This window comes from Somniosus microcephalus, unplaced genomic scaffold (genome assembly GCF_052327205.1).
Source record: "Somniosus microcephalus isolate GS21.2 unplaced genomic scaffold, FLI_Smic_1.0 scaffold4, whole genome shotgun sequence".
Taxonomy (NCBI): Eukaryota; Metazoa; Chordata; class Chondrichthyes; order Squaliformes; family Somniosidae; genus Somniosus; species Somniosus microcephalus.
This window is the reverse complement of record NW_028225191.1, coordinates 361,664-505,842: the sequence shown is the minus strand read 5'-3', so window position 1 is coordinate 505,842 and position 144,179 is coordinate 361,664. Positions and strand designations below refer to the sequence as shown.

Sequence of the window (144,179 nt, the reverse complement as noted above, 5' to 3'; positions counted from 1 at the left end):
TCTCCTCTCAATCTTCTCTGCTCCAAGGAGAACAACCCCAGCTTCTGCAGTCTATCAATGTAACTGAAGCCCCTCATCCCTGGAACCATTCTCGTAAATCTTTTCTGCACCCTTTCTAAGGCCTTCACATCCTTCCTAAAGTGCAGTGCCCAGGATTGGACACAATACTCCAGTTGAGGCCGAACTAGTGTTTTATAAAGGTTCATCATAATTTCACACTTTTGTACTCTATACCTCTATTCATGAAGCCCAGGTTCCGGTAGGCTTTTTTAACTGCTTTCTCAACCTGCCCTGCCACCTTCAATGATTTGTGCACATATACCCCCAGGTCTCTCTGTTCATGCACCCACTTTAGGATTGTACCCTTTAGTTTAGATTTCCTCTCCTCATTCTTTCTACCAAAATGTATCACTTCACACTTTTCTGCATTAAATTTAATCTGTCACGTGTCCGCCCATTCCACCAGCCTGTCTATGTCCACTTGAAGTCTATCACTATCTTCCTCACTGTTCACTATACTTCCAAGTTCTGTGTCATCTGCAAATTTTGAAATTGTGCCTTGTACACCCACATCCAAGTCTTTAATATAGATCAAGAAAAGCAGTGGTCCTAGAACCGACCCCTGGGAAACACCACTGTGTACCTTCCTCCAGTCCGAAAAACAACCATTCACCACTACTCTCTGTTTCCTGTCACTTAGCCAATTCCCTATCCATGCAGCCACTGTCCCTTTTACTCCATGGGCTTCAACTTTGTTGGTAAGCCTATTATGTGGCACTTTGTCGAACGCCTTGGAAATCCATGCACACCACGTCAACCGCATTGCCCTCATCAACCCTCTCTGTTACCTCATCAAAAAACTCCATCAAGTTGGTTAAACACGATTTACCTTTAACAAATCCGTGCCGGCTTTCCTTAATTAATCCACACTGTTAATTTTGTCCCTGATTTTTGTTTCTAAAAGCTTCCCCACTCCCGAGGTCAAACTGACTGGCCCGTGGTTGCTGGGTTTGTCCTTGCACCCTTTTTTGAACAAGGGTGTGACATTTGCAATTCTCCAGTCCTCTGGCACCACCCCAGTTTCTAATGAGGATTTGGAAGGTTATGGCCAGTACCTCCGCAATTTCTTCCTTCACTTCCCTCAGCGTACTAGGATGCTTCCCATCCGGTCCTGGTGACTTAATTACTTTAAGTACAGCCAGCCTTTCTAGTACCTTGTCTTTATCAATTTTATCCCATCCAGTATCTCCTCTACCTCCTCCTTCACTATGTCTATGGCAGCATCTTCTTCCTTGGTGAAGACAGATGCAAAGTACTGATTTAGTACCTCAGCCTTACCCTCTGCCTCCATGCGTAGGTCTCCTTTTTGGTCCCTAATCGGCCCGACCCCTCCTCTAACTACCTGTTTATTATTTATATGCCTATAGAAGACTTTTGGACTACCTTTTATGTTAGCTGCCATTCTATTCTCAGGCTCTCTCTTTGCCCTTCGTATTTTCTTTTTCACTTCTCCTCTGAACTTTCTATATTTAGCCTGATTCTCAGATGTATTCTCGACCTGACATCTGTCATACACGCTCTTTTTCTGCTTCATCTTGCTCTCTATCTCTTTCGTCATCCAGGGAGCTCTGACTTTAGTTGCCCTACATTTCCCCTTAGTGGGAATGTACCTCGACTGTACCCGAATTATTTCCTCTTTAAAGGCAGCCCATTGTTCCTCTACAGTTTTTCCTGCCAATCTTTGATTCCAATTTACCCGGGCCAGATCCATTCTCATCCCACTGAAATTGGCCTTGCCCCACAGTGCAGTGGATGCGCTCTAGACTGCACTCTCCCCCCCGCGGTGTCATCACCCTCACCGGGATTCAGCACTGAAAACCGGTTTGAGAGTGCCGCACTCCCGGGGGATTCCTGCACTGCCTTGCCTCCTCAAACCCTGCTGGGCGGCCACCCAGTTACAATTCCCACGAACTCTCTGTGGCTGTGGGGTGACCACCTCCTGGAACGTGCGCTCCAGGAAACTCTCAGCCTCCCGTCTGCCCGGCAGTGACTCCAGCCGCTCCCCAAGCTCAGAGACCCCGCGCTCGAGTTCCAGCCACGGGAGGCACTTCCTGCACACGCGGTTCACCAGGACACGTGAAGCGTCCCAGAGTTCCCGCATGGCACAGGAATTGCAGCCATCAGTCCCATCGTTTGGCTTAAAATCTGTCTACTTAAGCTATAGATATATCTGATGTGAGGTTAGTGTGCCCTTACCCCTGTTTATTATTCAATCAGTGATTGTACCTTTGCCAGGCCCGCTGCCTGCGGCCCCTCTCCCAGATTCCAGCCCCAGCTCTGTGCTGCCTGTGGCCCCTCTCCCAGAATCCAGCTCCAGCTCTGTGCTCCCTGCGGCCCCTCTCCCAGATTCCAGCCCCAGCTCTGTGCTGCCTGCGGCCCCTCTCCCAGATTCCAGCCCCAGCTCTGTGCTGACTGATCTGCTCTCACCTGGGGACAGCAACTGGAACCTGAAAATCAGCTTCACTGCCCCTGGGCTGGGAAAGAGCGACATGAGACAACATTCTCCCTCTTACTACTTTCTGCACTCCTTTTACAGGGTTTCAGAAATGGAGCATTTACAGACAGGAAGCTCAGACCAAACATCACCTCAGGATCAGACAGAGTCGCTCGATTCATCAGGACCTGAATATCATCGGCCTTTGCACATGGAAGGAGAGAGCAGCGATCACAGCGCAGACAAACCGCTCACGTATTCCATGTGTGGACTCGCCTTCAGCCGATTGCCTGCCTTGGCGAGACACGTGCACCGTCACACCGGGGAGAAACCGGGTAAAGGTGAGGACAGTGGGAAGAGATTCAGTTCCCCATCTGCGTCAGATGTTCATCGGCGCAGTCACCCTGGGGACAGTCCGTTCACCTGCTCCGTGTGTGGGAAGGGATTTGTTTATCCATCCCACCTGCTGAGACACCAGCAAGCTCACTCCGATGAGAGAGCGTTTAAATGTTCTGACTGCGGGAAGAGTTTCAAATACTCCGGGGCTGTGACCAGACACCAGCTTGTTCACACCGATGAGAGTCCGTTTGCATGTTCTGACTGTGGGAAGAGTTTTAAAACCTCCAGGGTTCTGACCAGACACCAGCGAGTTCACACTGGGGAGAGGCCATTTCCCTGCTCTGTGTGTGGGAAGGGATTCTCTGATTCATCTACCCTGCTGAGACACCAGCTTGTTCACACCGATGAGAAACCATTTAAATGTTCGGTCTGTCAGAAGAGCTTTAAACGCTCTGGGGATGTGAAGGAACACCAGCTTGTTCACACTGATGAGAGACCGTTTAAATGTTCTGTCTGTGGGAAGAGCTTTAAAGGATCTGGGGACCTGAAGCAACACCAGCGAGTTCGCACTGATGAGAGAGCGTTTAAATGTTCTGACTGTGGGAAGAGCTTTAAACGCTCCAATCACCTGCTGAGACACCAGCGAGTTCACACTGTTCTGTAGTGCAGGGCCCTGTAGACAGCTGGGGTGACATGAACGTGGAATGGATGAATGTTTTATAAATTCTTGTACTGCTGTTTAATCTTTCAATCTGTTGTGCTGATGATTTCCTTGATTTGACTGTTAATGTTATTTTTGTTTTTCTCCTTATCACAGGCAATTGCCTATTAAAAGTCAACCATCACAACCAATAAAACCTGTAACATAACAAAAAAAAGTTTAAAGGAAACAAATGAAATTAAAATTCTATTTTCGGTGGTGATGATGTACGCGAGTCCCTCCGGTACCCACCGGTCGCAGAAGGCCTCGAGCGCGCCGGTGGACTGTTCATGTTATTACATCGAATGTACAGCACAGAAACAGGCCATTCGGCCCAACTGGTCCATGCCGGGGTTTATGCTCCAGGCGAGCCTCCTCCGACATATCCTCCTATGTTTATCTGGCTTCTCCTTAAATACATCTATACCATTGGCCTCAATAATAATAATAATCAACTTTATTGTCATTGTTAGTGCACAAGTGCAGTACAACGAAATGTAGGCTTGCGGCTCCCGAGAGTGTACATTTAGATTAAGACATTTAAACATTCAACATACATTTGGCTTGCAATACATTAACATAAACATAACCATAATAAAGTGCATTGGCAGATGTGCAGGCTTTAGAGTTTATTTGTGGAGTTCAGTAGGATGACAGCCCTGGGAAAGAAGCTGTTCCTAAATCTGGTCGTACGGGTGCGAATGCATCTGTAGCGTCTCCCAGATGGCAGGAGGGCGAACAGACTGTGGCTGGGGTGGGTAGGGTCTTTGATGATGGACCGTGACCTCCGTAAACAGCGTTTCTGGTATATGTGCTCTATGGTCGGTAGCCGGGTGCCGGTAATGCGTTGGGCAGTTTTGACTACCCGCTGCAGGGCTTTCCGGTCATAGTAGCTACAGCTGCCATACCATACTGTGATCCAGTTCGTCAGGATGCTCTCTATTGTGCAGCGGTAAAAGTTAGAGAGGATCAAGGGTGACAGGTTACATCCCTTCAGCCTCCTTAGGAAATATAGGCGCTGCTGGGCCTTCTTCACCAGAGAGGAGGTATTGAAGGACCAGGAGAGGTCTTCCGTGATGTGGACTCCGAGGAACTTAAAGCTGTCCACAACTACTCCTTGTGGTAGCGAGTTCCACATTCTCATCACTCTCTGGGTAAAGAAGTTTCTCCTGAATTCCCTCCTGGATCTTTTAGTGGCTTTTATATTTATAGCCCCATAAATATGATGAGATTCTGTTAAGCTGACCAGTATGTTGTTGTACTTTGTCTTTTTCTGATGAATGAAACATTACTGAGCCCCTGTACCCGTGTTATGGGATGAAGTGCCAGACAAGTGAAGGCACAACGTCTGGGTGTGATCCTGATGATAACCTCACGGACCGTATAGGTGTGATAACCAGACGGGCTTGTGGTTATAGTCTGGTCACAGATGGACTAAATTCCCTGAATTAGCAGGAGTTCAGGAGGCGGTCAACAGACGGGTCCAAACAATCCCATTTCCTGAGCGGTAACCAAGCTTGTGTATAAGAACAGGCCACTTAAGCCGTTATCAGATGGAACAGACTCGAGAAGATCGCGCGTGAATCCACTGTACTTCTATTCTCCAGATTGAGGGAATTATCACCCGATCTGTGTTATGCAGCGCTCTTAATAAAGTCTGGAGAGACAATTTGTGTTCTTGTGAGCTTGATTATCTGGTATCCGAAACCCTGGGACTCCCGCTCATTAGAGTCAACCTCAGTGTGTGGAAAGGGATTCCCTGGTGTATCCCACCCGCTGACACACCAGAGTGTCCACAGTGTGACTGTGGTGGGTCGATTCCACTGTTTCCGATGCCTTTAATCACATCCAGGACTGAACCATGTTAATTCAAGCAACTGGGGCTTGTTAATGTTAAAAGCCCCCAATAACTGGGCTGGATTTAAAGATTATTCCCTGTTCTCTCAGTACTAGTGAGCAGAGAGAAGCTGATGTTATAGAATCATAGAGCACAGTAGGATGCCTTTCGGCCCATCGTGCTGGTGCTGGCTTTCTGAACGAGCGATGCAATTAGTCCCACTGCCCTGCTCTTTCCCCACCGCCCTGCAAATTTCTGCCTTTAGTATATATCCAATTCCACTTTGAAAGTTACTATTGAATCTGCTTCCACCTCCCATTCAGGCAGTGCATTCCATTTTGAGCACCTCGATCACAGCTCCACTTAACCATCTCTGCTCCAAGTTATATTGCCATTGTTTTGTGAATTTTTGCTGTGATCGAGGTGCTGGATGTCTGTGCCTGGGGAATGGGACATTCTATCCTTGTGAGCACCGAGTGACAGCATCCAGCAATTTCTGGTCAGGGACTGTCTTTTTAAATTGCCTCACCTCAGCTTTTTGATTCCCTGATTTCATTATGAAACATTTCAGAGTTTTTGCAGACTGACCAAGGCTGAACAGATAAATAGAAACATAGAAGATAGGAGCAGGAATAGGCCATTCAGCCCCTCGAGCCTGCTCCGCTATTCAGTGCGATCATGGCTGATCATCCAAATTCAGTACCCTGTCCCTGCTTTCTCCCCATACCCCTTGATCCCTTTAGCCTTAAAAAATATATCCAACTCTTTCTTGAATATATTTAATGAATTGGCCTCTACTGCCTTCCGTGGTAGAGAATTCCACAGGTTCACCACTCTCTGGGTGAAGAAATTCCTCCTCATTTCTGTTCTAAATGGCTTACCCTTTATCCTTTTTTTATTTATTGATGGGATGTGGGCGTCGCTGGCTGGCTAGGCCTGCATTTAGTGCCCATCCCTAATTGCCCTTGAGAAGATGGTGGTGAGCCGCCTTCTTGAACTGCTGCAGTCCATATGGTGTAGGTACACCCACAATGCTGTTAGCAAGGGAGTTCCAGGATTTTGGCCCAGCGACAGTGAAGGAACGGCGATACAGTTCCAAGTCAGGATGGTGTGTGGCTTGGAGGGGAACTTGTAGGTGGTGATGTTCCCATGCGTCTGCTGCCCTTGTCCTTCTAAGTGGTAGAGGTCACGGCTTTGGAAGGTGCTGTTGAAGGAGCTTTGGCGAGTTGCTGCAGTGCATCTTGTAGATGGTACACACTGCAGCCACAGTGCGCCGGTGGTGGAGGGAGTGAATGTTGAAGGTGGTGGATGGAGTGCCAATCAAGCGGGCTGCTTTATCCTGAATGGTGTCGAGCTTCTTGAGTGTTGTTGGAGCTGCACTCATCCAGGCAAGTGGAGAGTATTCCATCACACTCCTGACTTGTGCCTTGTAGATGGTGGAAAGGCTTTGGGGAGTCAGGAGCTGAGACACTCGCCGCAGAATTCCCAGCCTCTGGCCTGCTCTTGTAGCCACAGTATTTATATGGCTGGTCCCGTTCCGTTTCTGATCAATGGTAACCCCCAGGATGTTGATAGTGGGGGATTCAGCGATGGTAATGCCATTGAATGTCAAGGGGTGATGGTTAGAGTCTCGCTTGTTGGAGATGATCATTGCCTGGCACTTGTGTGGTGCAAATGTCACTTGCCACTTGTCAGCCCAAGTCTGAATATTGTCCCGCTCTTGCTGCATATGGACACGGACTGCGTCAGTATCTGACGAGTCTCGAATGGTGCTGAACAGTGTGCAATCATCAGCGAACATCCCCACTTCTGACCTTATGATGGAGGGAAGGTCATTGATGAAACAGCTGAAGATGGTTGGGCCTAGGGCACTGCCCTGAGGAACTCCTGCAGTGATGTCATGTGATTGAGATGAATGACCTCCAACAACCACAGCCAACTTCCTTTGTGCTAGGTATGATTCCAGCCAATGGAGAGTTTTCCCCTTGATTCCCATTGACTTCAGTTTTGCTAGGGCTCCTTGATGCCACACTCGATCAAATGCTGCCTTGATGTCAAGGGCAGTCACTCTCACCTCACCTCTTGAGTTCAGCTCTTTTGTCCATGTTTGGACCAAGGCTGTAATGAGGTCAGTAGCTGAGTGGCCCTGGCGGAATCCAAACTGGGCGTCAGTTAGCAGGTTATTGCTGAGTAAGTGCCGCTTGATAGCACTGTCGATGACACCTTCCATCACTTTGCTGATGATTGAGAGTAGACTGATGGGATGGTAATTGGCCAGGTCGGATTTGTCCTGCTTTTTGTGGACCGGACATACTTGGGCAATTTTCCACATTGCCGGGTAGATGTCAGTGTTGTAGCTGTACTGGAACAGCTTGGCTAGGGGCGCAGCTAGTTCTGGAGCACAAGTCTTCAGTACTATTGCCGGAATGTTGTCAGGGCCCATAGCCTTTGCAGTATCCAGTGTCTTCAGCTGTTTCTTGACATCACATGGAGTGAATTGAATGGGCTGAAGACTGGCATCTGTGATGCTGGGGACCTCAGGAGGAGGCCGAGATGGATCATCCACTCGGCACTTCTGGCTGAAGATAGTTGCAAATGCTTCAGCCTTGTCTTTTGCACTCACGTGCTGGGCTCCACCATCATTGAGGATGGGGATATTTTTGGAGCCTCCTCCTCCTGTTAACTGTTTAATTGTCCACCACCACTCACGACTGGATGTAGCAGGACTGCAGAGCTTTGATTTGATCCGATGGTTGTGAGATCGCTTATGTCTATCGCATGTTGCTTCCGTTGTTTGGCATGCAAGTAGTCCTGTGTTGTAGCCTCACCAGGTTGACACCTCATTTTTCGGTATGCCTGGTGCTGTTCCCGGCATGCTCTCCTGCACTCTTCGTTAAACCAGGGTTGATCTCCCAGCTTGATGGTAATGGTAGAGTGAGGGATATGCCGGGCCATGAGGTTACAGATTGTGGTTGAATACAATTCTGCTGCTGCTGATGGCCCACAGCGCCTCATGGATGCCCAGTTTTGAGTTGCTAGATCTGTTCCAAATCTGTCCCATTTAGCACGGTGGTAGTGCCACACAACATGGTGGAGGGTATCCTCAACATGAAGACGGGACTTCGTCTCCACAAGGACTGTGCGGTGGTCACTTCCACCAATGCTGTCATGGACAGATGCATCTGCAACAGGGAGATTGGTGAGGACGAGATCAAGTAGGTTTTTCCCTCTTGTTGGTTCCCTCACCACCTGTCGCAGACCCAGTCTGGCAGCTATGTCCTTTAGGACTCGGCCAGCTCGGTCAGTTGTGGTGCTACCGAGCCACTCTTGGTGATGGACATTGAAGTCCCCCACCCAGAGGACATTTTGTGCCCTTGCTACTCTCAGTGCTTCTTCCAATTGGCAATTGGTGTTCAACATGAAGGAGTACTGATTCATCAGCTGAGGTAGGTGGTAATTAGTCGGAGGTTTCCTTGCCCATGTTTAATTTGATGCCATGAGACCTCATGGGGTCCTGAGTCAATGTTGAGGACTCCCAGGGCTACTCCCTCCCGACTGTATACCACGGTGCCACCACCTCTGGTGGGTCTGTCCTGCCGGTGGGACAGGACATACCCAGGGATGGTGATGGTGGTGTCTGGGACATTGGTTGTAAGGTATGATTCGGTAATTATGACTATGTCAGGCTGTTGCTTGACTAGTCTGTGGGACAGCTCTCCCAATTTTGGCACAAGCCCCCAGATGTTGGTAAGGAGGACTTTGCAGGGTCGACAGGGCTGGGTTTGTCGTTGTCGTTTCCGGTGCCGAGGTCGATGCCGGTTGGTCTTATTCTCACAGTTTTTAGTAGCGGTTGTTTACAACTGAGTGGCTTGCTGGGCAATTTCAGAGGGCGGGTTGTCTTATGAGGAAAGGTTGGACAGGCTAGGCTTGTATCCGCTGGAGTTTAGAAGAGTAAGAGGTGACTTGATTGAAACATATAAGATCCTGAGGGGTCTGGACAGGGTGGATGTGGAGAGGATGTTTCCTCTTGTGGGAGAATCTAGAACTAGGGGTCACTGTTTAAAAATAAGGGGTCGCCCATTTAAGACAGAGATGAGGAGAAATTTTTTCTCTCAGAGGGTCGTGAGTCTTTGGAACTCTCTTCCTCAGAGGGCGGTGGAAGCAGAGTCTTTGAATATTTTTAAGGCAGAGGTAGATAGATTCTTGATAAGCAAGGGGTGAAAGGTTATCGGGGGTAGGTGGGAATGTGGAGTAATCAGATCAGCCATGATCTTATTGAATGGCGGAGCAGGCTCGAGGGGCCGAGTGGCCTACTCCTGCTCCTAATTCGTATGTGACCTATGCCCATTAACTCCCAGGTCCCTCTGTCCCTGCACACTGTTTAAAACTGTGCCATTAAGTGTATATTGCCTCTCCCTGTTCCTTCTGCCAAAATGCATCACCACACACTTCGATTGGGTCGATTGGGCTTATACTCGCTGGAGTTTAGAAGAATGAGAGGGGATCTCATTGAAACTTATAAAATTCTAACAGGACTGGACAGACTAGATGCAGGAAGGATGTTCCCGATGGTCGGGGAGTCCAGAACCAGGGGTCACAGTCTAAGGATAAGGGGTAAGCCATTTAGGACAGAGATGAGGAGGAATTACTTCACCCAGAGAGTGGTGAACCTGTGGAATTCTCTGCCACACTGGGCAGTTGAGGCCAATTCATTAAATATATTCAGGAAAGAGTTGGATATATTTCTTAAGGCTAAAGGGATATGGGGAGAAGGCAGGGACAGGGTACTGAATTTGGATGATCAGCCATGATCTCATTAAATGGCAGAGCAGGCTCGAGGGGCCGAATGGCCTACTCCTGCTCCTATTTCTTATGTTCTTATAAGTGCAAGTCTATCTTGAACCCACAACCTTCTGACTCTGCTATCCACTGAGCCACAGCTGACTCCAGTCTTTTACACAGTTTCATCATAACTTTCTTGCTTTTGCACTCTACGCCTCTCCTAAAGCAGGGGCGTTATGATGAATTGTTAAACAGTTTTATTTTGTAGAGTGACCTAGGCTGTCTGTAGGAAACAATTTTGCATTTGAAAGCAGCTTGTATTGTGAAGCTTGTGCCCCTTTGCCAGGCCCGCTGCCTGCGGCCCCTCTCCCAGATTCCAGCCCCAGCTCTGTGCTGACTGAGCTGCTCTCACCTGGGGACAGCGCGTCACAATCGGCCCCAGCGCACCTGAGCTGGAGAGGAGGCCCCGCCCCCTTGCCGCGCCGCCATTGGTTGGAGGACCAGGCCGCCCAGTTCAGTCCTCCCACCTCAGCCCTCTTCCTATTGGTCAGAGCTCCTGTCAGTCAGAGGCCCGGGCCGGCCTACATCCACCTGAATTGGCCTCTTCCGTTGATGACGTCAGAATCGGGCCCCCGCCCACCATCGCCGGGGAGGGAGGGAAGGTCCCGCCCCCTAGCCACGCCGCCATTGGTTGGAGGACCAGGCCGCCCAGTTCAGCTCTCTTCCTATTGGTCAGCGCTCCCGTCAGTCAAAATCACATTGCTGCGGCTCAATCCGCTCCGTTCGGCGTCCGCGGAGGTCCCGCCCGCCCGACTCTCAGGTTTGGTTTTTCTCGTATTTTACTTTATAATCTCGCGCTCCGCTCCCTCACCTCACCTCGATTTAAAGCGTCAACTCAAATTTCTCTCCACGGATGTTGCCTGACCTGCTGAGTTTTTCCAGCATTTTCTGTTGTTATTTCGGATTTCCAACATTTGCAGTATTTTGCTATCGTTTCTTGACTTTACCCCGGCCGCTGATTCCGCCTCTTCCCCAGGCCCGGCCTTCCGTCTGCTCCCCGGAGGCCCCGCGCAGGTGCACTGGCAGTCTGGTTTTGTGGTGGGCCCGAATGAGCATGCGCGGCCCCGCCTCTCCACATTTAAAGGGGCACCCACCCTCTCCACATTTAAAGGGACACCCACCCCCTCCACATTTAAAGGGTCACCCACCCCCTCCACATTTACAGGGTCACCCACCCCCTCCATATTTAAAGGGACTCCCTCCCCCCTCTCGTGTGTTCTTCTGATTAAAGGGTCTGTGACAATTCCCCCCACCACCGCACTTTAGCAAGGATGTGAAAGACCTTGAGAGCCAGCTAGTGGCTCAGTTGAGAGCACCCTCATCTCTCAGTCAGAAAGTTGTGGGTTGAAGGTCCCCACTCCAGGGACTCGAGCACATAAACCTAGGCTGACGCTCCGGGGCAGTGCCGAAGGAGCGCCGCCCTGTCGGAAGGGCAGTACTGAGGGAGTGCCGCACTGTCAGAGGGGCAGTACTGAGGGAGCCCCGCACTGTCGGAGGGGCAGTACTGAGGGAGCCCCGCACTGTCGGAGGGGCAGTACTGAGGGAGCGCCGCACTGTCGGAGGGCCATCTTTCGGAAGAGACGTTCAGGTGGACATAAAAGATCCCATTATTTCGAAGAAGGGCAGGAGAGTTATCCCCGGTGTCCTGGCCATTATTTATCATGCAAATTGGCTGCAGTGTTTCCCACATTACAACAGCGACTACTCTTCAAAAAGTAATTCATTGGCTGTAAAACCGTTGGTCGTGAAAGGCGCTGTATAAAGGCCAGTCTTTCATAAGAACATAAGAAATAGTAGCAGGAGTAGGCCATACGGCCCCTCGGGCCTGCTCCGCCATTCAATAGGATCATGGCTGATCTGAATCTGGACTCACGTCCACTTCCCTGCCCTCTCCCCGTAACCCCTAATTCCCTTATCTGCTAGGAAAATGTCTATCTCCATTTTAAATTTATTTAATGTTGCAGCTTCCACAGCTATCTGAGGTAGCAAATTCCATAGATTTACTACCCTCTGAGTGAAGAAGTTTCTCCTCATCTCAGTTTTGAAAGGGCAGCCCCTTATTCTAAGATTATGCCCCCTAGTTCTAATCTCACCCATCAGTGGAAACATCCTCCCCGCATCCACCCGATCAAGCCCCCTCACAATCTTATATGTTTCGATAAGATCGCCTCTCATTCTTCTGAATTCCAATGAGTCGAGTCCCAACCTACTCAACCTTTCCTCATACGTCAACCCCCTCATCCCTGGAATCAACCGAGTGAACCTTCTCTGAACCGCCTCGAGAGCAAGTATATCTTTTCTTAAATATGGAAAGCAAAACTGCATGCAATATTCCAGGTGTGGCCTCACCAATACCCTGTATAACTGAAGCAAGACTTCCCTGCTTTTATACTCCATCCCCCTTGCAATAACAGCCAAGATTCCATTGGCCTTCCTGATCACCTGCTGTACCTGCATACTAACCTTCTGTGTTTCATGCACCAGGACCCCCAGATCCCTTTGTACTGTAGCACTTTGCAGTTTCTCGCCCTTTAGATAATAACTTGCTCTTTGATTTTTTCTGCCAAAGTACATAACCTCACACTTGCCAACATTATATTGCATCTGCCAAATCTCTGCCCACTCACTTAGCCTGTCTATGTCCTTTTGCAGGTTTTTTATGTCCTCCTCACTCACTGCTTTCCCTCCCATCTTTGTATCGTCGGCAAACTTGGATATGTTGCACTCGGTCCCCTCCTCCAAATCGTTAATATAGATTGTAAAGAGTTGGGGTCCCAGCACTGACCCCTGCCGAACACCACTAGTTACTGATTGCCAACCCGAGAATGAACCGTTTATCCCAACTCTCTGTTTTCTGTTAGATAGCCAATCTTCCACCCATGCCAGTATATTACCCCCAATCCCGTGGTTTTTTTATCTTGTGCAGTAATCTTTTCTGTGGCACCTTGTCAAATGCCTTTTGGAAGTCTTTATTTTCTCTGCTGTATTTACATTAATTATTTATATAAACCTGTTTTACTGTCTCTTGCAAGGGGAGGAATTGCAGACGGGCAGCTTAACGCAAACTTCACACGACGATCTGACAGAGTCACTCGATTCATCAGGACCTGAATATCATCGCCATATGGAAGCGAAAAGCAGCAATCAGAGTGCGGACAAACTGCACACGTGTCTTGTGTGTGGACGTGGATTCAACCAAAGGTGCAGCCTGGGGAGGCACAAGTGTAACCAAAGCGAGGAGAATCCGTGCAAATGTCGGGAATGCGGAAAGGGATTCAGTTGCCTCTCCAAGCTGGAGACTCCTCAACGCAGTCACTCTGTGAAATGGCCGTTCACCTGCTCCGTGTGTGGGAAAGGATTCACTCATCCCTCCACTCTGCGGGAACACCAGCTGGTTCACACTGATGAGAGGCCGTTTAAATGTTCCGAATGCGACAAGAGTTTCAAATGCTCCAAGATCCTGGAGAAGCATCGACGCATCCACACCGGGGAGAGGCCGTTCAGCTGCTCTCACTGCGGGAAGAGGTTTACGCACTCATCCAGTCTTCGGAAACACCAGTTCACGCACACCGGGAAGAGTCCGTTCCCCTGCTCAGTGTGTGAAAAGGGATTCACCAGTCCATCTCACCTGCTGACACACCAGCGCACTCACACTGGGGAGAGGCCATTCAGCTGCTCTCACTGCGGGAAGAGGTTTACGCACTCATCCAATCTTTGGAGACACCAGTTCACCCATACCGGGAAGAGGCCGTTCCCCTGCTCAGTGTGTGAAAAGGGATTCACCAGTCCATCTCACCTGCTGATACACCAGCGCACTCACACTGGGGAGAGGCCGTTCAGCTGCTCTCACTGCGGGAAGCGGTTTAAGCACTCATCCAATCTTCAGATACACCAGCGCACTCACACTGGGGAGAGGCCGTTCAGCTGCTCTCACTGCGGGAAGAGGTTTACGCACTCATCCACTCTTCGGATACACCAGCGCACTCACACTGGGGAGAGGCCGTTCCCCTGCTCAGTGTGTGAAAAGGGATTCACCACTTCAACTCACCTGCTGAGACACCAGCGAGTTCACACCTGAGCGCACTGGTCCCATTCTGCTGTCAATCACATGAAGGACTGTTCTGTGTTAATAATGGCAATTACGGGGTTGGGGGGCGGTTTGAAAACGCTGATAATAACCCCAGTAACTAGGCTGGAGTTTAAGAGGGGTCAGCCTTGGCTCAGTGAGCGACACTCCCACCTCTCGAGTCAGAAGGTCGTGGGTTTGAGTCCCACTCTGGAGACTTGAGCACGTAATCTAGGCTGACACTCCAGGGCAGTACTGAGGGAGAGCTGCCCTGTCAGAGGTGCCATCTTTCGGAAGTGACGTTAAACCGCTGCCCCGTCTGCCCTCTCAGGTGGGTGTAAAAGATCCCGTGGCCGCTATTTTGAAAAACGGAAGGGAGAAAGGATCTCGACTTGGAAGATCAGGAAGTAGATGTGAAACTGTAATGTCGCTTGAAATGATTGTAAGACTGAATTTAACTGTGACTGTAATAATTGTGTTTTGTAGGTAACAGAGCGTGGGGAGAAACCAGTACGAATCCAGTATGAGGTGATTTTGGTGGTGCCTCCTGTGTCACTACCACCACAACTACCATGCTTTACAGGTCTAACAGGACCTGTCCCATCAACCAACACGTTTTTAAGTACGAGCTGCACAGTTATGTGGCACAATTCAGACCCGACATTCCCCTATTGTTTGAGGGTTTCAGTGAGCTCATGATACGACTGAACTCCTCCCTAAAGCATTTTTTATGTTTTGGAGCAAGACAACTGGAGAATAGATATTGAAATTGAAAGCATAAGGGACAACACACACTGGTGGGATATTGGGCTTAATACATCAGCATGCCCTTAGGCTCGTATTATTTCACACGCTCTGGTTGTTCTCCAACTTGTAATGATTTTGTATTTGAGATATGTAACCCATGTAGTAAAACTTTGAACTATGTAAGATCAGAAGTTTGTTTGAGATCTACCCAGTTAAACACAAATGTCACAAGGTAGGGAGTCAAAAATTGTTAGGACTAATAAGACAACATAGGGACAAACATGGAAATTCCTCATTGGATTAGGATAATTTCCCATGTACTGGTCATATCCCAACTTGTAGTAATGATGTGCTTACTATTCTACACCTGCTACCTGAAACACCTAAAGTCCAATGCCCAATCACATTTAAATATGATCACAGCCCAGAACATGTTAGAGTTACATAAACAGAAGAAAAATAATCTATATGTAAGATTTTAGTTTTGAGGGGTTGGCAAATGCCTCGCCCTCAAGGTAGGGATATGTAGGATAGGGTGTACCTGTAGGATTTAGTAAACATTATTAAGATTCGATAACCATTCTAATATAACTATAATATGTGAAATTGTATGTTAAGATCCTAAAAGCCTGTATAAAATGGAGAATGGCTGAGAGCAAAGCAGGATGGGATAATGCCAACCTGACTAAAAAGCTCTGTTTAAAATTACTGAAGTCATGGAATGTTGTGCTAAGTTTATGGTGATGAGGAATTCAGCAATATTATGCTTAAAGAGATAAAAACTAGAGAGATAGATAAGAGTTGGAGACGTCCTTCATTGGTCCAGCTATCGGATGGACCGACTGTTTTGTCAACATTCTAGGAAGTGTTCTGTGAAAAGTGAAGATCTGAGATAAGGGTACTTTGTAATGTAGAGAGAAAAAGTCAGAAGGATCAAACAAGGTCATAAGATGGGTAACGAGGGAGCAAGACTTTTTACCAGGTGTTAGAGGGTTAATTACTGCCATGTAGGCAAAACGAGAGAGAAAAGGGTATAAAGATACAGGTTTTGAACATCGAAAGCAGCGCACCGTGTAACCAGAGATTGATAGGAGCTTCGGTCAACAGAACACAGCAAGATCCCAAGGAAGCGCGCATGGGTCAACAGAACACAGCAAGATACATCAGGAGACTTGCGCCGCGCTCACTCAGAAGGAACGCCGGGGTTTGAACGAACAGTCTGTGACTATCTTCTTGTTAAGTACTACTTCTTTGTACCGGATGTTTAATGTTTAATAAACCTGTTTTACTGATACACAATATACCTGGACCCAGAGTGATTTGTGTAGTCACGGACTGTTTTACTGATACACAATATACCTGGACCCAGAGTGGTTTGTGTAGTCACAGACTGTTTTACTGATACACAATATACCTGTACCCAGAGTGGTTTGTGTAGTCACGGACTGTTTTACTGATACACAATATACCTGTACCCAGAGTGGTTTGTGTAGTCACGGACTGTTTTACTGATACACAATATACCTGGACCCAGAGTGGTTTGTGTAGTCACGGACTGTTTTACTGATACACAATATACCTGTACCCAGAGTGGTTTGTGTAGTCACGGCCTGTTTTACTGATACACAGTATACCTGTACCCAGAGTGGGTTGTGTAGTCACGGACTGTTTTACTGATACACAGTATACCTGTACCCAGAGTGGTTTGTGTAGTCACGGACTGTTTTACTGATACACAATATACCTGGACCCAGAGTGGTTTGTGTAGTCACGGACTGTTTTACTGATACACAATATACCTGGACCCAGAGTGGTTTGTGTAGTCACGGACTGTTTTACTGATACACAATATACCTGGACCCAGAGTGGTTTGTGTAGTCACGGACTGTTTTACTGATACACAATATACCTGTACCCAGAGTGGTTTGTGTAGTCATGGACTGTTTTACTGATACACAATATATCTGTACCCAGAGTGGTTTGTGTAGTCATGGACTGTTTTACTGATACACAATATACCTGTACCCAGAGTGGTTTGTGTAGTCACGGACTGTTCTACTGATACACAATATATCTGTACCCAGAGTGGTTTGTGTAGTCACGGACTGTTTTACTGATACACAATATACCTGGACCCAGAGTGGTTTGTGTAGTCACGGACTGCTTTACTGATACACAATATACCTGGACCCAGAGTGGTTTGTGTAGTCACAGACTGTTTTACTGATACACAATATACCTGTACCCAGGGTGGTTTGTGTAGTCACGGACTGTTTTATTGATACACAATATATCTGTACCCAGAGTGGTTTGTGTAGTCACGGACTGTTTTACTGATACACAATATACCTGTACCCAGAGCGGTTTGTGTAGTCATGGACTGTTTTATTGATACACAATATACCTGTACCCAGAGTGGTTTGTGTAGTCACGGACTGTTTTATTGATACACAATATCCCTGGACCCAGAGTGGTTTGTGTAGTCACGGACTGTTTTATTGATACACAATATACCTGGACCCAGAGTGGTTTGTGTAGTCACGGACTGTTTTACTGATACACAATATACCTGGACCCAGAGTGGTTTGTGTAGTCATGGACTGTTTTACTGATACACAATATACCTGGACCCAGAGTGGTTTGTGTAGTCACGGACTGTTTTACTGATACACAATATACCTGGACCCAGAGTGGTTTGTGTAGTCACGGACTGTTTTATTGATACACAATATACCTGTACCCAGAGTGGTTTGTGTAGTCACGGACTGTTTTACTGATACACAATATACCTGTACCCAGAGTGGTTTGTGTAGTCACGGACTGTTTTACTGATACACAATATACCTGTACCCAGAGTGGTTTGTGTAGTCACGGACTGTTTTATTGATACACAATATACCTGTACCCAGAGTGGTTTGTGTAGTCACGGACTGTTTTACTGATACACAATATACCTGGACCCAGAGTGGTTTGTGTAGTCACGGACTGTTTTACTGATACACAGTATACCTGTACCCAGAGTGGTTTGTGTAGTCACGGACTGTTTTATTGATACACAATATACCTGTACCCAGAGTGGTTTGTGTAGTCACGGACTGTTTTATTGATACACAATATACCTGTACCCAGAGTGGTTTGTGTAGTCACGGACTTTTTTACTGATACACAATATACCTGTACCCAGAGTGGTTTGTGTAGTCACGGACTGTTTTATTGATACACAATATACCTGTACCCAGAGTGGTTTGTGTAGTCACGGACTGTTTTACTGGTACACAATATACCTGTACCCAGAGTGGTTTGTGTAGTCACGGACTGTTTTACTGATACACAATATACCTGTACCCAGAGTGGTTTGTGTAGTCACGGACTGTTTTACTGATACACAATATACCTGGACCCAGAGTGGTTTGTGTAGTCACGGACTGTTTTACTGATACACAATATACCTGGACCCAGAGCGGTTTGTGTAGTCACGGACTGTTTTTCTGATACACAATATACCTGTACCCAGAGTGGTTTGTGTAGTCACGGACTGTTTTACTGATACACAATATACCTGGACCCAGAGTGGTTTGTGTAGTCACGGACTGTTTTACTGATACACAATATACCTGTATCCAGAGTGGTTTGTGTAGTCACGGACTGTTTTACTGATACACAATGTACCTGTACCCAGAGTGGTTTGTGTAGTCACAGGCTGTTTTACTGATACACAATATACCTGTACCCAGAGTGGTTTGTGTAGTCACGGACTGTTTTACTGGTACACAATATACCTGTACCCAGAGTGGTTTGTGTAGTCACGGACTGTTTTACTGATACACAATATACCTGTACCCAGAGTGGTTTGTGTAGTCACGGACACATTATTATAAGAGCTTTTGAAAGCTACATCAGTCATCGGGAAAATGCTGGAATCCATTGTTAAGGAAGTGGTATCAAGTCACTTAGAAAATCATAACATGATTAGGCAGAGTCAACATGGTTTTATGAAAAGGAAATCGTGTTTGACAAATTTATTAGAGTTTTTTGAGGATGTAACTAGCAGGGTAGATAGAGGGGAACCAGTGGATGTAGTATATTTGGATTTCCAAAAGACATTCGATAAGGTGCCACATAAAAGGTTATTACACAAGATTAGGGCTCATGGGGTTGGGGGTAATATAGTAGCATGGATAGAGGATTGGTTAATGGACTGAAAACAGAGAGCAGGGATAAACAGATCTTTTTCAGGTTGGCAGGCTGTAACTAGTGGGGTGCCGCGTGGATCAGTGTTGGGGCCTCAGCTATTTACAATCTATATTAATGACCTAGATGAAGGGACCGAGTGTAATGTATCCAAGTTTGCTGATGATACAAAGCTAGGTGGGACAGTAAGCTGTGAGGAGCCTTTGGACCTTCTGACAATCACCTTAAATCTGTGTCCTCTGGTTCTCGAGCCTTCCGCCAATGGGAACAGTTTCCCTCATTCTACTCTGTCCAGACCCCCCTCACGATTTTGAACACCTCCATCAAATCTCCTCTGAACCTTCTCTGCTCTAAGGAGAACAACCCCAGCTTCTCCAGTCTCTCCACGTAGCTGAAGTCCCTCATCCCTGGTACCATTCTGGTAAATCTCCCCTTAACCTTCTCTGCTCTAAGGAGAACAACCCCAGCTTCTCCAGTCTCTCCACATAACTGAAGTCATCTCATCCCTGGTACCATTCTGGTAAATCTTTTCTGCAGCCTCTCTAAGGTCTTCACATTCTTCCTAAAGTGTGGTGCCCAGAATTGGACACAATAAGAAAGAAAGAAAGACTTGCATTTGTAAGAACATAAGAAATAGGAGCAGGAGTCGGCCATTCGGCCCATCGAGCCTGCTCCGCCATTCAATGAGATCATGGCTGATCTTCTGCCTCAACTCCATTCACCGGCCCTATTGCCATATCCCTTGATGCCCTTACTAGTCAGAAATCTATCGATCACTGTTTTGAATATACTGAAGAAGCATCCGGGATGGCGCCGAACACCTCGAGTCTCTTCGCCGGGAACAAGCGGAAGCCAAGCGCAAGGAGTGCACATCAACCCAAGCACATCAACCCAAGCACCCCACCCACCCACCCCTTCAACCACTGTCTGCCCAACTGTGAAAGAGACTGTAGGTCCCGCATTGGACTCGTCAGTCACGTGAGAACTCATTTTTAATGTGTAAGCAAGTCATCCTCGGTTCCGAGGGACTGCCTAAGAAGAAGATATAATTGGATTAAGACTTCTTTACTCCTGTACTCAAATCCTCTTGTAATGAAGGCCAGCATACCATTTGCCTTCTTAACCGCCTTTCATGACCACCGGACGTCCCAAAGCGCTTTACAACCAATGAAGTACTTTTTGAAGTGTAGTCACTGTTGTAATGTGGGAAACGTGGCAGCAAATTTGTGCACAGCAAGCTCCCACAAACAGCAATGTGATAATGACCAGATAATCTACTTTTTCATCATGTTGAGTGAGGGATAAATATTGGGTTCAAAACACCGGGGATAACGTCTTCGAAATAGTACCACGGGATCTTTTACGTCCACCTGAGGGGGCAGACGGGGGCCTCGGTTTAACGTCTCATCCGTAGGACGGTACCTCTGACAGTGCAGCGCTCCTTCATTACTGCCCCTCCGACAATGAGTCTCTTCCGCAGTACTGCCCCTCCGATGGAGCAGCGCTCCCTGAGCACTGACCCTCCGACAATGGCAGGGGGTTGGGAATCTGAGCAGGGAGACAGAGGAAAGGAAAACAGGGATAAAAGCAAGAGATAGGAAGGAGAAAAACAAAAGTGGCAGTCAGAGAAATCAACGGTTTAAATCAAACATGGCCACAGTAAATAATAATTCTAATAGGTCTAAGAGCGTTAAAAAAACAAGCCTGAAGGCTTTGTGACTTAATGCGAGGAGCATTTGTAACAAGGTGGATGAATTGGCTGTGCAAATAGAGGTAAACGAATATGATTTGGTTGGGATTACGGAAACGTGGCTCAAGGATGGCCAACACTGGGAACTCAACATCCAGGGGTATTCGATATTCAGGAAAGATAGGCAAAAAGGAAAGGGAGGTGGGGTAGCATTACTGGTTAAAGAAGGGATTAATACATTGTAATGAAGGATATTAGCTCTGATGATGTGGAATCTGTATGGGTAGAATTGAGAAATACTAAGGGGAAAAAAACGTTAGTGGGAGTGGTATATAGACCTCCAAACAGTAAGGCGGAGGTTGTCTGTAGGAAACAATTCTGCATTTGAAAGCAGCTTGTATTGTGAAGCTTGTGCCCCTTTGCCAGGCCCGCTGCCTGCGGCCCCTCTCCCAGATTCCAGCCCCAGCTCTGTGCTGACTGAGCTGCTCTCACCTGGGGACAGCGCGTCACAATCGGCCCCAGCGCACCTGAGCTGGAGAGGAGGCCCCGCCCCCTTGCCGCGCCGCCATTGGTTGGAGGACCAGGCCGGCCAGTTCACTCCTCCCAGCTCAGCCCTCGTCCTATTGGTCAGCGCTCCTGTCAGTGAGAATCACTTTGCTCCGGCTCACTCCGCCACCCCGCGCACCTCAATCCGCTCCGTTCGGTGTCCGCGGAGGTCCCGCCCACCCGACTCTCAGGTTTGGTTTTTCTCGTATTTTACTTTATAATCTCGCTCTCTGCTCCCCCCTCACCTCGACTTAAATCGATTCCCCAACACTCTTCCCCGGGCCCGGCCTTCCGTCTGCTGCTGGGAGGCCCTGGTCCCGCCCCTTCCTGCACCTCATTGGCTGACACCGCTGTCAATCGACACCACGAGGGGGGGAAGGGAGGGTGATTGACAGGAGACGATTGATAGAAGCGCCTGCCCGCGCTGTGATTGGTGCAGAGGAAGGCAAGTGGGCGTGTCCGGCCCCCGGGCCCACGTGGGGGAGTCAGAGGCTGGCTGGAGCGCATGCGCAGCCCGCCTCGCACCGTTGGGAAGCTTTTCAAATATTTTTTTTTGCGAAACAAATCGAAAACACTCATTAATTCCCCCAACCTCCTCCCCTCTAAAGTGCGATTATTATTATTCTTGTTTTTCCTCAATTTGTGTGGGGTGTCTTTTGTTTACCTTGCGGTGGCGTGCGCCGATCCAACCGACCCCTTGGCGTTGCGTGCAGGTGTCACCGCGTAATCGGAGGGAGGGTGATTGACGCGAGGCGCCCGCCAATCAGGAGCGCGGAAAACGCTGGGAGGACCGGGCGGGCTGACGGTCCTCCAACCAATAGCGGCGCGGGACCTCGGTGGGTTGTAGGCCGCTTTCCTGCTTTCATTGTCTGCCGGAGCTGTTAAAGGGAAGGGGAGGTGGAAAAAAACCCAGCTTGTGAGTGTTTATTCCTTTGCATTACCTTTATTGCAAGGCTATTCATCAACTGCATTCAGTTAAAAATAAGTGAACCTTTTCTCTTTTCGACTTTTATCCAGAACAAAGAGCCCTGGTGCTGTGAACATTTTGGTGGGCAGCCACTTTTAAAGGGACAAAGACCAGCATTCTTCCTCCTCTCTCTTTTTCTCTCTCTCTTGTGAGTATTTGTGGTGGGTGAGAGGGTGGGGGGGTGAGTCAAAGGGGACTGCGGCCCCTTTTCAACAAAAACAATTGCTTGGCCATTTAAAGGGGAATGGGAGCCCCCCAGGTATTTAAAGGGGCAGTGCCTCTCTCTTTCTGTATCATGTAAGAGCAGGGAGGTTCTGTACAAAACTGTACAAAACACCAGTTAGGTCACCGGCTAGAGTGCTGCGTGCAGTTCTGCTCGCCCCATTGCAGGAAAGATGTGACTGCTCGACACAGGAGATTTACGAGGATGTTGCCAGGATGAGAGAATTTCAGCTACAAGGAAAGATTGAATACATAGAAACATAGAAGATAATCAACATCCTAGGGTACTTAAGGAAGTGGCCCTAGAAATAGTAGATGCATTGGTGATCATCTTCCAACATTCGATGGAAGCTGGAACAGTACCCATGGATTGGAGGGTAGCTAATGTTACCCCACTGTTCAAAAAAGGTGGTAGAGAGAAAACGGGGAATTACAGACCGGTAAGCCTGACATCGGTAGTGGGGAAAATGCTAGAGTCCATTATAAAAGACGTAATAGCAGAGCACTTGGAAAACAGTGATCGGATCGGACAAAGTCAACATGGATTTACAAAAGGTAAATCGTGCTTGACTAATCTACTGGAATTTTTTGAGGATGTAACTAGTAAAATAGATAAGGGAGAACCAGTGGATGTGGTGTATTTGGACTTTAAAAAAGGCTTTCGATAAGGTCCCGCATAAGAGATAGAAACATAGAAGATAGGAGCAGGAGTAGGCCATTCGGCCCCTCGAGCCTGCTCCGCCATTCAATAGGATCATGGCTGATCATCCAAGTTCAGTACTCTGTCCCGGCTTTCTCCCCATATCCCTTGATCCCTTTAGCGTTAAGAAATATATCCAACTCCTTCTTGAATATATTTAATGAATTGGCCTCTACTGCCTTCTGTGGTGGAGAATTCCACAGGTTCACCACTCTCTGTCTTAAAAGGACTACCCCTTATCCTTAGACTGTGACCCCTGGTTCTGGATTCCCTGACCATTGGGAACATCCTCCCTGCATCCAGTCTGTCCATCCTGCCAGAATTTTTCAGTTTCAATGAGATCCCCTCTCATTCTTCTAAACTCCAGCGAGTACAAGCCCAATCGACCCAATCTCTCCTCATACATCATTCCTGCCATCCCAGGCATCAGCCTGGTGAATCTTGGCTGGACTCCTTCCATGGCAAGAATATCCTTCCTCAGATAAGGTGACCAAAACTGCACACAATACTCAAGATGTGGTCTCACCAAGGCCCTGCACAACTGCAGCAAGACATCCTTGTTCCTGTACTCAAACCCACTCGCTATGAAGGCCAACATACCATTTGCCTTCTTAACCACCTGCTGCACCTGCATGCTTACCTTCAGCGACTGGTGCACAAGGACACCCAGGTCTCGTTGCACTTCCCCTTCTCCCAATCTATTGCTGTTCAGATGATAATCTGCCTTCCTGTTTTTGACACCAAAGTGGATAACCTCACATTTATCCACGTTATATTGCATCTGCCATGCTTCTGCCCAATCACCCAACCTGTCCAAATCATCCTGCAGTTTCTCGGCATCCTCCTCACAGCACACACGCCCACCCAGCTTTGTGTCGTTTGCAAATTTGGAGATATTACATCTCGTTCCCGTGTCTAGATCATTGATATATATTGTGAATAGCTGGGGTCCAAAGATCGATCACTGCGGTACCCCACTAGCCACTGCCTGCCACTCGGAAAAAGACCCGTTTATTCCAACTCTTTGATTTCTATCTGCCAACCAGTTCTTTATCCAAGTCAATACCTTGCCCCCCAATCCCATGTGCCTTAACTTTACACGCTAATCTCTTATGTGGGACCTTATCGAAAGCCTTCTGAAAGTCCAAATACACCACATCCACTGGTTCGCCCTTATCTATTTTACTAGTTACATCCTCAAAACATTCCAGTAGATTAGTCAAGCATGATTTACGTTTTGTAAATCCATGTTGACTTTGTCCGATCCTGTCACTGTTTTCTAAGTGCTCTGCTATTACATCTTTTATAATGGACTCTAGCATTTTCCCCACTACTGATGTCAGGCTGACCGGTCTATAATTGCCTGTTTTCTCTCTACCACCTTTTTTGAATAATGGGGTAACATTAGCTACCCTCCAATCCATGGGTACTGTTCCAGATTCCATCGAAAACCCAGCAGCTTCTCCTCCATCTCCACTCCAGCTCAAACTGCTGCAACAAAAAGATCTGCACAGGTGGCCAGGGACTGACTTCCGTCACCTGCAATAAAACTCTTCCCGACAGCCGCTGACTAATGGCGGCCGCAGCACCCACAATTCCCTGCGCCCCAGAAACCACTCTGTCCAACGCGCTGATTTCCCCGCTGTGAGTGCGCATGCTCCCCGGGGCCGCGGGCCATTCTGGGAGCCTGGCTCCTGTCCTTTGTCCCGAGTCGGACTCGGTGGAACAGGCTGAAGAAACCGGGAAGCGGCGGCTCGGATGGGGGAGGCACTGCACCCTGGATTACCTGGTGCCGGGGCCCTGGCCGCACACCCGCTGGGCCCAGCCGCTCTGATTCTGATTGAGGTTTTTGATGAGGTAACAGAGAGGGTTGATGAGGGCAATGAGGTTAACGTGGAGTACATGGATTTCCAAAAGGCGTTCGACAGCGTGTAAAGTTAAGGCACATGGGATTGGGGCAAGGTATTGACTTGGATAAAGAACTGGTTGGCAGACAGAAAGCCAAGAGTTGGAAGAAACGGGTCTTTTTCCGAGTGGCAGGCAGTGACTAGTGGGGTATCGCAGGGATCGGTCCTTGGACCCCAGCTATTCACAATATATATTAATGATCTGGACGATGGAACTAGATGTAATATCTCCAAGTTTGCAGACGACACAAAGCTGGGTGGGCGTGTGTGCTGTGAGGAGGATGCCGAGAAACTCCAGTATGATTTGGACAGGTTGGGTGATTGGGCAGAAGCATGGCAGATGCAATATAACGTGGATAAATGCGAGGTTATCCACTTTGGTGTCAAAAACAGGAAGGCAGATTATTATCTGAATGGCAATAGATTGGGAGATGGGGAAGTGCAACGAGACCTGGGTGTCCTTGTGCACCAGTCGCTGAAGGTAAGCATGCAAGTGCAGCAGGCGGTTCAGAAAGCTAATAGTTTGTTGGCCTACGCAGCGAGAGGGTTTGAGTACAGGAACAAGGATGTCTTGCTGCAGTTGTACAGGGCCTTGGTGAGACCACACCTTGAGTATTGTGTGCAGTTTTGGTCGCCTTATCTGAGGAAGGATGTTCTTGCCATGGAAGGAGTGCAGCGAAGATTCACCAGGCTGATACCTGGGATGTCAGGAATGACGTATGAGGAGAGAGTGGGTCGATTGGGCTTGTACTTGCTGGAGTCTAGAAGAATGAGAGGGGATCTCATTGAAACTTATAAAATTCTAACAGGACTACACAGACTAGATGCAGGAAGGATGTTTCCGATGGTCAGGGAGTCCAGAACCAGGGGTCACAGTCTAAGGATAAGGGGTAAGCCATTTAGGACAGAGATGAGGAGGAATTTCTTCACCCAGAGAGTGGTGAACCAGTGGAATTCTCTGCCACAGAAGTCAGTAGAGGCCAATTCATTAAATATATTCAAGAAGGAGTTAGATATATTTCTTTAGGCTAAAGGGATCAAGGGATATGGGGAGAAGGCAGGGACAGAGCACTGAATTTGGATGATCAGCCATGATCTCATTGAATGGCGGAGCAGGCTCGAGGGGCCGAATGCTCCTATCTTCTATGTTTCTATGTTCAGCCTCAGACAAATGTTAGGGAGAGGGATGGAGTCAGTGGCTAGGGAACAGAGTTTGTGGGGTGTCTGTTCCTTTAACTACAATTCATAGAATTATAGAAATTTACAGCACAGAAGGAGGCCATTCGGCCCATCTTGTCCGTGCCAGCCGACGAAGAGCTCTCCTCCCTAATCCCACTTTGCAGCACTTGGTCCGTAGCCTTGTAGGTTACGGCACTTCAAGTGCATATCCAAGTACTTTTTAAATGTGATGAGAGTTTCTGCCTTATGCGGGACCTTATCGAAAGCCTTTTGAAAGTCCAAATACACCACATCTACTGGTTCTCCCTTATCTATTAACCAGTTACATCCTCAAAAAATTCCAGTAGATTAGTCAAACACGATTTATCTTTCGTAAAGCCATGTTGACTTTGTCCGATCCGGTCGCTTTTTTCCAAGTGCTCTGCTATTACATCCTTTATACTGGACTCTAGCATTTTCCCCACTACCGATGTCAGGCTTACCGGTCTGTAATTCCCCTTTTCTCTCTACCACCCTTTTTGAACAGTGGGGTAACATTAGCTACCCGCCAATCCATGGGTACTGTTCCAGAGTCTATCGAATTTTGGAAGATGACCACCAATGCATCTACTATTTCTAGGGCCACGTCCTTAAGTACCCTAGGATGTAGATTATCAGGCCCTGGGGATTTATCGGCCCTCAATCCCATCAAGTTCCAGAACACTATTTCCCTACAAATACTGATTTCTATCAGTTCCTCCCTTTCATCAGACCCTATGTTCCCCGACATCTCTGGGAGGTTATTTGTGTCCTCCTTTGTGAAGACAGAACCAAAGTATGTATTTAATTGGTCTGCCATTTCTTTGTTTCCCATTATAAATTCCCCTGATTCTGACTGCAAGGGACCTACGCTTGACTTCACCAATCTTTTTCTCTTCACATATCTATAAAAGCTTTTACAGTCAGTTTTTATGTTCCCTGCAAGCTTACTCTCATACTCTATTTTCCCCCTCTTAATTAATCCCTTTGTCCTCCTTTGTTGGATCCTAAACTGCTCCCAATCCTCAGGTTTACTGCTTTTTCTGGCCAATTTATATGTCCTTTCCTTGGATCTTATGCTATCCCTAATTTCCCTTGTTAGCCACGGTTGAGTCACCTTTTTTGTTTTATTTTTATGCCAAACTGGGATGAACAAATTCTGTAGTTCATCCATGCGATCTTTGAAGGTTTGCCAATGCCCATCCACCGTCAACCCTTTGAGCGACATTCCCCAATCAATCCTACCCAACTCGCACCTCATACCATCGTAGTCTCCTTTATTTAACTTCAGTACCCTAGTCTCTGAGTCAACTATTTCACTCTCCATCTGAATGAAGAATTCTATCATATTATGAACGCTCCAACCCAAGTGGCCTCGCACAACAAGATTGCTAATTAATCCTTTCTCATTACATAATACCCAGTCTAAGTTGGCCTGTTCTCTATTTGGTTCCTGGACATATTGTAAAGCAATATACAGAGTAAAGCTCCCTCTACACTGTCCCATCAAACACTCCCAGGGCAGGTACAGCACGGGTTAGATACAGCGTAAAGCTCCCTCTACACTGTCCCATCAAACACTCCCAGGTCAAGTACAGCATGGGTTAGATGCAGACTAAAGCTCCATCTACACTGTCCCATCAAACACTCCCAGGGCAGGTACAGCACGGGTTAGATACAGCGTAAAGCTCCCTCTGCACTGTCCCATCAAACACTCCCAGGGCAGGTACAGCACGGGTTAGATACAGAGTAAAGCTCCCTCTACAATGTCCCATCAAACACTCCCAGGGCTGGTACAGCACGGTTTAGATACACAGTAAAGCTCCCTCTACACTGTCCCATCAAAAACTCCCACGGCAGGTACAACAGGGGTTAGAGTCATAGAGTCATAGAGTTTTACAGCACAGAAAGAGGCCCTTCGGCCCATCGTGTCTGCGCCACCCATCCATCCCTGTCCAGTCTAATCCCATTTTCCAGCATTTGGTCCATAGCCTTGTATGCAATGGCATTTCAAGTGCTCATCCAAATGCTTCTTGAATGTTGTGAGGGTTCCTGCCTCTACCACCCTTTCAGGCAGTGAGTTCCAGATTCCAACCACCCTCTGGGTGAAAAAGTTCCTCCTCAAATCCCCTCTAAACCTCCTGCCCCTTACCCTGAATCTATGCCCCCTTGTTATTGACCCCCCTACTAAGGGGAAAAGTTCCTCTTTATCTACCTTATCTATGCCCCTCATCATTTTGTACACCTCAATCAGGTCCCCCCTCAGCCTTCTTTGCTCCAAGGAAAACAACCCCAGCCTGTTTAGTCTTTCTTCATAGCTGAGGCGCTCCATCCCAGGTAACATCCTGGTGAATCTTCTCTGCACCCTCTCCAAAGCAATCACATCCTTCCTATAGTGAGGCGACCAGAACTGCACACAGTACTCCAGCTGTGGCCTCACCAGCGTTTTGTACAGCTCCATCATAACCTCCCTGCTCTCATATTCTATGCCTCGGCTAATGAAGACAAGTATCCCATATGCCTTTTTAACCACCTTATCTACCTGTTCCGCTGCCTTCAGGGATCTATGTACATGTACACCAAGGTCCCTCTGACCCTCTGTACTTCCTAGGGTCCTACCACTCATTGTGTATTCCCTTGCCTTATTTGTCTGTCCAAAATGCATCACCTCGCACTTTTCAGGGTTAAATTCCATTTGCCACTTTTCCGCCCATCTGACCAACCCGTTTATATCGTCCTGTAGCCTGAGGCTTTCCTCCTCGCAATTTACCACCCCACCAATTTTCGTGTCATCTGCGAACTTACTGATCATACCTTTTACATTCTCATCCAAATCATTTATGTAGATCACAAACAACAAGGGACCCAGCACCGATCCCTGAGGTACCCCACTGGACACAGGCTTCCAGTCACAAAAGCAACCTTCGACCATCACCCTCTGCCTCCTGCCACTCAGCCAGTTTAGGATCCAACGTGCCAAGGCACCCTGGATCCCATGGGCTCTTACCTTCTTGACCAGTCTCCTATGCGGGACTTTGTCAAAAGCTTTACTGAAGTCCATGTAAACCACATCCACAGCATTTCCCTCATCCACCCCCTCGAAAAATTCAATCAGATTTGTCAGACATGATTTACCCTTGACAAAGCCATGCTGACTATCCCCGATTAATCCTTGCCTCTCCAAGTGGAGACTAATTTTGTCCCTCAGAATTTTTTCCAATAATTTCCCTACCACAGATGTTAGGCTCACTGGCCTGTAATTCCCTGGTTTATCCCTGCTACCCTTCTTGTATAATGGTACTACATTAGCTGTTCTCCAGTCCTCTGGTACATCCCCTGTGGCCAGAGAGGTTCTGAAAATTTGTGTCAGAGCCCCTGCAATCTCCTCCTTTGCCTCCCACAGCAGCCTGGGATACATCTCGTCCGGGCCTGGGGATTTATCCACTTTTTGGCCTGCTAAAACCGCTAGCACCTCCTCCCTCTCGATGCTAATATGTTCAAGTATGTCACAGTCCCCTTGCCCGATTTCTATGTCTGCATCGTCTTTCTCCATAGTGAACACAGATGCAAAAAATTCATTTAAAACCCCGCCTACATCATCTGGCTCTACACACAGATTGCCACTTTGGTCCCTAATGGGCCCTACCCTTTCCCTGGTTATCCTCTTGCCCTTAATATACTTATAAAACATCTTAGGATTTTCCTTTATTTTGCTCGCCAGTGTTATTTCATGGCCCCTCCTCTCCCTCCTAATTTCTTTTTTAAGTATGCCCCTGCACTTTTTATACTCCTCTAGGGCTTCTTCCGTCTTTAGTCTTTCGTAACTGCCAAAAGCCCCCCTTTTATTTCTAATGCATTTTTGTATATCCCTTGTCATCCAAGGTTCCCTTTGCTTGTTGGTCCCCCCCTTGACCTTTACAGGAACATGTTGGCGTTGTACTCTCTCTATTTCCCTTCTGAAAGTCTCCCACTGTTTTGATGTGGATTTTCCTATAAGTAGCTGCTCCCAGTCCACTTTGGCCAGATCCTGCCTTATCATATTAAAATCGGCCAGATCCTGCCTTATCATATCATATTAGATTCAGACTAAAGCTCCCTCTACACTGTCCCATCAAACAGTCCCAGGGCAGGTACAGCACAGGTAGATACAGAGTAAAGCACCCTCTACATTGTCCCATCAAACACTCCCACGGCAGGCACAGCACGGATTAGATACAGAGTAAAGCTCTCTCTACACTGTCCCATCAAACACTCCCAGGTCAGGTACAGCACAGGTTAGATACAGAGTAAAGCTCCCTCTACATTGTCCCATCAAACACTCCCAGGGCAGGTACAGTACGGGTTAGATACAGAGTAATGCTCCCTCTACACTGTCCCATCAAACACTCCCAGGGCAGGTACAGCACGGGTTAGATACTGACTAAAGCTCCCGCTACATTGTCCCATCAAAGACTCCCACGGCAGGTACAGCAGGGGTTAGATTCAGACTAAACCTCCCTCTACATTGTCCCATCAAACACTCCCAGGGCAGGTACAGCACGGGTTAGATACAGAGTAAAGCTCCCTATACACTGTCCCATCAAACACTCCCAGGGCAGGTACAGCACGCGTTAGATACAGAGTAAATCTCCCTCTACACTGTCCCATCAAACACTCCCAGGGCAGGTGCAGCACGGATTAGATACTGACTAAAGCTCCCGCTACGCTCCCAGGGCAGGTATAGCACGGGTTAGATAAAGAGAAAAGCTCCCTCTACGCTGTCCCATCATACACTCCCAGGGCAGGTACAGCACGGGTTAGATACAGAGTAAAGCTCCCTCTACGTTGTCCCATCAGACACTCCCAGGGCTGTGACAGCACGGTTTAGATGCAAAGTAAAGCTCATTCTACACTGTCTCGTCAAACACTCCCAGGGCAGGTACAGCACGGGTTAGATACAGAGTAAAGCTCTTTCTACACTGTCCCTTCAAACACTCACAGGGCAGGTACAGTATGGGTTAGATACAGAGTAAAGCTCCCTCTACACTGTCCCATCAAACACTCCCAGGGCAGGTACAGCACAGGTTAGATACAGACTAAAGCTCCCTCTGCGCTGTCCCATCATACATTCCCAGGGCATGCACGTCATGGGTTAGATACAGAGTAAAGCTCCCTCTACACTGTCCCATCAAACACTCCCAGGGCAGGTACAGCATGGGTTAGATAGAGTAAAGCTCCCTCAACACGGTCCCACCAAACACTCCCAGGGCAGGTACAGTACGGTTTAGATACAGAGTAATGCTGCCTCTACACTGTCCCATCAAACACTCCTAGGGCAGGCACAGCACAGGTAGATACAGAGTAAAGCACCCTCTGCATTGTCCCATCAAAGACTCGCAGGGCAGGTACAGCACAGGTTAGATACAGAGTAAAGCTCCCTCTACATTGTCCCATCAAACAATCCCAGGGCAGGTACAGCACGGGTTAGATACAGAGTAAAGCCCCCTCTACACTGTCCCATGAAATACTCCCAGGGCAGGTACAGCACGGATTGGATACAGAGTAAAGCTCCCTTTACACTGTCCCATCAGACACTCCCAGGGCTGGTACAGCACGGTTTAGATACAGAGTAAAGCTCCCTCAACACGGTCCCACCAAACACTCCCAGGGCAGGTACAGTACGGTTTAGATGCAGAGTAATGCTGCCTCTACACTGTTCCATCAAACACTGCCAGCGCAGGTACGTCATGGGTTAGATACAGAGTATAGCTCCCTCTGCACTGTCCCATCAAACACTCCCTGGGCAGGTACAGCACGGGTTAGATACAGAGTAAAGCTCCCTCTACACTATCCCATCAAACACTCCCAGGGCAGGTACAGCACGGGTTAGATACAGAGTAAAGCTCCCTCTACACTGTCCCATCAAACACTCCCAGGGCAGGTACAGCACGGGTTAGATACAGAGTAATGCTCCCTATACACTGTCCCATCAAACACTCCCAGGGCAGGTACAGCACGCGTTAGATACAGAGTAAATCTCCCTCTACACTGTCCCATCAAACACTCCGAGGGCAAGTACAGCACGGGTTAGATACAGAGTAAAGCTCCCTATACGCTGTCCCATCATACACTCCCAGTGCAGGTACAGCACAGGTTAGTTACAGAGTAAAGCTCCCTCTATGCTGTCCCATCAAACACTCACAGGGCAGGTACATCACGGGTTAGATACAGAGTAAAGCTCCCTCCACACTGTCCCATCAAACACTCCCAGGTCAAGTACAGCATGGGTTAGATGCAGACTAAAGCTCCATCTACACTGCCCCATCAAACACTCCCAGGGCTGGTACAGCACGGTTTAGATACACAGTAAAGCTCCCTCTACACTGTCCCATCAAACACTCCCACGACAGGTACAGCAGGGGTTAGATTCAGACTAAAGCACCCTCTACATTGTCCCATGAAATACTCCCAGGGCAGGTACAGCACGGATTGGATACAGAGTAAAGCTCCCTCTACACTGTCCCATGAAATACTCCCAGGGCAGGTACAGCACGGATTGGATACAGAGTAAAGCTCCCTTTACACTGTCCCATCAGACACTCCCAGGGCTGGTACAGCACGGTTTAGATACAGAGTAAAGCTCCCTCTACACTGTCCCATCAAACAGTCCCTAGGCAGGTACAGCACGGGTTAGATACAGAGTAAAGCTCCCTCTACACTGTTCCATCAAACACTGCCAGCGCAGGTACGTCATGGGTTAGATACAGAGAATAGCTCCCTCTGCACTGTCCCATCAAACACTCCCTGGGCAGGTACAGCACGGGTTAGATACAGAGTAAAGCTCCCTCTACACTGTCCCATCAAACACTCCCACGGCAGGTACAGCAGGGGTTAGATTCAGACTAAACCTCCCTCTACATTGTCCCATCAAACACTCCCAGGGCAGGTACAGCACGCGTTAGATACAGAGTAAATCTCCCTCTACACTGTCCCATCAAACACTCCCAGGGCAGGTGCAGCACGGATTAGATACTGACTAAAGCTCCCGCTATGCTCCCAGGGCAGGTATAGCACGGGTTAGATAAAGAGAAAAGCTCCCTCTACGCTGTCCCATCATACACTCCCAGTGCAGGTACAGCACAGGTTAGATACAGAGTAAAGCTCCCTCTACGCTATCCCATCAAACACTCCCAGGGCAGGTACAGCACGGGTTAGATACAGAGTAAAGCTCCCTCTACACTGTCCCATCAAACACTCCCAGGGCAGGTACAGCACAGGTTAGATACAGAGTAAAGCTCCCTCTACGTTGTCCCATCAGACACTCCCAGGGCTGTGACAGCACGGTTTAGATGCAGAGTAAAGCTCATTCTACACTGTCTCGTCAAACACTCCCAGGGCAGGTACAGCACGGGTTAGATACAGAGTAAAGCTCTTTCTACACTGTCCCATCAAACACTCCCAGGGCAGGTACAGCACAGGTTAGATACAGAGTAAAGCTCCCTCTGCGCTGTCCCATCATACATTCCCAGGGCATGCACGTCATGGGTTACATACAGAGTAAAGCTCCCTCTACACTGTCCCATGAAACACTCCCAGGGCAGGTACAGCACGGGTTAGATAGAGTAAAGCTCCCTCAACACGGTCCCACCAAACACTCCCAGGGCAGGTACAGTACGGTTTAGATACAGAGTAATGCTGCCTCTACACTGTCCCATCAAACACTCCTAGGGCAGGCACAGCACAGGTAGATACAGAGTAAAGCACCCTCTGCATTGTCCCATCAAAGACTCACAGGGCAGGGACAGCACAGGTTAGATACAGAGTAAAGCTCCCTCTACATTGTCCCATCAAACAATCCCAGGGCAGGTACAGCACGGGTTAGATACAGAGTAAAGCCCCCTCTACACTGTCCCATGAAATACTCCCAGGGCAGGTACAGGACGGATTGGATACAGAGTAAAGCTCCCTTTACACTGTCCCATCAGACACTCCCAGGGCTGGTACAGCACGGTTTAGATACAGAGTAAAGCTCCCTCTACACTGTCCCATCAAACACTCCCAGGGCAGGTACAGCACGGGTTAGATAGAGGAAAGCTCCCTCAACACGGTCCCACCAAACACTCCCAGGGCAGGTACAGTACGGTTTAGATACAGAGTAATGCTGCCTCTACACTGTCCCATCAAACACTCCTAGGGCAGGCACAGCACAGGTAGATACAGAGTAAAGCACCCTCTGCATTGTCCCATCAAAGACTCGCAGGGCAGGTACAGCACAGGTTAAATACAGAGTAAAGCCCCCTCTACACTGTCCCATGAAATACTCCCAGGGCAGGTACAGCACGGATTGGATACAGAGTAAAGCTCCCTTTACACTGTCCCATCAAACACTCCCACGGCAGGTACAGCAGGGGTTAGATTCAGACCAAATTCCCTCTACATTGTCCCATCAAACACTCCCAGGGCAGGTACAGCACGGGTTAGATACAGAATAAAGCTCCCTATACACTGTCCCATCAAACACTCCCAGGGCAGGTACAGCACGCGTTAGATACAGAGTAAATCTCCCTCTACACTGTCCCATCAAACACTCCCAGGGCAAGTACAGCACGGGTTAGATACAGAGTAAAGCTCCCTCTACACTGTCCCATCAAACACTCCCAGGGCAGGTGCAGCACGGGTTAGATTCAGATTAATGCTCCCTCTACACTGTCCCATCACACACTCCCAGGGCAGGTGCAGCACGGATTAGATACTGACTAAAGCTCCCGCTACGCTCCCAGGGCAGGTATAGCACGGGTTAGATAAAGAGAAAAGCTCCCTCTGCACTGCCCTATCAAACATTCCCAGGGCAGATACAGCACGGGTTAGATACAGACTAAAGCTCCCTCTACGCTGTCCCATCATACACTCCCAGTGCAGGTACAGCACAGGTTAGATACAGAGTAAAGCTCCCTCTACACTGTCCCATGAAACACTCCCAGGGCAGGTACAGCACAGGTTAGATACAGAGTCAAGCTCCCTCTACGTTGTCCCATCATACACTCCCAGGGCATGCACATCATGGTTTAGATACAGAGTAAAGCTCCCTCTGCACTGTCCCATCAAACACTCCCAGGGCAGGTACAGCACGGGTTAGATACAGAGTAAAGCTCCCTCTACACTGTCCCATCAGACACTCCCAGGGCTGGGACAGTACGGTTTAGATGCAGAGTAAAGCTCCCTCTACACTGTCCCATCAAACACTCCCAGGGCTGGGACAGCACGGTTTAGATACAGAGTAAAGCTCATTCTACACTGTCTCATCAAACACTCCCAGGGCAGGTACAGCATGGGTTAGATACAGAGTAAAGCTCTTTCTACACTGTCCCTTCAAACACTCACAGGGCAGGTACAGCAGGGGTTAGATTCAGACTAAAGCTCCCTCTACACTGTCCCATCAAACACTCCCAGGGCAGGTACAGCACAGATTAGATACACAGTAAAGCTCCCTCGACACTGTCCCATCATACACTCCCAGGGCATGCACGTCACGGGTTAGATACAGAGTAAAGCCCCCTCTACACTGTCCCATGAAATACTCCCAGGGCAGGTACAGCACGGGTTAGATACAGAGCAATGCTCCCTCTACACTGTCCCATCAAACACTCCCACGGCAGGTACAGCACGGGTTAGATACAGAGCAATGCTCCCTCTACACTGTCCCATCAAACACTCCCAGGTCAGGTACAGCACAGGTTAGATACAGAGTAAAGCTCCCTCTACACTGTCCCATCAAACACTCCCAGGGCTGGTACAGCACGGTTTATATACACAATAAATCTCCCTCTACACTGTCCCATCAAACACTCCCAGGGCAGGTACAGCACGGGTTAGATACAGAGTAAAGCTCCCTCTACACTGTCCCATCAAACACTCCCAGGGCAGGTACAGCACGGGTTAGATACAGAGTAAAGCTCCCTCTATACTGTCCCATCAAACACTCCCAGGGCAGGTACAGCACGGGTTAGATACAGAGTGAAGCTCACTCTGCACTGTCCCATCAAACACTCCCAGGGCAGGTACAGCACGGGTTAGATACAGAGTGAAGCTCACTCTGCACTGTCCCATCAAACACTCCCAGGGCAGGTACAGCACGGGTTAGATACAGAGTGAAGCTCACTCTGCACTGTCCCATCAAACACTCCCAGGGCAGGTACAGCACGGGTTAGATACAGAGTGAAGCTCACTCTGCACTGTCCCATCAAACACCCCCAGGGCAGGTACAGCACGGGTTAGATACAGAGTGAAGCTCACTCTGCACTGTCCCATCAAACACTCCCAGGGCAGGTACAGCACGGGTTAGATACAGAGTGTCAGCCGTGGCTCAGGCGGCAGCACTCTCTCCTCTGAGTCAGAAGGTTGTGGGTTGAAGTCCCACTCCCGAGACTCGAGTCTAAGACTCTGTGCTGCCCCTCCAGTGCAGTGCTGAGGGAGTAAAGCCCAGTGCAGAGTAAAGTTCCCTCTGCACTGCTCCACTAACAGGCCTGAGCCCCAAACTCAGAAGAGCGCCCTCTGCTGCATTCCACTTGTCTCAGCAGCGGGAGAAGCAGGCGGCGGAAGTCCCGCCCCTCGGACACCCCGATTGGTTGGAGGACCCGCCGCCACCTCAGCCCTCCAAGCTCCGCCCGCTCTCTCCCTATTGGTTGGAGCTCCCGTCAGTCACCGCCGTGGAGTTGATGACGTGCCCCAGTCCGGCTCCCTGCAGAAGACAGGGGGCTGCGGCCGCTCAATCCGCTCCGCTCGGTGCCGGGAGGGCGCTGGGACGGTCCGGTTTGTATTTTCTTTTTATTTATCTCCCCGCCCGCGCTTCTCTCCGCTATATATAAAAAAAACCCTGAAAAAACTCACTTTCCACCGGTGATCCGGACTCTCGCGGTTGCCCGGGCCGACTGAGAATGAGGGGCCCTGCGTCGGCGCGGTAGCTGCTCATCCTCGGGAGCGGGGGAGGGGGCAGGGCCTGTTCAGAGCTCAGCTCCAACAATGAGAACAACAACAACTTGTATTTCTATAGCGCCTTTAACGTAGGAAAACGTCCCACGGCGCTGCACAGGAGTATTGTAAGACATTGAAAAATGTGACCCTGAGACACACAAGGAGAAATTAGGGCAGATGGCCAAAAGCTTGGTCACAGAGGTGGGTTTTGATCAGCCATGATCTCATTGAATGGCGGAGCAGGCTCGAGGGGCCGAATGGCCGACTCCTGCTCCTATTTTCTATGAAAGAGAGGTGGAGAGGTTCAGGGAGGGAATTCCAGAGCTTAGGGCCGAGGCAACAGAAGACACGGCCACTGATGGTGCAGCGATTATAATCAGGGATGCTCAAGACGGCAGAATTGGAGGAACGCAGATGTCTCGCGGGGGGGGGGAGGAGGTTGTTTTCTTTGGAACCGAGGAGGCTGAGGGGAGACCTGATTGAGGTGTATAAAATTCTGAGGTGCCGAGATAGGAAGGACCTATTTCCCTTGGCAGAGGGGTCCACAGCCAGGGGGCATAGATTTAAAGTAATTGGTCGGAGGTTTAGAGGGGAGTTGAGGAGAAATGTTTTCACCCAGTGGGTGGTGGGGATCTGGAACTCACTGCCTGACAGGGTGGTAGAGGCAGAACCTCTCATCACATTTTAAAAAGTACTTGGATATGCACTTGAAGTGCCGTAACCTACAAGGCTACGGACCAAGTGCTGGAAAGTGGGATTAGTGTGGATAGCACATAATCGGCCGGCACGGACAAGGTGGGCTGAATGGCCTCCTTCTGTGCTGTAATTTTTCTGTGATTCTATCGCGGGGGGCGGGTGGTTGTGAGGCTGAAGGGAATAACTAAGATAGGGAGGGGCGAGGCCATGGAGGGATTTGAAAACAAGGATGAGAATTTTGAAATCGAAGCATTGCTTAACCGGGAGCCAATGTAGGTCAGTGAGCACAGGGGTGATGGGTGAATGGGACTTGGCGTTGAGTTACGACACGGGTAGTTTTGGATCACCTCAAGTTTACGTGGGGTAGAATGTGGGAGGCCAGCCAGGAGTGCGTTGGAATAGAGTCATAGAGTCATAGAGTTTTACAGCACAGAAAGAGGCCCTTCGGCCCATCGTGTCTGCGCCGCCCATCCATCCCTGTCCAGTCTAATCCCATTTTCCAGCATTTGGTCCATAGCCTTGTATGCAATGGCATTTCAAGTGCTCATCCAAATGCTTCTTGAATGTTGTGAGGGTTCCTGCCTCTACCACCCTTTCAGGCATTGAGTTCCACATTCCAACCACCCTCTGGGTGAAAAAGTTCCTCCTCAAATCCCCTCTAAATCTCCTGCCCCTTACCCTGAATCTATGCCCCCTTGTTATTGACCCCCCTACTAAGGGGAAAAGTTCCTCTTTGTCTACCCTATCTATGCCCCTCATCATTTTGTACACCTCAATCAGGTCCCCCCTCAGCCTTCTTTGCTCCAAGGAAAACAACCCCAGCCTGTCCAGCCTCTCTTCATAGCTGAGGCGCTCCATCCCAGGTAACATCCTGGTGAATCTTCTCTGCACCCTCTCCAAAGCAATCACATCCTTCCTATAGTGAGGCGACCAGAACTGCACACAGTACTCCAGCTGTGGCCTCACCAGCGTTTTGTACAGTTCCATCATAACCTCCCTGCTCTTATATTCTATGCCTCGGCTAATGAAGGCAAGTATCCCATATGCCTTTTTAACCACCTTATCTACCTGTTCCGCTGCCTTCAGGGATCTATGTACATGTACACCAAGGTCCCTCTGACACTCTGTACTTCCTAGGGTCCTACCACTCATTGTGTATTCCCTTGCCTTATTTGTCCGTCCAAAATGCATCACCTCGCACTTTTCAGGGTTAAATTCCATTTGCCACTTTTCCGCCCATCTGACCAACCCGTTTATATCGTCCTGTAGCCTGAGGCTTTCCTCCTCACAATTTACCACCCCACCAATTTTCGTGTCATCTGCGAACTTACTGATCATACCTTTTACATTCTCATCCAAATCATTTATGTAGATCACAAACAACAAGGGACCCAGCACCGATCCCTGAGGTACCCCACTGGACACAGGCTTCCAGTCACAAAAGCAACCTTCGACCATCACCCTCTGCCTCCTGCCACTCAGCCAGTTTAGGATCCAACGCGCCAAGGCACCCTGGATCCCATGGGCTCTTACCTTCTTGACCAGTCTCCTATGCGGGACTTTGTCAAAAGCTTTACTGAAGTCCATGTAAACCACATCCACAGCATTTCCCTCATCCACCCCCCTAGTCACCCCCTCGAAAAATTCAATCAGATTTGTCAGACATGATTTACCCTTGACAAAGCCATGCTGACTATCCCCGATTAATCCTTGCCTCTCCAAGTGGAGACTAATTTTGTCCCTCAGAATTTTTTCCAATAATTTCCCTACCACAGATGTTAGGCTCACTGGCCTGTAATTCCCTGGTTTATCCCTGCTACCCTTCTTGAATAATGGTACTACATTAGCTGTTCTCCAGTCCTCTGGTACATCCCCTGTGGCCAGAGAGGTTCTGAAAATTTGTGTCAGAGCCCCTGCAATCTCCTCCTTTGCCTCCCACAGCAGCCTGGGATACATCTCGTCTGGGCCTGGGGATTTATCCACTTTTTGGCCTGCTAAAACCGCTAGCACCTCCTCCCTCTCGATGCTAATATGTTCAAGTATGTCACAGCCCCCTTGCCCGATTTCTATGTCTGCATCGTCTTTCTCCATAGTGAACACAGATGCAAAAAATTCATTTAAAACCCCGCCTACATCATCTGGCTCTACACACAGATTGCCACTTTGGTCCCTAATGGGCCCTACCCTTTCCCTGGTTATCCTCTTGCCCTTAATATACTTATAAAACATCTTAGGATTTTCCTTTATTTTGCTCGCCAGTGTTATTTCATGGCCCCTCCTCGCCCTCCTAATTTCTTTTTTAAGTATGCCCCTGCATTTTTTATACTCCTCTAGGGCTTCTTCCGTCTTTAGTCTTTTGTAACTGCCAAAAGCCCCCCTTTTATTTCTAATGCATTTTTGTATATCCCTTGTCATCCAAGGTTCCCTTTGCTTGTTGGTCCCACCCTTGACCTTTACAGGAACATGTTGGCGTTGTACTCTCTCTATTTCCCTTCTGAAAGTCTCCCACTGTTTTGATGCGGATTTTCCTATAAGTAGCTGCTCCCAGTCCAATTTGGCCAGATCCTGCCTTATCATATTAAAATCGGCCTTCCCCCAATTTAGAACCCTTATTTCCGGGCCGTCTTTGTCTTTTTCCATGACCACCTTAAATCTCACCGAATTGTGGTCACTGTCGCCAAAATGCTCTCCTACTGACACTTCCACCACTTGCCCGGCTACATTCCCCAGAATTAGGTCCAGTACCGCCCCCTCTCTTGTAGGACTTTCTACATGTTGGCTCAAAAAGCTCTCCTGAATAGTCGAGTCTTGAGGTAACAAAGGCCCGGGTGAGGGTTTCAGCAGCGGATGAGTTAGGCAGGGCTGGAGACGGGCCATGTTACCGAGGTGGAAATAGGCGGTCTTTGTTATGCTGCGGATATGTGTTCGGAAGCTCATTTCAGGGTCAGATATGACACCGAGGTTGTGAACAGTGTGGTTCAGCCTCAGACAGATGTTAGGGAGAGGGATGGAGTCAGTGGCTAGGGAACAGAGTTTGTGGCAGGGACTGAAAACAATTGCTTTAGTCTTCCCAATATTTAATTGGAGAAAATTTCTGCTCACCCAGAACCGGATTTGAGATCGTGGGGGGGTCGAGAGAAGTGGTGGTGAGGTAGAGCTGGGTGTCATCAGCGTACATGTGGAAACTGACGCTGTGTTTTCGGATGATGTCGCCAAGGGGCAGCATTTAGATGAGCAGGTAAGAGCCCATGGGATCCAGGGCAATTTGGCACATTGGATCCAAAATTGGCTTAGTGGCAGGAGGCAGAGGGTGATAGTCGAAGGTTGTTTTTGTGACTGGAAGCCTGTGTCCAGTGGTGTACCGCAGGGATCAGTGCTGGGTCCTTTGCTGTTTGTAGTGTACATTAATGATTGAGATATCAATGTAGGAGGTATGATCAGTAAGTTCGCTGATGACACGAAAATTGGTGGAGTGGTAAATAGTGAGGAGGGAAGCCTCAGGCTACAGGACGATATAGACGGATTAGTCAGATGGGCAGAACAGTGGCAAATGGAATTTAACCCTGAAAAGTGTGAGGTGATGCATTTTGGGAGGACAAACAAGGCAAGGGAATACACAATGAATGGTAGGACCCCAGGAAGGACAGAGGATCAGAGGGACATAATAATTCTTATAAAAGAACATAAGAAGCAGGAGTAGGCCATACGGCCCCTCGAGCCTGCTCCGCCATTCAATAGGATCATGGCTGATCCGAACCTAGACTCACGTCCACTTCCCTGCCCGCTCCCCGTAACCCCTAATTCCCTTATCAGTTAGGAAACTGTCTATCTCTGTTTTAAATTTATTTAATGTCGCAGCTTCCACAGCTCTCTGGGGTAGCAAATTCCATAGATTTACCACCCTCTGAGTGAAGAAGTTTCTCCTCATCTCAGTTTTGAAAGCGCAGCCCCTTATTCTAAGATTATGCCCCCGAGTTCTACTCTCACCCATCAGTGGAAACATCCTCCCCGCATCCACCCGATCAAGCCCCCTCACAATCTAATATGTTTCGATAAGATCGCCTCTCATTCTTCTGAACTCCAATGAGTAGAGGCCCAACCTACTCAACCTTTCCTCATAAGTCAACCCCCTCATCTCTGGAATCAACCGAGTGAACCTTCTCTGAACTGCCTCGAGAGCAAGTATATCATTTCTTAAATATGGAAACCAAAACTGTACGCAATATTCCAGGTGTGGCCTCACCAATACCCTGTATAACTGCAGCAAGACTTCCCTGCTATTATAGTCCACCCCCCTTGCAATAAAAGCCAAGATTCCATTGGCCTTCCTGATTACCTGCATACTAACCTTCTGTGTTTCATGCACCAGGACCCCCAGATCCCTTTGTACTGTAGCACTTGGCAGTTTCTTTCCATTTAGATAATACGTTGCTCTTTGATTTTTTCTGCCAAAGTGCATAGCCTCACACTTTCCAACATTATATTCCATCTGCCAAATTTCTGCCCACTCACTTAGCCTGTCTATGTCCTTTTGCAGATTTTTTATGTCCTCCTCACTCACTGCTTTCCCTCCCATCTTTGTATCGTCGGCAAACTTGGATATGTTGCACTTGGTCCCCTCCTCCAAATCATTCATATAGATTGTAAAAAGTTGGGGTCCCAGCACTAACCCCTGCGGAACAGCACTAGTTACTGATTGCCAACCCGAGAATGAACCATTTATCCCCACTCTCTATTTTCTGTTAGATAGCCAATCTTCCACCCATGCCACTATATTACCCCCAATCCCGTGATTTTTTATCTTGTGCAGTAATCTTTTGTGTGGCACCTTGTCAAATGCCTTTTGGAAGTCCAAATACACCACATCCACTGGGACCTTGGTGTGCATGTACATAGATCCCTGAACGCAGCAGGACAGGTCGATAAGGTGGTTAAAAATGCATATGGGATACTTGCCTTCATTAGCCGAGGCATAGAATATAAGAGCAGGGAGGTTATGATGGAGCTGTACAAAATGCTAGTTAGGCCACAGCTGGAATACAGTGTGCAGTTCTGGTCGCCACACTATAGGAAGGATGTGATTGCATTGGAGAGGGTGCAGAGGAGATTCACCAGGATGTTACCTGGGCTGGAGTGCTTCAGCTATGAAGAGAGACTGGACAGGCTGGGGTTGTTTTCCTTAGAGCAGAGAAGGATGAGGGGGGACCTGATTGAGGTGTACAAAATTATGAGGGGGATAGATAGAAAGGAACTTTTTCCCTTAGTAGAGGGGTCAATAACCAGGGGACATAGTTTCAGGGTAAGGGGCAGGAGGTTAAGAGGGGATTTGAGGAAAAACTTTTTCACCCAGAGGGTGGTTGGAATCTGGAACTCACTGCCTGAAAGGGTGGTAGAGGCAGGAACCCTCACAACATTCAAGAAGCATTTAGATGAGCACGTGAAACGCCATAGCATACAAGGCTATGGACCCAGTGCTGGAAAATGGGATTAGAATAGACAGGGCTTGATGGCCGGTGCAGACACGATGGGCCGAGGGGCCTCTTTCTGTGCTGTATAACTCTATGACTCTAAATAGGAGGGGCCCAAGGATCGATCCTTGGGGGACACCAGAGGTAACGATGCGGGAGCGGGAAGAGAAGCCGTTGCAGGTGATTCTGTGGCTACGATTAGATAGATAAGAATGGAACCAGGCGAGTGCAGTCCCGCCCAGCTGGACGACGGTGGAGAGGCGTTGGGAGAAGGATGGAGTGGTCAACCGTGTCAAAGGCTGCAGACAAGTCAAGAAGGACGAGTAGAGATAGTTTACCTTTGTCACAGTCACAAAGGATGTCATTTGATGAGACGTTGATGAGACTTGATTTGACTTCAGGGCCAAGTCAGTGAGGTGGATTGGGCTGTTTCTGGCCTGCTGGTTATTGTGGGCATGGCTGGACACCAGTGGGACCGGCTCGACCCTGTTTGTTCTTTGAGGCAAAATAAGCCAAAAAAAATTCCTGCTTCCCCACTTACCCTTTCTACACTCCTTTTACAGGGTTTTAGAAGTGGAGCATTTACAGACAGGAAGCTCAAACCAAACATCACCTCAAATTCTGACAGAGTTACGCGATTCATCAGGAACTGATTCAGTCGCTCCTCCAATCTGTTGGCACCCCCGTGAGTTCACATAGGGGAGAGAACTTTTAAATGTTCTGAAAGAGCTTCAAAATCTACAAATACCTGAAGCGACACCAGTGGCCACACACTGGGGGAAACCCAGGCCCCGTGTGTGGGAAGGGATTCACTCAGCCATCCGCTCCAATGATACACCAGCAAGTGCACACTAGGGAGAGACCTTTAACCCGCTCCGTGTGTGGGCAGGGATTAATTGCACCCTCCGTGCTGCTGAGACACCAGCTTGTCCACACGGATTAGAGACCGTTGACCTGCTCCGTTATTTTGAAGCGATTCTCTCATTCTGCCACCCTCCTGAGACACCAGTTTGTTCACAGTGATGAGAGACCAATTAAATGTTCTGACTGTGGGAAGAAAATTAAAAGGTCCCAGGATCTGAAGAGACACCAGCTGGAGAGAGCAGGAGAGATTCTGTTCACCTGCTCCGTGTGTGGGAAGAGATTAACTCGGTCCTCGAATCTGCTGGCACACCAGCGAGTTCACACTGGGGAGAGGCCGGTGAAACATTCCGACTCCGGGAAAAGTTTTCAAATGTCCCAGGAGCTGAAGGGACACCAGCTGGAGAGAGCAGGAAAGAGGCCATTCACCTGCTCCGTGTGTGGGAAGAGATTCACTCAGCCCTCCCACCTGTTGAGACACCAGCGAGTTCACACTTGGGAGAGGCCAGTGAAACATTCCGACTGTGGGAAAAGCTTTCAAATGTCCCAGGAGCTGAAGGGACACCAGCTGGAGAGAGCAGGAAAGAGGCCATTCACCTGCTCCGTGTGTGGGAAGAGATTCACTCGGCCCTCCCACCTGTTGAGACACCAGCGAGTTCACACTGGGGAGACAGCATTCACCTGCTCCATGTGTCAGGAGGGATTCACTCAGTCATCCAACCTGTTGAGACACCAGCGAGTTCACACTGATGAGAGACCATTTAAATGTTCTGACTGTGGGAAGAGCTTTAAAACCTCTGGGGATCTGAAGGAACACCAGCGAGTTCACTCCGATCAGAGACCATTTACATGTTCTGTCTGTGGGATGAGCTTTAAAAGCTCCAGGAATCTGAGCGTACACCAGCAAGTTCACACTGAGGAGCGACCATTTAAATGTTCTGACTGTGGGAAGACCTTTAAATGTTCGAAGGGCCTGAAGAGACACCAGCTGGAGAAAGAAGGAAAGAGACCATTCACCTGCTCCGTGTGTGGGAAGGGATTCACTCGGTCATCCAGCCTACTGACACACCAGCAAATTCACACTGGGGAGAGACCATTCACCTGCTCCATGTGTGGGAAGGGATTCACTCGGTCATCCCACCTACAGAGACACCAGCGAGTTCACATTGTTCTGTAGTGCAGGGCCCTTTAGACAGCTGGGGTGACATGAACATGGAATGGATGAATGTTTTATAAATCTTGTACTGCTGTTTAATCTTTAAGACTGTTGTGCTGATGATTCCCTTCTTTTGACAGTTCATGGTGTTACATAGAATGTACAGCACAGAAACAGGCCATTCAGCCCAACTGGTCCATGCCAGTGTTTATGCCCCACACCCACCCTACTTCAATTAACCCGATCAACATCTCCTCCCATTCCTTTCTCCCTTGTGTGGCTTCCTCATAAATCCATCTGTGCTGTTCACCTCAACTACTCCCTGTGGTAGCGAGTTCCCCATTCTCACCATTCTCTGGGTAAAGAAGTTTCTCCTGAATTCCCTCCTGGATTTATTAGTGACTTTTATATTTATAGCCACATAAATATGATGAGATTCTGTTAAGCTGACCAGTATGTTGTTGTACTTTGTCTTTTTCTGATGGATGAAACATTACTGAGCCCCTGTACCCGTGTTATGGGATGAAGTGCCAGACAAGTGAAGGCACAACGTCTGGGTGTGAATCTGATAATAACCTCACGGACCGTATAGGTGTGATAACCAGACGGGCTTGTGGTTATAGTCTGGTCACAGATGGACTAAATTCCCTGAATTAGCAGGAGTTCAGGAGGCGGTCAACAGACGGGTCCAAACAATCCCATTTCCTGAGCGGTAACCAAGCTTGTGCATAAGAACAGGCCACTTAAGCCGTTGTCAGTTGGAACAGACTCGAGAAGATCGCGCGTGAATCTACTGTACTTCTATTCTCCAGATTGAGGGAATTATCACCCGATCTGTGTTATGCAGCGCTCTTAATAAAGCCTGGAGAGACAATCTGTGTTCTTGTGAGCTTGATTATCTGGTATCTGAAACCCTGGGACTCCCAATCATTAGAGTCAACCTCAGTGCGTGGAAAGGGATTCCCTGGTGTATCCCACCCGCTGACACAGCAGAGTGTCCACATTGTGACTGCGGTGGGTCGATTCCACTGTTTCCGATGCCTTTAATCACATTCAGGACTGAACCATGTTAATTCAGACAACTGGGGCTTGTTAATGTTAAGAGCCCCCAATAACTGGGCTGGATTTAAAGATTATTCCCTGTTCTCTCAGTACTAGTGAGCAGAGAGAAGCTGATGTTATAGAATCATAGAGCACAGTAGGATGCCTTTCAGCCCATCGTGCTGGTGCTGGCTCTCTGAAAGAGCGATGCAATTAGTCGCACTGCCCTGCTCTTTCTCCACAGCCCTGCAAATTTCTGCCTTTAGTATATATCCAATTCCCTTTTGAAAGTTACTATTGAATCTGCTTCCACCTCCCATTCAGGCAGTGCATTCCAGATCATCACAATTCGCTGTGTAAAAAAAGTCTCCTCATTTCCTCTCTAGATTCTTTTGCCAATGATCTGAAATCTGTGTCCTCTCGTTACCGACCCTCCTGCCAGTGACAACAGCTTCTCCTTGTTTGCTCGATCAAAACCCCTCATAATTTTGAGCACCTTGATCACAGCTCCACTTAACCGTCTCTGCTCCAAGTTATATTGCCATTGTTTTGTGAATTGTTGCTGTGATCGAGGTGCTGGATGTCCATGCCTGGGGAATGGGACATTCTGTCCTCGTGAGCACCAAGTGTCAGCATCCAGCAATCTCTGGTCAGGGACTGTCTTTTTAAACTGCCTCACCTGAGCTTTTTGACTCCCTGATTTCATTATTAAACATTTCAGAGTTTTTGCAGACTGACCAAGGCTGAACAGATAAATGTGAGATATTACATTTTGGTAGGAAGAATGGGAAGGTCACTTATCACTTGGAGGGTGCGAGTCTAGGTGGGGTAGAGGAACAAAGGGATCTCGGAGTACAAATACACAAATCACTAAAAGTTGCGACACAGGTTAGCAAGGCCATAAAAAAAGCAAACCAAGCACTAGGGTTTATTTCTAGAGGGATAGAATTGAAAAGTAGTGAAGTTATGCTAAACCTGTATGGAACCTAGGTTAGACCACACTTAGAGTACTGTGTACAGTTCTGGTCGCCATATTATAAAAAGGATATAGAGGCACTGGAGAGGGTGCAGAGAAGATTTACAAGGATGATACCAGAAATGCGAGGGTATACATATCAGGAAAGGATGAACAGGCTGGGTCTCTTTTCTCTTGAAAACAGAAGGCTGAGGGGTGACCTAATAGAGGTCTTTAAAATTATGAAAAATGTTGATCGAGTGGATACAGAGAGAATGTTTCCACTTGTGGGGAAGAGCATAACTAGAGGCCTCAATATAAGATAGTCACCAAGAAATCCAATAGGGAATTCAGAAGAAACTTCTTTACCCAGAGAGGGGTGAGAATGTGGAACTCGCTGCCACAGGGAGTGGTTGAAGCGAATAGTATCGATGCATTTAAGGGGAGGCTAGACAAGCATATGAGGGAGAAGGGAATCGAGGGTTATGCTGATAGATTTAGATGAGGAAAGACGGGAGGAGGCTCGAGTGGAGCATAAACACCGGCATGGACTGGTTGGGCCGAATGGCCTGTTTCTGTGCCGTATATCCGATGTAATCCTATGTCAAGTATCCCAGCTGGCTTAGCTCCAGGCACTTTAGCTCAGTGGGCAGCACTCTCACCTCTGAGTCAGAAGGTCGTGGGTTCAAGTCCCAGTCCAGAGACTTGAGCAAAAAAATCTAGGCTGACACTCCAGTACTGAGAGAGTGCTGCGCTGTCAGAGGTGCCGTCTTTCGGATGAGATGTTAAACCGAGGCCCCCGTCTGCTCTTTCAGGTGGATGTAAAAGATCCCATGGCACTACATTGAAGAAGAGCAGGGGAGTTCTGGGGCCAATATTTATCCCTCAATCAACATCACTGAAATAGATTATCTGGTCATTGTCACATTGCTGTTTGTGGGAGCTTGCTGTGCACCAATTGGCTGCTGCATTTCCTACATTACAACAGTGACTACACTTCAGAAGTTCTTCGTTGGCTGTAAAGCGCTCTGGGACATCCTGAGGTTGTGAAAGGCGCTATATAAATGCAAGTCTTTCTTTCTCAGCAAGAGGGCGAGTGTCAGTGGTTGGAGGGAGGAGCTCAGTGTTGTCACTGGGTGGACACAGACAGATTGAAGCTAAAAGACAGAGAATGCTGAAGTTTGGAATGATAACACCCAAAGTCAGGAGATGAGCCCTTTGCCTTGATAAGGGAGGTGGTTGCTAAGAGACCTACAGACCTAATAACACTGCAAACTGCTCAGGCAGCAGACTTGTTGCAACATGTGAGGTCACGAGTGAGTTGGTGCCCAGACAACAGAGCCTTGGGCATTCCTGAGAGAGACAAACTGGTTCTGTAACCGGGAGAACAGGTTGAGGGAGTCACCCTACGTGGGACGGCTCGTCTGAGGTGTTAACACAGAGTCAGCTTGGGAATGGGATGATCAATGAAGCATAGAATCATAGAAATGAACAGCACAGAAGGAGGCCATTCGGCCCATCTTGTCCGTGCCGGCCGACAAAGAGCTATCCACCCTAATCCCACTTTCCAGCACTTGGCCCGTAGCCTTGTAGGTTACGGCACTTCAAGTGCATAGCCAAGTACTTTTTAAATGTGATGAGAGTTTCTGGCTCTACCACCCTTTCAGGCAGTGAGTTCCAGACCCCCACCACCCTCTGGGTGAAAGAATTTCTCCTCAATTCCCCTCTAAACCTCCGACCAATTACTTTAAATCTGTGCCCCCTGGTTATTGACCCTTCTGCTAAGGGAAATAGGTCCTTCCTATCCACTCGATCTCGGCCCCACATAATTTTATACACCTCAATTAGGTCTCCCCTCAGCCTCCTCTGTTCCAAAGAAAACAACCCCAGCCTATCCAATCTTTCCTCATAGCTAAAATTCCCCAGCCCAGGCCACATCCTCGTAAATCTCCTCTGCACCCCCTCTAGTGCAATCACATCCTTCCTGTAATGTGGTGACCAGAACTGCACGCAGTGTTCTAGCTGCGGCCTAACTAGTGTTTTATACAGTTCAAGCATAACCTCCCTGCTCTTATATTCTGTGCCTCGGCTAATAAAGGCAAGTATCCCGTGTGCCTTCTTAACCACCTTATCTACCTGTCCTGCTACCTTCAGGGATCTGTGGACATGCACTCCAAGGTCCCTCTGATCCTCTGCACTTCTCAGTGTCCTACCATTTAAAGTGTATTCCCTTGCCTTGTTAGCCCTCCCCAAATGCATCACCTCACACTTCTCCAGATTCAATTCCATTTGCCACTGTTCTGCCCACCTGACCAGTCCATTGATATCTTCCTGCAGTCTGCAGCTTTCTTCTTCATTATCAACCACACGGCCAACTTTTGCATCATCTGCAAACTTCTTAATCATACTTCCTACATTCAAGTCCAAATCATTGATATATACCACAAAAAGCAAAGGGCCCAGTACTGAGCCCTGTGGAACCCCACTGGAAACAGCCTTCCAGTCACAAAAACACCCTTCGACCTTTACCCTTTGTTTCCTGCCTCTGATCCAATTTTGGATCCAACTTGCCACTTTGCCTTGGATCCAATGGGCTTTTACTTTCATAACCAGTCTACCATGCAGGACCTTATCAAAAGCCTTGCTAAAATCCATATAGACTACATCAAACACACTACCCTCATCAACCCTCCTTCTTACCTCCTCAAAAATGCAACCAAGTTAGTCAGACACGACCTTCCCTTAACAAATCCACGCTGACTGTCCCTGATTAATCTGCATTTTTCTAAATGAAGATTTATCCTGTCCCTCAGAATCTTTTCCAATAATTTTCCCACCACCGAGGTTAGGCTGACTGGCGTGTAATTACTCGGTCTATCCCTTTCTCCCTTTTTAATCAACGGTACCACGTTAGCAGTCCTCCAGTCCTCCGGCACCACCCCTGTAGCCAGAGAGGATTGGAAAATGATGGTCAGAGCCTCTGCTATTTCCTCTCTTGCTTCTCTTAACAGTCTGGGATACATTTCATCCGGGCCTGGGGATTGTGCTTGACTAATCTACTGCAATTTTTTGAGGATGTAACTGGTAAAATAGATAAGGGAGAACCAGTGGATGTGGTGTATTTGGACTTTGAGAAAGCTTTTGATAAGGTCCCGCATAAGAGATTAGGGTGTAAAGTTAAGGCATATGGAATTGGGGGCAAGGTACTGACTTGGATAGAGAACTGAGTCTATCGAATTTTGGAAGATGACCAGCAATGCATCGACTAGTTCTTGGGCCACTTCCTTAAGTACCCTAGGATGTAGATTATCAGTCCCTGGGGATTTATCGGCCTTCAATCCCATCAATTTCCCTAACACCATTTCCCTACCAATACTGATTTCATTCAGTTCCTCCCTTTCATTAGACCCTATGTTCCCCGACATCTCTGGGAGGTTACTTGTGTCCTCCTTTGTGAAGACAGAACTAAAGTATGTATTTAAGACCAGGACCAGTGCAAGACAGATTAAGGCAATACTTAGTACAACTAAATCAGGAGGTACAAGCACTAAATAAAGAAGGAACCAACAACAGATTAAAGATCTAGAAAGGCAGAATGCTGGACTTAAACCAGACGAGTTGCCCAGAATAGGTCAACAAGTAATGACGCAAGTTATCGGAAGAAAGGGAATGGGGCCCGTTGGATGGGGCCATGTACTGTATTAATGACAAGTGATACGTGTGTTTGTCTACAGGAACCGATGGGTATGCGATGGAAGCAATGGACCCAGGTGAAACCATTTAACACTAAAGACCCCCATTCTACCCGCTCCTCTAGGGGAAAGAGCTCGGAAGACGACCTGACCTCTGTTTAAATTACAGATAAACATGGATCCAGTCGACCCTTTATATCAGAGGGTCCGTCTCGGGGAGAAGAAGCTCTCCCGGTTTACCCTTACACCTGAGAACTCATTTTTAATGTGGAAGCAAGTCATCCTCAGTTCCGAGGGACTGCCTAAGAAGAAAGAAGATATAATTGGAGTAAGACTTCTTTACTCCTGTATTCAAATCCTCTTGTAATGAAGGCCAGCATACCATTTGCCTTCTTAACTGCCTTTCACGACCACCGGACATCCCAAAGCGCTTTACAGCCAATGAAGTACTTTTGAAATGTAGTCACTGTTGTAATGTGGGAAACGTGGCAGCCAATTTGCGCACAGCAAGCTCCCACAAACAGCAATGTGATAATGACCAGATCGTGTTTTTTTGTCATGTTGATTGAGGGATAAATATTGGGCTCAAAACACCAGGGATAACTTCTTCAAAATAGCACCACGGGATCTTTTACATCCAACTGAGGGGGCAGATGGGGCCTCGGTTTAACGTCTCATCCATAGGACGGCACCTCCGACACTGCAGCGCTCCTTCATTACTGCCCCTCCGACAATGTGGCTCTCCCGCAGCACTGCCCCTCCGACAGTGCAGCACTCCCTCAGTACTGCCCCTCCCTCAGTACTGCACCTCCGAAAATGCGGTGCTCCTTCATTACTGCGCCTCTGACAGTGCGGCGCTCCCTCAGTACTGCCCCTCTGACAATACGGCACTCCCTCAGTACTACCTCTCCGACAGTGCGGCGCTCCCTCAGTACTGCCCCCCGACAGTGCAGTGCTCCCTCAGTACTGCCCCTCCAACAGCGCAGCGCTCCCTCAGTACTGCCCCTCCGACTGTGCGGTGCTCCCTCAGTACTGCCCCTCTGACAGTACAGCACTCCCTCAGTACTGCCTCTCCAACAGTGCAGCACTCCTGCACCACTGCCCCTCCGACAGTGCGGCGCTCCCTCAGTACTGCCCCTCCGACAGTGCGGTACTCCCTCAGTACTGCCCCTCCGACAGTGCGGCGCTCCCTCAGCACCGCACTGGAGTGTCAGCCTCACTTTATATGCTCAAGTCCCTGGAGCGGGATTTAAACCTACAACCTTCTGACTCTGCTATCCACTGAGCCACAGCTGACTCCAGTCTTTTACACAGTTTCATCATAACTTCCTTGCTTTCGCACTCTATGCCTCTCCTAAAGCAGGGGAGTTATGATGAATTGTTAAACAGTTTTTTTTTGCAGAGTGACCAAGGCTGTCCGTAGGAAACAATTTTGCATTTGAAAGCAGCTTGTATTGTGAAGCTTGTGCCCCTTTGCCAGGCCCGCTGCCTGTAGCCCCTCTCCCAGATTCCAGCCCCAACTCTGTGCTGACTGAGCTGCTCTCACCTGGGGACAGCGCGTCACAATCGGCCCCAGCGCACCTGAGCTGGAGAGGAGGCCCCGCCCCCTTGCCGCGCCGCCATTGGTTGGAGGACCAGGCCGCCCAGTTCAGTCCTCCCACCGCAGCCCGCGTCCTATTGGTCAGAGCTCCCGTCAGTCACAGGCCCGAGCCGGGCCGGCCTCCATCCAAAATAACAACAGAAAATGCTGGAAAAACTCAGCAAGTCAGGCAACATCCGTGGAGAAAAATTTGAGTTGACGTTTCGGGTTTGACCCTTCTTCAAAACTGGAGAGAAAAGGAACTAGATCGAAGGCAGGGCTGCGATCGGACAAAAGAATAAAAGAACCAAAAGAAGTAAAAGAGATTAGAAGCTAGACGAGATGGTAATAGGCTGTGATTAGGTGTAAAGTGTACTGGCAGGGCAAAAGATAGCTGCCAGGTGTGAGAGAGAAACAAAAGGAAAGGGGGGGGGGAAAGGAAAGGAGTGGAAAAATATAAGTGAAAATGAAATGGGGGCCGAGGTTATGATCTGAAATTGTTGAACTCGATATTGAGTCCGGAAGGCTGCAGACTGCCTAATCGGAAGATGAGGTGCTGTTCCTCGAGTTTACGTTGAGCTTCCGTGGAACAGTACAAGAGGCCAAGGACGGTGAGGTCCGAGTGGGAATGGAGCGGTGAATTGAAATGACAGGCGACCGGAAGCTCTTTATTAACAGAAAATGCTGGAAAAACTCAGCAAGTCAGGCAATTTTATTAACAGAAAATGCTGGAAAAACTCAGCAAGTCAGGCTTCTGCAGTATTTTGCTACCGGCCTCCATCCACCTGACTGGCCTCTTCCTCTGATGACGTCACAAACGGGCCCCAGCCTCAGCGCTGGGGAGGGGGGTCCCGCCCCCTACCCGCGCTACCATTGGTTGGAGGACCAGGCCGCCCAGCTCAGCCCTCTTCCTATTGGTCATCGCTCCCGTCAGTCAGAATCACATTGCTCCGGCTCACTCCGCCACCCCGCGCAGCTCAATCCGCTCCGTTCAGCGTCCGCGGAGGTCCCGCCCACCCGACTCTCAGGTTTGGTTTTTCTCGTATTTTACTTTATAATCTCGCTCTCCGCTCCCCCCCCTCACCTCGATTTAAATCGATTCCCCAACACTTGACTTTACCCCGGCCGCTGATTCCGCCTCTTCACCGGGCCCGGCCTTCCGTATGCTGCCCGGAGCCCCCGCGCAGGCGCACTGGCAGCCTCGTGTTGTGGTGAGGGGGCCGAATGAGCATGCGCGGCCCCACCTCTCCACATTTAAAGGGACACCCACCCCCTCCACATTTAAAGGGACACCCACCCCCTCCACATTTAAAGGGACACCCACCCCCTCCACATTTAAAGGGACACCCACCCCCTCCACATTTAAAGGGACTCCCTCCCCCCTCTCGTGTTCTTCAGATTAAACAAAGAAGAAACATAGAAGATAGGAACAGGAGTCGGCCATTCGGCCCCTCAAGCCTGCTCCGCCATTCAATGAGATCATGGCTGATCATCCAAATTCAGTACTCTGTCCCTGCTTTTTCCCCATAACCCTTGATCCCTTTAGCCTATCTAACTCCTTCTTGAATATATTTAATGAATTGGCCTACTGCCTACGGCCTCTGTCCTAAATGACTTACTCCTTACCCTTAGACTTAGAGATGAGGAGGAATTTCTTCACACAGAGAGTGGTGAACCTGTGGAATTCTCTACCACACAAGGCAGTTGAGGCCAATTCATTAAATGTATTTAAGAAGGAGTTAGATATATTTGTTAAGTCCAAAGGGATCAAGGGATATGGGGAGAAGGCAGGGACAGGGTACTGAATTTGGATGATCAGCCATGATCTCATTGAATGGCGGAGCAGGCTCGAGGGGCCGAATGGCCTACTCCTGCTCCTATCTTCAATGTTTCTATGCGACCCCTGGTTCTGGACTCCATGACCATCGGGAACATGCTTCCTGCATCTAGTCTGCGTAGTCCTGTTAGAATTTTATACGTTTCAATGAGATCCCCTCTCATTCTTCTAAACTCCAGCGAGTACAAGCCCAATCGACCCAATCTCTCCTCATACGTCATACCTGCCATCCCAGGTATCAGCCTGGTGAATCTTCGCTGCACTCCTTCCATGGCAAAAACATGCTTCCTCAGATAAGGCGACCAAAGCTGCACACAATACTCAAGATGTGGTCTCACCAAGGCCCTGTACAACTGCAGCAAGACATCCTTGTTCCTGTACTCAAACCCTCTCGCTACGAAGGCCAACATACCATTTGCCTTCTTAACCGCCTGCTGCACCTGCATGCTTACCTTCAGCGACTGGTGCACAAGGACGCCCAGGTCTCGTTGCACTTCCCCTTCTCCCAATCTATTGCCGTTCAGATAATAATCTGCCTTCCTGTTTTTGACACCAAAGTGGATAACCTCGCATTTATCCACGTTATATTGCATCTGCCATGCTTCTGCCCAATCACCCAACCTGTCCAAATCATCCTGGAGTTTCTCTGCATCCTCCTCACAGCACACACGCCCACCCAGCTTTGTGTCATCTGCAAACTTGGAATATTACATCTAGTTCCCTTGTCTAGATCATTAATATATATTGTGAATAGCTGGGGTCCTAGGACCGATCCCTGCGATATTGCTCTATAATTCTTTAAAATAGGCTTTGCTGACTCTGCAAACCTTATTTGCTTTGCTGTTTTTTGGCTGACTAAATAAAAGTTTTTTTTTGGCTGCATGCAGATATTTAATTGAGTTAGTTCAGGCTTGCTGTCAGTCCTAGCCCTGGTCCCGCCCCTTCCTGCACCTCATTGGCTGGCACCGCTGTCAATCGACACCACGAGGGGGAAGGGAGGGTGATTGACAGGTGACGATTGATAGAAACGCCGGCCCGCGCTGTGATTGGTGCAGGGGAAGGCAAGTGGGCGTGTCCGGCCCCCGGGCCCACGTGGGGGAGTCAAAGGCTGGCTGGAGCGCATGCGCAACCCGCATCGCACCGTTGGGAAGCTTTTCCAAATTTCTTTATTTCCGAAACAAATTGAAAACACTCATTAATTACCCCAACCTCCTCCCCTCTCAAGTGCGATTATTATTATTTTTGTTTTTCCTCATTTGTGTGGGGTGTCTTTTTTTACCTTGCGGTGGCGTGCGCCGATCCAACCGACCCCTGGCCGTTGCGTGCTGGCGTCAGCGCGTAATCGGAGGGGGGGTTGATTGACGCGAGGCACCCGCCAATCAGGAGCGCGGAAAACGCTGGGAGGACCGGGCGGGCTGACGGTCCTCCAACCAATGGCGGCGCGGGAGGGAGGGGGGCGGGACCTCGGTGGGCTGCAGGCCGCTTTCCTGCTTTCATTGTCTGCAGGAGCTGTTAAAGGGAAGGGGAGGAGGGGGTGGAAAAAAACCCAGCTTGTGAGTGTTTATTCCTTTGCATTACCTTTATTGCAAGGCTGTTCATCAACTGCATACATTTAAAAATAAGTGAACCTTTTCTCTTTTCGACTTTTATCCAGAACAAAGAGCCCTGGTGCTGTGAACATTTTGGTGGGCAGCCACTTTTAAAGGGACAAAGGCCAGCATTCTTCCTCCTCTCTCTCTCTTGTGAGTATTTGTGGTGGGTGAGAGGGGGGGGGTCAAAGGGGACTGCGGCCCCTTTTCAACAAAAACAATTGCTTGGCCATTTAAAGGGGAATGGGTGCCCCCCAGGTATTTAAAGGGATAGTGCCTCTCTCTGTATCATGTAAGAGCAGGGAGGTTCTGCTTGAACTGTACAAAACCACCAGTTAGGCCACCGGCTAGAGTGCTGTGTGCAGTTCTGGTCGCCCCATTGCAGGAAAGATGTGACTGCTCGAGACGGGAGATTTACAAAGATGTTGCCAGGACTAGAGAATTTCAGCTACAAGGAAAGATTGAATACATAGAAACATAGAAGATAATCTACATCCTTATGGTACTTAAGGAAGTGGCACTAGAATTAGTAGATGCATTGCTCGTCATCTTCCAAAATTCGATAGACTCTGGAACAGTACCCATGGATTGGAGGGTAGCTAATGTTACCCCACTGTTCAAAAAAGGTGGTAGAGAGAAAACGGGGAATTACAGACCGGTAAGCCTGACATCGGTTGTGGGGAAAATGCTAGAGTCCATTATAAAAGATGTAATAGCAGAGCACTTGGAAAACAGTGACCGGATCGGACAAAGTCGACATGGATTTACAAAATGTAAATCGTGCTTGACTAATCTACTGGAATTTTTTGAGGATGTAACTGGTAAAATAGATAAGGGAGAACCAGTGGATGTGGTGTATTTGGACTTTCAAAAGGCTTTCGATAAGGTCCCGCATAAGAGATAGAAACATAGAAGATAGGAGCAGGAGTAGGCCATTCGGCCCCTCGAGACTGCTCCGCCATTCAGTGCAATCATGGCTGATCATCCAAGTTCAGTACCCGGTCCCTGCTTGCTCCCCATACCCCTTGATCTCTTTAGCCTTAAGAAATATATCCAACTCCTTCTTGAATATATTTAATGAATTGGCCTCTACTGCCTTCTGTGGTAGAGAATTCCACAGGTTCACCACTCTCTGGGTGAAGAAATTCCTCCTCATTTCTGTCCTAAAAGGCCTACCCCTTATCCTTAGACTGTGACCCCTGGTTCTGGATTCCCTGACCATCGGGAACATCCTCCCTGCATCTAGTGTGTCCAGTCCTGCCAGAATTTTATAAGTTTCAATGAGATCCCCTCTCATTCTTCTAAACTCCAGCGAGAACAAGTCAAATCGACCCAATCTCTCCTCATACGTCATTCCTGCCATCCCAGGTATCAGCCTGGTGAATCTTCGCTGGACACCTTCCATGGCAAGAACATCCTTCCTCAGATAAGGCGACCAAAACTGCACACAATACTCAAGGTGTGGTCTCACCAAGCCCCTGTATAACTGCAGCAAGACATCCTTGCTCCTGTACTCAAACCGTCTCGCTATGAAGGCCAACATACCATTTGCCGTCTTAACCGCCTGCTGCACCTGCATGCTTACCTTCAACGACTTGTGCACACAAGGACACCCAGGTCTCGTTGCACTTCCCCTTCTCCTAATCTATTGCCATTCAGATAATAATCTGCCTTCCTGTTTTTGGCACCAAAGTGGATAACCTCACATTTATCCACATTATATTGCATCTGCCATGCTTCTGCCCAATCACCCAACCTGTCCAAATCATCCTGTAGTTTCTCGGCATCCTCCTCACAGCACACACGCCCACCCAGCTTTGTGTCATCTGCAAATTTGGAGATATTACATCTAGTTCCCTTGTCTAGATCATTAATATATATTGTGAACAGCTGGGGCCCAAGGACCGATCCCTGCGGTACCCCACTAGTCACTGCCTGCCACTCGGAAAAAGACCCGTTTATTCCAAGTCTTTGCTTCCTGTCTGCCAACCAGTTCTCTATCCAAGTCAATAACTTGCCCCCCAGTCCCATGTGCCTTAACTTTACATGCTAATCTCTTATGTGGGACTTTATCGAAAGCCTTCTGAAAGTCCAAATACACCACATCCACTGGTTCGCCCTTATCTATTTTACTTGTTACATCCTCAAAAAATTCCAGTAGATTAGTCAAGCACGATTTACCTTTTGTAAATCCATGTTGACTTTGTCCGATCTTGTCACTTTTTTCCAAGTGCTCTGCTATTACATCTTTTATAATGGACTCTAGCATTTTCCCCACTACCGATGTCAGGCTTACCGGTCTGTAATTCCCCGTTTTCTCTCTACCACCTTTTTTGAACAATGGGGTAACATTAGCTACCCTCCAATGGGTACTGTTCCAGATTCCATCGAAAACCCAGCAGCTTCTCCTCCATCTCCACTCCAGCTCAAAGTGCTGCAACAAAAAGACCTACACAGGCGGCCAGGGACCGACTTCCGTCACCTGCAATAAAACTCTTCCCGACAGCCGCTGACTAATGGTGGCCGCAGCACCCACAATTCCCCGCGCCCCAGAAACCGTTCTATCCAACAAGCTGATTTCCCCGCTGAGAGTGCGCATGCTCCCCGGGGCCGTGGGCCATTCTGGGAGCCTGGCTCCTGTCCTTTGTCCCGAGTCGGACTTGGTGGAACCGGCTGAAGAAACCGGGAAGCAGCAGCTCGGATTGGGGAGGCGCTGCACGCTGGGTTTCCTGGTGCCGGGGCTCTGGCCGCACATCCGCCAGGCCCGGCTGCTCTGATTCTGGTTGAGGTTTTTGATGAGGTAACAGAGAGGGTTGATGAGGGCAATGTGGTTAACGTGGTGTAAATGGATTTCCAAAAGGCGTTCGACAGCGTGTAAAGTTAAGGCACATGGGATTGGAGGCAAGGTATTGACTTCGATAGAGAACTGGTTGGCAGACAGAAAGCCAAGAGTTGGAATAAACGGGTCCTTTTCCGAGTGGCAAGCAGTGACTAGTGGGGTACCGCAGGGATCGGTCCTTGGACCCCAGCTATTCACAATATATATTAATGATCTGGACGAGGGAACTAGATGTAATATCTCCAAGTTTGCAGATGACACAAAGCTGCGTGGGCGTGTGTGCTGTGAGGAGGATGCTGAGAAACTCCTGTATGATTTGGACAGGTTGGGTGATTGGACAGAAGCATGGCAGATGCAATATAACGTGGACAAATGCGAGGTTATCCACTTTGGTGTCAAAAACAGGAAGGCAGATTATTATCTGCATGGCAATAGATTGGGAGAAGGGGAAGTGCAATGAGACCTGGGTGTCCTTGTGCACCAGTCGCTGAAGGTAAGCATGCAGGTGCAGCAGGCAGTTAAGAAGGCAAATGGTATGTTGGCTTTCGTAGCGAGAGGGTTTGAATACAGGAACAAGGATGTCTTGCTGCAGTTGTACAGGGCCTTGGTGAGACCACATCTTGAGTATTGTGTGCAGTTTTGGTCGCCTTATCTGAGGAAGGATGTTCTTGCCATGGAAGGAGTGCAGCGAAGATTCACCAGGCTGATACCTGGGATGGCAGGAATGATGTATGAGGAGAGATTGGGTCGATTGGGCTTGTACTTGCTGGAGTTTAGAAGAATGAGAGGGGATCTCATTGAAACTTATAAAATTCTAACAGGACTACATAGACTAGATGCAGAAAGGATGTTCCCAATGGTCAGGGAGTCTAGAACCAGGGGTCACAGTCTAAGGATAAGGGGTAAGCCATTTAGGACAGAGATGAGGAATTTCTTCACCCAGAGACTGGTGAACCTGTGGAATTCTCTACCACAGAAGGCAGTAGAGGCCAATTCATTAAATATATTGAAGAAGGAGTTAGATATATTTCTTAAGGCTAAAGGGATCAAGGGATATGGAGAGAAGGCAGGGACAGGGTACTGAATTTGGATGATCAGCCACGATCTCATTAAATGGCGGAGCAGACTCGAGGGGCCGAATGGCCTACTGCACTTGCTTAAAATCTGTTACATAGAAACATAGAAGATAGGAGCAGGAGTAGGCCATTCAGCCCCTCGAGCCTGCTCTGCCATTCAATGTGATCATGGCTGATCATCCAAACCTGGTACCCTGTCCCTGCCTTCTCCCCATATCCCTTGATCCCTTTAGCCTTAAGAAATATATCTAACTCCTTCTTGAATATATTTAATGAATTGGCCTCCACTGCCTTCTGTGGTAGAGAATTCCACAGGTTCACCACTCTCTGGCTGAAGTAATTCCTCCTCATCTCTGTCCTAAATAGCTTACCCCTTATCCTTAGACTGTGACCCCTGGTTCTGGACTCCCCGGCCATCGGGAACATCCTTCCTGCATCTAGTCTGTCTATTCCTGTTAGAATTTTATAAGTTTGAATGAGATCCCCTCTCATTCTTCGAACTCCAGCGAGTATAAGCCCAATCGACCCAATCTCTCCTCATATGTCATTCCTGCCATCCCAGGTATCAGTCTGGTGAATATTCGCTGCACTCCCTCCATGGCAAGAACATCCTTCCTCACATAAGGTGACCAAAACTGCACACAATACTCAAGGTGTGGTCTCACCAAGGCCCTGTACAACTGCAGCAAGACATCCTTGTTCTTGTACTCAAACCCTCTTGCTATGAAGGCCAACATACCATTTGCCTTCTTAGCCGCCTGCTGCACCTGCATGCTTACCTTCAGCAACTGGTGCACAAGGACACCCAGGTCTCGTTGTACTTCCCCTTCTCCCAATCTATTGCCATTCAGGTAATAATCTGCCTTCCTGTTTTTGCCACCAAAGTGGATAACCTCGCATTTATCCACATTATACTGCATCTGCCATGCTTCTGCCTAATCACCCAACCTGTCCAAATCATACTGGAGTTTCTCGGCATCCTCCTCACAGCACACACGCCCACCCAGCTTTGTGTCATCTGCAAACTTGGAGATATTACATCTCGTTCCCTCGTCTAGATCATTTATATATATATTGTGAATAGCTGGGGTCCTAGGACCGATCCCTGCAGTACCCCACTAGTCACTGCCTGCCACTCGGAAAAAGACACGTTTATTCCAACTCTTTGCTTCCTGTCTGCCAACCAGTTCTTTATCCAAGTCAGTACCTTGTCCCCAATCCCATGTGCCTTAACTTTACATGCTGTTCTCTTATGCGGCACCTTATCAAAAGCCTTCTGAAAGTCCAAATACACCACATCCACTGGTTCTCCCTTATCTATTCTACCAGTTATATCCTCAAAAAATTCCAGTAGATTAGTCAAGCACGATTTACCTTTTGTAAATCCATGTTGACTTTGTCCTATCCTGTCACTGTTTTCCAAGTGCTCTGCTATTACTTCTTTTATAATGGACTCTAGCATTTTCCCCACAACCGATGTCAGGCTTACCGGTCTGTAATTCCCTGTTTTCTCCCTACCACCTTTTTTGAATAGTGGGGTAACATTAGCTACCCTCCAATCCATGGGAACTGTTCCAGAGTCTATCGAATTTTGGAAGATGACCAGCAATTCTGTCCCTCTAGTGCTACTTGTCTCTCCCAGTCCTCTCTTCACCTTGTTTCTCCTCTCTAATGTTTCATCCTGGTGCCCATCCCCCTGTCAAATTAATTTAAACCCTCCCCCACAGCACTACTTAACCACCCCATGAGGACATTGGTTCCAGCTCTGTTGAGGTGCAACCTGTCCACCTTGGACAGGTCCCTCCTGCCCCAGAACTGGTCCCTCCTGCCCCAGGAATCTGAAGTCCTGCAATATTTCTCTTTCAGGTACTTATCCAATTCCCTTTTGAAAGCGGTGATTGAATCTGCCTCCACCACCCTTTCAGGCAGTGCATTCCAGATCCTAACCACTCGCTGCGTAAAGAAGTTTTTCCTCATGTCGCCTTTGGTTCAGCAGCAGCTGGGGTCTGAAAATCAGCTTCACTGCCCCTGGGCTGGGAAAGGGAAACATGAGGCAACATTCTCCCTCTTACCCCTCTCTACACTCCTTTTACAGGGTTTTAGAAGTGGAGCATTTACAGACAGGAAGCTCAGACCAAACATCACGTCAAGAACAGACAGACTCGCTCGATTCATCAGGACCTGATTCAATCGCTCCTCCAATCTGCTGGCACCTCAGAGAGTTCACACTAATGAGAGACATTTTAAATGTTCTGAGTGTGGGAAGAGCTTCAAAATCTACAAGTACCCAAAGAGACACCAGTGGCTACACACTGGGGAGAGCCCGTTCACCGGCCCCGTGTTCCAGAAGGGATTCACTCAGTCATCTGCTCCCATGATACACCAGCAAATTCACACTAGGGTGAGACCTTTAACCCACTCCATGTGTGGGCAGGGATTAATTGCACCCTCCGTGCTGCTGAGACACCAGCTTGTCCACACCGATGTGAGACCGTTGACCTGCTCCGTGTTTTTGAAGCGATTCTCTCATTCTGCCACCCTCCTGAGACAAGAGTTTGTTCACAGTGATGAGAGACCAATTAGATGTTCTGACTGTGGAAAGAGATTTAAAAGGTCCCAGGATCTGAAGAGACACCAGCTGGAGAGAGCAGGAGAGATTCTGTTCACCTGCTCAGTGTGTGGGAAGGGATTCACTCGGTCCTCAAATCTGCTGGCACACCAGCGCGTTCACACTGGGGAGAGGCCGGGGAAACATTCCGACTGTGGAAAAAGCTTTCAAATGTCCCAGGAGCTGAAGGGACACCAGCTGGAGAGAGCAGGAAAGAGGCCATTCACCTGCTCCGTGTGTGGGAAGGGATTCACTCGGTCATTCCACCTACTGAGACATCAGCGAGTTCACACTGGGGAGAGGCCGTTCACCTGCTCCGTGTGTGGGAAGGGATTCACTCAGTCGTCCAACCTACTGATACACCAGCGAGTTCACACTGATGAGAGACCATTTAAATGTTCTGACTGTGGGAAAAGGTTTAAAAGGTCCGGAGATCTGAAGGTACACCAGCGAGTTCACACTGGGGAGAAGGTGTTCACCTGCTCCGTGTGCAGGAAGGGATTCACTCAATCATCCAACCTGGTGAGACACCAGCAAGTTCACACTGATGAGAGACCATTTAAGTGTTCTGACTGTGGAAAGAGCTTTAAAAGCTCTGGGGAGCTGAAAGAACACCAGCGAGTTCACACTGATCAGAGACCATTTACATGTTCTGTCTGTGGGATGAGCTTTAAAAGCTCCAGGAATCTGAACGGACACCAGCGAGTTCACACTGGGGCAAGACCATTCACCTGCTCCGTGTGTGGGAAGGGATTCACTCAGTCGTCCAACCTGCTGACACACCAGCAAGTTCACACTGATGAGAGACCATTTAAATGTTCTGACTGTGGGAAGACATTTAAATGTTCGAAGGGCCTGAAGAGACACCAGCGGGAGAGAGAAGGAAAGAGACTGTTCACCTGCTCTGTGTGTGGCAAAGGATTCACTCGGTCATCCCACCTGCTGACACACCAGCGAGTTCACACTGCTCCGTAGCACAGGGCCCTGTAGAGACAGCTGGGGTGACATGAACATGGAATGGATGAATGTTTTATAAATTCTTGTACTGCTGTTTAATCTTTAAGATTGTTGTGCTGATGATTCCCTTTGTTTCACTGTTCATAGAAACATAGAAGATAGGAGCTGGAGTAGGCCATTCGGCCCCTCGAGCCTGCTCTGCCATTCAATGAGATCATGGCTGATCATCCAAATTCAGTACCCTGTCCCTGCCTTCTCCCCATATCCCTTTAGCCTTAAGAAATATATCCAACTCCTTCTTGAATATATTTAATGAATTGGCCTCTACTGCCTTCTGTGGTAGAGAATTCCACAGTTTCACCACTCTCTGGGTGAAGAAATTCCTCCTCATCTCTGTCCTAAATGGCTTACCCCTTATCCTTAGATGGTGTTACATAGAATGTACAGCACAGAAACAGGCCATTCGGCCCAACTGGTCCATGCCAGTGTTTATGCTCCACACCCACCCTACTTCAATTAACCCGATCAACATCTCCTCCCATTCCTTTCTCCCTTGTGTGGCTTCCCCATAAATCCATCTGTGCTGTTCACCTCAACTACTCCCTGTGGTAGCGAGTTCCCCATTCTCTGGGTAAAAAAATTTATTCTGAATTCCCTCCTGGATTTATTAGTGACTTTTATATTTATAGCCACATAAATATGATGAGATTTTGTTAAGCTGCCCAGTTTGTTGTTGTACTTTGTCTTTTTCTGATGAATGAAACATTACTGAGCCCCTGTACCCGTGTTATGGGATGAAGTGCCAGACAAGTGAAGGCACAACGTCTGGGTGTGAATCTAATAATAACCTCACGGACCGTATAGGTGTGATAACCAGACGGGCTTGTGGTTATAGTCTGGTCACAGATGGACTAAATTCCCTGAATTAGCAGGAGTTCAGGAGGCGGTCAACAGACGGGTCCAAACAATCCCTTTTCCTGAGTGGTAACCAAGCTTGTGTATAAGAACAGGCCACTTAAGCCGTTGTCAGTTGGAACAGACTCGAGAAGATCACGCGCGAATCCACTGTACTTCTATTCTCCAGATTGAGGGAATTATCACCCGATCTGTGTTATGCAGCGCTCTTAATAAAGCCTGGAGAGACAATTTGTGTTCTTGTGAGCTTGATTATCTGGTATCCGAAACCCTGGGACTCCCGATCATTAGAGTCAACCTCAGTGTGTGGAAAGGGATTCCCTGGTGTATCCCACCCGCTGACACACCAGAGTGTCCACAGTGTGACTGCGGTGGGTCGATTCCACTGTTTCCGATGCCTTTAATCACATCCAGGACTGAACCATGTTAATTCAGGCAACTGGGGCTTGTTAATGTTAAAAGCCCCCAATAACTGGGCTGGATTTAAAGATTATTCTCTGTTCTCTCAGTACTAGTGAGCAGAGAGAAGCTGATGTTATAGAATCATAGAGCACAGTAGGATGCCTTTCGGCCCATCGTGCTGGTGCCGGCTCTCTGAAAGAGCGATGCAATTAATCCCACTGCCCTGCTCTTTCCCCACAGTCCTGCAAATTTCTGCCTTTAGTATATATCCAATTCCCTTTTTGAAAGTTAGTATTGAATCTGCTTCCGCCTCCCATTCAGGCAGTGCATTCCAGATCATCACAATTCGCTGTGTAAAAAAAGTCTCCTCATTTCCTCTCTCGATTCTTTTGCCAATGATCTGAAATCTGTGTCCTCTTGTTACCGACCCTCCTGCCAGTGACAACAGCTTCTCCTTGTTTGCTCGATCAAAACCCCTCAATTTTGAGCACCTTGATCACAGCTCCACTTAACCGTCTCTGCTCCAAGTTATATTGCCATTGTTTTGTGAATTGTTGCTGTGATCGAGGTGCTGGATGTCCGTGCCTGGGGAATGGGACATTCTATCCTCGTGAGCACCGAGTGTCAGCATCCAACAGTCACTGGTCAGGGACTGTCTTTTTAAACTGCCTCACCTGAGCTTTTTGACTCCCTGATTTCATTATTAAACATTGCCGAGTTTTTGCAGAGTGACCAAGGCTGAACAGATAAATGTGAGGTATTACATTTTGGTAGGAAGAATGGGGAGGTCACTTATCACTTGGAGGGTGCGAGTCTAGGTGGGGTAGAGGAACAAAGGGATCTCGGAGTACAAATACACAAATTACTAAAAGTTGGGACACAGGTTAGCAAGGCCATAAAAAAAGCAAACCAAGCACTAGGGTTTATTTCTAGAGGGATAGAATTGAAAAGTAGTGAAGTTATGCTAAACCTGTATCGAACCTTGGTTAGACCACACTTAGAGTACTGCGTACAGTTCTGGTCGCCATATTATAAAAAGGATATAGAGGCACTGGAGAGGGTGCAGAGAAGATTTACAAGGATGATGACAGAAATGCGAGGGTATACATATCAGGAAAGGATGAACAGGCTGGGTCTCTTTTCTCTTGAAAACAGAAGGCTGAGGGGTGACCTAATAGAGGTCTTTAGAATTATGGAAAATGTTGATAGAGTGGATACAGAGAGAATGTTTCCACTTGTGGGGAAGAGCATAACTAGAGACCATCAATATAAGATAGTCACCAAGAAATCCAATAGGGAATTCAGAAGAAACTTCTTTACCCAGAGAGTGGTGAGAATGTGGAACTCGCTGCCACAGGGAGTGGTTGAAGCGAATAGTATCGATGCATTTAAGGGGAGGCTAGACAAGCATATGAGGGAGAAGGGAATCGAGGGTTATGCTGATAGATTTAGATGAGGAAAGACGGGAGGAGGCTCGAGTGGAGCATAAACACCGGCATGGACTGGCTGGGCCGAATGGCCTGTTTCTGTGCCGTATATCCGATGTAATCCTATGTCAAGTATCCCAGCTGGCTTAGCTCCAGGCACTTTAGCTCAGTGGGCAGCACTCTCACCTCTGAGTCAGAAGGTCGTGGGTTCAAGTCCCAGTCCAGAGACTTGAGCATAAAAATCTAGGCTGACACTCCAGTACTGAGAGAGTGCTGCGCTGTCAGAGGTGCCGTCTTTCGGATGAGATGTTAAACCGAGGCCCCCGTCTGCTCTTTCAGGTGGATGTAAAAGATCCCATGGCGCTACATTGAAGAAGAGCAGGGGAGTTCTCCCCGGTGTCCTGGGGCCAATATTTATCCCTCAATCAACATCACTGAAATAGATTATCTGGTCATTGTCACATTGCTGTTTGTGGGAGCTTGCTGTGCGCCAATTGGCTGCCGCGTTTCCTACATTACAACAGTGACTATACTTCAGAAGATCTTCATTGGCTGTAAAGCGCTCTGGAACATCCTGATGTTGTGAAAGGCGCTATATAAATGCAAGTCTTTCTTTCTCAGCAAGAGGGCGAGTGTCAGTGGTTGGAGGGAGGGGCTCAGTGTTGTCACTGGGTGGACACAGACAGATTGAAGCTAAAAGACAGAGAATGCTGAAGTTTGGAATGATAACACCCAAAGTCAGGAGTTGGGCCCTTTGCCTAGATAAGGGAGGTGGTTGCTAAGAGACCCACAGACCTAATAACACTGCAAACTGCTCAGGCAGCAGACTTGTTGGCAACATGTGAGGTCACGAGTGAGTTGGTGCCCAGACAACAGAGCCTTGGGCATTCCTGAGAGAGACAAACTGGTTCTGTAACCGGGAGAACAGGTTGAGGGAGTCACTCTACGTGGGACGGCTCGTCTGAGGTGTTAACACAGAGGCAGCTTGGGAATGGGATGATCAATGAATCATAGAATCATAGAAATTTACAGCACAGAAGGAGGCCATTCGGCCCATCTTGTCCGTGCCGGCCGACAAAGAGCTATCCTCCCTAATCCCCCTTTCCAGCACTTGGTCCGCAGCCTTGTAGGTTACGGCACTTCAAGTACATATCTGTTAGGGTGAAAATTATACAGCTTAAAGCAGCAACATAAAGAATTAAAGAATGTATTGTAAGAAGTGAACTTGTAAATAAGAAACAAGACAAACAAACTCAGCTTAAGAGGGGGCGGCTCAGCTCGGGACACAACCTGTAATTCCCCCTTAGGCTTTACAACATTCGCTGCCCTCATTTTGTGTTAAATTCACAAAGCTTCCATCTTTGTCCCATGAGGATTCCCCATAGTGTGTCTAAGTGCTGTTGTGGTGGGCAAGGGGCAGGAATTAACTGTTTGTGTCTGTTCCCATTAAAACCATTGTGCTTGACATTAATTGAATTGAGGAATAGTCGACATTTTTAAGTAGTTTCTTGCCAGATTGAGGGTAGGCAAGATAATTGATAGAAGGCCTCCAATCAAATTACATCAGTGCCCTTCAGCCAGTCAGATTAATGTGTTCAAATGAGGCAAAATAAAATGAACAGTTATTGAATGTGGGAAACACTAAATATTTCATATTTATTCAGTGGTGCAGCCTTCTGCAAACTATTTGCTGGAAGCCCTTTGGATGTATTAATGTAATTCTACTATTCTATAATGCAAAGTCGATGAATCAGAATTGTGTGTATTGATGAGTTACAGTAATTGGTAGCTGCAAAACTGCCCATTTTGTAATTAACCGTTAAAAAGTGCCCAAAGTTCTGGAAGGTTCCATATCATTTTATGTTGCCAAACTAGTATCCTGTGAGGACCGGGGAGTTGTTGCTGGGGGAGCGAGATTGGTTGAAGACACCTGTGTGTAATATTTTGCGAGAATGTATAAAAGAAGTTTCAATACCTTGTTGCTAAGGGAACGTGATTGGGTGAGGACAAGAGAATTGTTGCTGGGGGAGAATGTTGTCAATTTCTGTCCTGGACTCTCAGTGATGGCTTTTGGAAACTCCTTTCACCGTCTGTGAGAAGGGCAGGATTGACAGATGGGGAAACTCAAACCAAACTTCACATCGAGATCTCAGAGAGTCACTCCATTCGTCAGGACCTGAAATTCATCGGCCTTTTGAGTGTGGAAGGAGAAATGTTTGGGAGGTAAGTAGCACGGAGTCCAGTTCTACGGAGTACTGCTTCTACAGAGTACTTAACTCGGGAATTGGGTGAGTGAGGGAATTCGATGAGGTGGGGGTAAGAGGTGCTGCTTGATACGTGAAAAAATATAAACAACTCGGGTTTAATTAGGACTGTGGGCTAAGTTACAGTAAAGACCTAAAGCATATAGCTAAATGTTATAAATTAAACAAGATTATTACCTAGATTAAAAACTATTAATAGACAATTGGGTATTTCAAAACTTGAAAACCTAATTAGTTAAATAAAATACAATAGAGATGGCCGGGCAGGTGATGTGTTGCAGCTGTAGCATGTGGGAGCTGGTGGACCCCAGTGTGATCCACAGCAACCACATAGAGTCATAGAGGCACAGAAGGAGGCCATTCGGCCCATCGAGTCCGTGCCAGCTCTCTGTATACAATCCAGTCAGTCCCACTCCCCCGCTCTATCCCCGTAGCCCTGCAAGTTTATTTCCCTCAAGTGCTGATCCAGTCTCCCCTTGAAAACATTGAGTGTCTCCGCTTCCACCACTTCCGTCGGCAGCGAGTTCCAGGTCCTCATCACTCGCTGCGTAAAAAAGTTTTTCCTCACATCCCCCCTGTATCTCTTGACCAAAAGCTTAATTCTGTGTCCCCTAGTCCTTGTACCATCAACTAGTGGGAACAGCCTTTCACCGTCTAGCCTATCCAAACCCATCATAATCTTGTACACCTCTGTCAAATCACACCACAACCTCCTTTGCCCTAATGAAAACAAATCCAGCTTCTCCAACCTGTCCTTGGAGCTAAGATCCCCCATCCCCGGAACCATTCTGGTAAATCTCCTCTGCACCCTCTCAAGGGCCTTCACATCCTTCCTAAAGTGTGGTGACCAGAAGTGTCTGCAGCTCGAGGAACTTCGGCTCAGAGTTAGAGTCATAGGGCTAAAAATTGGGTTTTGGCTTAGCCAGGGCTTTAGCGCCGGAAATTAGTGCAGGCGCTAAGTCCCCTGCGCGCGCCAAAAATTCAGTGGCGCCGCGCCCAAACGGCTGCCGGCGCTACTGAAGGGTCTTAGCGCCTGGAAAAGGGCGCTAACTGCCGTTTCGCGCCGGAATTCCGGCGCTGCGGCACCCGATGCGGTGCGGCAGGCTGGGGAAGTGCAGGCCTCCTCCTTCCGTTAAGGAGGAGCTGCCTGCACCCGGCCGCGGCCCGCGCAAATCTGCTTAAAAATGAGCCCGGCACCTCGGACAAGTGCCGGGCTTGCATCTGTTCCGGGGGGGGGTGGGAGAGAAGTCCGGGGAGGGAGCTGCGGGCAGGCGGCCGGCGGGAAAGCGGCCGGCCGCCGCGGGGCCTTTAATGCGCCGGCGCTAACTGCAGTAAGGCACCTCTGACAAAACGCTGGTTGCGGCTGCCACGGGCGAGGCGGCCGCAACTCAATTTCGGAGTTCGGGCGGGTTACCACGGCAACCGGGACGCTGCGCACACCGATGACGTCATCGGTGCCGGCGCAGCGCTACCGGAGCAACGCCGATTTAGGGCCCCAGGGAATTTCACTACTGGCCATAACTCCGGCGCAAGGCCCTCTAGCGCCTCAAATGAGGCGCTAAGGCTGCTGAATTTTCAGCCGATAGAGTTATGCAGCACAGAAAGAGGCCCTTCGGCCCATCGTGTCCACGCCGTCCATCAAGCCCTGACTATTCTAATCCCATTTTCCAGCACTTGGTCCATAGCCTTGTATGCTATGGTGTTTCAAGTGCTCATCTAAATGCTTCTTGAATGTTGTGAGGGTTCCTGCCTCTACCACCCTTTCAGGCAGTGAGTTCCAGATTCCAACCACCCTCTGGGTGAAAAAGTTTCTCCTCAAATCCCCTCTAAGCCTCCTGCCCCTTACCTTGAAACTATGCCCCTGGTTATTGACCCCTCTGCTAAGGGAAAAGTTCCTTTCTATCTACCCTATCTATGCCCCTCATAATTTTGTACACCTCAATCAGGTCCCCCCTCAGCCTTCTCTGCTCTAACGAAAACAACCCCAGCCTGTCCAGTCTCTCTTCATAGCTGAAGCGCTCCAGCCCAGGAAACATCCTGGTGAATCTCCTCTGCACCCTCTCCAATGCAATCGCATCCTTCCTATATTGTGGCTACCAGAACTGCACACAGTACTCCAGCTGTGGCCTAACTAGCATTTTGTACAGCTCCATCATAACCTCCCTGCTCTTATATTCTATGCCTCGGCTATTGAAACCAAGTATCCCATATGCCTTTTTAACCACCTTATCCACCTGTCCTGCTGCCTTCAGGGATCTATGTACATGCACACCAAGGTCCCTCTGATCCTCTGTCCTTCCTAGGGTCCTACCATTCATTGTGTATTCCCTTGCCTTGTTAGTCCTCCCAAAATGCATCACCTCACACTTTTCAGGGTTAAATTCCATTTGCCACTGTTCTGCCCATCTGACCAACCCGTCTATATCGTCCTGTAGCCTGAGGCTTCTCTCCTTGCTATTTACCACTCCACCAATTTTTGTGTCATCTGCGAACTTACTGATCATACCTCCTACATTCATATCTAAATCATTAATGTACACGACAAACAGCAAAGGACCCAGCACCGATCCCTGCGGTACACCACTGGACACAGGCTTCCAGTCACAAAAACAACCTTCAACCATCACCCTCTACCTCCTGCCACTAAGCCAATTTTGGATCCAATGTGCCAAATTGCCCTGGATCCCATGGGTTCTTACCTTCTTGACCAATCTCCCATGTGGGACTTTGTCAAAAGCCTTACTAAAGTCCATGTAGACTACATCAACTGCACTACCCTCATCCACACACCTAGTCACCCCCTCTCAAAATTCAATCAAATTGGTTAGACATGATCTCCCCCTGACAAGGCCATGCTGACTATCCTTGATTAATCCTTGCCTCTCTAAGTGGAGACTAATTCTGTCCCTCAGAATTTTTTCCAATAATTTCCCTACCACTGATGTTAGGCTCACTGGCCTGTAATTCCCTGGTTTATCCCTACTACCCTTGTTGAATAATGGTACTACGTTAGCTGTCCTCCAGTCCTCCGGCACCTCCACTGTGGCCAGAGAGGTTCTGAAAATTTGTGTCAGAGCCCCTGCAATCTCCTCCCTTGCCTCACACAGCAGCCTGGGATACATCTCGTCTGGGCCTGGGGGTTTATCCACTTTTAAGCCTGCTAAAACCACTAGTACCTCCTCCCTCTCAATACTAATTTGTACAAGTATATCACAATCCCCCCTGCCTGATTTCTATGCCTGCATCGTCCTTCTCCATAGTGAACACAGATGCAAAATATTAATTTAAAACCTCACCTTCATCTTCTGGCTCTACACACAGATTGCCACTTTGGTCCCTAATGGGCTCTACTCTTTCCCTGCTTATCCTCTTGCCCTTAATATACTAATAAAACACCTTGGGATTTTCCTTTATTTTGCCTGCCAGTGTTTTTTCATGACCCCCTCTTCGTTCTCCTAATTTCTTTTTTAAGTACCCCCCTGCACTTTCTATACTCCTCTAGGGCTTCCAGTGTTTTTAGTCCTTTGTATCTGCCAAAAGCCCCCCTTTTTTTCCTAATCCATTCTTGTATGTCCCTTGACATCCAGGGTTCCCTGGGCTTGTTGGTCCCACCCTTGACCTTTACAGGAACATGTTGGCGTTGTACTCTCTCTATTTCCTTTCTGAAAGACGCCCACTGCTCTGATGTGGATTTTCCTACAAGTAGTTGATCCCAGTCCACTTTGGCCAGATCCTGCCTTATCATATTAAAATTGGCCTTCCCCCAATTTAGATCCTTTATTTCCAGTCCATCTTTGTCCTTTTCCATAACTACTTTAAATCTCACCGAATTATGGTCACTGTCACCAAAATGCTCTCCTACTAACCCTTCTACCACGTGCCCTGCTACATTCCCTCGAATTAGGTCCAGTACCGCCCCTCTCTTGTAGGACTTTCTACATGTTGGCTGAAAAAGCTCTCCTGGATGCACTTTAAGAATTCCACACCCTCTAAGCCTTTCACACTCTGACTATTCCAGTTAATATTGGGGAAGTTGAAATCCCCAACAATTATTACCCTATTATTTCTACACTTCTCTGAGATTTGCCGACATATCTGTTCCTCTATCTCCCCCTTACTGTATGGGGGCCTATAGTACACTCACAGCAAAGTGCTTGCCCCCTTTTTGTTTTTAAGTTCTACCCATATGGCCTCATTAGAGGAACCTGCTAAGGTATCATCCCTCCTTATAGCAGAAATTGACTCCTTGATTAATATTACTAACCTGATTTTTGGTCAACTCTTGGCGTATTCACGTTTAATAAGTCTCCGGGAGAAGGAGTCGCTTCACTTGTACTGGTTCCTGGGGCCTGATCACCTTCCCCAGGAGCAGGGCCTTGACCCTGACTTTATTCACTTGTACTGGTTCCTGGGGCCTGATCACCTTCCCCAGGAGCAGGGCCTTGATTCTGGGGGTGTTTTATTGCACCGCATGGTGTACTTGAGAAGAGCCCCATCAGGGCGAGTGCGGGAGGGTCAGGGGCGCGTGCGGGGGGGTCAGGGGGCGCGTGCGGGGGGGTCAGGGGGCGCGTGCGGGGGGGTCAGGGGGCGCGTGCGGGGGGGGGTCAGGGGGCGCGTGCGGGGGGGTCAGGGGGCGCGTGCGGGAGGGTCAGGGGGCGCGTGCGGGAGGGTCAGGGGGCGCGTGCGGGAGGGTCAGGGGGCGCGTGCGGGAGGGTCAGGGGGCGCGTGCGGGAGGGTCGGGGCGCGTGCGGGAGGGTCAGGGGGCGCGTGCGGGAGGGTCAGGGGGCGCGTGCGGGAGGGTCAGGGGGCGCGTGCGGGAGGGTCAGGGGGCGCGTGCGGGAGGGTCAGGGGGCGCGTGCGGGAGGGTCAGGGGGCGAGTGCGGGAGGGTCAGGGGGCGAGTGCGGGAGGGTCAGGGGGCGAGTGCGGGAGGGTCAGGGGGCGAGTGCGGGAGGGTCAGGGGGCGAGTGCGGGAGGGTCAGGGGGCGAGTGCGGGAGGGTCAGGGGGCGAGTGCGGGAGGGTCAGGGGGCGAGTGCGGGAGGGTCAGGGGGCGAGTGCGGGAGGGTCAGGGGGCGAGTGCGGGAGGGTCAGGGGGCGAGTGCGGGAGGGTCAGGGGGCGAGTGCGGGAGGGTCGGGGCGAGTGCGGGAGGGTCAGGGGGCGAGTGCGGGAGGGTCAGGGGGCGAGTGCGGGAGGGTCAGGGGGCGAGTGCGGGAGGGTCAGGGGGCGAGTGCGGGAGGGTCAGGGGGCGAGTGCGGGAGGGTCAGGGGCGAGTGCGGGAGGGTCAGGGGGCGAGTGCGGGAGGGTCAGGGGGCGAGTGCGGGAGGGTCAGGGGGCGAGTGCGGGAGGGTCAGGGGGCGAGTGCGGGAGGGTCAGGGGGCGCGTGCGGGAGGGTCAGGGGGCGCGTGCGGGAGGGTCAGGGGGCGAGTGCGGGAGGGTCAGGGGGCGAGTGCGGGAGGGTCAGGGGGCGAGTGCGGGAGGGTCAGGGGGCGAGTGCGGGAGGGTCAGGGGGCGAGTGCGGGAGGGTCAGGGGGCGAGTGCGGGAGGGTCAGGGGGCGAGTGCGGGAGGGTCAGGGGGCGAGTGCGGGAGGGTCAGGGGGCGAGTGCGGGAGGGTCAGGGGGCGAGTGCGGGAGGGTCAGGGGGCGAGTGCGGGAGGGTCAGGGGGCGAGTGCGGGAGGGTCAGGGGGCGAGTGCGGGAGGGTCAGGGGCGAGTGCGGGAGGGTCAGGGGGCGAGTGCGGGAGGGTCAGGGGGCGAGTGCGGGAGGGTCAGGGGGCGAGTGCGGGAGGGTCAGGGGGCGAGTGCGGGAGGGTCAGGGGGCGAGTGCGGGAGGGTCAGGGGGCGAGTGCGGGAGGGTCAGGGGGCGAGTGCGGGAGGGTCAGGGGGCGAGTGCGGGAGGGTCAGGGGGCGAGTGCGGGAGGGTCAGGGGGCGAGTGCGGGAGGGTCAGGGGGCGAGTGCGGGAGGGTCAGGGGGCGAGTGCGGGAGGGTCAGGTGGCGAGTGCGGGAGGGTCAGGGGGCGAGTGCGGGAGGGTCAGGGGGCGAGTGCGGGAGGGTCAGGGGGCGAGTGCGGGAGCGTCCATCTCCAGGACGTGTGTGTCTGAGTCAATGGGACTCTCTCTGACCTTTCTCCCCGGTCCATCTCCAGGACCAGTGTGTATCTGAGTCATTGGGACTCTCTCTGACCTTTCTCCCCAGTCCATCTCCAGGACCAGTGTGTATCTGAGTCAATGGGACTCTCTCTGACCTTTCACCCCAGTCCATCTCCAGGACCAGTGTGTATCTGTGGGGACCTCAATTCAAGAACGGGCGAAGAACCAGACTTCACCAATAATCAGGGAAACAATTACGTATTCGGGAATAACCACTTTGACATCCCTTCCCTTCCATACAGGCATAACTGCGACAAGCAGTCAAATACCAACGGTAAACAGCTACTACAGCTCTGTCGAAACCTGGGTCTGTACATTGTCAATGGTAGGTTCATAGGAGACCTCCTAGGAAGATCGACCTACTGCTCACCTCTTGGCTGCAGCACAGTAGACTATATGATTACAGACTTGGACCCATCCTCTTTCAGAGCATTCACAGTCAAACCACAAACAACACTGTCAGATCACAGTCAAATTACTATGTTTCTCAAAAAGACAGAAACAAACAACATAGAAACACAACCCAGTAAACTGTACAACACCAAAAAATTGTACAGATGGGCCAAAAACGACACGGAAAAATACCAGAAAACAATTAGCAATGCATCAACTCAAGCTCTCTTAGACACCTTTCTGGATAACATATACACTCACAATAAAGAAGGCGTAAACCGGGCAGTTAGTAAACTAAACAATATTTTTGATAATTTGGCAACAAATGCAAACTTGAAAGCTCGCAAGAACAAAGCCAAAACAAAAAACTATGAAAAATGGTTTGACCATGATTGCCATAACATGAGGAAAAAACTTAGAAAACTATCAAACCAAAAACACAGACATCCAGAAAACGAGGAATTACGCCTTACTTATTGTCAGACGCTAACACAATACAGAAACACACTCAGGACCAAAAAAGAGCAATTTATTAAGAATACACTCAGCTCCATGGAGGAATCCATTGAGTCGAATTGTTTCTGGGACAACTTGAAAACACTACACAAAAAACAACACGACGATTTGTCCATTCAAAATGGGGACACATGGGTAAACCACTTTGAAAAATTATACCAGAAAAACACACTAGGACCAGAGCAACACCAAATACGCAAAAAACTTGAAAAGCTTGAAATGGCCATAAAAGATAACCAAAACCCGCTAGACGCCATAATAACAGAAAAAGAACTTCTTGAAAAACTCAAGGACCTGCGACCAGGAAAAGCTTGCGGGACAGACGGCATACTAAACGAGATGATTAAACACGCAGACGACAAACTGAAACTGGCTATCCTAAAACTCTTCAACTTGGTTCTGAGTGTCGGTTATTTCCCTGACATCTGGAACAAAGGACTCATAACACCCATATACAAAAGTGGGGACAAAATCGACCCAAACAACTATCGAGGCATCTGTGTAAACAGTAACCTGGGGAAGGTATTCTGTAACATCATAAACAAAAGACTTATAAACTTCCTTGAAGAGCACAATGTCTTGAGTAAAAGCCAAATTGGATTCCTGCCAAACTATAGAACATCCGATCATATCTTCACCCTACAGACCCTAATTGACAAACACGTTCACCATAACAAAAGCAAAATCTACGCATGCTTTGTAGATTTCCAGAAGGCTTTCGACTCCATCTGGCATGACGGTTTATTCCTGAAACTTATCGAAAGCGGGGTAGGAGGTAAAACATATGATGTAATTAAATCAATGTATACAAACAATAAATGTGCAGTTAAAATTGGAGACAAACAAACAAAATACTTCCCACAGGGGCGGGGGGTGACGCAGGGATCGCCAATCTCACCGACACTCTTTAATATTTACATTAATGGATTGGCAAAACTACTTGAACAATCTACAGCACCCGGCCTCACCCTATATGAATCCAAGGTTAAATTCCTCCTCTATGCCGACGACCTGGTTCTGCTGTCACCAACTAAGGAGGGTCTACAGCAGAACCTGGACCTGCTGGAGTCGTACTGCCAGACTTGGGCCCTGACAATAAATCCCCAAAAAACCAAAGTCCTTGTGTTCCAGCAAAGATCCAAACAACATGGACCCACAATAAATTTCACAGTAGGAACAACCAAAATTGAACAAACCACTCACTACACATACTTGGGCTTAAAAATCAGTTCTACGGGAAACTTCAAACTGGCTGTGAATGAACTGAAAGAGAAAGCAAGAAGGGCTTTCTATGCCATCAAAAAATCAATCCAAATAGAAATCCCAATTAGCATTTGGCTCAAAATTTTCAAATCAGTAATTGAACCAATTGCACTCTATGGCAGTGAGGTCTGGGGACCACTAACACAACAAGATTTTGCAAAATGGGACAAACACCCAATTGAGATCCTACATGCGGAATTCTGTAAAAGTATCCTCCGGACTCAAAGGAAAACAGTAAACAACGCATGCAGGGCGGAATTAGGCCAATACCCATTAATAATCACTATCCAAAAAAGAGCCACCAAATTTTGGAATCACCTACAAATGAGCAACCCCCAATGCTATCACTACGACGCCCTGAAATGCCAAGAGCTGACCATAAAGAAGAATACCCTCAGTCAACTAGTCCTGGGACTCAATAAAGTAACTAATAACAATACTAACAATAACCAGCCCCAGGACAGTGACAGGGTAACACAAAGAATTCGACCCAACACAATCGTCGCTAAGCAAAAGGAAAAATATCTGTCATATTGGGCAGAAACAACAAAAACCCAAAGCAAACTCAATTGCTACTTGGCCCTAAACAGACAATACAACATAGCTGATTACCTGACCATGGTAAAGGATAACAAACTGAGAAGAACCTTGACAAGGTACAGACTTAGCGAACATAGCCTAGCGATCGAAAAAGGCAGACCAGGCTGCCAAGAGAAGACAGGATATGCTCTCACTGCAGTCAGGGAGTAGTTGAGACAGAGATGCACTTCCTCACAGCCTGTGGAAAATATCAGGGCATCAGAGAGAATTTCTATCAAAAATTCTCACAAATATGCCCTGAATTCAGAAATCTGACTGACAACCAAAAACTCCCATTCCTACTGGGGGAGGAGAGAAGCTGTGTAACACTGGCGGCACACTATGTTACAGCTTGCCATGAACAGAGGGATAACCAGTAAACTAAGACAAGAGTATATATAAACAAGGCGAAAATATATTTATAAACTCAGGGATATACCTGTTTATACACTGTATGAATGGAACCGCGTTTATGTGTTCAACCATAAATGTATTTTGATGCTTTGGCAACATAAGATGTACCTTATCATGCCAATAAAGCGATTTGTATTGTATTGTATTGCAATGGGACTCTCTCTGACCTTTCTCCCCAGTCCATCTCCAGGACCAGTGTGTATCTGAGTCAATGGGACTCCCTCTGACCTTTCTCCCCGGTCCATCTCCAGGACCAGTGTGTATCTGGGTCAATGGGACTCTCTCTGACCTTTCTCCCCAGTCCATCTCCAGTACCAGTGTGTATCTGAGTCAATGGGACTCTCTCTGACCTTTCTCCCCAGTCCATCTCCAGGACCAGTGTGTATCTGAGTCAATGGGACTCTCTCTGACCTATTTCCCCAGTCCATCTCCAGGACCAGTGTGTATCTGAGTCATTGGGACTCTCTCTGACCTATTTCCCCAGTCCATCTCCAGGACCAGTTTGTATCTGAGTCAATGGGACTCTCTCTGACCTTTCACCCCAGTCCATCTCCAGGACCAGTGTGTATCTGAGTCAATGGGACTCTCTCTGACCTTTCTCCCCAGTCCATCCCCAGGACCAGTGTGTATCTGAGTCAATGGGAATCTCTGACCTTTCTCCCCAGTCCATCTCCAGGACCAGTGTGTATCTGAGTCAATGGGACTCTCTCTGACCTTTCTCCCCAGTCCATCTCCAGGACCAGTGTGTATCTGAGTCAATGGGACTCTCTCTGACCTTTCTCCCCAGTCCATCACCAGGACCAGTGTGTATCTGAGTCAATGGGACATTCTCTTTGACCTTGTTCCACAGTCGATCTCTGGAAGCTCTTTGAATCGGAAGGGTTCTCTCCGGTTGGTGCTCTCACAATCCTGTGCTGGTTCATAGAAACATAGAGATAGGAACAGGAGTAGGCCATTCGGCCCTTCGAGCCTGCTCCGCCATTCAATGAGATCATGGCTGATCTTCGTCTGAGATCATAGCTGATCTTACCAGTTCAGTACCCCGTCCCCGCCTTTTCTCCGTAACCCTTAATCCCCTTAGCCTTCAGAAATATATCCAATTCTCTCTTGAAAATATTTATTGAATTAGCCTTCACAGCCCTCTGTGGCAGGGAATTCCACAGGCTCACCACTCTTTGAGTGAAGAAATTCTTCCTCATCTCTGTTTTAAATGATTTGCCCGCTATTTTTAGACTGTGGCCCCTGGTTCTGTGCTCCCCGGCCATTGGAAACATTCTCTCTGAATTCAGCCTGTCCAGGCCTGCCATAATTTTATATGTTTCGATGAGATCCCCTCTCAATCTTCTAAACTCCAGTGAGTACAAGCCCAAACTATTTAATCTCTCTTCGTAGGTCATTCCCGCCATTCCAGGTATCAGCCTGGTGAATCGCCGTTGCACTCTTTCCATGGCAAGAACATCCTTCCGCAGATGGGGCGACCAAAACTGTACACAATACTCCAGATGCGGTCTCACCAGCACCTTGTACAGCTGTAGTAAGGTATCCCTATTCCTATACTCGAACCCCCTTGATATGAAGGCCAACATACCATTTGCCTTCTTAATCGCCTGTTGCACCTGCATGCTCTCCTTCAGTGACTGGTGCACAAGAACACCCAGGTCCCTCTGCACTTCCCCATCTCCCAATCTATTGCCATTTAGATAATAATCTACCCTCCTGTTTTTACCCCCAAAGTGGATAACCTCGCATTTATCCACATTATAGTGCATCTGCCACGTATCCGCCCATTCCCCCAACCTGTCCAAATCGCACTGTAGCCTCCTGACATCCTCATCAGAGCCCACCCCTCCTCCTAGTTTAGTGTCGTCAGCGAATTTGAAAATATTGCATCCAATTCCCTGATCCAGATCATTTATATATATTGTGAACAGCTGGGGTCCCAGGACAGATCCTTGCGGCACCCCGCTGGTCACTGCCTGCCACTCCGAAAACGAGCCGTTTATTCCAACTCCCTGTTTTCTATCCGCCAGCCAGTTCTCTATCCACGTTAATACTTTGCCCCCAATCCCATGAGCCTTAATTTTGCATGATAATCTTTTGTGTGGAACCTTATTGAAGGCTTTCTGGAAGTCAAGGTACACCACATCCACTGGCTCTCCCCCATCTATTTTACCAGTTACTTCCTCAAAAAATTCCAGCAGATTAGTCAAACACGATTTACCCTTTGTAAATCCATGTTGACTCTGTCCGATCCTTTCCCCATTTGTCAAGTGCTCCGCTATTTTATCCTTAATAATGGACTCTAGCATTTTGCCCACAACCGATGTAAGGCTTACTGGTCTATAATTCCCTGCTTTCTCTCTACCCCCCTTTTTAAATATTGGGGTAACATTAGCTACCCTCCAATCCATGGGTACTGTTCCCGAGTCAATGGAGTTCCGGAAGATGATCCTTAGAGCATCTGCTATCTCCAGGGCCACCTCCTTAAGTACCCTAGGATGTAGTTTATCAGGCCCCGGGGATTTGTCGGCCTTCAGTCCCCTCAACTTACCCAACACCATATCCCTAGAGATACTAATTTCTGTCAGCTCCTCCCTCTCATTAGTCCCTATGTTTGCCGATATTCCTGGGAGGTTATTTGTGTCCTCCTTTGTGAATACAGAACCAAAGTATGAGTTTAATTGGTCTGCCATTTCCTTATTCTCCATTATATATTCTCCCGAATCGGACTGCAAGGGACCGACTTGGGATTTTACCAGTCTTTTCCTCCTGATATACCGATAAAAGCTTTTGCAGTCTGTCTTTATGTTTGCTGCAAGTTTACTTTCGTATTCTATTTTTCCCTTCCTGATTAATCCCTTTGTCCTCTTTTGCTGTATCCTGTACTGCCCCCAATCTTCCGGTCTGGTGCTTTTTTTTGCCAGTTGATATGCCCTTTTTTTTAATTTTATGCTGTCCCTAATTTCCCTCGTTATCCACGGTTGAGTCACCTTTTTAGGTTTATTTTTATGCCAAACCGGTATAAACATGTTCTGGAATTCTTCCATTCCATCTTTGAATGCTTGCCATTGTCTATCCACTGTCAATCCCCCCAGAAACACCACCCAATCAATCTTACCCAATTCCCGTCTCATACCCTCGTAATTCCCTTTATTTAAGTTCTGGACCTTAGTCTCTGATTCAATTTCCTCACTCTCCATCTCGACTGAGAGCTCGATCATATTATGATCGCTCTGACCCAAGGGGCCTCGTACAAGAAGATTGCTGATAAGTCCCTTCTCATTGCACAATACCCAGTCTAAAATGGCCTGATCTCGAGTCGGCTCCTCGACATATTGGTCCAGATAACCGTCCCGAAAACATTCCAGGAATTCCTCCTCCTCAGAATTTTTACTAATTTGGGTAGTCCAATCAATATGTAAATTAAAGTCACCCATGATGACAGCTGTGCTCTTATCGCACGCTTCTCTAATTTCCCTTTTTATGCCTTCCCTCACCTCCATATTACTATTTGGAGGCCTATATATCACACCCACTAACGTTTTCCTCCCCTTGCTATTTCTCATTTCTACCCATACAGATTCCGTTTCATCCGAGTTAATATCCTTCCTTTCCATTGCATTAATCCCCTCCTTTACCAGCAATGCTACCCCACCTCCCCTACCTTTTTGCCGATCCTTCCTAAATATTGTATATCCCTGGATGTTAAGTTCCCAGCCTTGCCCACCCTGCAGCCACGTTTCTGTAATCCCAATCAAATCATACTTGTTTACCTCTATTTCCACAACTAATTCATCCACCTTGTTCCTAATGCTTCTAGCATTAAGATACAAAGGCTTGCTTTTTTCACACTCTCATTATGAATTAGTTTGGCCCTTTGTGTTTCTCTCCTTTGCTTATTGCTTCTCACCTTTCTACCATCTATTTCTGACTTCATATGACTTCCCTCTTTTCCACTACCTAGGTTCCCATCCCCCTGCCAAATTAGTTTAAATCCTCCCGAACCGCCCTAGAAAATATTACCCCGAGGACATCGGCTCCCTCACAGTTCAGGTGTAGACCGTCCCCTTGGTACAGGTCACTCCTCCCCAAGAACTGGTTCCAATGCCTCAAGAATTTAAATCCCTCTCCCTTGCACCACTGCTCAAGCCACGTATTTAGCTTATCTATCTTACTCTCTCTAAACTTATTAGCTCGTGGCACTGGTAGCAATCCAGAGATTACTACCTTTGAGGTCCTACTTTTCAATTTAGCTCCTAACTCCCTAAATTCAGCTTGTAGGACCTCCTCCCTCTTTTTACCTACATCGTTGGTACCTACATGTACCACGACAACTGGCTGATCCCCCTCCCCCTTCAGAATGCTCTGCACCCGCTCCGAGACATCCTTGACCCTTGCACCAGGGAGGCAACATACCATCTTGGAGTCTCGGTCTCGGCCACAGAAACTCCTATCTATCCCCCTTACAATTGAATCCCCTATCACTATAGCCCTATCCCTCTTTTTCCCGCCCTTCTGTGCAGCAGAGCCAGTCATGGTGCCCTGAACCTGGCTGCTGGTGCCTTCCCCTGATAAGTCATCTCCCCCAACAGTACCCAAAACGGTAAACCTGTTTTGGAGGGAGATGACCGCAGGTGACTCCTGCACTACCTTCCTGCCTTTACCCTGCCTTTTGGTCACCCATTTACTGTCTGAGCTAGCCTTTACCTGCGGTGTGACCAACTCACTGAATGTGCTATCCACAACATCCTCAGCATCGCGTATGCTCCAGAGTGAGTCCATTCGCAGCTCCAGCGCCGCCATGCGGTCCGCTAGGAGCTGCAGCTGGACACACTTCCTGCACACATAGTTGTCAGGGACAGTGTCCCTGATTTCCCACATGGCACAGGAGGAGCATGACACGGGTCCGAGCTGCCCTTCCATGACTTAACCCTTACAATACCCTTTTATTTACTACGATTTAGCTTAATTATTGAATTCTACTTAGAATAAGTTTGTGAAAGTACTCACCAACCAGTCACCTACCTGTTTTCTGGTGTTGTATTTTCACTGCCGCCTCTTGTCCTGGAACCTTTTCCACCTAGGTTAGGCTCCTGAAATAAAATAAATTGAACCTACCTTTTCAACTTCCCCTAACCCCTAAAAGGTTAGAGGAGGTGGAAGGGTGGGAGACACTACACTGTAGTGTTTCGGGTTTAGCAACAGCTCCACCTATATAAGAGTTACTGGCCTCCTGCTCTCCCGACTGCACCAGCTGTGAAAGAAAAAGCCCGCGAAAGGTGAGCTTTTAAACTCACCAGTTACTGGCCTCCTGCTCTCCCGACTGCCCCAGCTGTGAAAGAAAAAGCCCCCGAAAGGTGAGCTTTTAAACTCACCAGTTACTGGCCTCCTGCTCTCCCGACTGCACCAGCTGTGAAAGAAAAAGCCCGCGAAAGGTGAGCTTTTAAACTCACCAGTTACTGGCCTCCTGCTCTCCCGACTGCCCCAGCTGTGAAAGAAAAAGCCCGCGAAAGGTGAGCTTTTAAACTCACCAGTTACTGGCCTCCTGCTCTCCCGACTGCCCCAGCTGTGAAAGAAAAAGCCCCCGAAAGGTGAGCTTTTAAACTCACCAGTTACTGGCCTCCTGCTCTCCCTGCTGTTGTTCCTCAGTCTACAATCCCTGTTTACTTCGAGCTGAGCACCTTCCTCAATCACACCATCTCTCACCGGGACATCTAATTGTGGCAAAGCAGAAAATAAGAACAATATTGAAAACGTGAAATAATATAATGTAGACTTTTAATCAGCTTACTAATAATTCAATTTCAAGGCCGAGTATTTGTTTGATTTTGTGCCTTTCCTCAGATCCCCAGTTGCGGGGCTGTTTGTTTAGTTTGGAGATTTTCCTCAGATCCCCAGTTGCGGGGCTGTGTGTTTAGTTTGGAGATTTTCCTCAGATCCCCAGTTGCGGGGCTGTGTGTTTAGTTTGGAGATTTTCCTCAGATCCCCAGTTGCGGGGCTGTGTGTTTAGTTTGGAGATTTTCCTCAGATCCCCAGTTGCGGGGCTGTGTGTTTAGTTTGGAGATTTTCCTCAGATCCCCAGTTGCGGGGCTGTGTGTTTAGTTTGGAGATTTTCCTCAGATCCCCAGTTGCGGGGCTGTGTGTTTAGTTTGGAGATTTTCCTCAGATCCCCAGTTGCGGGGCTGTGTGTTTAGTTTGGAGATTTTCCTCAGATCCCCAGTTGCGGGGCTGTGTGTTTAGTTTGGAGATTTTCCTCAGATCCCCAGTTGCGGGGCTGTGTGTTTAGTTTGGAGATTTTCCTCAGATCCCCAGTTGCGGGGCTGTGTGTTTAGTTTGGAGATTTTCCTCAGATCCCCAGTTGCGGGGCTGTGTGTTTAGTTTGGAGATTTTCCTCAGATCCCCAGTTGCGGGGCTGTGTGTTTAGTTTGGAGATTTTCCTCAGATCCCCAGTTGCGGGGCTGTGTGTTTAGTTTGGAGATTTTCCTCAGATCCCCAGTTGCGGGGCTGTGTGTTTAGTTTGGAGATTTTCCTCAGATCCCCAGTTGCGGGGCTGTGTGTGTAGTTTGGAGATTTTCCTCAGATCCCCAGTTGCGGGGCTGTGTGTTTAGTTTGGAGATTTTCCTTAGATCCCCAGTTGCGGGGCTGTGTGTGTAGTTTGGAGATTTTCCTCAGATCCCCAGTTGCGGGGCTGTTTGTTTAGTTTGGAGATTTTCCTCAGATCCCCAGTTGCGGGGCTGTGTGTTTAGTTTGGAGATTTTCCTCAGATCCCCAGTTGCGGGGCTGTGTGTTTAGTTTGGAGATTTTCCTCAGATCCCCAGTTGCGGGGCTGTGTGCTTAGTTTGGAGATTTTCCTCACTAAATTTCCGGCCTCCTGAGACTCCCCCATTCTCACTGCTCTGGGCAGAAATGCGCCATTTTCTGTGCGGAGTTACTGACCGGAGCGGTGACCCTGTGACCCTCCCTCGCTGTGATCTAAACTCAGGGCTGAGCAGCCGTTGTCGGGCCGGGTGCTGAATGGAGCCGAGTTCCCTCAGTCACAGAACAGGCCCTGTAACCCGGGCAACAAGCCTGTTTCTGACCGGCCCAGCACACAGCAAACCCATGATCAGCAGGGGAGCAGCACTGCGCCTGCGCGGGAGAGAGAGAGAGAGAGAGAGAGAGAAAGGGACGGCACTGCGCCTGTGCCGGAGGGCGAGAAAGGGAGCGGCACTGCGCCTGCACGGGAGGGCAGGGGAGCGGCACTGCGCCTGCGAGAGAGAGAGAGAGAGAGAAAGAAAAAGGGAGCGGCACTGCGCCTGCGCGGAAGGGCGCGGCACTGCGCCTGCGCGGGAGTGCGTAAGGGAGTGGAACTGTGCCTGCGCCGGAGTGCAAGGAGCGGCACTGCGCCTGCATGGAAGAGAGAAAGGGAGCGGCACTGCGCCTGCGCCGGAGTGCAAGTCTGCATCACAGCGCCTGCGCGGGAGAGAGAAAGGGAGTGGTACTGCACCTGCGCGGGAGAGCGATGTCGCACGAACGCATCACTATCGCTCCCAGTGGTGGGAGGACTACATCGGAACATATTGTCAGGAGGAGGCCATTCAGCCCCTCCAGCCTGTTCCACCAGCCCATTCCATTCACTCCACCTGATTTCAAGAAAGGGCTGAGCATACTGGATACAGCAAACACCTGACAACTAGCCGCGCCTCTAGCCAAGCTGTTCCAGTACAGCTACAACGCTGGCATCTATCCGACAATGTGGAAAACTGCCCAGGTATGTCCTGTCCACAAAAAGCAGGACAAATCTAACCTGGCCAATTACCGCCCCATCAGTCTACCCTCAATGATCAGCAAAGTGATAGAAGGTCTCATCGACAGTGCTGTCAAGCAGCACTTACTCACCAATAACCTGCTCAATGATGCCCAGTTTGGGTTCCGCCAAGACAGTTTGGCTCCCAACCTCATTACAGCCTTGGTCCAAACATGGACAAAGGAGCTGAATACCAGAGGTGAGGGGCAAATGTAAGAAGTCACACAACACCAGGTTATAGTCCAACAGTTTTATTTGAAATCACAAGCTTTCGGAGCGCTGCTCCTTCGTCAGGTGAAGGGGAGGTGAGAGTGACTGCCCTCGGCATCAAGGCTGCATTTGACCAACTGTGGCATCAAGGAGCCCTAGTAAAACTGAAGTCAATGGGAATCGGTTGGGGGGGGGCGGGGAGGAACCTCCACTGGCTGGAGTCATACCTAGCACAAAGGAAGATTGGCTGTGGTGATTGAAGGTCAATCATCTCAGCCCCAAGACATCGCTGCAGGAGTTCCTCAGGGCAGTGTCCTAGGCCCAACCATCTTCAGCTGCTTCATCAACGACCTTCCCTCCAACAAGAGGTCAGAAATGGGGATGTTCGCTGATGACTGCAGCGAGGTGATTTACTTCCTATGTTACCTTACACTGTACACACACAGCCCGAGAATGGCCTCTCCCTTCCCCCACTCACTCCATGTTCCGGAAATATTTCCTGCTTCAATCTGTCTCGTACAAACAGCCCCGACTGCCGCTGAACTTACCCGACACAAAGCCCATCTGCGGACACAGTCCTAGTGCGATGTGCTGCTGTGAGGAGGCTGCTGTTTGTTCCCTTACTCGGGCCCGTGCTATCTCCACTCCCTGATGTGGTCAGCGATCTTCAGCCGAGCACAGAGGAAACGGCCCCCGCTGGCAGAGCTTGGGGAGGGGAGCTTGCAGGATCCTTCCTGTCGCTTTAAACAGTGTGGAGAGAGGGGGAGGAGCAGGCAAGTGTTTATCACGCATGCTCAGACCTCTCTCCTGACGCAAATTAAAAGAAGCAACAGCAAAAAAAACACTTTGAACTTATATAGCACATTTAAATGAATAAATCATCCCAATGAGCTTGAAAGGAGCGTTATCAAAGAAACATTGTCACCGAGACAGATAAGGAGATATTAGGAGAGGGGAAAGCAACCCTGGACACACGTCAGTTGCTGCCGGTGAGTGTGAGAGTGATGCGAATCCTGTCCCTCAGAGCGATTTGTTTCCCCATACTGTATGGAAGGATGGAGAGGAACAGGTTCTGTCAATCTCTGACACTGAACTGCTGCTGAGCGGGGAGTTTAATCAGTCTCTGCCTGTCTCCGGTGGGTGAGTAGGCGACAGATACCAGACAAGTTCCCGGGCCTGTGTGACTGTCACCCCCTGTGTCTTTCTCTGTGCCTTGTGTACAGGATCAATCCCCAGTCCCTCTATCCCCCAGCCCTGCCTGTTATATCTGGATCGACGCTGAACCTCTCAGTTTTCGGTCTATTGAAACCAAGTTCAAGGCATGTGTGGTGAACAGAATGTCTCACTATTTCTGTGAATAATACTATCATCTAAAAGCAGGCTAGGATCCACACAGCCAAACTGTGACATGTTCCTGCCTCTAAATCTCGGTAACAGACTGCGTGGACCGCTTGGCTCAGAGTACGACCATTCAGACTGATACAGTCTCTCTGTCTCTCTCTCTCTGGTTGCTGTCTCTGGGTGTTGAGAATGGAATGCACAGGACACCAGTTGCTCTGTTCTGTTCCTCAGTTTTGGGGAGAGATAGACAGAGAGAGGCGGTGAGATCATCATTTCTATTTTCATATAAATCAAACTTATTCCTGCCTGCGAACAATATAATACCTTCAAACCAGATATGGGTGAACACAGCCAGAGCTGTGATTGGCTCCTGCCCCTGAATCTGGGGAACAGACACTGTGAGGAGCGCCGGCCTCAAGAGTGTTTAACACTGACTGAGCTGGGAAACTCCAACTAACCCCGAGAATCGGCAGCACAGGCCGAGCGGAGAGGAAAACCTGTCCTGTGAACTGTAAATCTGGGAACAGATTGTGCTGTGAATGAGCAGAGTGAACATTATGTCAGCGAGAGTGTGTTAAAGGGGCGGGCGGGTTAGACTAATGTCACTGTGTTTGTGTGCCCGCTCTCATCGCCGGATTTCAGAGACCCTCTTGTGTAAAATTCAAAGATTTCCCTGTCATAGGATCGCCCTGCTCCCCCCTGATGTGGGAATTAAATGTGAAGTTTTAGTTGATTTCAAATTTCAGTCGAAAAACAGTGAACATGTCCGCGATCGGGTGAGAGAGCGCGATCAGTGCAGCAAAGAAACGGTTTTAAATCGAAATTGCTGTCTTGAATTCTGATGAAACTTTCTCGACAGCAAACATCCCGGTCTTCGAGACAGAAAGAGACCAATCTGGGAATGTGGAGTGCCCGAGTTTAATTGTAATCGGAGAGTTAATGAGGAGAGAGAAACAGAGAGAGGCTGGAGGGGCCGGGAGCTGACAGCAGGGTGTCTCCGCCCCGTCCGCTCGCTGCCTTTAAGTTGCTCTGTGCCGCCGCCTCTCGTTTCATTTCTGACCCAGCTCTGACTGTCAGAGAGATTTTCTACAGAGTCGCCGACATGACCGAGACTGCAGCCGCCAAAATGGCTCCTCCTGCTGCCGCCGCTCAAACCAAGGCTCCCAGCAAGAAGAAGAAGGCGGCGGCGGCTCCCCACTCCAAGCCAGCCGGTCCCACGTTGGGCGAACAGAAACTCAAGGTTGTGGCGAGTGGCAGCGATCGCAAGGGGATGTCCCTGGTTGCGATAAAGAAGGCTCTGGCTGCCAACGGCGTCGATGTGCTGAAGCTCCGGTCCCAGATCAGGTTAAGTATCAAGATGAAAGTGGGAAACGGCTCCCTGGAGCAGAACAAGGGCACGGGCGCCACGGGTTCCTTCAGGCTTGCTAAGAAGGAATCCCAGCGGAAAGAGGGAAAGAAGGTGAAGAAACCAGCAGCCAAGAAATCTGCAGTAAAGAAACCGGCAGCCAAGAAATCTCCAGCCAAGAAACCAGCAGCCAAGAAATCTCCAGCCAAGAAACCAGCAGCCAAGAAATCTCCAGCCAAGAAACCAGCAGCCAAGAAAACAATCACCAAGAAGGCAGCAACGTCTAAAAAGACAGCGAAAGCGGCGGCTGGGAAGAAGGTGGTGGTGAAGAAGCCCAAGAGCCCCAAGAAGGCCACAGGCAGAAAGGTGAAGGCGGCCAAGAAGGTGGAAAAACCCAAGGCCAAGCCCAAATCAGCAAAGTCTCAGAAAGCAGCGAGCAAAAGAAAATAAAAAGGACAACTGTAGTGTATGTACCTTTAAGAGGAACTATGTTTTTGAAGCCCCTGTATACTGTAGTACCAGTAGTAACCACTCGGGTATATAAGCCTGTATAGCGTCTTGTGTAGTTAGTTCACCTCCAGACTTTGTTCAGTAAACACTTGTTAAATCAACTCCTGCATTCCGTGTCTCCATTAACACATGGATCTAACAACAACTTGTAAACATCTGAACCCAAAGGCTCTTCTCAGAGCCACCCATGTCTTTCCAAAAAGAGGTGATTGCGGAATCATATGATCCATGTCCCGGGGCCGGGCTCAGATTCCAGATTGAAATCATTTCAAATGAACCCCGGCTCCCTGGTGACTCGCTGATTTTCGCTGCACCCACCCCTCCCCCAGTGTCTGCAATAAAACAGAGAGAGAATGGGATGTCCGGGCCTCACTCTAACTGGGGGGGTGTTCGACTCCAGTCTCAGTTCATGGTCATTTTCAGTTCACAGGTTCAGGGTGAAAGTCTCTGTGAGACGCTGACACTGGCGGAGATACCCCACATCACAACTCGAACCCCAACACATGAGATTCTCCAAATCAACTGGAATAAGGTGTTTGTAAACTGCTGAACCCGTCTGTGAGGGGAAGTGTGGGGAGATAGAATAAGGCCAGAGATTGACATGGAAGGAGACGGGTCGACTTGTGATCGAAGGGACTGTATATAGGCGGGAATATTACCGATTGTTAATTGTAACAGGATCTTACTTAAAATATCCTGGTTTCAGGGAACCCTTGAATATGAAGCCCGAGTCTGTAAGGGTTTGTGCGGAGCGCTGTGTTTCGGTTCTACTGTCAATAAACGGTTTGAAATTGGCGGTTGCAGATAGCTGGAGGTGGATAATTGATTTACAAATAGATTCAGTCCCACACTCTGATACAGTAGCAGATACTAGCAGAAATGGAATTAATTTCAAACTAACATCAAGTGCCAGAGTCTGATAGATGCAGTAAGAATCCCACTTTCATAAACCGAGTAAGTAGCAGATACATGCGGAATTCTTCGGTGAAAGACAATACGAGAGACTGACAGATTCAGCACTAATATGACACTAACATGCAGTCCCAGAGACTGACAAATACAGAATGAAACTCACACTCAGTACCAGGGACTGACATCTTAGACTTAGACTTGCACAACATCCCAGTGAATGACAGATACGGAATGAATCCCACACTACACTCAGTACCAGAGACTGACAGATCCAGAATTAATCTTAGACATGCACACCATCCCAGTGAATGACAGATACAGAATGAATCTCAAACTCGCACATCCCAGTGACAGACAGATACAAAATTAATGTCACACACACATACACTACCAGAGAATGACAGATTCTGAATGAATCCCAACACTGACACACGGTACCAGAGTCTGACGGATACAGATGGAGTCCCACCCTGACACATGGTATCAGTGACGGACAGGAAATGAATGGATCCCACACGCACATACTGTAACAGAGACTGAGATTGGTAATGATTCCAACACTTACATAAATCACCAGAGACTGAATAATACAGAACTATTCCAATACACACACTCACAGTACTAGAGACGGGCAGATACTGAACTAAAGTGGTGGAGACCACACTGCAAGACATGAATATAGTGCACTGGTTGGAGGAAGTACATCTAAATTGCTGTCTCGTCCGGAAGAAGTGCTTGGGACCCCAGATAATGGTCTGGGAATTGGTGAATGGATATATGCTCTTGCAATTACCTTTCTGACTACAGGGGGCGTGCTGGTGACAAAATCTCAATCTGATTGGATACATAAAGAAGCCAATCATAGAGATGCAGAACAATGGAATTTGACATCACTCTTCAGCAGCCAATCACAACCATTGCCTTCACCCATCCCTCATTAGCATAGGACTGTGGGGCTGCCTATATATTCCGAGCCCGGCGCGGGTTTGCGTCGTTTTGTGTTTGAAATCGAGTTTGAGAATGGTTGATGAAAAGAAACCAGTTGCCAAGAAGGGCGCCAAGAAAACCGTCAGTAAACCGGCAGCGAAGGGCGGCAAGAAGCGCAGAAAGTCGAGGAAGGAGAGTTACTCCATCTACATCTACAAAGTGATGAAGCAGGTTCACCCCGACACCGGCATCTCCTCCAAGGCCATGGGCATCATGAACTCGTTTGTGAATGAGATTTTTGAGCGCATCGCGGGTGAGGTTTCCCGCCTGGCCCATTACAACAAGCGGCACACCATCAGCTCCCGGGAGATCCAGACCGCCGTGCGCCTGCTGCTGCCCGGGGAGCTGGCCAAGCACGCTGTGTCGGAAGGGACAAAGGCGGTGACCAAATACACCAGCTCCAAGTAAAACTCCACGCTGTCCTGAAAGAACAAACCCAAAACACAACGGCTCTTTTAAGAGCTACCCACAATCTCTCTGAAAGAGCTACACAAACTCATCTCTCTTTAGACACAATTTACTGTAATTATTTCCGTAACAAGTGTGTTTTGAGAACGTTTGAAGTTCCAGCCGTAGATTTAGTTTTGAATTCTCAGATAAGCACTTTCACTGCCCGGATCAACCTTAGCGTCGCTGTTGTATTTCCCGTCCAGTAAAGTACAAACACGGTCCCTGATCGCTCTTTCCCTTTGATCTCAGACCCATTCACTTGCAGCGCCTTCCGACAAATTAAAAGCTTGTTTTCGAGATGAGACTCTGATTTCAGTCACCTCAATCTCTGCAAAAACATTTTCATTTTTTTCAATGCCAGTTGGGAGTCAATCCTTTTGTTAACCAGAGAATTCCTGCAGTGTAACAACCCAGAATGGGGTTTCTTAGAGACCAGAACGCGGTCAGTTTGAACGCTCTGTCCCTCTTCTCCTCTCACAGAAGGACTCCCAGATTTGGTTTCACTTCCGCAGCAGCGCCTGTGCAAAGGATCACTCGATAATCTGAATCCTCACTTTTACAGAGATTGAGCTGGAATGTGTCCCGTTACAGAATCAATGGGGATTTAATCCCACCCGTTAAAGTTCGCTATTGAACCCGGAATTAATCCTGATTGTAACAGCCTGGAATTTGCAAGGGAGAGATGGAAGAAGACAAAAGGAATAAAAAACTGTCTGGAAATCTTTGGCTAATAGTTAATTTATTAACTTAATTCGCTGGGTTAGGAAAATATTGGCGAGCTTTTTGAAATTAAAAATCGTTGGCGGTCTGACTGTTGAGGACAGTTATTTCCACACACTTGCCATTGGCGGAAAAACAGACTGTGATTGGTCACTGGAGAACACCAATGGAATTCACCACAGAGCGACCAATCACAAGTTTGCTGTCTGCATTCCTCCAGAAGGTAGAAGGGCGGCAGATGTGGGCGGAGTTTATCATTATTTCTTTCAACGAGTGGATTTTGGAAATGTCTGGAAGAGGAAAAACCAGCGGTAAAGCTCGGGCCAAGACCAAATCCCGCTCATCCCGGGCCGGACTGCAGTTCCCTGTGGGCCGTGTTCACAGGCTCCTGCGAAAGGGCAACTACGCTGAACGTGTGGGTGCCGGAGCTCTGGTCTACATGGCTGCTGTGCTCGAGTATCTGACCGCTGAAATCCTGGAGCTGGCCGGCAACGCGGCCCGCGACAACAAGAAGACCCGCATCATCCCCAGACACCTGCAGCTGGCCATCCGCAATGACAAGGAGCTCAACAAGCTGCTGGGAAAGGTGACCATCGCTCAGGGCGGGGTACTGCCTAATATCCAGGCGGTGCTGCTTCCCAAGAAAACCAGCACTGCCAGCTCCAAGAGCAAGTAAAGTGGACAAGATTCAATCTAATAACCCAAAGGCTCTTTTCAGAGCCACCCACTGTATCTGTGAAAGGGCTGCTTACTATTTAGCCATTTTCGGTAAACTGTCTGTCCAACATGTAGAAATCCAGATCCAGAAACACTGCAGCGGGCTTGCTGTGAGCGAATATTCAGATCAGTGATTCAATATAGATGAGGACTGGCTTCAGAGAAAAACAAAACACACGGAACCCTAACGTGAGCGCAGCACTCAATTAACGCGTTGTTAGGAGAGCCGAATATGAACGGATGTTAAGAACCGAGTATAAAGTGAGTGAGCGGCTACCATTCCTTATTGGGACAATAATTCCATAGGGAGAACGATATACACCCTGACCCATACAAACATTCCCTTTTTATTTGGGAGACAGGATCTAACCAGAATTGCAGCTCTGGTTAATTTTTAAATATTTCAAATAGTAACTGAAGTTCCCACCTGTCCCTGCATTAAGAGCTGGTTTTAAAGGTGAGTATCAGACTTCAGGCACCTCGTTCTCTCTCTCGGATCGATCCCGGTATGTGGAGTTGGATCAATTCTCTCTCTCCCGCACAGTCGCAGTGACGCTCCCTTGCTCTCACGCAGGCGCAGTGCCGCCCCTTGCCTCTTTCTCCCGCGCAGGCGCAGTGCCGCTCCCTTGCCCTCCCGCGCAGGCGCAGTGCCGCTACCTTTCTCGCTCCCTCCGGCGCAGGCGCAGGCGCAGCGCCGCTCCCGTTCTCTCTCTCTCTCTCTCTCTCCCGCACAGTCGCAGTGACGCTCCCTTGCTTTCACTCCGGCGCAGGCGCAAGTGCCGCTCCTTGCCTTCTCACGCAGGCGCAGTGCCGCTCCTTGCGCTCCCACGCAGGCGCAGTGCCGCTCCTTGCCCTCCCACGCAGGCGCAGTGCCGCTCCCTTTCTCGCTCCCTCCGGCGCAGGCGCAGTGCCGCTCCCTTTCTCTCTCCCTCCCGAGCAGGCGCAGTGCCGCTCCCTTTCTCCCTCTCCAATTCCAATTCCAATTAAAATGCTTTATTGGCATGAAAGTTTACAGAGAACCATATTGCCAAAGCTTACATAGCAAAAAGGTACAGTTTTCCAACATTCTGTAGGTGTCAATCGATTTGACATTTGTTGGGTACATACAATATTACTTTTAAACAATATTAATTTTAAACAGTCTTTGTACTTCATTTGGTACGTTCAATATTAATTTTAAACAGTCCTCAGGTTGTGACATGTTGTTACATATTTGGCCCCAAGGTATGGTCTGTCTCCTTCTCCTAGGACTAATCTCAATTTTGCTCTCTCTCTCTCTCTCTCTCCCGAGCAGGCGCAGTGCCGCTCCACTGCTGATCCTGGGTTTGCTGTGTGCTGGGCCGGGCGGCGCCGGCCGCTCAGAAACAGGCTGGTTGCCCGGATTACAGGGCCCGCTCTGTGACTGAGGGAACTCGGCCCGAGGCTGCTCAGCCCCGAGTTTAGATCACAGCGAGGGAGGCTCACAGGGTCACCGCTCCGGTTAGTAACTCCGCACAGAAAATGGCGCATTTCCGCCCAGAGCAGTGAGAATGGGGGAGTCTCAGGAGGCCGGAAATTCACAGTGAGTAAAATCTCCAAACTAAACACACAGCCCCGCAACTGGGGATCTGAGGAAAATCTCCAAACTAAACACACAGCCCCGCAACTGGGGATCTGAGGAAAATCTCCAAACTAAACACACAGCCCTGCAACTGGGGATCTGAGGAAAATCCCCAAACTAAACACAGCCCCGCAACTGGGGATCTGAGGAAAATCTCCAAACTAAACACACAGCCCCGCAACTGGGGATCTGAGGAAAATCTCCAAACTAAACACACAGCCCCGCAACTGGGGATCTGAGCAAAATCTCCAAACTAAACACACAGCCCCGCAACTGGGGATCTGAGGAAAATCTCCAAACTAAACACACAACCCCGCAACTGGGGATCTGAGGAAAATCTCCAAACTAAACACACAGCCCCGCAACTGGGGATCTGAGGAAAATCTCCAAACTAAACACACAGCCCGGCAACTGGGGATCTGAGCAAAATCTCCAAACTGAACACACAGCCCCGCAACTGGGGATCTGAGGAAAGGCACAAAATCAAACAAATACTCGGCCTTGAAATTGAATTATTAGTAAGCAGATTGAAAGTCTACATTATATTATTTCACGCTTTCAATATTGTTCTTATTTTCTGCTTTGCCACAATTAGATGTCCCGGTGAGAGATGGTGTGATTGAGGAAGGTGCTCAGCTCGAAGTAAACAGGGATTGTAGACTGAGGAACGACAGCAGGTGAACCAGCACAGGATTGTGAGAGCACCAACCGGAGAGAACCCTTCCGATTCAAAGAGCTTCCAGAGATCGACTGTGGAACAAGGTAAGAGAAAGTCCCATTGACTCAGATACACACTGGTCCTGGTGATGGACTGGGGAGAAAGGTCAGAGAGAGTCCCATTGACTCAGATACACACTGGTCCTGGAGATGGACTGGGGAGAAAGGTCAGAGATTCCCATTGACTCAGATACACACTGGTCCTGGAGATGGAATTGGGAGAAAGGTCAGAGAGAGTCCCATTGACTCAGATACGCACTGGTCCTGGAGATGTACTGGGAGAAAGGTCAGAGAGAGTCCCATTGACTCAGATACACACTGGTCCTGGAGATGGACTGGGGAGAAAGGTCAGAGATTCCCATTGACTCAGATACACATTGGTCCGAGAGATGGACTGGGGAGAAAGGTCAGAGAGAGTCCCATTGACTCAGATACACACTGGTCCTGGAGATGTACTGGGAGAAAGGTCAGAGAGAGTCCTATTGACTCAGATACACACTCGTCCTGGAGATGGACTGGGGAGAAAGGTCAGAGAGAGTCCCATTGACTGAGATACACACTGGTCCTGGAGATGGACTGGGGAGAAAGGTCAGAGAGAGTCCCATTGACTCAGATACACACTGGTCCTGGAGATGGACTGGGGAGAAAGGTCAGAGAGAGTCCCATTGACTCAGATACACACTGGTCCTGGAGATGGACTGGGGAGAAAGGTCAGAGAGAGTCCCATTGACTCAGATACACACTGGTCCTGGAGATGGACTGGGGAGAAAGGTCAGAGAGAGTCCCATTGACTCAGATACACACTGGTCCTGGAGATGGACTGGGGAGAAAGGTCAGAGAGAGTCCCATTGACTCAGATACACACTGGTCCTGGAGATGGACTGGGGAGAATGGTCAGAGAGAGTCCCATTGACTCAGATACACACTGATCCTGGAGATGGACTGGGGAGAATAGTCAGAGAGAGTTCCATTGACTCCAATACACACTGGTCCTGGAGAGGGACTGGGGAGAAAGGTCAGAGGGAGTCCCATTGACACTGATACACACTGGTCCTGGAGATGGACTGGGGAGAAAGGTCAGAGAGAGTCCCATTGACTCAGATACACACTGGTCCTGGAGACGGACTGGGGAGAAAGGTCAGAGAGAGTCCCATTGACTCAGATACACACTGGTCCTGGAGATGGACTGGGGTGAAAGGTCAGAAAGAGTCCCATTGACTCAGATACACACTGGTCCTGGAGATGGACTGGGGAGAAAGGTCAGAGAGAGTCCCATTGACTCAGATACATACTGGTCCTGGAGATGGACTGGGGAGAAAGGTCAGAGAGAGTCCCATTGACTCAGATACACACTGGTCCTTGCGATGGACTGGGGAGAAAGGTCAGAGAGAGTCCCATTGACTCAGATACACACTGGTCCTTGCGATGGACTGGGGAGAAAGGTCAGAGAGAGTCCCATTGACTCAGACACACACTGGTCCTGGAGATGGACTGGGGAGAAAGGTCAGAGAGAGTCCCATTGACTCAGATACACACTGGTCCTGGGGATGGATTGGGGAGATAGGTCAGAGAGACTCCCATTGACTCAGATACACACTGGTCCTGGAGATGGACTGGGGAGAAAGGTCAGAGGGTCCCATTGACTCAGATACACACTGGTCCTGGAGATGGACTGGGGAGAAAGGTCAGAGAGAGTCCCATTGACTCAGATACACACTGGTCCTGGAGATGGACTTGGGAGAAAGGTCAGAGAGAGTCCCATTGACTCAGATACACACTGGTCCTGGAGATGGACGCTCCCGCACTCGCCCCCTGACCCTCCCGCACTCGCCCCCTGACCCTCCCGCACTCGCCCCCTGACCCTCCCGCACTCGCCCCCTGACCCTCCTGCACTCGCCCTGATGGGGCTCTTCTCAAGTACACCATGCGGTGCAATAAAACACCCCCAGAATCAAGGCCCTGCTCCTGGGGAAGGTGATCAGGCCCCAGGAACCAGTACAAGTGAATAAAGTCAGGGTCAAGGCCCTGCTCCTGGGGAAGGTGATCAGGCCCCAGGAACCAGTACAAGTGAAGCGACTCCTTCTCCCGGAGACTTATTAAACGTGAATACGCCAAGAGTTGACCAAAAATCAGGTTAGTAATATTAATCAAGGAGTCAATTTCTGTTATAAGGAGGGATGATACCTTAGCAGGTTCCTCTAATGAGGCCATATGGGTAGAACTTAAAAACAAAAAGGGGGCAAGCACTTTGCTGGGAGTGTACTATAGGCCCCCATACAGTAAGGGGGAGATAGAGGAACAGATATGTCGGCAAATCTCAGAGGTGTAGAAATAATAGGGTAGTAATTGTTGGGGATTTCAACTTCCCCAATATTAACTGGGATAGTCAGAGTGTGAAAGGCTTAGAGGGTGTGGAATTCTTAAAGTGCATCCAGGAGAGCTTTTTCAGCCAACATGTAGAAAGTCCTACAAGAGAGGGGCGGTACTGGACCTAATTCGAGGGAATGTAGCAGGGCACGTGGTAGAAGGGTTAGTAGGAGAGCATTTTGGTGACAGTGACCATAATTCGGTGAGATTTAAAGTAGTTATGGAAAAGGACAAAGATGGACCGGAAATAAAGGATCGAAATTGGGGGAAGGCCAATTTTAATATGATAAGGCAGGATCTGGCCAAAGTGGACTGGGATCAACTACTTGTAGGAAAATCCACATCAGAGCAGTGGGCGTCTTTCAGAAAGGAAATAGAGAGAGTACAACGCCAGTATGTTCCTGTAAAGGTCAAGGGTGGGACCAACAAGCTCAGGGAGCCCTGGATGTCAAGGGACATACAAGAATGGATTAGGAAAAAAAGGGAGGCTTTTGGCAGATACAAAGGACTAAAAACACTAGAAGCCCTAGAGGAGAATAGAAAGTGCAGGGGGGTACTTAAAAAAGAAATTAGGAGAACGAAGAGGGGTCATGAAAAAACACTGGCAGGCAAAATAAAGGAAAATCCCAAGGTGTTTTATTAGTATATTAAGGGCAAGAGGATAACCAGGGAAAGAGTAGGGCCCATTAGGGACCAAAGTGGCAATCTGTGTGTAGAGCCAGAAGATGAAGGTGAGGTTTTAAATTAATATTTTGCATCTGTGTTCACTATGGAGAAGGACGATGCAGGCATAGAAATCAGGCAGGGGGGATTGTGATATATTTGAACAAATTCGTATTGAGAGGGAGGAGGTACTAGTGGTTTTAGCAGGCTTAAAAGTGGATAAACCCCCAGGCCCAGACGAGATGTATCCCAGCCTGCTGTGTGAGGCAAGGGAGGAGATTGCAGGGGCTCTGACACAAATTTTCAGAACCTCTCTGACCACAGGGGAGGTGCCAGAGGACTGGAGAACAGCTAACGTAGTACCATTATTCAAGAAGGGTAGTAGTAGGGATAAACCAGGGAATTACAGGCCAGTGAGCCGAACATCAGTGGTAGGGAAATTATTGGAAAAAATTCTGAGGGACAGAATTAGTCTCCACTTGGAGAGGCAAGGATTAATCAAGGATAGTCAGCATAGCTTTGTCAGGGGGAGATCATGTCTAACCAATTTGACTGAATTTTTCAATGGGGGTGACTAGGTGTGTGGATGAGGGCAGTCCAGTTGATGTAGTCTACATGGACTTCAGTCAGGCTTTTGACAAAGTCCCACATGGGAGACTGGTCAAGAAGGTAAGAGCCCATGGGATCCAGGGCAATTTGGCACATTGGATCCAAAATTGGCTTAGTGGCAGGAGGCAGAGGGTGATGGTCGAAGGTTGTTTTTGTGACTGGAAGCCTGTGTCCACTGGTGTAACGCAGGGATCGGTGCTGGGTCCCTTGCTGTTTGTAGTGTACATTAAGGATTTAGATATGAATGTAGGAGGTATGATCAGTAAGTTCGCAGATGACATGAAAATTGGTGGAGTGGTAAATAGCGAGGAGGGAAGCCTCAGGCTACAGGAGAATATAGATGGGTTGGTTGGATGGGCAGCACAGTGGCAAATGGAATTTAACCCTGAAAAGTGTGAGGTGATGCATTTTGGGAGGACTAACAAGGGAATACACAATGAATGGTAGAACCCTAGGAAGGACAGAGGATCAGAGGGACCTTGGTGTGCATGTACATAGATCCTTGAGGGCAGCAGGACAGCGAGAAGGCATATGGGATACTTGCCTTAATTAGCCGAGGCATAGAATATAAGAGCAGGGGGGTTATGATGGAGCTGTACAAAATGCTAGTTAGGCCACAGCTTGAATACTGTGTGCGGTTCTGCTCGCCACACTATAGGAAGGATGTGATTGCATTGGAGAGGGTGCAGAGGAGATTCACCAGGATGTTACCTGGGCTGGAGCGCTTCAGCTATGAAGAGAGACTGGGGTTGTTTTCCTTAGAGCAGAGAAGGCTGAGGGGGACCTGATTGAGGTGTACAAAATTATGAGGGGAATAGATAGGGTAGATAGAAAAGAACATTTCCCCTTAGTAGAGGGGTCAATAGCCAGGGGGCATAGATTCAAGGTAAGGGGCAGGAGGTTTAGAGTGGATTTGAGGAAAAGCTTTTTCACCCAGAGGGTGGTTGGAATCTGGAACTCACTGCCTGAAAGGGTGGTAGAGGCAGGAACCCTCACAACATTCAAGAAGCATTTAGATGAGCACTTGAAACGCCATAGCATACAAGGCTACGGACCAAGTGCTGGAAAATGGGATTAGAATAGACAGGGCTTGGTGGCCGGCGCAGACACGATGGGCCGAAGGGCCCCTTTCTGTGCTGTATAAATCAATGACTCTATGGTAGCACTCTTGCCTCTGAGGCGTAAGGTTGTGGGTTCAAGTCCCACTCCAGAGACTTGAGCACAAAAATCCAGGCTGACACTCCAGTGCAGTGCTGAGGCACTGTCAGAGGTGGCGTCTTTCGGATGAGACATTAAACTGAGGCCCTGTCTGCTCTCTCAGGTGGATGTAAAAGATCCCATGACACTATTTTGAGAAAGAAAGACTTGCATTTATATAGTGCTTTCATGACCAGCAGACGTCTTGAAGTGCTTTACAGCCAATTAAGTACTTTTGAGGTGTAGTCACTGTTGTAATGTGGGAAAGAGCAGGGGAAATATCCCCGGTGTCCGAGCCAATGTTTATCTCTCAATCAATGTAACAAAAGGATAATAGCAAAATACTGCGGATGCTGGAAGTCTGAAATAACAACAGGAAATGCTGGAAACACTCAGCAGGCCAGGCAACATCCGTAGAGAGAGAAACAGAGTTAACAAAAAGATAGATTATCTGGTCATTATCACATTGCTGTTTGTGGGAGCTTGCTGTGCGCTATTTGACTGCTGCATTTCTTACATTACAACAGTGACTACACTTCAAAAGTACTTCATTGGCTGTAAAGCACTTTGGGTCGTCCGGTGGTGGTGCAAGGCGCTATAGAAATGCAAGTCTTTCTTTCTTCACTGGTCTCACCAGCGACCTCTTCTGGCTGATGGTTGATTGACAGACGGGCTGGAGGAGCGAGCCGGCGGCGGGCCCTCCAACCAATCGGGTAGCCCGAGGGGCGGCACTAGCGGCGGCTGATTGTCTGATCCGCAGGGCAGCGAGTTTCTCCAGTCCCTTGTTCAGGGCCCGGGGCCAGGGGAGGCTGTGGGCCTTTATTCCCCTCATTGGACACAAGGCTCTTTGGCTCACAACACACGGGCTCAGGTTTTAATAGAGACTTTTTAAATTCATCAATAAAAGCAGATAAACCTCGTGCTTCTGTGGAACAAACTTTCTAATATTTTATAGAATCATAAAATGGTTACAGCACAGAAGGAGGCCATTCGGCCCGTCGAGCCCGTGCCGGCTCTCTGCAAGACCACTTCAGCTAGTCCCACTCCCCGCCCTTTCCCCGTAACCCTGCAATTCTTTTTCATTCAGGTACTTATCCAATTCCCTTTTGAAAGCGGTGATTGAATCTGCCTCCACCACCCTTTCAGGCAGTGCATTCCAGATCCTAACCACTCGCTGCATAAATTTTTTTTTCCTCATAGAGTCATAGAGTTTTACAGCACAGAAAGAGGCCCTTCGGCCCATCGTGCCTGCACCGCCCATCCATCCCTGTCCAGTCTAATCCCATTTTCCAGCATTTGGTCCATAGCCTTGTATGCATTGGCATTCCAAGTGCTCATCCAAATGCTTCTTGAATGTTGTGAGGGTTCCTGCCTCTACCACCCTTTCAGGCAGTGAGTTCCAGCTTCCAACCACCCTCTGGGTGACAAAGTTCCTCCTCAAATCCCCTCTAAATCTCCTGCCCCTTACCCTGAATCTATGCCCCCTTGTTATTGACCCCCCTACTAAGGGGAAAAGTTCCTCTTTGTCTACCCTATCTATGCCCCTCATCATTTTGTACACCTCAATCAGGTCCCCCCTCAGCCTTCTTTGCTCCAAGGAAAACAACCCCAGCCTGTTTAGTCTTTCTTCATAGCTGAGGCGCTCCATCCCAGGTAACATCCTGGTGAATCTTCTCTGCACCCTCTCCAAAGCGATCACATCCTTCCTATAGTGAGGCGACCAGAACTGCACACAGTACTCCAGCTGTGGCCTCACCAGCGTTTTGTACAGCTCCATCATAACCCCCCTGCTCTTATATTCTATGCCTCGGCTAATGAAGGCAAGTATCCCATATGCCTTTTTAACCACCTTATCTACCTGTTCCGCTGCCTTCAGGGATCTATGTACATGTACACCAAGGTCCCTCTGACCCTCTGTACTTCCTAGGGTCCTACCACTCATTGTGTATTCCCTTGCCTTATTTGTCCATCCAAAATGCATCACCTCGCACTTTTCAGGGTTAAATTCCATTTGCCACTTTTCCGCCCATCTAACCAACCCGTTTATATCGTCCTGTAGCCTGAGGCTTTCCTCCTCGCAATTGACCACCCCACCAATTTTCGTGTCATCTGCGAACTTGCTGATCATACCTTTTACATTCTCATCCAAATCATCTATGTAGATCACAAACAACAAGGGACCCAGCACCGATCCCTGAGGTACCCCACTGGACACAGGCTTCCAGTCACAAAAGCAACCTTCGACCATCACCCTCTGCCTCCTGCCACTCAGCCAGTTTAGGATCCAACGCGCCAAGGCACCCTGGATCCCATGGGCTCTTACCTTCTTGACCAGCCTCCTATGCGGGACTTTGTCAAAGGCTTTACTGAAGTCCATGTAAACCACATCCACAGCATTTCCCTCATCCACCCCCCTAGTCACCCCCTCGAAAAATTCAATCAGATTTGTCAGACATGATTTACCCTTGACAAAGCCATGCTGACTATCCCCGATTAATCCTTGCCTCTCCAAGTGGAGACTAATTTTGTCCCTCAGAATTTTTTCCAATAATTTCCCTACCACAGATGTTAGGCTCACTGGCCTGTAATTCCCTGGTTTATCCCTGCTACCCTTCTTGTATAATGGTACTACATTAGCTGTTCTCCAGTCCTCTGGTACACCCCCTGTGGCCAGAGAGGTTCTGAAAATTTGTGTCAGAGCCCCTGCAATCTCCTCCTTTGCCTCCCACAGCAGCCTGGGATACATCTCATCCGGGCCTGGGGATTTATCCACTTTTTTGCCTGCTAAAACCGCTAGCACCTCCTCCCTCTCGATGCTAATATGTTCAAGTATGTCACAGTCCCCTTGCCCGATTTCTATGTCTGCATCGTCTTTCTCCATAGTGAACACAGATGCAAAAAATTTATTTAAAACCCTGCCTACATCATCTGGCTCTACACACAGATTGCCACTTTGGTCCCTAATGGGCCCTACCCTTTCCCTGGTTATCCTCTTGCCCTTAATATACTTATAAAACATCTTAGGATTTTCCTTTATTTTGCTCGCCAGTGTTATTTCATGGCCCCTCCTCGCCCTCCTAATTTCTTTTTTAAGTATGCCCCTGCACTTTTTATACTCCTCTAGGGCTTCTTCCGTCTTTAGTCTTTTGTAACTGCCAAAAGCCCCCCTTTTATTTCTAATGCATTTTTGTATATCCCTTGTCATCCAAGGTTCCCTTTGCTTGTTGGTCCCACCCTTGACCTTTACAGGAACATGTTGGCGCTGTACTCTCTCTATTTCCCTTCTGAAAGTCTCCCACTGTTTTGATGTGGATTTTCCTATAAGTAGCTGCTCCCAGTCCACTTTGGCCAGATCCTGCCTTATCATATTAAAATCGGCCTTCCCCCAATTTAGAACCCTTATTTCCGGGCCGTCTTTGTCTTTTTCCATGACCACCTTAAATCTCACCGAATTATGGTCACTGTCGCCAAAATGCTCTCCTACTGATACTTCCACCACTTGCCCGGCTACATTCCCCAGAATTAGGTCCAGTATCGCCCCCTCTCTTGTAGGACTTTCTACATGTTGGCTCAAAAAGCTCTCCTGGATGCACTTTAAGAATTCTGCACCCTGTAAGCCTTTCACACTCTGACTATCCCAATTTATATTGGGGAAGTTGAAATCCCCCACTATTATTACCCTATTATTTTCGCACTTCTCTGAGATTTGCCTACATATCTGTTCCTCTATCTCCCCCTGACTGTTTGGGGGCCTATAGTACACTCCCAGCAAAGTGCTTGCCCCCTTTTTGTTTCTACCCATATGGCCTCATTAGAGGAACCCGCTAATATATCGTCCCTCCTTACAGCAGTAATTGACTCCTTAATTAATATTGCAACACCCCCTCCCCTTTTACACCCCCCTCTGTCTCGCCTGAAGATTCTATACCCCGGAATATTGAGCTGCCAGTCCTGACCCTCCCTCAACCATGTCTCCGTGATAGCAACAATATCGTACTCCCATGTGTTCAACAACAACTTCAGTTCATCCACCTTATTTGCAAGACTCCTTGCATTAAAATAAATGCCTTCCAGCCCTGCCATATTCCCTTTTGCCTTCACATATTTGCTCTGCCTTCCCAGCTGACTTGTTTTTTCCTCTGTATTTGGCTGTAAATCACCCCCTACTATAGCTCCACTCTGTACCCCATCCCCCTGCCAAGTTAGTTTAAACCCCCCCCAGCAGTGCTAGCAAACCTCCCCGCAAGGATATTGGTTCCCCTCTGGTTCAGGTGTAAACCGTCCGACTTGTACAAGTCCCACCTTTCCCAGAAGCAGACCCAGTGATCCAGGAAACTAAAGCCGTCCCCCCTGCACCATCCCTTTAGCCACGCATTCATCTGTTCTATCTTCCTATTCCTATACCCACTAGCACGTGGCACGGGGAGTAATCCAGAGATTACAACCTTTGAGGTCCTGCTCTTTAATCCTTCACCTAGCTCCTTAAATTCTTGCTGCAGGACCTCATCCCTCTTTTTACCTATGTCGTTGGTACCAATGTGGACCACGACCTCTGGCTGTTCACCCTCCCCCTCCAGAATGCCCTGCAGCCGCTCAGTGATATCCTTGACCCTGGCACCAGGGAGGCAACAAACCATCCTGGATTCACGTCTACGGCCACAGAAACGCCTATCTGTTCCCCTTACTATAGAATCCCCTACCACTATTGCTCTCCCACTCTTTTTCCCCCCTTCCTGGGCAGCAGGAGCACCCCCAGTGCCAGCAAGTTGGCTGCTGCTGCCTTCCCCTGGTGAGTCATCCCCCCCAACAGTATCCAAAGCGGTATACTTGTTTGAGAGGGGAATGGTCACAGGGGTCTCCTGCACTACCTGCCTGCTTCTATTGCTCCGCCTGGTGGTCACCCATTTCCTGTCTTCCTGTGCAGCCCTTCCCTGCGGTGTGACCAACTCACTAAACGTGCTATCCACGACCCTCTCAGCATCGTGAATGCTCAACAACCCATCCACCCGCAGCTCCAGCGCCTCAATGCAGTCTGCTAGTAGCTGCAGATGGATGCATCTCTGGCACACGTGGTCATCAGGGGCACCGGGGTCCCTGAATTCCCACATAGAGCAAGAGGAGCATATCACGGGGCTGGGCTCACCTGGCATGACCTTCCTTTTACTTAATTTAAATTAATTTACTACCACCAATTAAAAATATCTCTAAGGCGCTTGTATAGTCTACCAACAGTCCCTGCTACACCAGAAAAGACCCTAGTAACTATAAACTACAGAGTTAAAGTTTAAAAAGAGAAATACTCACCAACCAATCACTTACCTGCTCCCTGGTGACGTCACACTCTGATTACTTTTTACCTTTCTCCTCTGCTGTTGATTTGGTCGGGCCTCACCTCGCACTGCCGCCGCTTTTAACTGCCGCCGGTCACTGCCCCTTCACAGGTCCGATGCTCTGATCGGGCCTCACCTCGCAACTTCGTTCTTTCGTTCTTCTGCCAATCACCTTAAATCTGTGTCCTCTGGTTCGCGACCCTACCGCCAATGGGAACAGTTTCTACTCTGTCCGGACCCATCATGATTTTGAACACCTCTATCAAATCTCCTCTCTACCTTCTCTGCTGTAAGGAGAACCACCCCAGCTTCTCGAGTCTATCCACATAACTGAAGTCCCTCATCCCTTATCCCTGGAACCACTCTTGTAAATCTTTTCTGCACCCTCTCTGAGGCCTTCACATCCTTCCTAAAGTGCGGTGCCCAGAATTGAACACAATACTCCAGATGAGACCGAACAAGTGTTTTATAAAGGTTCATCATAACTTCCTTGCCTTTGGACTCTGCCTCTATTTATAAAGTCCAGGATCCCATATGCTTTTTTAACTGCTTTCTCAACCTGCCCTGCCACCTTCAACGATTTGTGCACACATACCCCCAGGTCTCTCTGTTCATGCACCCACTTTAGAATTGTACCCTTTAGTTTATATTGCCTCACTTGGTTCTTCCTACCAAAATGTATCACTTTGCACTTTTCTGCATTAAATTTCAGCTCCCATGTGTCCGCCCATTCCACCAACCTGTCTATGTCTTCTTGAAATCTATCACTATCCTCCTCACTGTTCACTGCACTTCCAAGTTTTCTGTCATCTGCAAATTTTGAAATTGTGCCCTGTACCCCAAGTCTAAGTCATTAATATATATCAAGTAAAGCAGTGGTCCTAGTACCGATCCCTGGGGAACACCACTGTATACCTTCCTCCAGTCCGAAAAACAACCATTCACCACTACTCTCTGTTTCCTGTCACTTTGCCAATTTTGTATCCATGTTGCCACTGTCCCTTTTATTCCATGGGCTTCAACTTTGCTGGCAAGCCTATCATGTGGCACTTGTTGAACGCCTTTTGGAAATCCATGTGCACCACGTTAACCGCATTGCCCTCATCAACCCTCTCTGTTACCTCATCAAAAACCTCAATCAGAATCAGAGCGGCCGGGCCCGGCGGACGTGCGGCCAGAGCCCCGGCACCAGGAAACCCAGAGTGCAGCGCCTCCCCCATCCGAGCCGCCGCTTCCCGGTTTCTTCAGCCGGTTCCACCAAGTCCGACTCGGGCCAAAGGACAGGAGCCAGGCTCCCAGAATGGCCCACGGCCCCGGGGGGCATGCGCACTCTCAGCGGGGAAATCAGCGCATTGGATAGAGCGGTTTCTGGGGCACGGGGGATTGTGGGTGCTGCGGCCGCCATTAGTCAGCGGCTGTCGGGAAGGGTTTTATTTCAGGCTGACGGAAGGTAGGTCCCTGGCCGCCTGTGGAGGTCTTTTTGTTGCTTCATTGTTGAGGATGTAACTGGGAAAATAGATAAGGGAGAACCAGTGGATGTGGTGTATTTGGACTTTCAGAAGGCTTTCGATAAGGTCCCGCATAAGAGATTAGCGTGTAAAGTTAAGGCACATGGGATTGGGGGCAAGGTATTGACTTGGATAGAGAACTGGTTGGCAGACAGAAAGCAAAGAGTTGGAATAAACGGGTCTTTTTCCGAGCGGCAGGCAGTGACTAGTGGGGTACCGCAGGGATCGGTCCTTGGACCCCAGCTATTCACAATATATATATTAATGATCTAGACAAGGGAACTAGATGTAATATCTCCAAATTTGCAGACGACACAAAGCTGGGTGGGCGTGTGTGCTGTGAGGAGGATGCTGAGAAACTCCAGTATGATTTGGACAGGTTGGGTGATTGGGCAGAAGCATGGCAGATGCAATATAACGTGGATAAATGTGAGGTTATCCACTTTGGTGGCCAAAACAGAAAGGCAGATTATCATCTGAATGGCAATAGATTGGGAGAAGGGGAAGTGCAACGAGACCTGGGTGTCCTTGTGCACCAGTCACTGAAGGTAAGCATGCAGGTGCAGTCGGCGGTTAAGAAGGCAAATGGTATGTTGGCCTTCATAGCGAGAGGGTTTGAGTACAGGAACAAGGATGTCTTGCTGCAATTGTACAGGGCCTTGGTGAGACCACATCTTGAGTATTGTGTGGAGTTTTGGTCGCCTTATCTGAGGAAGGATGTTCCTCCCGTGGAAGGAGTTCAGTGAAGATTCACCAGGCTGATACCTGGGATGGCAGGAATGACGTATGAGGAGAGATTGGGATGATTGGGCTTGTACTCGCTGGAGTTTAGAAGAATGAGAGGGGATCTCATTGAAACTTATAAAATTCTGACAGGACTGGACAGACTAGATGCAGGAAGGATGTTCCCGATGGTCGGGGAGTCCAGAACCAGGGGTCACAGTCTAAGGATAAGGGGTAGGCCATTTAGGACAGAAATGAGGAGGAATTTCTTCACCCAGAGAGTGGTGAACCTGTGGAATTCTCTACCACAGAAGGCAGTAGAGGCCAATACATTAAATATAGTCAAGAAGGAGTTGGATATATTTCTTAAGGCTAAAGGGATCAAGGGGTATGGGGAGAAAGCAGGTACCGGGTACTGAACTTGGATGATCAGCCATGATCGCATTGAATGGCGGAGCAGGCTCAAGGGGCCGAATGGCCTACTCCTGCTCCTATCTTCTGTGTTTCTATGCTTCAGTTTGAGCTGGAGTGGAGATGGAGGAGAAGCTGCTGGGTTTAACCCCCAGTACTTCTGAGCCCAGGAGGACCCAACAATTTCCAATGTGAGACTGTCAAAGGAGGTGGATTCTAGGGGAGATCAGGTTGTTACACAGACACTGTCCATACAATGTAAAAGAGTATTGTTTTAGGAACAATATTTCTGTACAGGCTTCTAATCCAGTTTACATCTACAGATTTATTTTAATTCATTCTTGGGATGTGGGAGTCGCTCGCAAGAGCAGCAAATATTGCCAATCCCCAGTTTCCCGTTGAGAAGGGGGTGGTGAGTCACCTTCTTGAACTACTGCAGTCCGTGTGGTGAAGGTATTCCCACAATGTTGTTCGGTAAGGAGTTCCAGGATTATGACCCAGCAACGATGAATATATCTGAGTCAGGATGATGTGTGACTTGGCGGGGAACTTGGATGTGATGGTGCTCCCATACAACAGCTGCCCTTGTCCTTCTCGGTTGTGGAGGTTGTGGGTTTGGAGGTTCTGTCAAAGTTCTGGTCGAGTTGCAGATGTATAAAGTTCCTTTCCTTTGCCCCCTCCCCCTCCCACCTCTCTCTCTCCTCCCATAGAGGCCAGAGTCTTGTGTAGGCCCAGACCAGGTGGCGGATTCCCTTCCCTGAGGGACATCAGTGAACCAGTTGGGTTTTTATGACAATCTGGCAGCTTTCATGGTCACTTTTTTCTAGTGCCGGCCCCACAATTGACCAGATTCATTGAGCTCAGTTTCACAACCTGCCTTTGATTTCTTGTGGGTTGTCTCTCTCACTCCCTGTTTTAAATTCATTTTACAAGGCACTGGAAGGGGAGGATTTACAGACGGTAAGCTCAAACCAAACATCACTTCAAGATCTGACAGAGTCACTCGACTCATCGGATCTGAATATCATCGGCCTCTGAACATGGAAGCAAAAAGCACCGTTCACAGTGGGGAGAAACCGTACACATGTTCTGTGTGTGGACGAGGCTTCAGCCGATCCTCTGGCCTATCGAGACACAAGCACAGTCACACCGGGGAGAGGCCGTTCACCTGCTCTGAGTGTGGGAAGGGATTCACTCAGTCATCCCACCTACTGACACACCAGCGAGTTCACACCGGGGAGAGGCCGTTCACCTGCTCTGAGTGTGGGAAGGGATTCACTCAGTCATCTGAACTTCAGACACACCAGCGAGTTCACACTGGAGCGAGACCGTTCACCTGCTCTGAGTGTGGGAAGAGATTCACTAATTCATCCAATCTGCTGATACACCAGCGAGTTCACACTGGGGAGAGGCTGTTCACCTGCTCTGAGTGTGGGAAGGGATTCACTAATTCATCCCACCTGCTGACACACCAGTGAGTTCACACTGGGGAGAGGCCGTTCACCTGCTCTGAGTGTGGGAAGGGATTCATTAATTCATCCAACCTGCTGAATCACCAGCGAGTTCACACTGGGGAGAGGCCGTTCACCTGCTCTGAGTGTGGGAAGGGATTCACTAATTCATCCCACCTGCTGACACACCAGTGAGTTCACACTGGGGAGAGGCCGTTCACCTGCTCTGAGTGTGGGAAGGGATTCATTAATTCATCCAACCTGCTGAATCACCAGCGAGTTCACACTGGGGAGAGGCCGTTCACCTGCTCTGAGTGTGGGAAGGGATTCACTAATTCATCCAAGCTGCTGACACACCAGCGAGTTCACACTGGGGAGAGGGCGTTTACCTGCTCAGAGTGTGGGAAGGGATTCACTAATTCATCCAAGCTGCTGAATCACCAGCGAGTTCACACTGGGGAGAGACCGTTCACCTGCTCCGTGTGAGGGAAGGGATTCACTCTGGCATCCAAACTGCTGACACATCAACAAGTTCACACTGTGGAGAGGCCGTTCACCTGCTCTGAGTGTGGGAAGGGATTCACTCTGGCATCCAAACTGCTGAAACACCAGCGAGTTCACACTGGGGAGAGGCCGTTCTCCTGCTCCATGTGTGGGAAGGGATTCACTCAGTCATCCGACCTGCTGAGACACCAGCGAGTTCACACTGGGGAGAGGCCGTTCACCTGCTCTGAGTGTGGGAAGGGATTCACTGAGTCATCCAACCTGCTGACACACCAGCGAGTTCACAAGTGACTGCAGGGGTTGGATTCTGCTGTTATTGCTGCTGTTAATCACATTCAGGACTGAACCATATTAATTCTGACAGTTGGGGTTTGTTTCTGCTGATGTTAATAACCCCTATAACTGGGCTGGAGTTTAATATTCTGGATAGATATCAAATAAACGAGCTTTGTTTTAAACACATTATTGTAGATTTCCTTCTTTCCCACCTGAGTGTTTAGCATCACCTGGCTGGAGCTCAGAAAGGACAATCTGGGGGAGGATTGTACAGCAGGAACAGAACTCCAGCCTGGACACAGTCCTTCAGGGCCACACTGAGAGGGGCAAACGGCACTTTAGTCTTTCTTGTCTCTCTTCACTGACAGCAAAGTTGCCGTGCGGGTTAATCTCGAGGCGGGTGAGAAACATGTCCCAGCCGCTCTCTGCCATGGTTCAGAGCTCCTAGGCACGGAACAGGAGGCTCCTTTAGGAATGTACCCCAGTGCTTTTTTTTTAATGGCCTTATTAACGTGTGTCGCTACTTTTAGTGATTTGTGTATCTGTATCCCTGGATCCCTCTGCTCCTCCAGCCCATTTAGACTCTTAGGGGGAAATTCGGTGGCGCCCCCTATGGGTTGCTAATGTCACCGGGGTTAATTTTAGTGCCCTGAAAAAGTTAGCGCCCCTGCGCATTAAATTTAGTGGTAACGCCCCAGGCAGGGTGCTACTGGAAGCACTCCCCACCCTCTTGAGGCGCGACCAGTGAATTTCACGGTGCTTCATGTAACAGCGCCACGCCCGTCGGCACATAGCACCGTGTCATAGCAGACCTCCCTCCCTGATTAAAGGGGAGGAGCCTAGCACTGCGCACACCAGGGCCCTGCTGGACCACCAGGGAGCGGGGTGTCGGATCAAGAGGAGCGCCGGGCTGTGCGATCACGGCTGACACCCCGAAGAAGAAAGGAGAAGGGGGCAGGTGCTGGCAGTCGGCCAAAATAAAAAGTTGCCGCCGACACCTGCCCTTTAAAGTGGCGCCGCGGCGGCTGCAAGAACGACCCTTGACCCTGTCAGACATATCGCCCGGCAATAGGTATGGGGTCGCAACCCAAGGCGATGACGTCATTGCCGGCGCTAACCTCCCGCTGAATATCACGGGAGGCGCAAAGCAACCCAATTTCTCCCCCTTGTCCAAGTAGTGTGTGGCCTCCTTATTCTTCCCACCAAAACACACCACCTCACACTGATCTATAGTGAAATTCATTAACACACCACCTCACACTGACCTATAGTGAAATTCATTTGCCAATTACACGCCCATTCTGAAATTTATTAATATCTTCTTGCATTTTGTCTTCCTCAGTATTAACTCTACCTCCCAATTTGGTGTCATCGACAAACTTTGAAATTGTTCTTCTGATTCCCGAGTCCAAATCGTTTATGAACAACAGTGATCCCAGCACCGATCCCTGTGGAACACCACTTCCCACCTTTTGCCAGTCTGAGTAGCTGCTCCCAACCCCATCTCTCTGTTTTCTGACCAGCTTGCTATATCAATAAACAGTTTGTAAGATCGACAAGATGACCCAGGTCAGGCCGTGGGGAGTGAAGGGCCAGGCAGCAGAATGGATGGAAAGCTGGCTACAAAATAGAAATCAGAGGGTTGGAGTTAAGGGAAGTTTGTTGCGATCTTTCCATCCATTCTGCTGCCTGGCCCTTGACTCCACACGGCCTGACTGTGGTCATCTTGTGGACCGTACATACTGCAAACACACTGCACCAGTGGTGGAGGGGGTGGATATTGAGTCCTGTGGCAGGGGTGTCCCTGACAGGGTTACAGACTGTAATGAAATCTGTTTGTCTTGATCCTGTATTCGTTTTGCACTCATGTATATTACCCTCCCCCACTGTGTATAGTTTCACTTCCTCTTTCCCGACTAACCTGGGAGGTTCCAGGTCTTGGCTCTTGGCTCCGCCCCGACTTCTCTTACATAAAGATCCCAGGATCTGTATGACTCATTCCTGTGAACAGTCGGCGTGTTGAGATGTTAGCTCTGATCTTAGTGATTAAAAGCCAACTTGTTTAAGTCTATAACTTCTAGTTTTGTGGTTATTGAAGGCCCATCAATTTTAATCACTAAAGAATACTGGGATGGATCGACTCCTAAAACCAGAGCGTCTGGACTTGGATCCACATTCTGCTGAAGCATCAAATCAATTTGGACACTGGCTCAAATGCTTTGAACTCTTTGCGGGGGCCTCATCCGCTAGCAAGGTAGATAAACTGAGTCTGCTGACTACTCGCGTAAGTCATCGGATTTATTCGTTCATCCGGGACGCCACCTCTTACACGGAGGCCATCACTATCCTGAAGGCCCAATACCAGAGGCCGGTAAACGAAGTGTACGCCAGACATCTGCTGGCTACACGCAGGCAGCGACCAGAGGAATCAATGGACGATTTCTTACAGGGCCTAAAGGACCTGGTCCGGGACTGTAACTGCAAGGCCATGACGGCCAACGCGTACTCTGACGAATTGGTCCGCGATTCCTTCATCACGCGCCTCAAATCGAATTATATCTGGCAGAGACTGCTGGAGAAGGAGGTCCTGGACTTAAAAAAGGCAGTGGCCACTGCGCGATCGCTGGACGTGGCCCAGAAAAACTCTGACTCTTATTCTTCCGGCCATGCGGCCCTCACTGCCTCGTGCGCGCCGAGGGGGTCGCCTTCTTGGAATCAGCCATCTTCCCCATCCAGGTCTCAGACCAGCTCTACGCCGCCGGAGTCCCCACACAGAAGTTCACCCATGAGTCCTACTACAGCGGCAATGTCTCGAGGCCTGAAATGCTACTTCTGCGGCCAGGCCAAGCACCCCAGACAACGATGCCCAGCGAAGGACGCTACATGCTTCAAATGTAAGAAAAAGGGGCATTTTAGCAAAGTCTGCAGGGGGAATCCGATTTCCAACTCTGTCACCGCCTCGTGCGTGCCGTGCGGGCCGCCATCTTGGGATCTGCCATCTTTTCCCGACTCAACGGCCGTCCAGGGCCCAACAGTGGCTTCGATCACGGTGGATCAATCCAGGCCACACCCGTTGACAAAATCCATGATGGACATACAGGTAAACGGGAATTTAACGAAATGTTTAATTGACTGTGGGAGTACCGAGAGTTTTATCCACCCAAGCCTGGTACGGCGGCACTCATTAACGGTAACCCCTACACGGAGCAGAATTGCTATGGCTGCTAAGCCCCACACTTCGGACATTTTGGGCTACTGTGTGGTAACACTGACTGTAAAAGGCACGGACTACAAGGATTTTAAACTCCTTGTGATGCCAGAACTCTGTGTTAATGTAATCTTGGGCCTGGACTTCCAGTGCCACCACAAAAGTGTCACGCTAGCATATGGCGGGTCCCAGCCGCCACTCACAGTCTGTGGCCTATCAACCTTAAAAATCAGCCCGCCCTCTTTATTCGCTAATCTCGCTCCGAACTGTAGGCCCATAGCGACCAAAAGTAGACGGTACAGTCTGGAAGACAGACACTTTATCAAGGCGGAAGTGGACAGACTCCTGCGGGAAGGCATTATTGAATGCAGTACCAGCCCGTGGCGTGCCCAAGTAGTCATAGTTAAAAATAGCGAAAAGAAACGGATGGTAATTGACTACAGCCAGACTGTTAATATTTATACCCAGCTGGACGCCTACCCTTTACCCCGCATATCAGAAATGGTCAACCAGATTGCGCAATACCGAGTCTTCTCGACTATCGACCTCAAATCCGCGTATCACCAGCTCCCCATTAGAACGGAGGACCGCCCATACACCGCCTTCGAGGTGAACGGGCGCCTCTACCATTTTCTCAGAGTGCCCTTCGGGGTAACAAATGGGGTCTCGGTCTTCCAACGTGAGATGGGCCACATGGTTGACGAGAATAAACTACAAGCTACCTACCCCTATCTGGACAATGTCACTATCTGCGGGCACAACCAGCAAGACCACGACCTAAATCTTGCGAGATTTTTAAAAACTGCCCTAAAGCTGAATCTAACCTACAACGAAGACAAATGTGTCTTCAACACAACCCGTCTCTGTATCCTCGGCTGTGTGGTGGAAGATGGGGTAATTGGACCAGACCCTGACTGATTACGCCCCCTAAAGGAACTGCCCCTGCCACACAATCCCAAAGCTTTAAAAAGGTGCCTGGGATTTTTTTCGTATTATGCCCAATGGGTGCCCAATTACTCTGATAAGGCCCGACCCCTCATTAAATCGACGTCCTTCCCACTATCAGCTGAAGCTCGGGAGGCTTTCACCAGTATTAAACAGGACATTGAAAGGGCTGCAGTGTGTGCAGTGGACGAATGCATTCCCTTTCAAGTAGAAAGTGATGCGTCAGACTTTGCCTTAGCTGCGACCCTCAATCAGGCTGGGAGACCTGTGGCCTTCTTCTCCTGAACCCTTCAGGGACCTGAAATCAGGCACTCTTCTGTCGAGAAGGAGGCACAGGCTATAGTGGAGGCAGTGCGGCACTGGAGACACTACCTAGCCGGCAAACGTTTCACCCTGCTCACCGACCAGCGGTCGGTGGCTTTCATGCTTAATAACAAACAAAGGGGGAAAATCAAGAATGACAAAATACTCAGGTGGAGGATCGAACTATCCACGTTCGACTATAATATTATGTACAGGCCAGGAGCCCTTAATGAACCCCCAGATGCCCTATCGTGGGGAATGTGTGCCAGCATTCATACGGACAAATTACAGGGTCTCCACAACGACCTCTGTCACCCAGGGGTCACCCAACTATACCATTTTATAAAGTCCCGCAATCTGCCCCACTCCATCGAGGAGGTCAGGGCAATGACCAGAGCCTGCCGCATCTGTGCGGAATGCAAGCCTCATTTCTACAGGCCTGACCGTGCACACCTTATCAAAGCCACACGGCCATTCGAGCGCCTAAGTCTGGACTTCAAGGGACCCCTTCCCTCTGCCGACCGTAACGTATACTTCCTCAATATCATTGATGATTATTCCCACTTCCCCTTCGCCATTCCCTGCCCAGACATGAACAGTGCCACGGTCATCAAGTGTCTCTGTAATCTATTCTGCATGTTTGGCATGCCGAACTACATACACAGTGATAGTGGGACATCATTCATGAGTGACGAGCTGCGCCAGTTCTTGCTCTCGAAGGGGATAGCCACTAGCAGAACCACTAGCTACAACCCCCGGGGTAATGGGCAAGTGGAAAGGGAGAATGCTACTGTTTGGAAGGCTGTCACGTTAGCCTTAAAGTCAAAAGGCCTTCCGACCTCCCGCTGGCAGGAAGTCCTCCCAGACGTGCTCCACTGCATAAGGTCTCTGTTATATACTGCCATTAACGCTACCCCTCACGAAAAGATGTTCGTTTTCCCCCGGAAATCCACCTCAGGCATATCTCTACCCACGTGGCTGACGTCTCCGGGGACAGTACTATTGCGGAAGCACGTGAGAGGCCATAAAATGGACCCCCTTGTGGAAAAGGTACAGCTCCTCCATGCAAACCCTCAGTACGCCTATATCAAATACTCTGACGGGCGAGAGGACACTGTTTCCATAAAAGACCTCGCTCCCTTGGGGAGCGGAGAGAACGATGGGAGACTACCCGATGAAGACCTACACTACAAAGAGACAGGACGCCCAGAGGTATCAATACCCAACTTTAACCTGGAGGACACTGCAGATAACCTGAAAGACACTGCGGAGGCACGGACAGCGGAGGAACCAGAATCCACTCCCCTAGAGGCACCCCAACCAGCTTTGCGCCGATCACTGAGAACTGCAAAACCTCCTGACAGACTCACTTATACCAACTTTTAAGAAACATCACCCCGATGGACTAAATCTATAGAAGGGGTGAATGTAATGAAATCTGTTTGTCTTGATCCAGTATTCGTTTTGCACTCATGTATATTACCCTCCCCCACTGTGTATAGTTTCACTTCCTCTTTCCCGACTAACCTGGGAGGTTCCAGGTCTTGGCTCTTGGCTCCGCCCCTGACTTCTCTTACATAAAGATCCCAGGATCTGTATGACTCATTCCTGTGAACCAGTCGGCGTGTTGAGATGTTAGCTCTGATCTTAGTGATTAAAAGCCAACTTGTTTAAGTCTATAACTTCTAGTTTTGTGGTTATTGAAGGCCCATCACAGACCCTTCAGCCACTGGAGAGACATGGAGAGCTGAGCTCGGCAGCATTAGTCCTGTTTTGCCTCCTTTGGAGACCAGGTGTACGAGCAGAATGAGCGCAGCCTTCACAGCAACCGGAATAAAATTGTTACAGTTGTGAAGGAACTGGACCACAAACATAGTATGTGTGTCAATTATTGTCTGACTGCACTAGTGTGACATTTTAAAGGTGCCATATAAAGGTAAGTAGTTGTTGGTCTGAGTTTGCGGTGTGTAAATGCTGCCCTTCTCACAGCCTGTAAAAGGAGTTTACAAAAGCCATCACTGTGAGTCCAGGATAGAAATTGACAAGTTTCTCTCCTCCTGGTTCCTGGCCAAGGGGGCCGCGCATTCGCCCTGCTGCCCCCTGAGCCTCTCAAGATGGCAGCCGTTACCCCGGGCCTGTCACCGGGAGAAAGCAAAGTTGGTTGGCGGACAGAAAGCAAAGAGTTGGAATAAACGGGTCATTTTCCAAGTGGCAGGCAGTGACTAGTGGGGTACCGCAAGGATCGGTCCTAAGTCCCCAGCTGTTCACAATATATATTAATGATCTGGACGAGGGAATTGGATGTAATCTCTCCAAATTTGCAGACGACACAAAGCTGGGTGGGAGGGTAAGCTGTGAGGAGGATGTCGTGAAACTCCAGTACGATTTGGACAGATTGGGTGATTGGGCAGAAACATGGCAAATGCACTATAATGTGGATAAATGCGAGGTTATCCACTTTGGTGGCAAAAACAGGAAGGCAGATTATTATTTGAATGGCAATAGATTGGGAGAAGGGGAAGTGCAAAGAGACCTGGGTGTTCTTGTGCACCAATCGCTGAAGGTAAGCATGCAGGTGCAGCAGGCAGTTAAGAAGGCAAATGGTATGTTGGCCTTCGTAGCAAGAGGGTTCGAGTACAGGGACAAGGATGTCTTGCTACAGTTGTACAGGGCCTTGGTGAGACCGCACCTTGAGTATTGTGTGCAGTTTTGGTCGCCTTACCTGAGGAAGGACGTTCTTGCCATGGAAGGAGTGCAGCGAAGATTCACCAGGCTGATACCTGGGATGGCAGGAATGACGTATGAGGAGAGATTGTGTCGATTGGGCTTATACTCACTGGAGTTTACAAGATTGAGAGGGGATCTTATCGAAACTTATAAAATTCTGTCAGGACTGGACAGACTAGATGCAGGAAGGATGTTCCTGATGGCCGGGGAGTCCAGAACCAGCGGTCACAGTCTAAGGATAAGGAGTAGGCCATTTAGGACTGAAATGAGGAGGAATTTCTTCACCCAGAGAGTGGTGAACCTGTGGAATTCTCTGCCACAGAGGGCGGTGGAGGCCAGTTCATTAAATATATTCAAAAAAGAGTTGGATATATTTCTTAAGGCTAAAGGGATTAAGGGATATGGGCAGAAGGCAGGGACAGGGTACTGAATTTGGTTGATCAGCCATGATCTCATTGAATGGCGGAGCAGGCTCGAAGGGCTGAATGGCCTACTCCTGCTCCTATCTTCTATGTTTCTATGTTTCTAAAGCCCCGCAGCTGCCACCCCGCGCAGGGCAAATGCCCGGCCCGGAGGCTCTTGTTCGGGGCCTGAGGCCCACACCGGGCGTTTTTGAAGCGGATAATGTTGAGTGTTTTAATAATGGGGCCCGGGGCCTACCTGCAGTTTATTAATCTCCCGACCCCGCTCCCGCCGACCAGCAGCTCCGCCCGGCGACCGCGCGGGGCTTTCTTTGTAAAGTCGGTGAGGGACACGTGACCCGGGCCCGCGGCCTGATTGACGGGAGCTTCCGACCAATAGGGAGCGGGCGCGGCTGGAGGAGCGAGCCGGCAGCGGGTCCTCCAACCAATCGGGGAGCCCGAGGGGCGGGACTAGCGCTGGCTGATTGTCTGATCCGCAGGGCAGCGAGTTTCTCCAGTCCCTTGTTCAGGGCCCGGGGCCAGGGGAGGCTGTGGGCCTTTATTCCCCTCATTGGACACAAGGCTCTTTGGCTCACAACACACCGGCTCAGATTGCAATACAGACTTTTTAAATTCACGAATAAAAGCAGATAAACCCCGTGCTTCTGTGGCACAAACTTTCTAACATTTGGGAGTAAAAGTACAAGTTTTTTCCCCTCTGGGGAATTTGTTATTAGTTTCAGGAAACAACAACAACCACTTGTATTTATAAAGCACCTTTAATGTAGTAAAACGTCCCAAGGTTCGTCACAGGAGCGTTAGAAAACAAAATTTGACACCGAGCCACATAAGGAGATATTCGGGCAGATGACCAAAAGCTTGGTCAAAGAAGTAGGTTTTAAGGAGCATCTTAAAGAAGGAGAGAGAGGTAGAGAGATGGAGAGGTTTAGGGAAGGAATTCCAGAGCTTAGGGCCCAGGCAGCTGAAGACACGGCCGCCAATGGTGGAGTGATTAAAATCGGGGATGCTCAAGAGGCATTAGAGAAGCGCAGATATCTCGGAAGGTTGTAGGGGCTGGAAGAGATTCCAGAGATAGGGAGGGGCGGGGCCACGGAGGGATTTGAAAACAAGGATGAGAATTTTAAGGATGAGACACTTGAGGAAAAGCAGGGAGTGGGGGAGCGTCAAGCCTTTATGGGACAGGGTCACTAATTCTGTTGTGCGACAGTTACTGGGACAGACTGTATCTCCCCTCTCCTCCACACAGGGATTTGTGGTAGTTAACAGAAGTGATTCTCCTTGTTCTGCGAGATTGTAATTAAAGGGTCAGTACTCTGAGATGGTGAGGAATCTTTAGTGCCGCCAGCAATTTCCTTTTTTGAGGATGTGTGTGAACAGGCTGGTGACTCAGCAGATGGGATGAGCTCTGAAACCTCATCGCACAGTCAAAACATTTAAAGGGTCTCTCATTGGTTCTGGGGCAGGAGGGATCTGGTTAACAGTGGTCACAATATCATTAGGTTTAAAGTAGTTATGGAAAGGAAAACAGTGAATGAGCAATGGCAGGCCTTCAAGGCTGAGATAGTTCAGGTACAAACCGAGCATATTCCCATATAAGGAGAAAAGATGGGGTATCCAACACTGGAGCTCCCTGGATTAGAAAGGATATAGAGGTAAAAATAAGACAGAAAAAGGAGCTTTACGACAAATGTCAGGTACAGAATACAGTCAAAGAACAGGCAGAATAGAGAGAGTGTGGGGAAATTGAAACAGGATATAAGAAGGACAAAGAGAGAATGCAAGAAAGGATTAAATAAAGGAAACTACGATGGTCTGAGGCGCGAATTGGGTAGGATTGATTGGGGAATGTCACACAAAGGGTTGATGGTGGATAGGCAATGGCAAACATTCAAAGACCGCATGGATGAACTACAGAATTTGTTCATCCCAGTTTGGCATAAAAATAAAACAATAAAGGTGACTCAACCGTGGCTAACAAGGGAAATTAGGGATAGCATAAGATCCAAGGAGAGGACATATAATTGGCCATTGAAACTTATAAAATTCGAACAGCACCAGACAGATTAGATGCAGGAAGGATGTTCCCGATGGCTGGGGAGTCCAGAACCAGGGGTCACAGTCTAAAGATAAGGGGTAAGCCATTTAGGACAGAGATGAGGAGGAATTTCTTCACCCAGAGAGTGGTGAACCTGTGGAATTCTCTACCACAGAAGGCAGTTGAGGCCAATTCATTAAATATATTCAAGAAGGAGTTAGATATATTTCTTAAGGCTAAAGGGATCAAGGGATATGGGGAGAAGGCAGGGACAGGGTACTGAATTTGGATGATCAGCCATGATCTCATTGAATGGCGGAGCAGGCTCGAGGGGTCGAATGGCCTATTCCTGCTCCTATCTTCTATGTTTCTTAGTGATAGTGATTGTGTTTAGTTCCCCCCTCCCTGTGGCCCCTTGTATATCCATTATTGGGATGTTGTTAGTATCTTCTACCGTGAAGCCAGATACAAAATATTTGTTCAGAGTCTCTGCCATTTCTCCGTTCCCCATTATTAATTCCCCAGTCTCATCCTCTAAGGGACCAACATTTACTTTAGCTACCCTCTTCCTTTTTATATACCTGTAGAAGCTCTTACTATCTGTTTTAATGTTTCTTGCCAGTTTACTCTCATAATTCATCTTCTCTCTCTTTATTATTTTTTTAGTCATCCTTTGCTGGTTTTTAAAAATTCCCCAATCCTCTGGTCTCCCACCAATCTTGGCAACATTGGGGCAGAAATTCGGGTCGGGTGCTTGCCGCGCGTGCAAGCCCCCGATCTGCACTTACCCGACGCACCTGCCATTCACCTCCAGGGACGCCTGGAATTCCTTTTTGAAACAGAAGAATCCCGGGCAGCGTCTGACGTCACGCCGCCCAGGAGTGCAGCCAGCGCGAAGCCTGTAGCGCGCAGTGCAACTGAGACACGCCCCTTGAGGTCTCAGTTTAATAGGACACGCCCCTTGAGGTCTCAGTTTAATAGGACACGCCCCCAATGTTTCTCACAAGCTGCAAAGTATTTTTACATGGAGAGCAGCATTTCAAATAGGTTTTTGGTATTTTTATGAAGCTTTTGGTAACTTTTATAAACTTTTAAAAACGTTTACATTATTTTGAAGAATCTGAAGTAGTTTTAAACAGAATTAAAGCAATTTAAAGACTTTTAAAAGCCCTGAAATAATTTTTTTCATTCCATTTATTTATTTAGCAATGTCGTCATACGTGTCTTCACACTGTTCCCTTTGGGGAACTGTATGAAGTGGTGGAAGGATTTATGGCCGTGATTAACACTCATTCCGTGACCGTAACCATCTTTGAACCAGCCATTAGGGTGGTTAGTCCTATGGTGGGAGGGTTTTACGGGCTCCCACAAGCTATACGAGGAGGGGGGGCCACCCACACCCACGGATGCAAATATCCCACTGGATGTCAACCCAGAATTTAGAGCCGGAGCTCCGACTCCACTTGCCGGGACTGTCTGGAGCGGGGTTCGAAACCCTACCCCGTCTCGCCCAGCGGCGGGGATCCTACCACTACGCCAAAGGCCCACTCTGATTAGCAACATGAAATGGCTGGAATGAGCACAATTCACGGCATTAAAAGAACACACAATTGAACTGATGATGACCTCAGCAATCTCCTCAACGAGGTGGAGGCGCAGCGCCTGCTCATCATTGGTAATGAGAAGTCAAAGGCGCCGCAAAAAGGACAGATGATAGCTTGGTCTTTCAAGTGGCAGCATAGGGCTCCAGTCACGGGGAGGGAAAAGGCGCAGGAAACGTATGGGTGTCACCTTTTGCGCGGAGTGGGCCTTTTGCGTAGCGGTAAGCATCCCCGCCGCTGGGCCAGAAGGAGTAGGGTTTCGAACTTTACTTCCTTAGTTAGCAACGGATGGTGCTCCCTTCTCTTAAAATCTTTCTTTTTCACTGGAATATATTTTTTGGAGAGTTATGAAATATCTCCTTGAATGTCCGCCACTGCATGTCAACTATCTTAACCTTTAATTTGTTTTTCCAGTCCACTTTAGCCAGTGTAATTGCCTTTGTTTAAGATCAGGATACTGGTTTGAGATACAACTTCCTCACCCTCCAACTGAATGTTAAATTCAGCCATGCTATGACCACTCTTTCCTAGAGGAAGGATGTCAAGGCCTTGGAGAGGGTGCAGAAGAGATTTACTAGAATGGTACCAGGGATGAGAGACTTCAGTTATGTGGAGAGACTGGAGAAGCTGGGATTGTTCTCCTTGGAGCAGAGAAGGTTAAGGGGAGATTTACGAGAATGGTACCGGGGATGAGGGACTTCAGTTATGTGGAGAGACTGGAGAAGCTGGGATTGTTCTCCTTGGAGCAGAGAAGGTTAAGGGGAGATTTACGAGAATGGTACCGGGGATGAGGGACTTCAGTGATGTGTAGAGACTGGAGAAGCTGGGATTGTTCTCCTTAGAGCAGAGAAGGTTAAGGGGAGATTGACCAGAATGGTACCAGGGATGAGGGACTTCAGTTATGTGTAGAGACTGGAGAAGCTGGGATTGTTCTCCTTGGAGCAGAGAAGGTTAAGGGGAGATTGACCAGAATGGTACCAGGAATGAGGGACTTCAGTTATGTGGAGAGACTGGAGAAGCTGGGGTTGTTCTCCTTGGAGCAGAGAAGGTTAAGGGGAGATTAACTAGAATGGTACCAGGGATGAGGGACTTCAGTTATGTGGAGAGACGGGAGAAGCTGGGGTTGTTCTCCTTGGAGCAGAGAAGGTTAAGGGGCGATTTACTAGAATGGTACCAGGGATGAGGGACTTGTTATGCGGAGAGACGGGAGAAGCTGGGGTTGTTCTCCTTGGAGCAGAGAAGGTTAAGGGGAGATTTACGAGAATGGTACTGGGGATGAGGGACTTCAGTTATGTGGAGAGACGGGAGAAGCTGGGGTTGTTCTCCTTGGAGCAGAGAAGGCTAAGGGGAGATTTACGAGAATGGTACCGGGGATGAGGGACTTCAGTTATGTGGAGAGACTGGAGAAGCTGGGATTGTTCTCCTTGGAGCAGAGAAGGTTAAGGGGAGATTTGATAGAGGTGTTAAAAATCATGAAGGGTTTGGATAGAGTAAATAAGGAGAAACTGTTTCCAGTGGAGGAAGGGTCGTTAACCAGAGGACACAGATTTAAGGTGATTGGCAAAAGAACCAGAGGTGACATGAGGAAACATTTTTTCCACAGCGAGTTGTTGTGATGGGGAACACGCTGCCTGATAGGGCGGTGGAAGCAGATTCAACAGGAGCCTTCAAAAGGGGACGGGATAAATACTTGAACTGAAATAAATTGCAGGAATATGGGGAAAGAGCGGAGGAGTGGGACTAACTGGATTGCTCTTCGAAAGAGCCGGCGCAGACTCGATGGGTCGAATGGCCTCCTTCTGTGCTATTCTGTGATTCTATGAATACAGAGAGACAATGTCCCTTTAAATATCGAGGTGTTACGCTGAGGTAAGGAGACACATTGTCCCTTTAGTTACAAAGGAGAAGAAAAAAAGATCGCAGACTCTTTAACTGACACCAATACTCCGAGGGAAGAGGATGTGACGGTCGATGTCCCTTTAACTGCGCCGCACATGCCTGTGATTGAAGGCATCGGAAACAGTGGAATCGACCCACCGCAGTCACACTGTGGACACTCTGGTGTGTCAGCGGGTGGGATACACCAGGGAATCCCTTTCCACACACTGAGGTTGACTCTAATGATCGGGAGTCCCAGGGTTTCGGATACCAGATAATCAAGCTCACAAGAACACAAATTGTCTCTCCAGACTTTATTAAGAGCGCTGCATAACACAGATCGGGTGATAATTCCCTCAATCTGGAGAATGGAAGTACAGTGGATTCGCGTGCGACCTTCGAGTCTGTTCCAACTGACAACGGCTTAAGTGGCCTGTTCTTATACACAAGCTTGGTTACCGCTCAGGAAATGGGATTGTTTCTGTTGACCGCCTCCTGAACTCCTGCTATTTCAGGGAATTTAATCCATCTGTGACCAGACTATAACCACAAGCCCATCTGGTTATCACACGTATACGGTCCGTGAGGTTATTATTCGATTCACACCCAGACGTTGTGTCTTTACTTGTCTGGCACTTCATCCCATAACACGGGTACAGGGGCTCAGTAATGTTTCATTCATCAGAAAAAGACAAAGTACAACAACATACTGGGCAGCTTAACAAAATCTCATCATATTTATGTGGCTATAAATATAAAAGGCACTAAGAAATCCAGCAGTGAATTCAGGAGAAATATCTTTACCCAGAGAGTGGTAGAATGGGGAACTCGTTACCACAAGGAGTGGTTGAGGTGAACAGCACAGATGTATTTATGAGGAAGCCACATGAGGGAGAAAGGAATGGGAGGAGATGTTGATCGGGTTAATTGAAGTAGGGTGGGTGTGAGGCACAAACACCGGCATGGACCAGTTGGGCCGAATGGCCTGTTTCTGTGCTGTACATTCTATGGAACACCATGAACAGTCAATCAAAGGGAATCATCAGCACAACAGTCTTAAAGATTAAACAGCAGTACAAGATTTATAAAACATTCATCCATTCCATGTTCATGTCACCCCAGCTTTCTCCAGGGCCCTGCACTACAGATCAGTGTGAACTCGCTGGTGTTTCAGCAGATTCGAGGACCGAGTGAATCCCTTCCCACACACGGAGCAGGTGAATGGCCTCTTCCCAGTGTGAACTCGCTGGTGTCCGTTCAGATTCCTGGAGCTTTTAAAGCTCATCCCACAGACAGAACATGTAAAAGGTCTCTGATCGGAGTGAACTCGCTGGTGTTGCTTCAGATCCCCAGAGGTTTTAAAGCTCTTCCCACAGGCAGAACATTTAAATGGTCTCGCATCAGTGTGAACAAGCTGGTGTTGCTTCAGTTCCCGAGAGGTTTTAAAGCTCTTCCCACAGGCAGAACATGTAAATGGTCTCTCATCAGTGTGAACTCGCTGGTGTCTCACCAGGTGGGATGACTGAGTGAATCCCTTCCCACACACGGAGCAGGTGAACGGTCTCTCATCAGTGTGAATTCGCTGGTGTGTCAACAGGTGGGCTGACTGAGTGAATCCCTTCCCACACACGGAGCAGGTGAATGGCCTCTTCCCAGTGTGAACTCGCTGGTGTCCGTTCAGATTCCTGGAGCTTGTAAAGCTCATCCCACAGACAGAACATGTAAATGGTCTCTGATCGGAGTGAACTTGCTGGTGTTGCTTCAGATCCCCAGAGGTTTTAAAGCTCTTCCCACAGGCAGAACATGTAAATGGTCTCTCATCAGTGTGAACTCGCTGGTGTAACTTCAGTTCCGTGGAGCTTTTAAAGCTCTTCCCACAGACAGGACATGTAAATGGTCTCTCATCAGTGTGAACTCGCTGGTGTACCTTCAGTTCCGTGGAGCTATTAAAGCTCTTCCCACAGACAGGACATGTAAATGGTCTCTCATCAGTGTGAACTCGCTGGTGTAACTTCAGTTCCACGGAGCTTTTAAAGCTCTTCCCACAGACAGAACATTTAAACGGTCTCTCATCAGTGTGAACTTGCTGGTGTGTCAGTAGGTGGGATGACTGAGTGAATCCCTTCCCACACACGGAGCAGGTGAACAGCCTCTTTCCTGCTCTCTCCAGCTGGTGTCCCTTCAGCACCTGGGACCTTTTAAAGCTTTTCCCACAGTCGGACTGTTTCACCGGTCTCTCCCCAGTGTGAACTCACTGGTGAGCCAGCAGATTCGAGGACCGAATGAATCTCTTCCCACACACGGGGCAGGTGAACAGAGTCTCTCCTGCTCTCTCCAGCTGGTGTCTCTTCAAATCCTGGGACCTTTTAAATCTCTTCCCACAGTCAGAACATTTAATCGGTCTCTCATCACCGTGAACAAGCTGGTGTCTCAGGAGGGTGGCAGAATGAGAGAATCGATTCAAAAACACGGAGCAGGTCAATGGTCTCACATCGGTGTGGACAAGCTGGTGTCTCAGCAGCACGGAGGGTGCAATTAATCCCATCCCACACACGGAGCGAGTTAAAGGTCTCTCCCTCGTGTGATCTTGCTGGTGTATCATCGGCGCGGATGGCTGAGTGAATCCCTTCTGGAACATGGGGCTGGTGAACGGGCTCTCCCCAATGTGTAGCCACTGGTGTCGCTTCAGGTGCTTGTAGTTCTTGAAGCTCTTCCCACACTCAGAACATTTAAAAGGTCTCTCATCAGTGTGAACTCGCTGGTTCACTGATGTGCCAGCAGATTGGAGGACCGATTGCATCAGGTCCTGAGGAATCCTGTAACTCTGTCAGATCTTGATGTGATGTTTGGTCTCAGCCTCCTGTCCTTAAAGGCTCCACTTCTAAAACCCTGTGAAAGGAGTGTAGAAAGGGGTAAGAGGGAGAACGTGGTCTCCATTTTTTTTATGTAATCATTCATAGAAACATAGAAGATAGGAGCAGGAGTCGGCCATTCTGCCCCTCGAGCCTGCTCCGCCATTCAATTGATCCCTTTAGCCTTCACGGGATGTGGGCGTCGCTGGCAACACCAGCATTTATTGCCCATCTCTAGATGCCCTTGAGAAGGTGGTGACGAGCCGCTGCCTTGAACCACTGCAGTCCGTGTGGTGAAGGTGCTCCCACAGTGCGGTTACACTTCTTTACAGTGGTTTGGTACAACTGAGGGGCTTGCTAGGCCACTTCAGAGGGCAGTTAAGGGACAACCACATTGCTGTGAGTGTGAAGTCACATCTAAGCCAGTCAGATTAGTGAACCAGATGGGTTTTTAATGACGGTTTCATGGTCACCATTACGAGCCTTTTAATTCCAGATTTATTTAATTAACTGAATTTAAGTTCTGCAGCTGCTGTGCTGGGATTACATAGAAACATAGAAGATAGGAGTTGGAGTAGGCCATTTGGCCCCTCGAGCCTGCTCTGCCATTCAATGAGATCATGGCTGATCATCCAAATTCAGTACCCTGTCCCTGCTTTCTCCCCATATCCCTTGATCCCTTTAGCCTTAAAAAATATAGCTAACTCCTTCTTGAATATATTTAATGAATTGTTAAATATATTCAAGAAGGAGTTAGATATAGTTCTCACTTGAACTCACTTCTCCAGATCACTAGTCCAGGCCTCTGGATAACTAGTCCAGTAACATAACCACTATGGTACGGTACCTGTACTCATGTCCCCCTTTTCCCAGCCCAGGGGCAGTGAAGCTGATTTTCAGGCCCCAGCTGCTGCACAGGTTGGTTGAAAGGATCAACAGTAATGGCGGCTACAATACCTACAATACCCCGCGCTCCAGAAAGCGTCCTGGCCGCCGCGCTGAGTTGTGGCTGACCCCGTGCATGCGCCACATGGCCCAGCCCTCTCCTGCTCCACAGGCGCCCAGCCCGCACCGCGCATGCTCAGCACACACCCGGGGCCCCTGTCAATCATCCTCCCCTGTGCGCTGGGCCCGAGCTCCAGGCTGCCGCGCGGGGCTTTCTTTGTAAAGTCGGTGTTGGTGAAGAGCCGCAATCAGTGAGGGAAAGTGAGTTTTCCCCCAGATCCGATTGAGATCAGAGGAGGGGAGAGAATAAAGGGGAATCCAAGCCTGAGAGTCCGAGGGCTCCGCAGGCACCGAATGGAGCGACTTCACTCGGGCGGAGCCGGAGAACGCCTCAGGGTCACGTGACAGCGGGCAGCGGGCGTGATTGACGTGTCCGCCGACCATTAGGGAGACAGATCCTGGGATCAATGGGCGGGCGGCGGGTGACGCGCTCTGGGACGTCTTGACGTCATAAAAGGTGCAGACGTCATGACGTCAATAGAACGTGTTCTGCTGATTGGTCCATATCAATGAGTTGGTCTTGAATGTAGGAAGTATGATTAAGAAGTTTGCAGATGATGCAAAAATTGGCCGTGTGGTTGATAATGAAGAAGAAAGCTGCAGACTGCAGGAAGATATCAATGGACTGGTCAGGTGGGCAGAACAGTGGCAAATGGAATTCAATCTGGAGAAGTGTGAGGTAATGCATTTGGGGAGGGCTAACAAGGCAAGGGAATACACTATAAATGGTAGGACACTGAGAAGTGTAGAGGATCAGAGGGACCTTGGAGTGCATGTCCACAGATCCCTGAAGGTAGCAGGACAGGTAGATAAGGTGGTTAAGAAGGCACACGGGATACTTGCCTTTATTAGCCGAGGCATAGAATATAAGAGCAGGGAGGTTATGCTTGAACTGTATAAAACACTAGTTAGGCCACAGCTAGAACACTGCGTGCAGTTCTGGTCACCACATTACAGGAAGGATGTGATTGTACTAGAGGGGGTGCAAAGGAGATTTAGCAGGATGTTGCCTAGGCTGGGGAATTTTAGCTATGAGGAAAGATTGGATAGGCTGGGGTTGTTTTCTTTGCAACAGAGGGGGCTGAGGGGAGACCTAATTAAGGTGTATAAAATTATGAGGGGCCTAGATAGAGTGGATAGGAAGGACCTATTTCCCTTAGCAGAAGGGTCAATAACCAGGGGGCACAGATTTAAAGTAATTGGTCGGAAGTTTAGAGGGGATTTGAGGGGAAATGTTTTCACCCAGAGGGTGGTGGGGGTCTGGAACTCACTGCCTGACAGGGTGGTAGAGGCAGAGACCCTCATCACATTTAAAAAGTACTTGGATATGCACTTGAAGTGCCGTAACCTACAAGACTACGGACCAAGTGCTGGAAAGTGGGATTAGGGTGGATAGCTCTTTGTCGGCCGGCACGGACAAGATGGGCCAATGGCCTCCTCCTGTGCTGTAAATGTCTATGATTCTATCAGTGAGGGAGTCTGGGGGTCAAGGTTGACTGACATTCGGTGCTGACCCTTGACCTCCCTTTCCCCCACTCCCCAGGATAGGTTGCACATTCCAGCTGCACACTGTGTGGGAGCTCAGCTGATCCCGGCCTGGGATGCAGTTGGGGAGACTGCAGTTAGCCTCAGTTCCCTGGGCTCCTGCTACTGATCACTGTCCAGTCACCCCCCAGCAGCAAAGGCCGAGTCTGCAAAGGGGGTTTGATTTTGTCTGTGATGCCCCCAAGGTTGAATAGGCTGCCAACAATCCCTGCACACCCTCACACATTGGCCACTCGGAGGAGCACTAGAAGGCAACCAGTGACTGTGGGACTGTACCCGCCCTTCACAATAGAGGGAGAGAAACTCGAATGACAGTTTAAAAACCTAAAAAGGGCAGGGGGAGTTCACCCTGTGTCCTGGGACCAATATTTATCGCTCACCCAACATCACCAATACAGATTATCTGGTCATTATCACACTGCTATCTGTGCGAACTTGGTGAGAGTGAATTCACTGCCACGTTTGGTGCCTGAAACCCTCATCCAAACCTTTGTTACATAGAAACATAGAAGATAGGAGTAGGCCATTCGGCCCTTCGAGCCTGCTCCGCCATTCAATGAGGTCATGGCTGATCATCCAAATTCAGTACCCTGTCCCTGCCTTCTCCCCATATCCCTTTAGCCTTAAGAAATATATCCAACTCTTTCTTGAATATATTTAATGAACTGGCCTCCACCGCCCTCTGTGGCAGAGAATTCCACAGGTTCACTGTGGTGTATGTGCCTTTAAGAGCCCCTGTGTACTGTAATGCCGGTAGTGGCCACTCAGGCTATATAAGCCTGTATAATACTGGCATATCAACTGGCAAAAAAAAGCACCAGACCGGAAGATTGGGGGCAGTACAGGATACAGCAAAAGAGGACAAAGGGATTAATCAGGAAGGGGAAAATAGAATACGAAAGTAAACTTGCAGCAAACATAAAGACAGACTGCAAAAGCTTTTATCGGTATATCAGGAGGAAAAGACTGGTAAAATCCCAAGTCGGTCCCTTGCAGTCCGATTCGGGAGAATATATAATGGAGAATAAGGAAATGGCAGACCAATTAAACTCATACTTTGGTTCTGTATTCACAAAGGAGGACACAAATAACCTCCCAGGAATATCAGCAAACATAGGGACTAATGAGAGGGAGGAGCTGACAGAAATTAGTATCTCTAGGGATATGGTGTTGGGTAAGTTGAGGGGACTGAAGGCCGACAAATCCCCAGGGCCTGATAAACTACATCCTAGGGTACTTAAGGAGGTGGCCCTGGAGATAGCAGATGCTCTAAGGATCATCTTCCGGAACTCCATTGACTCGGGAACAGTACCCGTGGATTGGAGGGTAGCTAATGTTACCCCAATATTTAAAAAGGGGGGTAGAGAGAAAGCAGGGAATTATAGACCAGTAAGCCTTACATCGGTTGTGGGCAAAATGCTAGAGTCCATTATTAAGGATAAAATAGCGGAGCACTTGACAAATGGGGAAAGGATCGGACAGAGTCAACATGGATTTACAAAGGGTAAATCGTGTTTGACTAATCTGCTGGAATTTTTTGAGGAGGTAACTGGTAGAATAGATGGGGGAGAGCCAGTGGATGTGGTGTACCTTGACTTCCAGAAAGCCTTCGATAAGGTTCCACACAAAAGATTATCATGCAAAATTAAGGCTCATGGGATTGGGGGCAAAGTATTAACGTGGATAGAGAACTGGCTGGCGGATAGAAAACAGAGAGTTGGAATAAACGGCTCGTTTTCGGAGTGGCAGGCAGTGACCAGCGGGGTGCCGCAAGGATCTGTCCTGGGACCCCAGCTGTTCACAATATATATAAATGATCTGGATCAGGGAATTGGATGCAATATTTCCAAATTCGCTGACGACACTAAACTAGGAGGAGGGGTGGGCTCTGATGAGGATGTCAGGAGGCTACAGTGTGATTTGGACAGGTTGGGGGAATGGGCGGATACGTGGCAGATGCACTATAATGTGGATAAATGCGAGGTTATCCACTTTGGGGGTAAAAACAGGAGGGTAGATTATTATCTAAATGGCAATAGATTGGGAGATGGGGAAGTGCAGAGGGACCTGGGTGTTCTTGTGCACCAGTCACTGAAGGAGAGCATGCAGGTGCAACAGGCGATTAAGAAGGCAAATGGTATGTTGGCCTTCATATCAAGGGGGTTCGAGTATAGGAATAGGGATACCTTACTACAGCTGTACAAGGTGCTGGTGAGACCGCATCTGGAGTATTGTGTACAGTTTTGGTCGCCCCATCTGCGGAAGGATGTTCTTGCCATGGAAAGAGTGCAACGGCGATTCACCAGGCTGATACCTGGAATGGCGGGAATGACCTACGAAGAGAGATTAAATAGTTTGGGCTTGTACTCTCTGGAGTTTAGAAGATTGAGAGGGGATCTCATCGAAACATATAAAATTATGGCAGGCCTGGACAGGCTGAATTCAGAGAGAATGTTTCCAATGGCCGGGGAGCACAGAACCAGGGGCCACAGTCTAAAAATAGCGGGCAAATCATTTAAAACAGAGATGAGGAAGAATTTCTTCACTCAAAGAGTGGTGAGCCTGTGGAATTCCCTGCCACAGAGGGCTGTGAAGGCTAATTCAATAAATATTTTCAAGAGAGAATTGGATATATTTCTGAAGGCTAAGGGGATTAAGGGTTACGGAGAAAAGGCGGGGACGGGGTACTGAACTGGTAAGATCAGCTATGATCTCAGACGAAGATCAGCCATGATCTCATTGAATGGCGGAGCAGGCTCGAAGGGCCGAATGGCCTACTCCTGTTCCTATCTCTATGTATCTATGTATAATGTCTTGTATCTGTTAGTTCACCTCCAGACTTTGTCCAGTAAACACCTGTAAACCAATTCCTGCATTCCGTGACTTCATTAACACACGGATACAACAGTGGCGACGAATTGGAAACGGACTTACCTGCAATTCGGCAGCACCTCAAGGAGATCGATTCCTCAGACGAAGGAAGAAGAAAGAAGAAAAAAAAACAAAAAAAGAAAAAACTGTGGTTTCACCAGGTAGCCAGGCTGGTGGCAGGTACTGCAATAATCCTTCCTAGGCGGCGGGCTGGGGCTCGATCGGCTGGCTCTACAGTGGGGCCAAGCAGTGAAGGCGCAGGCAAACAGAGACGAAGGGTGGAGCACTCGGGAGACGTCCAGCTCTGCAAAACAGGTCGGCGTTCGGACCACGCAGAGGGAGGGGGAAGTCCCAGAGAGTCCGGCGGGAATAAGTCTCCGACTATTAAAAATATTTGTATAATTAAAAACCGCGGAGAACAGCGTTGTCAACAGCAACAGCAGCGGGAAAGTGCGGGAGGCGCCATTTTTTTTCAGCGAGGAAGAAAGGAAAGCGCGGGAGGCGCCATTTTTTTTTCAGGATGCCTAAGACTGGCAATATTACTGCTTTCGATGGTGATGTAGAGGATTGGACCACATATGTAGAAAGAGTAGAGGTATATTGCACAGCAAATGAAATAGAGGATGATAAAAAAGCATCGATACTCCTAAATCTAATGGGCGCAAAGACATACGGGCTATTACGAAACTTAATCACTCCAGCCAAACCGATGGACAAGAATTTTAAGGAAATTGTTGATACCCTACAGGAGCACTTAAACCCAACACCGCTGCTGATAGCGGAACGGTTCAAATTCTTCAGGAGGAATCAGCACAAGAATGAAAGTAACGCTGATTACCTCACCGAATTAAGGAAGCTATCAAAGCACTGCCAATTCGGGGCAGGACTGGCAGATTCTCTTCGAGACAAATTCGTCTGCGGTCTCCTAAGTGAAGGAACACAGAAAAGGCTACTTTCTGAGAAAGATTTAACACTGGACAAGGCTTTCAGTATGGCTGTATCATACGAAGCAGCAGCGAGAGGAGCTGCAGAGATACAGCACAAGCCACAGGATTTCGGTACCCATGAAATGACACAGGGTTTCAAGAGATGTTATCGGTGTGGCAGATCCACCCATGACCAGAGGGACTGCTGGTACAAGGACAAAGCATGCAGGCAATGCGGAAAGATGGGACACATTGCACGTGTATGCCGATCTGGAAACAAAAAATCCACTGACAAAAAAAAAATCAATAAAGTACAAAAAGGTACAAATGATGACGGACAGTAGCTCCGAAGACCAGAAGAGCAATAGCGACTCCGGAAACAAGAGACTAAGCTGTCTCAAATTACATAATGTAATTGCCAAAGAAGATTACCAGACCATTTGGGTTACCCTCACGATAGCAGGGTCCCCAGTTAAAGTGGAGCTAGATACAGGATCAGCTCTGACCGTCATAAGTCGACAGGATTACGAGCGGCTATTTCCGCATATACCCTTGAAAGACACATCCATGATCTTAAAAACATATACGGGGCAGAAAGTATACCCGAGGGAAAATAAGGGTGCCTGTTGTATACAATGGCAAGGAAATACAGAAGTTGTATTTATACGTTCTGCAACATGGTGGTCCACCGCTGTTGGGACGTGAATGGATCAGAAAGATACGTTTAGACTGGCACTCCATTCAGGCACTGACGGTGACCAGTAAGAAAAAGAAATGATGACGTCATACCTGAACGATTGAAAGACATCTTGGCCAACGCCAAAGAAGTGCTCCACAGGAACTAGGAACCTTGAAAGGCATCACCGCCTCAATAAAGGTGGAAGATGCGGCAATTCACAAGTATTTTAAGGCAAGGCCGGTGCCATACGCAATTCGTCCAGCAGTCGAGGCAGAGCTGGAGAGTTTGGAAAGGACAGGCGTGTTATCCAAGATAGATTAGAGCGAGTGGGCAACACCCATCATCCCGGTCATGAAGAAAACTCTGAATAATGATAAATCTGAAGAACAGAGAAAAATTCGCATCTGTGGGGACTTCAAGGTGACTGTAAACCCAGTCCTTCACACGGTACAGTATCCTCTTCCGAGGATAGAAGATATTTTCGCCTCACTATCCGGAGGGAAACATTTCACCAAAATTGATTTGGCACAGGTATATCTACAGATGGAGGTTGAGGAGGCCTCTAAAAAGTATCTCACAATAAACACACACAAAGGCCTGTACCAGTAAAATCGACTGGTTTTCGGAGTAGCATCCGCTCCAGCTATCTGGCAAAGGGCTATGGAACAAGTCCTGCAAGGGATTCCTGGGACTCAATGCTACCTAGACGACATCCTTGTAACAGGAGAAAACGACAACGAGCACCTTGCCAATTTGGAGCAGGTGCTCACTAGACTGAGAGAACGGGGCCTACGAGCAAACCGCCCCAAGTGTGAATTTTTCCAGAAACAAATATCATATTGTGGCCACATAATTAACGAAGAAGGGTTGCATAAGTCCCCAGAAAAAATTGAAGCAGTCATAAAAGCCCCAGCACCTGAAAATGTCTCACAATTAAGGTCGTTCCTGGGATTGATAAATTACTATCATAAATTTTTACCAAACTTGTCAACTGTTCTGCACCCTCTTAACAAACTGCTACAAACTGGAGTAATTTGGGAATGGAGCGAGGACTGTAAACGTGCCTTCCATAAATGTAAAGACTTGATCACGTCCAAGGAAGTTTTGGCTCATTACAACCCATCACTGCCAATCAGACTGGCGTAGTAGCGGTATTATCGCAGATTCCCTGATGGCTCGGAGCGGCCGATAGCTTTTGCGTCACGCTCATTGAACTCAGCTGAGCGTAACTATGCCCAGATCGACAGGGAAGCACTCAGCCTGGTGTGGGGGGGGTGAAGAAATTCAACCATTACCTACACGGACAAAAATTTACCTTGTTGACTGACCATCAACCCCTCGTCTCCATATTCAACCCTAAAAAGGGCGTTCCAATTATGACAGCGCAAAGGCTACAGAGGTGGTCCCTTTTCCTAGGGGCACACCAATATGACATAGAATACAAAGGAACAAAACAGCATGGGAATGCTGATGGGTTATCGCGCCTACCATTGCCAACGGTAGAAGAGGCGCCTACAGTGGACCCAGTGGAGATGTTCCACTCGACCATAGTGGAATGTCTACCGGTGACAAATTCTACCATTGAAAAGGAAACGAGAAATGACCCGACTCTCTCACGAGTCTACGATTTAATGGTGAAGGGATGTCCAGCACATGGCGAACCACCGTTGCCAGCATTCTCGCAAAGGGAACAGCTGTCAGTGTGCCGAGGAACCTTGATGTGTGGATCCAGAGTGGTGATTCCACCCAAACTCAAGGATAAAGTGCTAAAGGAGCTTCACGAGGGGCATCTGGGTGGAGTGAAAATGAAGAACTTAGCCAGAGCGTTTGTGTGGTGGCCAGGTATCGATGGAGACATCGAAGAAATGACCAAGAGCTGTCTAGGATGCCAGAAGGTCCAAAACGCCCCACCACAAGCCCCTCTACATCCATGGGAGTGGCCCTCATCTCCATGGCAAAGGGTACATATCGACTTTGCTGGTCCATTTATGGACTCAATGTTCTTAATCGCGGTGGATGCACACTCCAAGTGGCCGGAGGTAATAAAGATGTCCTCCACCACCACGGAAAAAACCATCACAGTATTAAGGACCATATTCACCAGGAATGGGCTGCCTGAACAGATCTGTTCTGATAATGGACCGCAATTTGTATCCGAAGAATTCAGGAAGTTCTTGAAAAACAATGGGGTTAAGCACTACACGTCCGCCCCATACCATCCCGCCACCAATGGATTAGCTGAAAGGTTTGTCCAGACCTTCAAGAAGGCCATAAAGGCCATGGGTAATGAAGACATAAATCTACAACATAAGGTAGATAACTTCTTGTTTGCGTACAGGAATGCAACACATGTGGTTACAAACCAAACCCCCGCCATGATGTTTTTCAATAGAAGACTAAGATGCCGGCTGGATTTGGTCAAGCCAAACGTCAGAAGGGACGTAGAGAACCGGCAATTTCAAAGCATGAATGAAAGGCCAACTAGAACCTTCCAGATAGGTCAACCAGTTTTGGCCCGGGACTACCGTACCGAGGAATGGCAGTCTGGAACTATTTGCACACGACTAGGACCGCTGATGTATACCGTGGACATTGGAGAAAGCATAATAAGGCGCCATGCTGACCAGATCATAGAGTCATCCGAAAAAGGACAACCTACACCACAACTCTATACACCTAGTGATGAAGCAGAGATACCCATAGTATCTACCTCCGATCCGGTGATACTGGAACCAGATGAACCTGACACTGGCATTGAATCCGAATTGACCTTGCCAAAAGAACCTACTACACCACCGAAACCTACTACACCACCGAGGCGTTATCCGGACCGAGTCAGGAAGCCTTCAGAGAGACTGAATTTGTAATTGAGTAACTTCAGCAAATGTGTAGATTATTGTTCTTGTAATAATGTTATTTAATGATTACTTAAAATGTTATGTACTAATTATCTAAAAGAGGAGGAATTGTAGTGTATGTACCTTAAAGAGGAACTATGTTTTTGAAGCCCTTGTGTACTGTAGTACCAGTAGTGACCACTCGGGTATATAAGCCTGTATAGCGTCTTGTGTAGTTAGTTCACCTCCAGACTTTGTTCAGTAAACACTTGTTAAATCAACTCCTGCATTCCGTGTCTCCATTAACACACGGATCTAACACATAACATGGTTGAATTCCAAATTCAGTTGGCGGGTGAGAGAGTTGGATCGCAAACCAGTGTACTAAGCTTAAATAAAGGAGACTATGGAGGTATGAGAGCAGAGTTGACTAAAGTGGACTGGGAAAATAGATTAAGGTGTAAGACGGTACATGAGCAGTGGTGTACATTCAAGGAGATATTTCACAACTTTCAAGAAAAATATATTCCACGGAGGAAAAAGGGGCGTAAAAGAAAAGACAGCCATCCGTGGCTAAGTAAAGTAATAAAGGATAGTATCCGACTGAAAACAAGGGCATATAAAGTAGCCAAATCTAGTGGGAGGATAGAAGATTGGGAAACATTTAACAGCCAGCAAAGAATAACTAAAAGATTAATTAAGAAAGGGAAGATAGATTATGAAAGTAAACTAGCAAAAAACATAAAAACAGACAGCAAGAGTTTCTACAGTTATATAAAAAGAAAAAGGGTGGCTAAAGTGAATGTTGGTCCCTTAGAGGACGAGACTGGGAAATTAGTAGTGGGGAACATGGAGATGGCAAAAACGCTGAACAAATATTTTGTATCAGTCTTTACAGTAGAGGACACTAAAAATATCCCAACACTGGACAAACAGGGGGCTATAGGGGGGAGGAGCTAAACACGATTAAAATCACTAAGGAGATGATACTCGGTAAGATAATGGGACTTGAGGCGGATAAATCCCCTGGTCCTGATGGCTTACATCCTAGGATCTTGAGAGAGGTAGCGGTGGGGATTGCGGATGCATTGGTGGTAATTATCCAAAACTCCCTGGATTCAGGCAAGGTCCCAGCAGATTGGAAAACTGCTAATGTAACGCCCTTATTTAAAAAGGGAGGTAGACAAAAGGCTGGAAACTACAGACCAGTTCGCCTAACATCTGTGGTTGGTAAAATGTTGGAGTCCATTATTAAGGAAGCAGTAACAGGACATTTGGATAAGCATAATTTAATCGGACAGAGTCAGCATGGTTTTATAAAGGGGAAGTTATGTTTGACAAATTGCTCGAATTGTATGAGGTTGTAACAAACAGGGTGGATAAAGGGGAACCAGTGGATGTGGTGTATTTGGACTTCCAAAAGGCATTTGACAAGGTGCCACACAAAAGATTATTGCACAAGATAAAAAATCACGGGATTGGGGGTAATATACTGGCATGGGTGGAAGACTGGCTATCTAACAGAAAACAGAGAGTTGGGATAAATGGTTCATTCACGGGTTGGCAATCAGTAACTAGTGGTGTTCCGCAGGGGTCAGTGCTGGGACCCCAACTCTTTACAATCTATATTAACGATTTGGAGGAGGGGACCGAGTGCAACATATCCAAGTTTGCCGATGATACAAAGATGGGAGGGAAAGCAGTGAGTGAGGAGGACATAAAAAACCTGCAAAAGGACATAGACAGGCTAAGTGAGTGGGCAGAAATTTGGCAGATGGAATATAATATTGGAAAGTGTGAGGTTATGCACTTTGGCAGAAAAAATCAAAGAGCAAGTTATTATCTAAATGGAGAGAAACTGCAAAGTGCTACAGTACAAAGGGATCTGGGGGTCCTGGTGCATAAAACGCAGAAGGTTAGTATGCAGGTACAGCAGATGATCAGGAAGGCCAATGGAATCTTGGCTTTTATTGCAAGGGGGATGGAGTATAAAAGCAGGGAAGTCTTGCTTCAGTTATACAGGGTACTGGTGAGGCCACACCTGGAATATTGCGTGCAGTTTTGGCTTCCATATTTAAGAAAAGATATACTTGCTCTCGAGGCGGTTCAGAGAAGGTTCACTCGGTTGATTCCGGAGATGAGGGGGTTGACTTATGAGGAAAGGTTGAGTAGGTTGGGCCTCTACTCATTGGAATTCAGAAGAATGAGAGGCGATCTTATCGAAACATATAAGATTGTGAGGGGGCTTGATCCGGTGGATGCGGGGAGAATGTTTCCACTGATGGGTGAGACTAGAACTAGGGGGCATAATCTTAGAATAAGGGGCTGCCGTTTCAAAACTGAGATGAGGAGAAACTTCTTCATTCAGAGGGTGGTAAATCCATGGAATTTGCTACCTCAGATAGCTGTGGAAGCTGCGACATTAAATAAATTTAAAATGGAGTTAGACAGTTTCCTAACTGATAAGGGAATTAAGGGTTATGGGGAGCTGGCAGGGAAGTGGACGTGAGTCTAGGTTCGGATCAGCCATGATCCTATTGAATGGCGGAGCAGGCCCGAGGGGCCATATGGCCTACTTCTGCTCCAACTTATTATGTTCTTATGTGCTTTTTCTCTTCACATATCTATAAAAGCTTTTACAGTCAGTTTTTATGTTCCCTGCAAGCGTACTCTCATATTCTATTTTCCCCTTCTTAATTAATCCCTTTGTCCTCCTTTGTTGAATCCTAAACTGCTCCCAATCCTCAGGTTTACTGCTTTTTCTGGCCAATTTATATGTCCTCTCCTTGGATCTGATGCTATCCCTAATTTGCCTTGTTAGCCACGGTTGAGTCACCTTTTTTGTTTTATTATTATGCCAAACTGGGATGAACAAATTCTGTAGTTCATCCATGCGGTCTTTGAATGTTTGCCATTGCCTATCCACCGTCAACCCTTTGAGTGACATTCCCCAATCAATCCTACACAACTCGCTCCTCAGACCATCGTAGTTCCCTTTATTTAAATTTAGGACCCTAGTCTCTGAGTCAACAACTTCATTTTCCATCTTAATGAAGAATTCGATCATATTATGATCACTCTGACCTAAGGGGCCTCGTACAACAAGATTGCTAATTAATCCTTTCTCGTTACATAATACCCAGTCTAAGATGGCCTGATCTCTGGTTGGTTCCTCAACATATTGGTCCAGGAAACCATCCCGTAAACACACCAGGAATTCCTGCTCCACAGCAGAGGACATGAGACGGGGGGAGGGAGTTCCTTTAAATGTGGAGGAGGTAGGTGTCCCTTTAAATGTGGCGGGGGTGGGTGCCCCTTTAAATGTGGAGGGGGTGGGTGTCCCTTTAAATGTGGAGGGGGTGGGTGTCCCTTTAAATGTGGAGGGGGTGGGTGTCGCTTTAAATGTGGAGGGGGTGCATGTCCCTTTAAATGTGGAGGGGGTGGGTGTCCCTTTAAATGTGCAGGGGGCGGGTGTCCCTTTAAATGTGGAGGGGGCTGGTGTCCCTTTAAATGTGGAGAGGGTGGGTGTCCCTTTAAATGTGCAGGGGGTGGGTGACCCTTTAAATGTGGAGAGGCGGGGCCACGCATACTCATTCGGCCCCACCACAAAACGAGGCTGCCAGTGCGCCTGTGCAGCGAAGACGGAAGGCCGGGCCCGGGAAAGAGGCGGAATCAGCGGCCGGGGTAAAGTCAAGTGTTGGGGAATCGATTTAAATCGAGGTGACCGGGGGAAGCGGAGAGCGAGGTTATAAAGTAAAAAATACGAGAAAAATCAAACCTGAGAGTCGGGCGGGCGGTACTTCCGCGGACGCCGAAAGGAGCGGATTGACCCGCGCGGGCTGGCGGAGTGAACCGGAGCAATGTGATTCTGACTGACGGGAGCGCTGACCAATAGGAAGAGGGCTGAGCTGGGAGGACTGAACTGGGCGGCCTGGTCCTCCAACCAATGGCGGCGCGGCAAGGGGGCGGGACCTTCCTCCCCGGCGCTGAGGCTGGGGCCCGATTGTGACGTCATCACAGGAAGAGGCCTAATCAGGTCGATTGAGGCCCGACCCGGGCTTGTGACTGACGGGACCTCTGACCAATAGGAAGAGGGCTGAGGTGGGAGGACTGAACTGGGCGGCCTGGTCCTCCAACCAATGGCGGCGCGGCAAGGGGGCGGGGCCTCCTCTCAAGCTCCGGCGCGCTGGGGCCGATTGTGACGCGCTGTCCCCAGGTGAGAGCAGCTCAGTCAGCACAGAGCTGGGGCTGGAATCTGGGAGAGGGGCACAAGCTTCACAATACAAGCTGCTTTCAAATGCACAATACAGACAGCCTTGGTCACTCTGCAAAAAAAACTGTTTAACAATTCATCATAACTCCCCTGCTTTAGGAGAGGCGGAGAGTGCAAAAGCAAGGAAGTTATGATGAAACTGTGTAAAAGACTGGAGGCAGCTGTGGCTCAGTGGCTAGCAGAGTCAGAAGGTTGTGGGTTCAAATCCTGCTCCAGGGACTTGAGCATATAAAGCGAGGCTGACACTCCAGTGCGGGGCAGTGCTGAGGGAGCGCCGCACTGTCGGAGGGGCAGTACTGAGGGAGCGCTGCTCCATCGGAGGGGCAGTACTGTGGAAGCGCCGCACTGTCAGGGGAAGCAATGTTGTGGGAGAGCCGCAATGTCGGAGGGGCAGTACTGAGGGAGCGCTGCAGTGTCGGAGGTGCCGTCCTACGGATGAGACGTTAAACCGAGGCCCCCGTCTGCCCCTTCAGGTGGACGTAAAAGATCCCGTGGTGCTATTTCGAAGAAGTTATCCCCGGTGTTTTGAGCCCAATATTTATCCCTCAATCAACATGACGAAAAAACAGATTATCTGGTCATTATCACATTGCTGTTTGTGGGAGCTTGCTGTGCACAAATTGGCTGCCGCGTTTCCCACATTACAACAGTGATTACATTTCAAAAATACTTCATTGGCTGTAAAGTGCTTTGGGACGTCCGGTGGTCATGAAAGGTAGTTAAGAAGGCAAATGGTATGCTGGCCTTCATTACAAGAGGATTTGAATACAGGAGTAAAGAAGTCTTACTCCAATTATATCTTCTTCTTCTTAGGCAGTCCCTCGGAACCGAGGATGACTTGCTTCCACATTAAAAATGAGTTCTCAGGTGTAAGGGTAAACCAGGAGAGCTTCTCCCCGAGACGGACCCTCTGATATAAAGGGTCGACTGGATCCATGTTTATCTGTAATTTAAACAGAGGTCTGGTTGTGTTCCGAGCTCTTTCCCCTAGAGGAGAGGGTAGAATGGGGGTCTTTAGTGTTAAATGGTTTCACCTGGGTCCATTGCTTCCATCGCATACCCATCGGTTCCTGTAGACAAACACACGTATCACTTGTCATTAATACAGTACATGGCCCCATCCAACGGGCCCCATTCCCTTCCGATAACTTGCGTCATTACTTGTTGACCTATTCTGGGCAACTCGTCTGGTTTAAGTCCAGCATTCTGCCTTTCTAGATCTTTAATCTGTTGTTGGTTCCTTACTTCTTTATTTAGTGCTTGTACCTCCTGATTTAGTTGTACTAAGTATCTCCTTAATCTATCTTGCACTGGTCCTGGTTCTCCCACCCCTCCAGCCAAATCCTCTGGTAGTCTCATAGCTCGTCCTGTCATTAGTTCATAGGGGGTCAGTCCGGTCGTTCGTCCTGGGGTGGACCATGTGTTACACCATGGCATAGCACCATCAGTTGTTGTCTACAACATTCCGGTGCCACCACCTGGTTACGTGAGGCCCATTTCCAAATTCCATCTTGTAATTGCGCGCCAGCTTGTCTCCATTTCTCCTTTTGCTGTTTACCAGTATTTTCTTGTAGCTCCATTATATTCACTTCCTGTACCCCACTGACTATCATGACCATATTTATTTCATTTTTGAACGCGTCCTCTGGTTGCATTTCTTCCGCAGCTAGTTTTGCGCCTAGATCTGCATACCTATTCCCCATAGGGGCCTGGTCCTGGGATTCATAGAAACATAGAAGATAGGAGCAGGAGTCGGCCATTCGGCCCCTCGAGCCTGCTCCGCCATTCAATGCGATCATGGCTCATCATCCAAATTCAGGACCCGGTCCCTGCCTTCTCCCCATATCCCTTGATACCTTTAGCCTTAAGAAATATATCCAACTCCTTCTTGAATATATTTAATGTATTGGCCTCTACTGCCTTCTGTTGTAGAGAATGCCACAGGTTCACCACTCTCTGGGTGAAGAAATTCCTCCTCATTTCTCTCCTAAATGGCCTACCTCTTATCCTTAGACTGTGACCCCTGGTCCTGGACTCCCCGAACATCGGGAACATCCTTCCTGCATCTAGTCTATCCAGTCTTGTCAGAATTTTATAAGTTTCAATATTCAATACTCAAGGTGTGGTCTCACCAAGGCCCTGTACAACTGCAGCAAGACATCCTTGTTCCTGTACTCGAATCCTCTTGCTATGAAGGCCAACATACCATTTGCCTTCTCAACCACCTGCTGCACCTGCATGCTTGCCTTCAGCGACTGGTGCACAAGGACACTCCGGTCTCGTTGCACTTCCCCTTCTCCCAATCTATTGCCGTTCAGGTAATAATCTGCCTTCTTGTTTTTGCCACCAAAGTGGATAACCTCGCATTTATCCACATTATACTGCATCTGCCATGCTTCTGCCCAATCACCCAACCTGTCCAAATCATACTCGAGTTTCTCGGCATCCTCCTCACAGCACACACGCCCACCCAGCTTTGTGTCGTCTGCAAACTTGGAGATATTACATCTAGTTCCCTCGTCTAGATCATTTATATATATTGTGAATAGCTGGGGTCCTAGGACCGATCCCTGTGGTACCCCACTAGTCACTGCCTGCCGCTCGGAAAAAGAGCCGTTTATTCCAACTCTTTGCTTCCTGTCTGCCAACCAGTTCTCTATCCAAGTCAGTACTTTGCCCCCAATCCCATGTGCCTTAACTTTACACGCTAATCTCTTCTGCGTGACCTTATTGAAAGCCTTCTGAAATTCCAAATACACCACATCCACTGGTTCTCCCTTATCTATTCTACCAGTTACATCCTCAAAAAATTCCAGTAGATTAGTCAAGCACGATTTACCTTCTGTAAATCCATGTTGACTTTGTCCGATCCTGTCACTGTTTTCCAAGTGCTCTACTATTACCTCTTTTATAATGGACTCTAGCATTTTCCCCACTACCGATGTCAGGCTTACCGGTCTATAATTTCCCGTTTTCTCTCTACCACGTTTTTTGAACAGTGGGGTAACATTAGCTACCCTCCAATCCATGGGAACTGTTCCAGAGTCTATCGAATTTTGGAAGATGACCAGCAGTTCTGTCCCTCTAGTGCTACTTGTCTCTCCCAGTCCTCTCTTCACCTTGTTTCTCCTCTCTAATGTTTCATCCTGGTGCCCATCCCCCTGTCTAATTAATTTAAACCCTCCCCCACAGCACTAGTTAACCGTCCCATGAGGACATTGGTCCCAGCTCTGTTGAGGTGCAACCTGTCCACCTTGGACAGGTCCCTCCTGCCCCAGAACTGGTCCCTCCTGCCCCAGGAATCTGAAGTCCTGCAATATTTCTCTTTCAGGTACTTATCCAATTCCCTTTTGAAAGCGGTGATTGAATCTGCCTCCACCACCCTTTCAGGCAGTGCATTCCAGATCCTAACCACTCGCTGCGTCAAAAAGTTTTTCCTCATGTCGCCTTTGGTTCTTTTGTCAATCAGCTTAAATCTGTGTCCTCTGGTTCTCGACCCCTCTGCCAATTGGAAGAGTTTCTCTCTATCTACTCTGTCCAGACCCCTCTTGATCTTGAACACCTCTATCAAATCTCCTCTCAGTCTTCTCTGCTCCAAGGAGAACAACCCCAGCTTCTCCAGTCTATCAATGTAACTGAAGTCCCTCATCCCTGGAACCATTCTCGTAAA

General features: G+C 48.6%; 2 protein-coding genes, 1 long non-coding RNA gene and 1 pseudogene across 3 annotated transcripts; all 4 read left to right on the top strand.

Moving 5' to 3' along the window:
- Positions 1 to 27,617: 27,617 nt before the first annotated feature.
- Positions 27,618 to 110,473, top strand: LOC147084023 (uncharacterized; annotated as a pseudogene).
- LOC147084026 (histone H1.4-like) lies at positions 88,431 to 89,357 on the top strand. The gene has a single exon (XM_085979946.1). It carries the CDS (start codon positions 88,508 to 88,510, stop codon positions 89,198 to 89,200), a length of 693 nt encoding a protein of 230 aa, XP_085836072.1. The 5' UTR covers positions 88,431 to 88,507; the 3' UTR covers positions 89,201 to 89,357.
- LOC147084025 (histone H2A type 2-C-like) lies at positions 92,533 to 93,625 on the top strand. Its single transcript, XM_085979947.1, has one exon. The coding sequence runs from the start codon at positions 92,568 to 92,570 to the stop codon at positions 93,003 to 93,005; it is 438 nt and encodes a 145-aa protein (XP_085836073.1). The 5' UTR covers positions 92,533 to 92,567; the 3' UTR covers positions 93,006 to 93,625.
- On the top strand, positions 94,327 to 100,923 carry LOC147084024 (uncharacterized). The gene is made up of 3 exons (XR_015075929.1): positions 94,327 to 94,607; positions 95,242 to 95,408; positions 100,727 to 100,923. It is a non-coding gene; the product is annotated as an uncharacterized LOC147084024 (long non-coding RNA).
- Positions 110,474 to 144,179: the final 33,706 nt, after the last annotated feature.

What these genes read in the sequence shown, in the direction of transcription:
- LOC147084026 (XM_085979946.1), top strand. Translation starts at nt 88,508, where the DNA reads ATGACCGAGACTGCAGCCGCCAAAATGGCTCCTCCTGCTGCCGCCGCT.
- LOC147084025 (XM_085979947.1), top strand. Translation starts at nt 92,568, where the DNA reads ATGTGGGCGGAGTTTATCATTATTTCTTTCAACGAGTGGATTTTGGAA.